General features: G+C 38.6%; 12 protein-coding genes and 1 non-coding gene across 31 annotated transcripts; 5 read left to right on the top strand and 8 right to left on the bottom strand.

Moving 5' to 3' along the window:
* The first annotated feature begins 3,209 nt into the window (after positions 1-3,209).
* On the top strand, positions 3,210-10,060 carry LOC131333122 (bifunctional L-3-cyanoalanine synthase/cysteine synthase 1, mitochondrial). The gene is made up of 10 exons (XM_058367471.1): positions 3,210-3,490; positions 6,932-7,041; positions 7,138-7,195; positions 7,677-7,940; positions 8,497-8,634; positions 8,715-8,766; positions 8,916-8,995; positions 9,132-9,191; positions 9,452-9,532; positions 9,725-10,060. The coding sequence occupies exons 1-10, from the start codon at positions 3,323-3,325 to the stop codon at positions 9,821-9,823; spliced, it is 1,110 nt and encodes a 369-aa protein (XP_058223454.1). The 5' UTR covers positions 3,210-3,322; the 3' UTR covers positions 9,824-10,060.
* Positions 10,061-16,824: 6,764 nt separating this feature from the next.
* LOC131334527 (ATP-dependent helicase BRM) lies at positions 16,825-28,575 on the top strand. 2 transcript variants are annotated; one of them, XM_058369578.1, is made up of 14 exons: positions 16,825-17,407; positions 18,321-19,475; positions 19,802-21,130; positions 21,432-21,544; positions 21,831-21,918; positions 22,051-22,137; positions 22,349-22,441; positions 22,530-22,613; positions 22,706-22,909; positions 23,973-24,215; positions 24,291-25,871; positions 26,253-26,798; positions 27,103-27,354; positions 27,721-28,575. In XM_058369578.1, the coding sequence occupies exons 1-14, from the start codon at positions 17,225-17,227 to the stop codon at positions 28,270-28,272; spliced, it is 6,510 nt and encodes a 2,169-aa protein (XP_058225561.1). In that variant the 5' UTR covers positions 16,825-17,224; the 3' UTR covers positions 28,273-28,575. The 2 variants fall into 2 exon arrangements, with proteins under 2 accessions (XP_058225561.1, XP_058225562.1); XM_058369579.1 differs by having other exon boundaries at positions 16,826-17,401.
* Positions 28,576-30,112: 1,537 nt separating this feature from the next.
* LOC131332114 (ubiquitin-conjugating enzyme E2-23 kDa-like) lies at positions 30,113-34,858 on the bottom strand. Its single transcript, XM_058366187.1, has 6 exons — positions 34,590-34,858; positions 34,388-34,467; positions 33,714-33,828; positions 33,549-33,601; positions 33,300-33,428; positions 30,113-30,452 (listed from the first exon to the last, which is right to left on the bottom strand). The coding sequence occupies exons 1-6, from the start codon at positions 34,631-34,633 to the stop codon at positions 30,322-30,324; spliced, it is 552 nt and encodes a 183-aa protein (XP_058222170.1). The 5' UTR covers positions 34,634-34,858; the 3' UTR covers positions 30,113-30,321.
* Positions 34,859-42,431: 7,573 nt separating this feature from the next.
* LOC131333055 (AT-rich interactive domain-containing protein 1-like) lies at positions 42,432-48,461 on the bottom strand. Of its 2 annotated transcripts, none has more exons than XM_058367374.1 (3): positions 48,338-48,461; positions 46,603-47,476; positions 42,432-43,890 (listed from the first exon to the last, which is right to left on the bottom strand). In XM_058367374.1, the coding sequence occupies exons 2-3, from the start codon at positions 47,065-47,067 to the stop codon at positions 43,039-43,041; spliced, it is 1,317 nt and encodes a 438-aa protein (XP_058223357.1). In that variant the 5' UTR covers positions 47,068-47,476; positions 48,338-48,461; the 3' UTR covers positions 42,432-43,038. The 2 variants fall into 2 exon arrangements, with proteins under 2 accessions (XP_058223357.1, XP_058223358.1); XM_058367375.1 differs by lacking the exon at positions 48,338-48,461 and adding an exon at positions 48,029-48,330.
* Positions 48,462-52,979: 4,518 nt separating this feature from the next.
* LOC131333647 (probable E3 ubiquitin-protein ligase RHB1A) lies at positions 52,980-57,298 on the bottom strand. Of its 7 annotated transcripts, none has more exons than XM_058368274.1 (6): positions 57,130-57,298; positions 56,916-57,000; positions 55,500-55,655; positions 54,226-54,604; positions 53,603-53,712; positions 52,980-53,476 (listed from the first exon to the last, which is right to left on the bottom strand). In XM_058368274.1, exons 3-6 carry the CDS (start codon positions 55,560-55,562, stop codon positions 53,453-53,455), a joined length of 576 nt encoding a protein of 191 aa, XP_058224257.1. In that variant the 5' UTR covers positions 55,563-55,655; positions 56,916-57,000; positions 57,130-57,298; the 3' UTR covers positions 52,980-53,452. The 7 variants fall into 7 exon arrangements, with proteins under 7 accessions (XP_058224257.1, XP_058224256.1, XP_058224259.1 ...); XM_058368273.1 differs by having other exon boundaries at positions 56,916-57,012; positions 57,130-57,289; XM_058368276.1 differs by having other exon boundaries at positions 55,500-55,637; positions 56,916-57,012; positions 57,130-57,289.
* A 2,811-nt stretch (positions 57,299-60,109) lies between these two features.
* Positions 60,110-60,183, bottom strand: TRNAV-AAC (transfer RNA valine (anticodon AAC)). The gene has a single exon. It is a non-coding gene; the product is annotated as a tRNA-Val (tRNA).
* Positions 60,184-62,034: 1,851 nt separating this feature from the next.
* On the top strand, positions 62,035-65,598 carry LOC131333048 (pentatricopeptide repeat-containing protein At2g46050, mitochondrial). 6 transcript variants are annotated; one of them, XM_058367362.1, is made up of 3 exons: positions 62,037-64,164; positions 64,634-64,676; positions 65,040-65,152. In XM_058367362.1, exons 1-2 carry the CDS (start codon positions 62,319-62,321, stop codon positions 64,663-64,665), a joined length of 1,878 nt encoding a protein of 625 aa, XP_058223345.1. In that variant the 5' UTR covers positions 62,037-62,318; the 3' UTR covers positions 64,666-64,676; positions 65,040-65,152. The 6 variants fall into 6 exon arrangements, 3 of the variants coding, with proteins under 3 accessions (XP_058223343.1, XP_058223345.1, XP_058223344.1); XM_058367360.1 differs by lacking the exon at positions 64,634-64,676 and having other exon boundaries at positions 62,035-64,164; positions 65,040-65,272; XM_058367361.1 differs by lacking the exons at positions 64,634-64,676; positions 65,040-65,152 and adding an exon at positions 64,745-64,870.
* On the bottom strand, positions 65,413-77,911 carry LOC131333047 (uncharacterized). 2 transcript variants are annotated; one of them, XM_058367358.1, is made up of 14 exons: positions 77,645-77,911; positions 71,003-71,061; positions 70,612-70,729; positions 70,077-70,186; positions 69,800-69,868; positions 69,093-69,665; positions 67,808-68,343; positions 67,582-67,646; positions 67,305-67,384; positions 67,079-67,183; positions 66,810-66,949; positions 66,609-66,737; positions 65,991-66,143; positions 65,413-65,870 (listed from the first exon to the last, which is right to left on the bottom strand). In XM_058367358.1, the coding sequence occupies exons 1-14, from the start codon at positions 77,826-77,828 to the stop codon at positions 65,735-65,737; spliced, it is 2,457 nt and encodes an 818-aa protein (XP_058223341.1). In that variant the 5' UTR covers positions 77,829-77,911; the 3' UTR covers positions 65,413-65,734. The 2 variants fall into 2 exon arrangements, with proteins under 2 accessions (XP_058223341.1, XP_058223342.1); XM_058367359.1 differs by having other exon boundaries at positions 70,612-70,720.
* Positions 77,912-83,019: 5,108 nt separating this feature from the next.
* LOC131333351 (uncharacterized) lies at positions 83,020-87,446 on the top strand. Its single transcript, XM_058367827.1, has 8 exons — positions 83,020-83,369; positions 83,902-83,923; positions 85,668-85,724; positions 85,807-85,888; positions 86,050-86,145; positions 86,229-86,353; positions 86,441-86,459; positions 86,937-87,446. The coding sequence occupies exons 1-8, from the start codon at positions 83,270-83,272 to the stop codon at positions 87,192-87,194; spliced, it is 759 nt and encodes a 252-aa protein (XP_058223810.1). The 5' UTR covers positions 83,020-83,269; the 3' UTR covers positions 87,195-87,446.
* Positions 87,447-91,373: 3,927 nt separating this feature from the next.
* Positions 91,374-92,287, bottom strand: LOC131332534 (brassinosteroid-responsive RING protein 1). The gene has a single exon (XM_058366840.1). It carries the CDS (start codon positions 91,982-91,984, stop codon positions 91,463-91,465), a length of 522 nt encoding a protein of 173 aa, XP_058222823.1. The 5' UTR covers positions 91,985-92,287; the 3' UTR covers positions 91,374-91,462.
* Positions 92,288-99,453: 7,166 nt separating this feature from the next.
* Positions 99,454-114,552, top strand: LOC131332520 (uncharacterized). 5 transcript variants are annotated; one of them, XM_058366813.1, is made up of 23 exons: positions 99,454-99,762; positions 100,726-100,833; positions 103,283-103,431; positions 104,211-104,292; positions 104,487-104,902; positions 105,507-105,939; positions 106,053-106,276; positions 107,348-107,543; positions 107,712-107,857; positions 107,955-108,129; positions 108,205-108,258; positions 108,458-108,637; positions 108,900-109,012; positions 109,480-109,662; positions 111,547-111,604; positions 111,928-111,987; positions 112,094-112,135; positions 112,235-112,365; positions 112,452-112,587; positions 112,674-112,751; positions 113,709-113,825; positions 113,908-113,970; positions 114,063-114,552. In XM_058366813.1, the coding sequence occupies exons 1-23, from the start codon at positions 99,616-99,618 to the stop codon at positions 114,138-114,140; spliced, it is 3,369 nt and encodes a 1,122-aa protein (XP_058222796.1). In that variant the 5' UTR covers positions 99,454-99,615; the 3' UTR covers positions 114,141-114,552. The 5 variants fall into 5 exon arrangements, with proteins under 5 accessions (XP_058222796.1, XP_058222795.1, XP_058222797.1 ...); XM_058366812.1 differs by having other exon boundaries at positions 99,466-99,762; positions 112,449-112,587; XM_058366814.1 differs by lacking the exon at positions 108,900-109,012 and having other exon boundaries at positions 99,511-99,762; positions 108,224-108,258; positions 112,449-112,587.
* Positions 114,553-118,306: 3,754 nt separating this feature from the next.
* On the bottom strand, positions 118,307-124,456 carry LOC131333892 (ferric reduction oxidase 2-like). Its single transcript, XM_058368700.1, has 8 exons — positions 124,212-124,456; positions 123,772-123,874; positions 123,457-123,648; positions 123,132-123,366; positions 120,312-120,639; positions 119,970-120,213; positions 119,045-119,739; positions 118,307-118,734 (listed from the first exon to the last, which is right to left on the bottom strand). Exons 1-8 carry the CDS (start codon positions 124,414-124,416, stop codon positions 118,595-118,597), a joined length of 2,142 nt encoding a protein of 713 aa, XP_058224683.1. The 5' UTR covers positions 124,417-124,456; the 3' UTR covers positions 118,307-118,594.
* Positions 124,457-126,184: 1,728 nt separating this feature from the next.
* LOC131333435 (uncharacterized) lies at positions 126,185-129,333 on the bottom strand. Its single transcript, XM_058367955.1, has 4 exons — positions 128,850-129,333; positions 128,307-128,728; positions 126,640-127,185; positions 126,185-126,411 (listed from the first exon to the last, which is right to left on the bottom strand). The coding sequence occupies exons 1-4, from the start codon at positions 129,289-129,291 to the stop codon at positions 126,310-126,312; spliced, it is 1,512 nt and encodes a 503-aa protein (XP_058223938.1). The 5' UTR covers positions 129,292-129,333; the 3' UTR covers positions 126,185-126,309.
* Between the last annotated feature and the right edge of the window lie 1,908 nt (positions 129,334-131,241).

The raw sequence follows: 131,241 nt of genomic DNA, 5'->3' as shown, positions 1-131,241 counted from the left end.
TTGAGTTGTTCAGAATGATGTTATGCAGGCAAACAAATATGATATTAATGTTTTGGCATAAAAACCTTCTATAATTCCAGTGGAAATATAAAACATGGATATGGCAGTCGTCCAGACTCACTGGTCCTTCGATCCGTCCTTGTCTCTGATTAATTTAAATGGATGTCTACCCTGCAAGCAGGGGCGGAACTACTGTTGGGCAAGGGGGGTCCCTTGACCCCACACTGGAAAATTTATGTGGAGAGTACTACAATTTTGGGGGTATTTATGTAAACTTGCCCCCTAGAATATGTCCTCCAAACATTTTGCCCTTATACACCAACCAAATTACAAGTGTTGCCATTTTTACTTTCTCTTTTTTCGGCCACTTTTTCCTCCCTCTCTCTCTCTCTCTCCAGAAAAAATGCAGAATGAAGAACTCACAGTCTGAAGGAAATTTTTTTTTTGAAACCCTCGACGGCTTGACCCCAGTGTAATGAAATTCTGGTTCCGCCACTGCCTGCAAGATCTCCTACATTATCCATTTTGGTCATGACCAATAATATAATTAAAATCAAGATTTCAAGCCAAACAAAGGCTAAAAGGTTATCCACACGAGTGGTCAAATCCATCTATGGTTAATGTGAATTGATCTCTGCGGTGCAAGATCTCCTACGCTATCCATTTTGATCATGGCCAGAAAGATTAAAAATTCTTATGTGAAGCCATAAAGACTCAAAGGTCAACTTCAAGTGATTGTCTTGGTGCAGGGTTGAGTTGGTGGTTGAGTCTCGGGGTTAATTTGCTCTGTTTTCAGGTGTTAGGTTTGAAACTTCACAGGTGTTATACATCTATTTTTTTGAACCAATTCACACAGAACTTTGTCAATGTTTCAGTTTGCGTTGATAGATGGTATCATGGTGACAGAATATGTAGTCGAGATCGGCATAAATTGACTTGACCACCTCAATTATCAAAATGCGAAAAGAAAGATGAACAACAAAGGAATCTGTTGTATGTCCATATCGCTGTAGCGTATAGACAAGATCACAAACATTAGAGGCCTCTGCCTTTTCCCTCAACCAAAAGCTACCCCTAAAATGTTCGGTCGTTTGCTCAACCAATTAATGACATATTTGTATTAATTGTGTATATGTTGTATAATCATGGGACTCCATATTTGTATTGTATGCTGTATTAGCATGAGACTCCATAGTCGACCCTACGTACACACTCATCCATGCACTATTGATATCGATGGAGTCGATCGGTACACGTAGTATTTTTCGTTACATTGCTCTCAAAAACTACTATACATCTTCCGGTTTTCTTTGTAATCTCTCTCACTTCATAAAAAGCTTCCCCACCCTCTCCTAAAAAAATTCCCTGTTAGTATTCCTTCAGAGATTGGAACCTGATAATCTCATAATTAATTATTCAATGGGAATCAATAATCCTAGCTCTCATGCTGTGCCGTCTTGATTATAATTAATTGATGACGGAATCGAACTGCAAGTTTTTATTATGATTAATTGATTATTATTATTATTATTGGCTAAGCCAATATCAAGAGAGAGAGGAGAAGAAAAAAGAGAGACACCAAAAATGAAAAACATACTTATATAAGAAGGTTCGAAGAACCCAAGAGACAGCGGACCTTTTTGGGTAAGTTGACCTTTCAGCAGCCAGCCAGGCGCATGCACTCCGAAGAAAGTACTCCAGTGTTCAGTTGGTCATGGACTCAATAGGCATATATGCCCCCCTAAAACTACACGATAATCACACATTTTTTTGTGGCTCCAGAAAATATAGGATAAATTGCAGCAGCCCTAAATAATTAGGCGTGCGTGCGGGCCAGTTTCCGCGGTTGAGGGACTTTTCAACCAAAAGTGCTATACACACAATAATTGTGTAAAATACAATACACAATCAATTTCTAACCGTTCATTGCTGTAATAAATGCAATGCGCACAACCATTGTGTTAGTTGTGCGCATAATTCTGACCGTCCAGATGTATTGTTTAACAATATTACCACCCACATTGTCGTACTATATAATTTCAAAACCTGGTCTGATTTCCCTGTTGAACTTGCTATCTAAGAGCATCTCCAACGGCCAGCCATCCCTCGTGCCAAACCCAAATATTGGCTTTCATGCCATGTTTCAGCCCCCAACGCCATGCCAAACCTCCGGCCAAAAATGGCCATTTTTGGCGCCAATTGGCCGGGGAAATGGCCTTGGCCATTTGTGCCACTTAGGCTTCCCCTCTCATCTTCAACTACCAAATCCCCTCCCATTTGATCAACTACCAAATCACGGATACCGATTATTGATTTCTAAATGTTAGATTTCTTAGAAGGTTCCAACCTAAGACTAGCATCTATATTTTATTAACCAAGTTTAGATGACTTAAACGAGCGATGCGAAACAAGTCTAACACTAAAAAAAAGTATCAGGGAAATTGACACCCATGGGAGACCATACCTCTGGCCATGGAGATGCGGGATTTGTAAATAAAAAAAAATTACAGATTTTCTTCTCCGAGAAAATCCAGAAATTTTCACATACCTCTGCCAGAGAAAATCCACCAAATTTCATGAAATTTTCACGCACATCAGCCGGAGAAATTAGCCCGTAAATCTCTGCCGGAGAGAGATTCAGGGCGTTGGAGAGTGACAGAGACCGTGCTAGAGGGACGGAGACAAGGAGTACTTGTTAACCTTGTGCTCTGATTTTTTTGCAATCTCATTATATACTCTCTTTTTTTCCCTTTTTAGAAGTTCCACCTGCCTTCAAGTCGGAGAAATAAAAAGCTCAAAAAACAATCTAACATTCAAAAATAAATTATTATGATAAAAAAAGCTCCAAAATTTTACTAGAGATAAAAATGAATCAAAGCTGATAAACTTTTTAGGGAATTATTTTTTACATTTTCAAAACACTTTTAAGTTCAACTTATGTTTCTAATATACTTGTGTGAAAACAATTTCTTTACTGTGGTCTACGGAGTTTTTTACAACACGCAATCGCGACCATCCAAAAGGGCGGTCCGAATGTTAATGAATTTTTTTTGAAAAAGGGTTAAACTTTTTCCCGAAAAAGTTTCCAAACCATCCAGAACACTTTTGGACGATCGCAATTGGTTGGTGCTGTAAAACACTTGTTTACGGCTACTCCGTAAAACTATATCTCTACTTGTATACCCAAACGAGGCCTTAGCATTAGCCATCCCTAAATCCTTGTCCTCCTATAAAAACGTCTCCAGCTAGCTCATTCGAATTCTCAAGCACACAGACAGAGATCCCCACCCTCCCCCCCAGTGAGCTTCTCAAACCTCCATCAATGGCTGCCTTAACCAATTTGATCAAGAAAAGATCTTCCTCCATTAATGGCCTCATCAAACCCAGATTGTTCTCTTCCGAACCTATAGTTGATCCATCTTTTGCTCAGAGAATCAGGAATCTCCCCATAGATCTTCCCGGTACTGGTATCAAGACAGAAGTCTCCCAAGTAATTTCTCTCTCTCTCTCTCTCTCTCTCTCTCTCTCTCTCTCTCTCTCTCTCTCTCTCTCTCCCCTAATTTCTGCTTGTTTTGGTTGATTACTCTGTTTTTTGCTCTGTTGTTTTCTTGACCCAGTTGGAAAATGAATCATCAACAAGAATTCTACCCCGAATTTCATGTTGCATCTACATTCCGAAAATTTTGAATCAGTTTTGATGCTAAAAATTGATTGTTTAGTTACAGAATCCGATAGTAACCCGAAAATAGTGATTCTAAAATCCAGTTTCTTAAGCCACAACAAGAAGTTTTATGACTTATGAGAGAGAGTAAAACGGTGTAATTTAAGACCCAACAAGCACCTCTCTGTTCTTTTGTGCCAGTTTGTTTGTCGCAAAATATTTTTCTGTTTATGAAATATATATTTATAGCGTAAATAAGTTGAAAAAATAATAATATTTCCAACTCGTTGTTTTGGTTTGTGATTTAGCAAATTTTTATTTTTAGGACATGATCTAGTAAAATGTACAGTAACTAACACTAAATTGTCTGAACCGAAAGGGCCACCGTGATCTTACAAATATTCAGTAGAAAGATTCTGTTTGTCTCCCTCAACCGCATTGCTAGGAATGTCAATTTGTCCCGCCCCTATCCTGCAAAATGTTTGCCTTCTCAAAAAGTCCTAAAAGCCTTTTAAAATACTTTGCATTTAATCCAAACAAAATGTCCAAAAGTATGTGGAAAAGGTTATCGAAACTTGGACTAATTACTACATCCCATAGTTATTGATACCGTTCCATACCGGTCGGTACGTACCGTTTTGACGAAGAATCGGTACCCTAACCCCCCAATTTCGTTCCGGTCCCAATACCGGTCGGTACTGGACTTGCCGAAATTTTGCCGAGTTTTTTTTTTTACGCTACGTTTTTTTTTATGGTCCCAAAAAAACAAAAAAAAAAACGTTTTTTTTCCCAAAAATTAAAAAAAACGTTTTTAAAAATTTTAGCAAAATATGGGCTTAACCATAGTACGTGCGCAAGGCTTAGATCCCGGATTTGCACCCCCTGCGCACGAATAACCCGTGACGCGCACCCGGTTAATTGGTTTCCGAATCAGTTTTTTCAAATTGCCTTCGGCCACGGCACATTTTCCCGAGCGCGCGAGACCTCTTATTGGGTTCTCATTCACAAGTTCACTAGTGTGCAAAGTCATTTAAAGTGGAAAAGAGTTTTGTAACTAAGCAATGTGGGACTAGAGATATTTTATGATGAATTGTATGATATGGGGGATTTTTTTGAATTATAATTATATATAATTATTATATATATTGTAGTTGCGGTAAATCCGAAACGGTACCTAGTACCTGACCGGTACCGGTACGTACCGTACCAGTAGAAAAACCGGTACCCTGTCCGAAACGGTATTCAGAACTATGCCACATCCTCCCATCATGCACCTACCTTTTGTCATTGTCACATCAAGTGTGATCCCCACAAGAGGCCCTCTAAAGTGAAACACGATTCTCTCTGCCAAAAACTCACGTGTCTACTTGTCGAGAGAGTTTTCTGTCGTAGAATTTACAACGAAACAAAAAAAAATTCATACAATTCAATGGCCGAAAAAGCTCTCGGCACAAAGACACAAGGGTTTTCGAGACTGAGGAAATCAGACCCGAGTGAAGTGCTGAAAGGTGAAACCTTGCTGGTGGAATGTATCATATTCTTTTCATGTCTGGCTGCTGCACAGTGGAGTAGTGTGGTTGTACTTCATAAAGGAACATAGAAGGAAGATGGCTGAAAAACTAGTATGACATTTTGCGTGTTCAATTTGTAGTGTAATAACTGCCAAATTTGGTCTTTTCTTCTTGTCTATGTAAGATTTTATGGCAAATGATTTTCACACTCCTTTTTTATCTATTGGCACTTATTTTTCTTGTCTTTACTCACTTGAAAGTACTAAATTGCCCTTCATATGAAACTCAAGAAGTAAGGGTAGTTTGGTAATGTCACCATGAATAAAGACAAAAAGAGGAGTGCCTATGGAGAAAAAGAGGAGTGTGAAAATCATTCCCCATTATTTTGAGATGCAAACTTCTCCAATTACAAAGAGCACCCTTGAAGTTTCACTAAAATCTCACTTTATGCCCTTCACTATCTATTGTTTAAGTCAACCCCCTTACACTTAGGTCAGCTGTTAAGTGTGGCCCTCCCCTCCATCTCTCAAAGTCGCAAACTAATAGGGTAAGGCTATCTGCCGACTACCTCTCCCAATCCCATTGTAAGCGGGAGACTTGCGGGCTTGGCACCACTTTTTTACATGTTTAATGGCTTTTTTCCAATCACATCAATTTAGTTTAGTGACCAATTCGAGTATTTCTAGCTAAGTTGTCACTCCTTCAGAGCATCTCTGACCCAAGTCTTCAAATTGAAGACTCAAATTAAGATTTTTTATTAGTATGAAGAATGTGACTAGTCACATCAGCTACAACCCAATTCTTCATTTGCGTCTCTACTTTATAAAATATCATTCATTTCTCTCGAAAAATTAAATTTCACTCCAAAAATTGAAGTTTTAGCATTTTTAAGTATTATCAAAATATATTGACGAGTGGTCTTGTTTTAAGGGTCTCATAAATCTCATTCACAGTCCTCCAACTATGGAGAATTTTCTCGATCTATATGTAGACAATAAATGATGCATAATTCTGATATTAGTCCAATAGTCATAAAATTAGTTCCATTAAAAAGGTACTAATAATATCGTTAAAATAACACCAAGCTTGAATTGATTCGGTGAATGTTCAAAATTAATATTTGTAATTTTGCAAAAAAAAAAGAGAGAGAAGATTGAGTTTTGAGTGTGTTATTTGAAAATTGAAGATAGAGATATAAAATTGTTGCTAGAATACGAGTGAGTAGTAACATTCTTCAAATTTATTTTTGAGTAAAGAAGGATATTTCGAAATGAAGAATTGGGTGGAGGAGGGGGTAATCAGGCGAAGCAGCCCTCCCTAGGTGCGACCATAGTAACTCTAGCGGTCCTGGACGAGATCAAAGAGCCATAGCTACTACCGTCCCAACCAAGGGCTAGGGAACACAGCCGGCTTCGCAAGAAGGCGAAGTTCAATGGGGTGTTGACCGCACGACTCGAACCGTGGATCTCTTGCCTTTTATAACTCAATGTTGATTGCAATTGCTCTCATACACCACTTCTTGGAGGAATTGATCCCAATTCTTTGGTACCATCATATGGTGTTCCTTATGGGCCCCTTAACATCTTCCAAATCCCTGTAAACATAACAATAATACAAAAAGTTTGAGCAAGGAAATGTTTCAACCAAAAAACCTAAGTTATAGCACTGTTTGGAGTTTTAATTGGATCTTATTAATCTGCCCAATACATTACTGAGTGATCGATGTTCTTATCGTAACGAAACACTTTTCATATCTCAGCTTATTGGGAGAACTCCCATGGTATATCTTAACAAAGTAACTGAAGGCTGTGGAGCCTATATTGCTGCCAAACAAGAGATGTTTCAGCCTACTTCCAGCATCAAAGACAGGTAAACTATATATCTAGTTCTTCATTGGTATCTATCCCATCACTTAATCATGTTTGTGCACATAGTTAAATTGGCGATTATTTGTCGGGTCTCCAGACCAGCATTGTCCATGATCCTAGATGCAGAAAAGAAAGGACTAATTACTCCAGGAAAGGTTAGCAAAGTTTTCGGCTTTGTTTGTAATTGCTTTTTTGTCATTTTGATATGTGTGTGTGTGTGTGTATTCAGGAGCAAAAACAATGACAGTTTTTCTAATATAATTCTCCAAGTGTTTTTCACAGAATAACCAGATAAATTCCATACGAGGTTCTGTTCTAGAACACCTTAAGAAAGATCATTGGTTGATGCAATTAAGAACTTGTTTTTGAGGATTTTTTTGAGCGAAAAATAACCATTTTCAAGAGAACACGAGAAAAAGATGTTTTCTTTGTCTTGAAGCCAATGTTTTGTCATAAAGTAAATTACAATACCAAACAAAGTTTTGGAAAACAGTTTTTCTGACAACCGATTCTCAAACAAAAACCAAACGGGATTGTTTCTAGCTTCTGTCTCCATATGCTTTCGCTACATCCTTTAGTCATTTAAATCATCTCTGAAAACCGGTGGCCTCCTGACTCTTATTGTTTCTATATCAGACAGTGTTGATTGAGCCGACATCAGGGAACATGGGGATTAGCATGGCATTTATGGCAGCCATTAAAGGGTACAAGATTACTATGACCATGCCCTCCTACACTAGCTTGGAAAGAAGGGTTACTATGAGATCATTTGGAGCTGATCTAGTACTCACTGATCCAACCAAAGGCATGGGAGGTACTGTTAAGAAGGCTTACCAACTTTTGGAGTCCACACCAGATGCTTTCATGCTCCAACAATTTAACAATCCTGCCAATACACAGGTAACCAAAATCTCCGTGTCCTTGTTTTCTTAAGCAGATTACCTTATTAATTTTCCTGCCACTCTGTTATATGGACTTGGGTGCCTTTTCATGTCCAAGTGTCCGATTCATCTACTTGTCATTTCGAGAACACGGTGAAATTGCCTACTCACATACCTTGGCACTTGGGTAAACTGATGCTTAGCAGGTGCAACTAGAGTGTTATGATCTCAATATGTACGTTTATGATATTTTCATGGTAAACTCAAGTTACGGACATGTTTGTCTTGTGAATGTTCGATTAAACAAGTCAGACAAATATCCCAAAGTCCAATGTGGGTAATCTATGCATCAAGAGGAGTCCTCCATGTGGATACGTCTTGGTTTTGTTGGAATCACGAATTCGTGGAGGGACATACCAAAGACAAGGAGATCCTGTGATCCATGAATAATCTCATTTGACTATTTGTATTTGATTTAAGTTTTAGATTCCAATGAGTGTTGGTCAATTACTTATCGCGACGGATGATCAAACTGACTGCCAAAACAAGTGATTGACTTAATAAATTGGACACAGGTGCATTTTGAGACTACTGGTCCTGAGATATGGGAAGACACTAACGGAAAAGTCGACATCTTCGTAATGGGAATTGGAAGTGGAGGCACTGTGACTGGTGTTGGAAAGTATCTCAAATCACAAAATCCAAATGTTAAGGTGAAACTTAATGTGGTCTTCCATCTGCTCATGCTTTGTTCGTAATTGAAAATATCCTTAATTTGTTCAAAATTGCTCAGATATATGGGATTGAGCCTGAAGAAAGCCCTATACTGAATGGAGGAAAACCAGGTAAAGGGTTCTGTTCCATTTCACTTCAGCATTTTCACGTCCAAAGCCTTGTACCACATGCGTTTTTCTTGCATTTTCACGTCCAAAGCCTTGTACCAAATGCGTTTTCTTTTAGAAGAGATTCCGAGGATTAATATTGTTCCAAACAGGCCCTCATGCCATAACCGGCAATGGAGTTGGATTCAAACCAGATATATTGGACATGGATTTGATGGAAGAAGTTCTTATGGTAAACCATTTTGATTTTGTTGCTATATATTTGGCTTCGTTTTTGGGGGAATGGAAAAAGGATTAGACTGATATAAACTCTCAAATACTACAACACTCCACTGATCAATTTGATTTTTACTAAATTCCTGTTTTAGATTTCTAGTGAAGATGCAGTGAATATGGCAAGGGAGTTGGCGCTGAAGGAGGGGCTGATGGTAAATTTATAAACTGATGCTCTCGATTCTGAAAAGTTTGACACTCCTAGTTCACACATTTCTTGTATTGTCTCCTGCAAGAGGACATAAGAAAGTTTGCGATTGTTTGTGCCATCGTTTCAGTTTTTGGACCTCGGATTTATGAGAGAAACTGTGCAACCGGGAAAACAAAATGGGACGGAAATTTGAAATTAAAGTCGGTGTACAAATGGCTGGATTAATTATGGTCATTTGTGCCGTAACCCCTTTTGTTTATGCAGGTGGGGATTTCATCAGGGGCTGCTACAGTTGCAGCAATGAGACTTGCTAGAAGGCCAGAAAACAAAGGCAAACTTATTGTGGTATGAACAACTTCACTCCAGCTTATTACTACGTACATAACGAAATCGCGCATGCGCACGCGCACACACCTTTAAATCATATTGCTTGTTATCATTTACAAGTTTTGATTGCTTATAACTTTCCTTCTCCTTACAAGAAATTTGGATCAACTTCTAATCCTTAACAAACATTGTTATTGTCTCGAATGTCAGACCATTCACGCGAGTTTTGGGGAGCGGTACTTGTCATCAGTCTTGTTCGAAGAGCTGAGGAAAGAGGCTGAAAACATGCAACCAGTTTCGGTCGATTAGGGCAGAATATAATCAATAAGCTCTGGTCGCATATGTTGTAATGATGGTTTGTTGAAACTCTCATGTTGTGTTGTTACTCCTTAACATTTTCATGTGCCGGAGACATTTATGGTCTTGTGATCGATTTTCGATTTTGAGAAGCATTGTTCAAGAAATTGTGAGCTTGCGAAAAACTTTCTAGGGTTGCAGCTGGTTCCGCAGTTTCTAATGACATCAGTCATGCAAAAATGTTACCAATCGTCTATTGCCCTTCAAAATATATTCTTGTTTTTAGCAAATTAAACAGACAACTATAATGAAGTACAGAAACTTCTACCACTGTGCAAAGCACGGTGCCGCACAGCACCTCTGGGTTCAAACAGAATTCTATCTGTTTCCTTATCTAAAGAAAATGAAGTTGTCTTTATAAGACAATTATCTCATCTATGCCCTATGGCGCCATTTCTCTGAAACTCCGGATGTTGTTGATCTTATTGGTTGTTAGACTTATGGTCATTAACTTATGATATGATTGTACTATCAGACCTTAGTCGCATAATCCTTAACATGTGCTCCCGCTTTCAATTCTCGCACTGTGCTCGCGCTCTCAATTCTCACTCTCGTGAATTTTAGTAGTTTGAGATGCATTTGAAATATGCTTTCAGGCTCTTGTAGTTGGGTACTTGGGTTGTACCATGAATGAAGTCCAACCATGGCATGTGAGATAGAACAAAAACTAGTAAAAAACAAAGTGTCCCTGCTCTGGCCAAGATATATGATGCAAAAATTAGGAGTTCAATTGCACCTTCCACCTCAAATTAACTTACTCACAAATTAGAACCACAATGGTAATAAATACTTTGTCAAGTACTTAAATTACTAATAGATAGTGCTAATGAAGAGTGTATAATGTGTAAAAAGTGGATTATAGCCTAATTGCTGCTAGTAAATTTATAGTAACTTTAAAATAGCCACTATTTTGATTGCTCCTTTCACCTCCAATTATCAACTCTCACAAATTAACAAACCACCATTCTCATAAAATATTTGGTAAATATTTAAAACAAAGGAGAATGCCAACAACTGCCTTTATAGCTGTCACAATGTGCAAAATGTGCTTTGATATCCGCCGTTGTTAATTTTAAGTAAAACAAAATCATCAATATTGACTTTGTATCAAAATTCTAACGTTTTTCCCATTATATAAGTAGCTAGAGTTAACAGAAGTTGGATCTTCCTGCTGCCGGCCTAAGCTCGAGTTGTTCCTCTTCTATTAGCTCGTAGCTAGCTAGTAGAGGCCTGAGAAATGAACTTTGAACTTCAAAAGTTGCTTGTTGCCGAGATCAGACGACGCTACAAACTTAACTGGATTAAGCCTTGACATGGAAAGTTGGAAATTGACCGGAACTCCACTCTGTGTCTTGTGCCTTGTCCGGATTCAAATTTGAGTTTAGTTATTGGGGTAATGAGTGAAGAGAGAAATTAGGGTAATAATTGAAGATGTGAGTAATGAGTGAAGAAAGATTGAAGAAGAAATGCGAGTAATGATTGAAGTATGGGTGATGAGTGAGGAGAAGAATAAAAGTAATGATTCGAGTAGGTGCAATGGGTATTTTTTTAGTTTATTTTTTTTTTCAAAGTTTGAATCCAAACAATGCATTGATCATGTGAGATTACAAAACAAAATGTGGAGTGCAACCAGTTAAAATTGAAGTGTTAAAATCACATCCCAATAATAAAACCATTATTCCATATTCAAATTTAAGAGAAGAAACCGAAAAGAAAAATGTGGACTATAAATAACTAATCATAGCAAAATTGAAGCAGACCGGCCTTACCTCAGTTGGTAGAGCGGAGGACTGTAGTTGAGTTAAATGTTGTCATCCTTACGACTTGTTTGGATGGAGGATTTGTTTTAAGTGAATATAAAATGAGTGTGAATTTGAGAATAAATATGTAATGAGGGATGATATATTAAAAAGGGTAGCCCAACCTCTTAAAAAGAGTAGATAAGACCTCAACGTGAACAACCCAGCCCAAAGGTACCACTTCTTCTCCGGTTGTAAGATCTCTCTCTCTCTCGTCTTCTCGGTTCGATCTCCTTCTCTCTCTCCTGAACATGAACAAGCAAACACGTAACAAAAGGGAAATAAGGAGGACAGAACAGTCAAATGGAAACCCGGATATAGAAATGACAAGGGGAACCCAGTTCTTGGCAAATCCACCTTTTCCCTGATTTATAATCCCAACAGTAACAAATTCCCCATCCAAATCAGGCCTCTATTTTCTCTTCTAAACACCGAATATAGCGAGGAATAGGATATGTAATTATGGGGCCTCGCAAATCCAGGAGTATCTCCCCTATCCAAACAGCCCGTTTGGTCGCTGGTTCGAATCCGGCAGGCCGGATGCTATTGCTTTCTCCTTTTATCGTTTTTACGTGGGAACGAAAAAACCTGGTCTTGATCGCATAAACGACACCGCTTAAATAAATAACCAAAATTAATTGTCTTTCACTCTGTTTTTGCAGCTTTAAGCATGTGAACTTGAAATTAAAGCCAAAAAAAGGTTGAATTTTATTATTTTACTGAATCCAATCCATTATGCAGACCAGTTTAAAAAAAAAAAAAGAATCCATTATGCAGAAGGGCATAGGAAGAGCATGTACATCAGATTATGTAAACACCTAAAATTAGTTATTTTACCTATAAAAAGTGCAAAAAAACCTTCATGCATCAGATTAGGTAAACCAAAGGGAGAATACCTCCGGCTACGGTACATAGGTATATTTAACTATCAGTTCATGAGCAAAACCATTTAATACTATTTTCTCCCAAACTCCCCCCCCCCCCACGTTCTTTTCTTGAAAAAGAAAAAGGAAAAGAAATAGTATTTTATAGAGAATAGGTAAAATTGATAGTATTGATATAGTATTTAAAGATACGTGAATAAATAAAATGAAAAAAAGTATACTATTCACCAGCATTTTTTGGCTATGGACTGGTGTATATGCTCGAACATATAGGCTAAGTTCTGCTAAAGTTTTTTTTGGGGGCTTTTTGTTATTATTCAATTTTTTTTTTTGAAGTTTTTTTGTTTTGCGCCTAATTTTTGTGGATTATTGTTTCGTCTCGTCAAGATGAATCTAAAAAGTAAAAAATTATGACTTTTACCCAAATATTTTTGAAAATATCCAAGATAAAGTCTAAAAAACCGAGTTGGCTTATCTCTAATTCGGTCATACGAGTTATGGAACGACTTATTCATTTGGGTTGATCGGTTCCTAAAAAATTATTTGATCTATGCATAAGTTGATCCTAACATAATGAATTTTTTTTTTTAAAAGAAAACATATTGTTGTCTCTATCTTGATTTTTTTCTATAAGGACTAATCTAGTTTACGTGCACCTCAACTAATTTTTGAGAATCAATTCTACCGCCCACTTGCGGAATCCCTCTGTCTTGACTTTTATCGGTAGCTGATATATATACTTGTTTGGCGAATTATTTGTTCCAGAAAGGTCGAGGTTTTTTTTTTTTTTTGATCCGCAGAAAGGTCGAGGTTAGGTGGTTGTTTTTTTTCTTTCGGGTGAAAGAGAGAGAGAGAGTTTCTAATTACACAACTTTCTTAATTTACACAAATTTCTTAGCATGTGGTACTAAAGTTACTACCTGGGCACTGAGTCTGTTCCTTTCTTGACTTGTAGGCAAACTGCATGTATAGATTCTACTACAGTACTGTTGTTGCTGCTGCTGAAAAACAGAAAAAGTACACCATGATGAGGAGGTGAACCTTAGATTCATGCGGGTCGACATTGACCACATGGGATCCACGCACATCTGACGTTTCTAGACACATTTGCGTGCGAATTTGTACAATTTATACTATATATTCGCAGTATTGAGTTTTAGTCAATGAGCAGGGAATTGGGAAAGAAATATGTGGCGTGTAGTTGGGGCCAGCTATTTTTTGCCACGTGTTATACATGTGCAAAGGTTAAAGGGGAGTTAGTAAGTTAATTCACTGATATAGTCCAAATGCTCTGTATATCGCTGAACTCTGAAGCCACAAACGTCCACGACGAGACTCAAATCATTGGGTTACAAGCCCTTCGGTGGGGCCAGCTTGTTAAAGTCTTGTAGTTTTGGCTACTTTTACTTTTGGTGCTTTGTCTACTCTCTTTAGTTCTGTTGGTTTTGAGAGAATTACTACAAAACATTTCTTGAATTTTCCCTAAAAAACAAATATACGTAATGCGACAGAAGGTTTTGGTAAGAATACCCTACCACTTTTGCTAGTCAGAATTAATTGTGCCATTGTTATCGAGTAAACCAATTACACAAGTGAAGCACATGAGAGGAAAATTTTAATTAGTGCTCTCGGATTAATGTTTTAATGATTTTTTTAATTAAACGTTAGTGTCGATTTAATTCGCTTTTGTATGAATTTCACATCGATGTGTGACAAAGAGGGCTCTTGGAGCATTGCTCTCGAAACACATAACCTCTCCAAAAGAAGTTACGTACAGAAGTAATCTATGTTTTCTAGCCAAAGACTTGGGACCATTTGGATTTGTTATGTTTTTAATTTCTTTTAAATAACATAAAGGGAAATTTTCAAAATGGCACCTGAATTTTACACCAAATGTCACAGAGACACCTGAACTTAAGTTTATTTCAATTAAACATCTGTACTAACAAAATTTCCAAATTTAGACACCTGAACTTAAGTTTATTTTAATTAAACACTTGTACTAACAAAATTCCCAAATTTAGACCCCCGCCGTTATATTTCGTCTAAAAAATTGCTGACATGGCATCTCCAACCCGTTTAAATTGCCTCATTGCACATGTTTCCAACAAGGGACGATGCACCCAAGCGAAACTCATAGGCAAACTTCATCGTCCCATGTTGGAAACAGTGCAATGGAGCAACTTAAACAGGTTGGAGATGCCATGTCAGCAAATTTTTAGACGAAATATAACGGCGGGGGTCTAAATTTGGGGATTTTGTTAGTACAGGTGTTTAATTGAAATAAACTTAAGTTCAAGTGTCTAAATTTGGAGATTTTGTTAGTACAGGTGTTTAATTGAAATAAACTTAAGTTCAGTTGTCTAAATTTGGAGATTTTGTTAGTACAGATGTTTAATTGAAATAAACTTAAGTTCAGGTGTCTCTGTGACACTTGTTGCAAAGTTCAGCTGCCATTTTGAAATTTTCCCTAAGATAAACTACTGTGTTTTATCCAAGCAATTGTATTATTGTGCAAAAATAATTATATAACTTTTTGTAATTCTTTTGGTTTCTTATATTCTTTTGAGGAGAATTTCTGAGTATTTGGGTTGTTTTAAGATTTGAGAGTTCAAAAAATAAGTAACCTCTCTCCCTAAGAAACATCATTATAGACATTTTACCTGTCTAAACTAACGTAATATAGGGTGGGTGAGTGCCCGCGGTTGTCTCTCTTCTTCAAGTTCAATATACTTCCCTACTCGAGGCAAGCAATCACATTATTTAAGATTAATGACTCTCTAAAAAATATAGTATTTTCAAGATTACAACAATCTGGTTTTTCCCTCCGTAGGCCATCACCAACCACCCCAAACACTTCTTTGCACCCAACTCGCACCCCCCCCCCCCCCGGCCCGCTTAACCCTCATGTGCCCCTTTTTTCTCGTTCCCTCCTCTAGTCAATCAATAAACTGATGTAGCACTGTCCCTCCTCTCTCTTTCTGAAAATCTCAATTTATGTGGACAAATTTTTTTGTGTGTGTGTGTATATATATATATATATATATATATATTAAAAAAAGGGAACTAAGAGATTGAGGAGGGAGAGAAGGCATTGGTTTTATTTTTTATTTTTGGAGGAAAAAATGGATGTGGGTTATAAGAGTGAATTTTATTTATTTATTTTAGAGTACTGGAGGGGTGCTGAGAAAATGTTTGCACAAAGGAAAAAAGGTTGTGCATTTAGTCCTCCTCAAGTGACCCGAGTTCCTTTCTCTTAACCCAGCACCTGATATCTAACCACAGTTGCCAAACCTTACATCAGAGTTACCATAAAGCATTGAAAAAAAAGAAAAGAAAAGGAAAATAACCTACGGAATACTATATTAATATAAAAAAAGGGAGATCCTCTCAGGTTCTCTCTTAGGACTAAAACCGTCCGGTCCAAAGCTGTTTGGGGATTTTCTTGGGCATGTTTCGATAATCGAAACCGTTGAATTGATATATCTTTAAAACACCTTTATATTTCAATCATAAATAACTGTGTTTTAAATTTTTTTTATCTCATTTTCATAACATACTATTTTTATTTCAATCATAAGTAACCGTGTTTTAATTTTTTTTCTCATTTTCATAACATACTATTTTTTGATGAACATGATTTTTGACAAACTTTATCCGGAAGAATTTTACAAACTACTGGTAGTTGGTTTTAATCATCAAAATGAGCTCGAAAAGAGCCGTAAAGAGATTTAACAAGAGAGTCTAGTTCCGAATGTGATTGCAAAGGATCCCTTCCATAAGTGTGTAAATATATGTGGAGAGAGAGAGGGACCAACCTCCCATCTAATGTTGTTAGCATTTAGTCTAGTTCAGTTTCGGCCTTTGTGGGCTTTTACTTGGCCATAACAATGATCATAATCGTTTATTTTATAGATCTCATGAAGCTAAATCTATACACACAAAATTAATTTCATCGAATTTCAATAGGTTTACAAACAAAATAGATTCGTGTAAGGAAAAATGGCATGAGAAAATATAATTTGACACTTATATCCCCCACTTTTTATTGCACAAATATGTTATATTCATATGTTGGATCAAGATAATTTTTTGCTGCTATGTTTTTCTCGACGAATTCTATAAAATGCGCGATTTGAATATTGTTACGAGCTTAGTAGGGCCTACAGAGACTGAAATTAAACCGAACCGGAGGGTAACAACACTGGATGGGAGCTTGGTCCGGGAGAGGGTGAAAAGAGGAAAAAATAAAGCACATAAAAAATACATCAGCTTAGGGTTTGACTGAAATGCAAATTTCGTGAAATTTGGGAAAAATCAACAGAGATAGAGAGAGAGAGAGAGAGAGAGAGAGAGAGTGTGAGATCAAACGATTCCGGCAACTTCGGGGGGATCGCCGGGGACACCGGCCGCAAGATCGATCTGTCATTGTTATAAACCCCCTCTCCTATTTGCTGCAAAATTTCCGCTTTTTAGAGAGAGAGAGACGAGAAGTACACACATAGAGAGAGAAAGTGGAGAGAGAGAGAGACAAGACGTCATCTGAACGTTGGGATCGGGGTGCAGAAGGGCTTTAAAAGACAGCGGTTCGATAAAACCGCGTGAATTTTGGAGGGATTTGATTTGACAGTTAAGACTCTCTCACTTGATTTTTCTTTTTTCTTTTTTGTATGCAATCGGGAGGTGGGACCCCGCAGGGACCTGGTAGCGGCCATGGGCGGAACAGCCCGGCCTCGGTCGGACCTCCTCCTCCTCCTTCGGCATCGCCGACGGCGTCTTCGTCGTCTCCCGTTTCGACTCCGCATTTAGGGTTTGATTCAATTCAGCTGCAGCAGCAGCAGAGGCAGGTTAGTGTTGCTACACAAAATGGTCTTTGTTGTTGAAGTTTTTCTTCTGATAACTCACGGGTCTTGGCCACCCTATGCGCACTTCGACCAGGCCAAATTAAAGCGGGAGCAAAGTACTGTATGGACTGGTCCAAAGAGTTGATAGCAAGTGGGATGTTCGGGTTGGGACCCGTTTAGTGTTGCTAGAAAAATGATCAATTCATCTTTGCTCTCTCTCTCTCTCTCTCTTTTTTACAACTAAGGTGTCCGGTCGGACGGGCCACTCCCACCGAGCATTAGCGGGGGCCAACTAAAGTTGGAGAAAAATTCCGTCTGTGCTAATAAATAGTAAAGGTTTTCTGAAAAGAATACTGGATGAGTTTTGGTTGGACTGAAAAGTGACTAAAGGAGTGGGTTAGTTGATTGTGGTGTTATTTGTCACTGCTCAATTTTAGAATTTTCTCGTCAAATTGACAAATGTCTTTGGAAAAGTATTTATTGATGGAGTGAAGTTTGGATTTTGGTGTGATTGTGCTTAATTAGATTGATCAGCTGTTCAATTGAAATTCGTGTGTGTCAATTTAGCTACGTTTGCCTTTTGGAATAGGCATAGTTTTTTTTTTCCCTACCTCGGGTGACTTGTTGGACAATTGGTATCTAGTGGAGTTGATTTCAACATTTTGATGTACATATGTACTTCACCGTCAAATAATCAATTTCCATGCTCAAGGAGTTATACCCTATGTAGTGGGTATACCCTAATTGCAGAAAGGTATGCTTAAAGCCTCAGGTGCTTAATTCATTCTAACAAAGTTTTTAATTATAGGTTACTTTTGACTTCCTGTTTTTTTTTTTGGTTCTTTTTTCGTGGTATACAAGAGCTTGTCTTGTTCAATGATGGGTGTCATTCTCTTGTTACGCATGTATATTGTTGGTGCAGTCATTGCAACAACAATTTCTTAGAAGACCCGAAGGAAACGAAGCCGTTCCTGCCTACCAAGCTGGTGGTCTCCATGGACTCTTGAGAGGGGGAAATTTCCCTTCAGCTTCTGGTGGGGCCCAACTGCCTCAACAGTTGAAGAATCCATGGGCTGAAATGACTCCTGCCCAGCTTGTTCAATATGGTATGGCAGCCCAACTACGAGCTGCGGGAATTCAATCTCAGCCGCAAGGAAAAATGGGAATGGCGGGGCCTTCATCGGCAAAGGACCAGAACACTGGGATAGGTAATTTGAAGATACAAGAGCTCATGTCTATTCAGTCTTCTAACCAGGCACAAGCATCATCATCCAAGAAACAGATACAGGAAGCACAACAAGAGGTAACCAATCAAAATAGCGATCCAAAGCCTCCGATCCAGCCTTCTTCTATGGGCCAATCAACGCAAGCATCACAGGTTCATCAAAACATGCAGAAAATTGCAAACAGCCCGCTGTCAATGGCTGCACAGATGCAAGTTTTAGCTAATGAGCGTAATATTGACTTATCGATACCGGCAAATGCCAACTTGATGGCTCAGCTTATGCCACTCATGCAGTCCAGGATGCTAGCACAACACAAGGCAAATGAAAACAGTATGGGTGCACAGTCTTCGCAAATTACAAATGAGAGTTCTCCGCGCCAAAATTCTTCAAGCGATGTCTCTGGACAGTCTGGGTCCAATAAAGCTAGGCAGACAGTTGGGCTTGGCTCGTTTGGCACAGCTCCGAATGCTCCGTCAGTTACCAATTCTGCACAGCAATTTCCTGCTCATGGGAGAGAAAACCAGGTGCCTTTGAGACAGACAATGATGATTGGTAATGGAATGCCACCCGTGCGCCCCCCGCAGTCGCCTGTTAACTTGAACCAGGGTGCGGATCATTCATCCCATAATAAAATCCCGTTAAGTGGCTCAGAAGCTTTGCAAATCCAGTATGGTAGGCAATTGAACCGTTCTTCCCCACAACCCTCAGCTTCACCGAACGATGGAGGCTTGGGGAATCCCTTTTCATCTCAGGGTGGCGTGGTTCCCCAGATGCAACAGCAGCGTTTAGGTTTTACGAAACAGCAACTGCATGTTCTTAAAGCTCAAATACTAGCATTCAGGCGTCTGAAGGTTTGCTAACTCCATCCTTCCCACTCACCCATCACATGCACCTAATGGCTACCATTAATTTGGGGCGACCTCTGGTTCAGTGGTTAGAAACCTCAGCCTACCAACCTCTTAGGTTGTGGGTTCGAGGATGTGGACAATCACTTTGTGCATTTAATGCCAAAGGTTAGGTTTGTACCTAATCTATCCATCCCAGACACCCATTAATGGGTACAAACTAGACTTACTTTTTTAATGTCACTGGTTCTCGCTTCTCAGTACTTACATAGTTCATTGGATTTACTGTCAACTACTGATGGGAGGATACTTCCTTTTCTGCTTTGTGACAGAAAGGAGATGTAACTCTTCCACAAGAACTACTTCGAGCCATTGCTCCCCCACCCCTTGAAATGCAGCCACAGCAGGTGCTTCTCCATTCTGAAACAGGTAATCAGGATGGATCTGTCGGGAAAAATGCTAAAAACCATGCAAGACAATCAGAGTCCACTGAGAAGGGTCCTCAGGTTGTAGAATCGTCTAGTGGGTTGAAAGATAAGAAAGAGGAGATTTCCGCAGAAGACGGGAAAGTAAGTGCCTTGAAAGCTCATTCACAAGGCATTACAAATGTGACCGAAGAGCCTTTACCAATGGTTCCTTCTGAAAAGGAAGACCAGCAAACAACCACATTTCCGATAAAACCTGAAACGGAAGTTGAATGTAGTAACCAGAAAACTCTTATTAGAAGTGATTTCAGTGTAGATGGGGGCAAACCGCTTGCACCGCAGGTTTCTGTATCTGATACAATGCAAGGTAAGAAACCTGTACAAGCAGCCAATGTGCCGCAGCCAAAAGATGTTGGATCTACCAGAAAATATCATGGTCCACTGTTTGATTTTCCTTTTTTTACTCGTAAACATGACTCCATTGGGTCTCCACTGATGGTGAACAACAATAATTTGTCATTTGCATATGATGTAAAGGACCTGCTTATTGAGGAAGGCATGGAAGTGCTTACCAAGAAAAGGAAAGAAAATTTGAGGAAGATAAATGGTTTACTTGCAGTGAACATGGATAGGAAAAGGATAAGACCAGATCTTGTTCTGAAGCTGCAAATTGAGGAGAGAAAACTTAGACTAGTGGATCTTCAGGCGCGCTTGAGGGAGGAGGTTGATCAACAGCAACAGGAGATAATGGCAATGCCTGATAGGCCATATCGGAAGTTTGTCCGACTCTGTGACCGTCAAAGGATGGAGCTCACTAGACAAGTACAAGCCACTCAGAAAGCCATGAGGGAGAAACAACTGAAATCTATTTTTCAGTGGCGCAAGAAGCTTCTTGAGGCTCATTGGTCCATCCGGGATGCGCGAACTGCCCGGAACAGGGGAGTTGCAAAATATCATGAAAGGATGTTGAGGGAGTTCTCTAAGAGGAAGGACGATGATCGTGATAAAAGAATGGAAGCATTGAAGAATAACGATGTTGAGAGGTATAGAGAAATGTTACTGGAGCAGCAGACTAGCATCCCAGGTGATGCTGCTGAGAGATACGCTGTTCTCTCATCATTTTTAACCCAAACGGAAGAGTATCTCAATAAACTGGGAGGTAAAATAACGGCTACAAAGAATCAGCAGGAGGTCGAGGAAGCAGCAAATGCTGCTGCTGTTGCTGCACGAGCTCATGTACTCTCTCTCTCTCTCTCTCTCTCTCTCTCTCTCTATATATATATATATATATATATATATATATATATATATATATATATTGTCTGTATGTATATTATATACACATGCATAAATATGTGTGTGGGCGCGCGCGTGTGCATGTTTGTATATACAAGTCTCTGTATTTTTTTTTTGTTTGTAATTTTGCATCCTAGTACCTTAACCATTGATATTGTTATGCAGTTAAGTTTCTCACAGCCTCATGTGCATCCTCTTGCTTTCATTGTCTTGATTGTTTATATTTGATTTTTGATAAAAGGGTTTGTCTGAAGAAGAAGTAAGAGCTGCAGCAGCTTGTGCTGGACAGGAAGCAATGATAAGAAATCGTTTCTCTGAAATGAATGCACCCCAGGAGAGTTCATCTGTTAATAAGTAAGTTTGTTTTTAACATAATAAGATTCTTTCATCTCATTACTTCATACTGAGAGCAGATAAAATGAGGGAGTGTCGACAGTGGAATTGTTGGCTCCAAAAGTGGAAGTTTTGTGCTTGAATAAATGCATTGGTTGTAGTCTATGCAATAGTCACAACTTGATATGTCATCATTTTGTGTTTGGATGGGTATTTTCCTTCAGTTTAGGTTGAAGGTCTGTACCAGATGTTCAAAATCACTTTTTCCTTTTACCTTGGGTTTTTATTTTTCTGTGTTTGTCTCCAGGTATTACCATCTTGCTCATGCTGTAAATGAAAGGGTTACAAGGCAGCCCTCGATGCTACGGGCCGGAACCTTAAGAGACTATCAACTTGTAGGTTGCAATTACTTTTGTGTGTACTTCTATCTGTTTATATTAATTGTCTTGTCTTTGTTTTATTATGTTCAATCGTCTCTTCTGATGCAAGTAGGAAATTTAAGTTAATTTTTGTGCTGGGTCGCACAGGTTGGATTGCAATGGATGCTCTCTCTTTATAACAACAAATTAAATGGAATTTTGGCAGATGAGATGGGTCTCGGAAAGACTGTACAGGTGAGTCTCTATCATATATTTTGGTGGTTTAGATTTTTGCTGCCCTCGCCCCCCTTGAGGGCAAAGAAGGCCCTGTTTAGTATTTCTTTTGTGATAAACTTATCTTTATGCTGTTGTATTAATTTGAACAGTTTTTCAGTTTCAGTATCTAAAAGGTTCAAAGTTTATGAGAAGAGACTTACTTTTCCTATTGTCTTCTTTGCCTGTGCAGGTGATGGCATTGATTGCTTATCTCATGGAGTTCAAAGGAAACTATGGCCCACATCTTATTATTGTTCCAAATGCTGTTCTGGTGAATTGGAAGGTCAGTTATTATCTTACCGAACAATAGTGAATTAGTGATTGTTATTCTGCCATTTTGTGATCTGACTTTCGCACTTAATTTTTTCCAGAGTGAGTTCCATAATTGGTTGCCATCTGTGTCCTGCATTTTTTATGTTGGTGGGAAGGATCAACGCCTGAAATTGTTTTCTCAAGTAAGATGTTCGGACTTCAGAATTTTTTATTTATTTTGATTTTGATTTTTGAGCTTCTGACATGTTGCTGAACTCTTGTTCTTTCCTTGTAGGAGGTTTGTGCGATGAAGTTTAATGTCCTTGTGACAACTTATGAGTTCATCATGTATGACCGTTCAAAGCTTTCAAAAGTTGACTGGAAGTACATTATAATAGATGAAGCACAACGCATGAAGGACAGGGAATCTGTTCTAGCTCGAGATCTTGATAGATATCGCTGTCAGAGGCGCCTACTTCTCACTGGCACTCCTTTACAGGTTTGTTAAAGAGATTTGCAGTGCAGAGTTGCATGCTATGCATCTTTATGTGTGTATTAGTTTTGTATGTCTGCATGTTTAGTGTTCCAAGTAAAACATATACTCCACAGTAGTAGTTGGCTTCGATTTTACAAGTTTGCAACCTTCTTGGATTACCTTAATGCCAGTTATTTGTTGTAGTAATATGCTTAGCCTGATCTTCCTTCCCTGTCATAAGAATATTTCTTGAAATGTCTAGTGGTTCAAGGAAGGTATGCTGTGGTCTTGTGGCTAATCAGGGTATAAACTTTTTTATGTCATTAATGTGGTTTTGGCCTGAAAACCCTATTAGTAAATTCTTTTAGGAACTTGTAAAGCATGCTTACATAGTTCTTTGGCATCTTCATAAGATGCTTGAGTTTTTAAGGTATATTTCTAAAATTGAGAACTGTATGTGCCACCACTCTGCTGATCTGAAATTCTGAATTAAGCCTGAGCATCCCTAATTTGTAGTGAGCTAACCTACCCTTAGCGCTCAAACTAATCTGCTCATCATATTCTTCAATCAACCTTGAGAATAAGTGAAATGCGAATGCTCATAATTGCAGCAGTTGGATTCTGGGCAGATATTTGCACATAGCCTTGTTAATTGTTATCTATATTTATGCTGGTTCTCTCTAATATTGTCTTATCAGCCTTTGGTTATATAACCGCAAATAAGAATTGAGTTAGTTGACTTAGATTAGTGACTGGACTCAGATATACTAAGATTGTGAATGTGCTTTCTTATGTTGGAATCATTTACTTAATTGTGTAAAGTTAATACACTCACGAAGAGAATGAAATTGGTCATTATTTGTGATCCTGGACATCTGTAAGCTCTAATTTTGTAATTCCTGGATGTGACTTAACACATCCCAAAATTTTGATAAGAACAGGAATGCATATTTTCACTATCTAGAAATTGAGCATAGAACTTTGACTGAGTGACCAGATAAAGCTATCCAGTTAACTATTTTCTTCTCTCGTTTCTCTTTATCACTAATTACTTTGAAGTTGAATTACATAGCCTTTTGTTATGCAGAATGATCTCAAAGAACTCTGGTCACTTCTCAATCTACTCCTCCCTGAAGTTTTTGATAACCGGAAAGCATTTCATGATTGGTTCTCAAAACCTTTTCAAAGGGAAGTTCCCACACACAGTGTAGAGGATGACTGGCTTGAGACTGAGAAGAAGGTTATCATCATCCACCGACTTCATCAAATTCTGGAGCCTTTCATGCTCCGACGTCGTGTTGAAGATGTGGAAGGCTCACTTCCACCCAAGGTATGCTGTTATCCATTCTGAGTGCGTCAAGTACTTGTAGTTTCACTTGTTTCTAACAGCAATATTGCATTGTAGGTCTCCATCGTTTTGAAATGTAGGATGTCGGCTCTTCAGGGCGCTGTTTATGATTGGATTAAATCTACTGGTACTGTTCGAATTGATCCTGAAGAGGAGAAGGTCAAGGTTCAAAAGAATCCCATGTACCAGTCTAAATTTTATAAACCTATAACTAATAGATGCATGGAGCTCCGGAAAGCTTGCAATCACCCCTTGCTTAATTACCCTTATTTCAATGATTTCTCCAAGGATTTCCTTGTTAGATCATGTGGGAAATTTTGGGTTCTGGATAGGATCCTCATAAAGCTTCAGAGAACAGGACACAGAGTACTGCTTTTTAGTACGATGACAAGACTTTTAGATCTATTGGAGGAATATCTGCAGTGGCGGCGACTTGTGTACAGGCGAATTGATGGGACTACTAGCTTAGAAGACCGTGAATCTGCCATTATGGACTTTAATAGCCCTGACACTGATTGCTTTATCTTCTTGCTTAGCATTCGTGCTGCTGGAAGGGGTTTAAACCTTCAGACTGCTGACACTGTTGTCATATATGACCCTGATCCAAATCCTAAAAATGAGGAACAAGCGGTTGCAAGGGCCCACCGTATTGGACAGACGAGAGAAGTGAAAGTTATCTATATGGAAGCAGTTGTTGACAAAATCTCAAGCCATCAGAAAGAGGATGAACTAAGAAGTGGTGGGGTAGTTGATTCGGAGGATGACCTGGCAGGTAAAGATCGGTATATGGGATCCATTGAGAGCCTCATACGCAATAACATCCAACAGTACAAGATTGAGATGGCGGATGAAGTTATTAATGCTGGGCGTTTTGACCAGAGAACAACACATGAAGAGAGGCGGTTGACTTTAGAGACATTGCTGCATGATGAAGAGAGATATCAAGAAACTGTTCATGATGTCCCCTCACTTCATGAGGTGAATCGGATGATTGCTAGAAGTGAAGAAGAAGTAGAGCTCTTTGACCAAATGGATGAAGAGCTTGACTGGACAGAGGAGATGATGAGGTTTGACCAGGTGCCTAAATGGCTCCGAGCCAGCACAAAAGAAGTAAATTCTACCATGGGCCATCTTTCAAAAAAGCCATCTAAGAACACCTTACTAGGTGGCAATACTGACAATGGATCAAGTGAAATGCCTCCTGATATAACTGAGAAAAGGAGGGGACGGTATAAGGGTAAAAAGTACCCTATTTACAGGGAGGTGGATGATGAAAATGGAGAGTTCACTGATGCTAGTTCTGAGGAGAGGAATGGATACTCAGCACAGGAAGAAGAGGGAGAAATCGCTGAGTTTGAAGAAGAAGAATTTAGTGGCGCTGTGGGGCCACCTCCAGTAAATAAAGACCAATCAGAAGAAGACGGTGGATATCAGTATCCTCTAGCTTCCAAAAGCAATATCCATGCAGTCGAAGAAGATGCAGTTGATGAAGATCATGCAGTTGAAGAAGCTGGTTCATCAGGATCATCCTTAGACACTCAAAAATTGACGAAAACAGTCTTGCCTTCTACATCATCTCAGAAATTTGGGTCACTTTCTGCATTAGATGCAAGGCCAGGTTCTCTTTCGAAAAGACTGGTATATTTTCTCACATTGTGCTTTGAGTCCCTGCTTGTTTGACTGGAGTAACAGTGGAGGGATATGTAATCCCTTTACGATAAGCAACCCTATCGGATAATAGTAGTTATCGTATTTTTATTTTTTTTTTTGGGGGGGGGGGGGAGGGATTAGCAATACCTAATCCCCTTGTGTATTTTATATCACGCGTTTTACTTGGTATAATATCAGACAGCTATTAATTCCTAGCCTTAAAAAGCTCCTACTAAATGTGGTTCCCTTTGATTTATAGTGCAATCCAATGCTTAATCTGGACAAACAAACAAACGGTGCCTCATGATTTACTGTTGGAGTCATAGGTTTTTGTTAGCTGATCACTTTTCTTCCGGTAAATGATTCCAGGCTGATGAATTAGAGGAAGGTGAAATAGCTTTATCTGGAGACTCTCATGTGGACCTCCAGCAATCTGGAAGTGGGATTCAAGATCGTGATGAAGGTGAAGATGAACAGGTTTTGCAACCCAAGATAAAACGGAAACGTAGTATTCGGCTTCGTCCGCGTCCTATTTTGGAAAGGCCAGATGAGAAGCATCCCAATGAAAAACTATTTCTCTATGGTGGAGATTCATCTCAGTTGCCATTCCAGGTGGACCATAAATATGAAGCACAGGGGATTAGTGACTCTGAACTTAAAACGCATGGAGATCCCAATGCTTCTAAGCATGATCAATGTGGGCCGTCCTTGAAAAGTAGGCGAAATTTATCATCAAGGAGGACTACGAATTCATCAAAGCTGCAAGCTTCACCGAAATCTAGTAGATTGAATCCCCTATCTGCTCCTCCGGAAGATGCTGCTGAGCATCCGAGGGACAGTTGGGACGGTAAAGTTACGAGCACTAGTGGGGCTTCAACTGGTGGCAGAATGATGTCTGATGTTATTCAAAGAAGGGTATGTATTACTGGATACCGTTTATATTGAGTTGGTTTATTTGTTAGTTGTTGCTTGCCAAGTCATTTTTCCATTTACTGTTATATGGACTTTTTGGACTTTATCTGTCATTTTCAATGAAGAGTTCCCATACTCGGTTCCCATTCAAGCACCAATATCTAGAATTATGTCCTCCATGTTTAATAGTACCATAACTTCTCCCCTTTAGCATCTCTCATGAGCTTTTATCTTCTCTTCATTTTCATCTTGGTTCTATTGGCTGTAAATTATTAAATTATTAACGGGAAGTTCTTCACATTTGCAGTGCAAGAACGTAATTAGCAAGTTCCAGAGGAGAATAGATAAGGAAGGTCCTCAAATTGTTCCACTGTTAACGGGTTTATGGAAGACGAGTGAAAATTCTGGTAACCTGAATGGGGGTGGAAGTAGTCGTTTGGATTTGCAAAAGATTGATCAGCGTGTTGAGAGATTTCAGTATAGTGGAGTGATGGAGCTTGTGGTTGATGTGCAGATTATGCTAAAGAGTGGAATGCAGTATTTTGGATTCTCGCATGAGGTATGGCTGCTCTTGTAATTATTTTCCTTATTTCCTTTTAAATGGAGAGACTTGAACTTAAGATACTTGAACTTGTGACATCTACCAACCCATGCTATGATACCATGTTAAGTTGCCAATTGTTCCAAAAGCTTTAGTTGTTAGGAAATGAACTCAACACTGTATATCAAGTTGTTTAACGAAAATATCCTCAACGGGTGAAGGTAATGAATGAATCGCCTTTTGTGCTGTTTGGTCGCTCAGAAGTAGAATAAACATGTAAACATGAAATGAGGACAACTCCCCAGCCTCAAGAGTTGTGTCTCTGTCTCTCTATTTTGTGAATATTTCAAGTTCCTTCAATAACTGCACAATTATGATGAACAGGTGAGATCTGAGGCAAGGAAGGTGCACGATCTGTTTTTTGATATTTTAAAGATTGCATTCCCGGACACAGATTTCCGAGAAGCTCGAAATGCCCTGATGTTCTCCGGCTCATTATCTACCTCTACCTCTGCTCCATCTTTAAGAGGCCAAGGCAAGCGACAAAAACTGATAAACGAGGTTGACGCCAATCCTAGCCCTCCCCAAAAGCCCCTATCTGGCATTGCCATTCCTAGAAGTGAAGATAGAAGCACCCGATTCTTAACTCATCCAGGGGAACTTGTTATCTGCAAAAAGAAGAGGAAAGATAGGGAGAAGTCCACAATGAAGCCAGGGAATGGGTCAGTGGGCCCCGTGTCACCCCCTAGTGTTGTTCGTACCACTAGAAGTAGTTCGAGTCCAGGTTTAATCTCAAAGGATACGAGATTGCTTCAGCCACGGTCCCACCAAACTCCACAACCAGTGAATAATGGCGGTGGTGGGACTGTGGGTTGGGCGAATCCAGTAAAGAGATTGAGAACAGATGCTGGGAAAAGGCGGCCGAGCCATTTATAACTCTTGACTGTAAACTTGCTGCTGCTGCTACTGCTTTGGGACCTTTCCAGGGTTAGCAGTAGTGATCTCATACTTTGTTAGTGCAGTGTAAGGCTCTCTCTGTTGCTATCTTTGTATCTTATTGCTTATTGTTCTGATGGGTATAGTTAATTAGGTGTGCCTGGTGAGCACAAACTTTGAGATAATGATTTCTGGGCTTGAGCTCAGTTGAGATAAGCAGCTCTATAAATATGTACTCCCTGCCTTTAAAAATCTTCGAATTTTCATATAAAGCTGAGAAAAAAATTCTAAGTTTGGAAAGCATTTACTGTTTTCGTTTCATATGCTAAATGTAGTGGTTGAATAAATGGCATAAGAATCTGTAGGGGAAGTTCTGGATGCACCTCCTTTGTGGCAAAGAAGTTGGTAATTGGGACAATTGTGGAAATGGCTTTTATGTCCCTTTTTTTTTTTACCCCACCTTCCCTTGTATGAAACTCGAACTCCGAATGACTTGAAACAATTTCTCTTGGGCTCATTATAGAATACTTCTTCTGATCCAAATTGAGAGTCTCTATTGAGGATTCTAACTATTTAAGGAGATATGCAATGATTACACGAACAATGTTTATTATTTTCACCATTATCTCTATGTTCTATCTACTTTATAACAATTATATTCACCTTTGACTTTGAGGGACACTTAAAATATCACTAAATTTTTCCTTTCATTTTTGAAAAAGAGTCATTATTTTGGAACAACCCAAAATAAATAATTGACTCTCAATTTGAAGCGGAGGGAGTAATAGTTTACTTGAAACAGTTTCTCTCTGTTCTTTCACAGGACCCTACACCTAACCAAAATGGGCTCATTATAGAATATTAGTTTGGTGCTGCCGCACCATCACGTTGTGTTTCAACCCCCTCCACAACCCCACATCTTGCAGGCTCTTTTCACCAAGTACGTTGAAACTCAACCCCTCCACAAACCCCACATCTTGCAGGCTCTTTTCACCAAGTACGCTGTGTTTCAACCCAGGCTCTTTTCACCAAGTATATGAGTGATGTATGGTTCTGGAGGGTGTTGTGTCACTATCTGATGGTGTCCCAAGACTCCAAAGCATTCGTTCTCCGCTGTACCAGAGAAAGCCGAAGCTAATTATAGATACTTGTAACTATAATGGAATAGTACAGGCACTTGAGAATACTGGTAATTAGCAGTAATCTGTTCTCGGGAACATATATTGGTCTTCTAAAATTAGTCGATAATTAGTGAGCGGTGCTATAGTTCCCGATCCCAAAGGGATCCCAACGCTGCGCTGGGCCCACTCCGGCCACCGGAAGGCCAATCCGAGCCGTCCAAAAATTCTATAAAAAAAAAACGAGTGGGCCTTAGCGAGAATAAACGGCATCCGATGTGTGTAGGTACTCGATTCAAACACTCCATGTGTATACACTACATATATATACAAAAACACGAAGTGTTTGGATCGAGCACCTACACACATCGGATGCTGTTGATTCTGACATAAGCCCACTCAGTTTTTTTTTTAGAATTTTTGGACGGCTCGGATCGGCCGTCTGGTGATCGGAATGAGCCGGGCGGGGCGTCGGGATCCAATCATAATCCCTTGGTAGGGAACCGTAAACTTTTCGATAATTAGTACTCTTTTAACTGGTGAAAAAATTAGATGTGACAGGGCCATGTGAGCGGTCCTTAATGTTTTGCTGCCAGCTAGAATAGTATTGGCAATCATCTTTGAAGACATCATCTTCAATTTCTACAGGGTAACAAAAATCTTGTCTGCCCTTACAAATTCCATGGTTCTAGTGATTTAATTCGACACAACCAAACAAAACATTTTGAATGGCAAGCAACCATCAGACAATTTCAACATAAAACCAACAGTACAGTTATTTACAGAGATACAAAAGGTCACAGATAAAACAGGCAGAGATGTTATTTCCATCCTCCCTCCCCAATAAATGTTCTTTTTTTTCTTTTTAGAGTTGGGTACAGAAACTGAAACATAATGTACAGATACAGATTCTTACGAGGCGGAGGTGGCGCTATGGATCCACGGGCCCCACCATCGCCTCATCGCTGGAGTCGTACTCGTCTTCACTCATCTCCTCGTCACTTGATTTCTCTTCTGGAGCAGCTCCTGCATCTTCTGGTTTGGCGTATTTCTCACAATATTCTGGATGACACACGAATACGGAAATGACAATTTTCAAACTTGGGGGAAGGTAGATTAGCAAGAGCGCATAAAGGTAACAACGAGCAATGAATCAGAATATGAAGAGAAATAAACAAGCCTGAACAATGTGATCACAACCTTTATGTTACCATATAATGTAACTGCCAAGATATAAAAGGAAAATGGAAGGAAAGACCTTGCAGGTTTATGCTGCGTCAAATAATTCAATAATTCAATAATTCTTCCAAAAGTGATTAAGACCTCAGAACACACCGGGAAGTGACTTAAACTGCAGCTGTGAAACTAACAGCCTATGATATTACCAAACCAAGCCTTGTGTGCCAACCAATTAGGGTCAGCAACATAAATCATATTTCCGAACTTGGATACATGAAGACCTGACTAGTTTATATGAGCTGTTGTCAGTCTACCTAAGCCATAAACCTCCTTTCTCCAGCCTTCAGACGAGTGTGGGAAAAGCATGACTCTAAGCATGAAACCGGAGGATAATTGTTCCTCGAAAGGTGTGTGTGTTGTCAAGTCCCCTAGCAACCACACAGAAGACATTATAATCTTTACCCATCATCTTATGAGCATATACTGTGATAACCCTCCTCACCCATCAATTTCAATTGAACATCTCAAAGAAAACAAATTCCTACCCTTCGACATCAGAATAAGACAGAAGTTTTCGCTCCAAAGGAAGTGCTTGATATTTTGTAATGCCTAGGAGGTGAAGATACTTGATGCACTTCACAGACAACAAGGCAAAGAAAACATGATCTTGTCATTAAATCAACTCGATCCCCTCACTTCTACGAGCATATGCTGTTTTAAATCATCCTCGAATTTGTTTTAGCCCCCTGATTGCTCCAAGCGCCCAATGCTTGTTTTAAAGCACCATGCCATGAATCACCTTGAAACTACTATTTTATTGGAATTCCAAAGAATAAAACAATTGTAAGCCATGTCTCGTGCAAATGTCAGAAAGCTTGATCACAATGATACCGAAGTTAAGAAAGTTCTCAAATGCTTCAAATCCAGTTGTCTACAGGCACACCCAACTACTACTGAAGAACTCTCCACCGTGCTTAAGCCAACAGTAGGCAATATAAAGATTTTTTGTATGGACTGTGTGATCGACAATGCGAGGTTTCTCATCCACAAGCAAGTCACTAGACGATTATCTAAGATTGCCTACAATAGAGGTACATTCAGAGAAAGCGGCAAGTTTGTGTTTGGTTTTCAAAGCTAATTCTAACAGGGGCCATTCTGGTAGAGGTGCAGGTGGGGTTAGGAAAGACAAGTACCACGCACATGCATATGCCTGGAGCAACATATGGGGTTGAGATTAGACACCAAGAAGGTTACTTGTTTTGGACAAGTGCTTATCATTTTTAGGCAGAAAATTTAGAGGTTTCTCATCTCCTCAAAAAAACTTGAAGGTCATTTTTGTAGGGGTTCACCACGTTAAATTTTTTTCATCATCGCAGTTATCTTTGTGTGTTCACTTTAATATTGCATAGGTTTTCATTGATTCTTCATTTTCCTGATTCATCCACATATCTCTTGTTACGCCTGCTGAGTTTCATCCGATCCCCCATCATAGTTCAGTAGAGTATAAACTTTGGTGTCTGAACAGACAACAGATAGTTACGTTAGGCTACTAGAACACAACAATGTTGATTTCAAGTACCTAGCACTGTAAACTTCATTTAATGATATACCTATTGAATTCAGTCTCAAATCTGGTGTTTGGTTATTTGACTAAAGGCGTTATGAAACAAAGGTAGAGCTCACCCTTCAAAACCAGCTTGCAAAGGAAGCTGCCCAACAAGCTTATTTGATGTGGAGCATTAGGATCATAACACATAATTAAAGTGCATAGGATGAAATGATGGTCTGGACAGCATGTCTTTATTCAAGTGATTTTGAATCTCATTGAAAGGAGCAAGAAATAGTAACCAAAATAGATACAGGAGAGGAGATTGTCCAGAGTCCTACATCCAAACTTGTCCCCGAGAGTTGCAAGTCCAGAAGAAAAAAGCATTTAGAATGATATTGATATTGCCCCAAAAGAAAATTGAAAAACACTAGGGGTGCACATGTGAATAAAGACACAAAAGCCAAAGAGAGAAGAGATAGCCCTCGAAGAAGAAAATAATATAGCCGCCGGATTCCGAGTTTTATAAGGTTCAACGATGTGGTCCAATTGCACATAGTTTTAGTGTCTGGTGTCCGAACTCCAAAGTGGGGTGGGCAAGTGAATTTACACTAGCAAATTCTTTGTAAGCTTTAACCACCCAAGGAGCAGGGCAGAAACCCACCTAATGAAGGACTAACTGAGTAAAGCTTATCATAAGACCTAGTTACACAGATTTTTTTTCCCCCTGATAACCAACCCAGTAAACAGATTGTCATTGGCATTTGGCATAGCAGCTAGATGTTGCATGAGGCATGATAAAGTTCCATACGCATAGGAACCTACTACAATTCCTCAAGACTGCATATACACACACCACTCCGGTAATGCTGAACCATTTCGATCTCAGTATATGACGAACACTTAGTGCAGTTCCCTTGGAAAAAGGGAAGTACTCAACATGCATGACTAATGACTTACTCCCAGTTATACTCCACAGTCCACACAAAGAGTGCACACTCTCCACTTTTGTTAAACATCATTTCACAAATACATGATTTTAAGGGCTGCATCCTGCACCTAAACAGCCAAAACCTTCTGAGAGATAGCTATAATTGAAGTGGGGGATTTTCATCCTAGTCACATTAGCATTGAAAGATTGAGACTTGAGAGCATATAAGTTTAAGTAGGTTAAACCTCCGTACCTTTAACTCTTTGATCGTAAGCAGTTCGGTCGCGCATCATGAGAGCAGCAGCCTCCCCATTCAACGGGTCTGACGGGTTGGGATACAACAGAAGTTGTGGAAGGAACACTTCAAATACATTTACCAGATCTGGCAAAACATAGGTGAAAATGTAATTCTTAACTATTTAACTGAGAGCTATCTTTGTCTTTCATTTTAAGAAGCCATTGCAATCTTGTTAGCGAAAAACAGCAAGATAACTTCTTTTACCAAACATAGGGCTCCACGTCTGATTGATAACATCTAAACACACGGAGCCTGACCTGTATTAAGTAAACCACGACGATTGTCAATATTGGAACCATTCCTCCCTCACCATACAAATATGGTGCATTGCTTTTACAGAAAATTATAGGATTGTAACACTTTACTTACATTTCGTCAACATTTGGGTGGTAGATCTTATTAATAAAGCCTATCGACGGAGATTTATAAGGATAAGCATCTGGAAGTTCAACCCTTATCTTCCACACACCTCCATGATAAGGACCTGCCCGTGAACAATTAGATAAGAAAATGGAACTGAAGGTAGTGCTTTCATTTTGCAATGAAAAAATCTCATTCAATCCAATTTCTAAATTTAGCAAGTTCATTGAGGACTACAAGTAAACAATACGTCTACAACAACTATATGAAAACAGTAATCAACCTAGACCAATAAGTAACTCCCTTACAAGTCAGAAGCCCCAATTATTACAGTATTTTGGGCATTAAAATCCAAAAGAAAACAATCTTATGTCAAATTAAAGCCCATAAAAAGGGTAGCGGTAAAAAAAAAAAAAAACAAATTGCATAAGTAATCGAATCCCATAACTAAACATCAAACCCAGATCAAAACTGGTCAAAAATCATTTTATGCACAAAATCTTGAGAACTACTATAATTACAGAAAGACCGAGTTCATCAGAAGTAGATGGTCAACAAAGCAAATCCAAAAAAGACACATCTAGAATTTGCAAAGACACACAAGAGAAAACATCATAAAGGCTCAAAAATCAATTGAACAGGACTAAAGGGTATCCGATTGAGATAAGGGTAAGAAGATTTACTGTCACTAGGTCCATTGAAATGTACATAGAACTCTTGCATGCCATCATTGATCATCTCTACCTTGTAATCACTCATCATCCTAATTTATAAGCCCAAAAAAAAAAAAAACAAGACAACAAGAATCAAACAAGAAGCCCAAATTAATTAAAGAAAGAAAATTGAAGCAACCAACTAATTCAAGAGATCAATTAGAGGATTAACAGTTTCATCAAGTCCATCTCTCGGCGTTTGCTTGGGGAAGACATGATTTTTTCCCCCTAAAGTTATCGCCTTTTTCCCTCTTTTGATGGGCTGAGATATAGAGAGAAGATTTTTTTAGAGAGAGAGAGTGAAGGGAAAGGAAAGAAATGAGTTTGCTTGTGCAACTATAATAAGAGAAGGAAAATTGTTCAGACATCAATGAGGGGGAATTGGAGATAAAACAGATTATTGTATTTGCGATTAGGCCCCTTTAGAATACTTTTATTTTATTCACATTGCTTGTATTTTCAAGATTCTTCTATTTTATGCCCTCCCAATACTTGACAGCTAGCATCGAACTTCTTCTTCGTGTGGTTTAATAAATTCAATTTGGTCTTTGTTGCTATCACAAACCTAGCATCTAGAAAATTTGTGAAGGAATAGTAAATATTTCTTTGGAATTATCAAGATGATATAATTTATGTTCTGATGGGAGGATGATTTTATGCATTTAAGCAATACTATAAAATTGTGTGCATCCCATTTAGGGTAGTGGTCACACCTAATAAGTACTAAAGCCTTCATTCCTCATCTAAAATTAGGCCTTTTCCAGATAGCTGTTTGAATTTTTTTTCTCATGTACGGTTGTGTGCCTGAGTTAAGTATTTCGAAGGTGTTTGTATTTAATTATCCGAAGTGAAAAAATAATAGAAGATGCAAGAAAATATAATAGAAATGTCTTTCATTTCTTTGTTTTTAGATTGGATTATATGAAACTCTTTTTATGGCTATCCAATGTTTTTTTATATTCCTTGACCTATTCAAAATTCAAAAACTAATGTCAATGATTCTTTCTTATATTTTTCTGTGATTGACCCAATGAAAAAAACCATTGATGCAATTTGTAGGAGACCCAACCGACCTAGTGGAAACTAAAGGCATAGGGTTAGCTTCATAAGTTGGGGAAGCACATTTCGGTGTTCATGAGGGGTCCTTTTTCTACATAAAGTTGACAAAGGTATGCATCAAGGAAATTAATCCCTTTCAGTCCATCACCCATTAAAGAGAAGACATTTTCAACCACTAGAAGAAGAGCAAATGCTACCTACACAAATTTAAAACTCAACTCTGAACACAACTGTATTCGGAGCCGTTAGATACACATGGGTTCACATATATTGAACAACTCGGAATGCACTTATGTTTCAAAATTGTGTAAGTAGACTTTTTGCTAGAAGAAAAGCAAATTTTGGGTCATAGTACACAAATTTCATTCAAAACATCTTTCTTGGAGTTGTGTAGGTACTAGGTAGACTAGAAGAAAAGCAAATTTTGGGGAAAAGCAAATTTTGGGTCATAGTACACAAATTTCATCCAAGGAGAATAAAAACATCTTTCTCCAGAACCACATTACACATTTTTCACAAATAATTATCAAGTAGGCAAGTCGTTGGATCGTAGTAAAAATGATATCTTGAATGTCTGCTGTTAAATAACCGAATAGTTTACAGAAAGATATTTCACATTTATATTTTGAGAGAGCACGGAAGACATACTCGCAATGTAAATTTCTTTCATTTAAAAAAAGACCCAAAGTGGCTCTTAAAATTTCAAGAATTCAAGACAACTTCTACGTCTGGATCTAAACCAAATTCGAAAATTGCCTAAAATAAATTATACCAATTTGCCATCATAGTACCCTTAAATTATGCTCCAGAGAATCAATTTCTTGGCAAAAGCTCACAAGGTAAATGCTTAGTCATGAATAGGTGGATACGTTGACAGGTGGTATCCATTCACATCAAATTGCCACCAATCACATAATGCAAGCTCAAATGGTCGTTAAAGCAAAGTTACGTGATCATCTTTCTATCACCTGGGGTGGTGGACCTTGTGGCCCTAAGGTTATTTGGTGGGGGATTAGAGACCGTGGGTTTAAGGCGTGCTATTACCACTTTCTTGAACCTTGAGGTGGTGATCTCACGACTCGGGTCTTTGAGTTCATTTGACCTCCCTCTGATTGCTCTGGCCCCAAGTGGTTCAGTGCACACCTTTGGGTTTCGATTTCCCCCGAGAACGCGCTGCGGATTTGAAAGCTTTATAGTCATGCCAAAAAACACGTCGTCACGCTTGGTCGCCCCCTCCCCTCCCTTCCCTTTTGTCTCTAGTAAAAAAAATTACGTGATCATCTTTCTCAATTGGTAGGAGGGTTGGCTATAGGGCTCTTGTTTGGGCCAGAGATAGAGAGAGAGAGAGTGTGGGGTTCGAGAAAAAGGGTAAAAGTATCTTATTAGGATTTTGGTATTTGTTTGACCAAATTTCTGAAAAAGTACTAGTACTACAAGAACAAGAGCCCAATCAAACTAGCTTACCTTAGATTCATTGCACTAATCCTTAATTAGGAGTATCATTCCTAGATACCAAGGGTGATGGCTCCTTCCAGATGCAAATAATTTTCATCATGCTATTGAAGGGTGTTGATAGTCCCCAATTTTATTATTATTTTTTTTTTGTTAACGTTGAAATTCGTATTGCATAAAAGACATATATCATGTGCTGGGTTACATTTGTACCTTATTGTGTTATGATTTGTACTGAGATTTCGTTTGAGATCTCTCTGCCTTATCCCGGACATGATTCTTATATCGGCACCTAATGTTGATTTGCTTTTGTAGGGTGTTCTAGGGTCCCGGATTAAATAGTTTGGTGCACTCCTGAGTTTTGCGTTGTAATCTTCGCCTTCGGGCTTGAATGAATTGATTGGTTTAAAAATTAAATAAATAAATTGTGCTGGGTTACAAGACTCTTGTGCAACAAAATTTTGGCATTGACAAAACAATTTTAGTATTATCATTCTTCTCTATTGAATTGCAAATGGTGACTAATTTAAACCCAAGGGTTAACTCAAGCGGCGGAATGAGATATGATCCTTTGAAACATGAGTCACTAGTTCGTCTCCCACCAAGGACATGTGATCTTTTGAACTAGGCCGTAAGAGTTTCTCTCCCAAGTTTTTTAGTCTCGATAGATGGTCATCTTTTAACTAAATCGGAAAAAGAATTATCCCAAGTATGTATAAATTACTCCGGACACTCTTGAGATCGTGTAAATGTAATTCCCAGTTGTCAGCTATGGGACAATTCTCCTTGAGATTGTACCAAACTCTAAAGAAGATGGGGACCAATTTTATTTTAAAATCCTATCATACGGTTCGAGGATTACTTCTTTTAAATGAACCACCGACACACATTGCATTCTTATGAAGTTATTCACGGCTCCACGCAATTTTAGCCGTCCGTTTCGACAATCAATGATCCGGATTTTAAAAAAAGTATTCATTAGAAGAATTTAACTATTCTAGCGAATAGTTTTGTTTTAAATCTGAATCGTCCAAAATACTTTTGGACGCGCGCGATTGAGCGCCATAAAATTTGTACACAGATTGCTCCATAAAGAAGTTTTTCTCATTTTAAAATCCTATCATACGGTTGGAGACTTCTTTTACAGTAAATGAACTACCGACACATAATGCATTATTCTGAAGTTGTGGATCTCAAATGTCAAAATTAGGAAGAAATTATCCCCCTAAACAAACACAGCCTAAATTGCACAAAGTGCTCCCAGTTTTACACGTGTGGGGGGGACACTTTTTATTTATTTATTTGTAAGTGAAGAGTAATAATTCAGCGTTTCCAAAACACCACTCGTTGCCTACGTGATAATCTAACCATTTACGTCACGACGAATTCTACAGTAAATCATTCACTTTTGTTTAGTTGAGGTGATGTTTTATTTGCGGAGAGTACCGCATGGCCCAATAATTATCCGGAAGTGAGGGTAATCGCACCATTCTCTCTTCAGGATCTATCTTTCAGAAAAGCTATGTGCACAGCTTGCGTGCAGCTGTGCACAGCAGCCGTTTTCTCCCGCCTCGGGTCGCAAAAAGATGATCGGAGCCGCTCATTTTGTTCAAAATATGCCTAAATTCTGAAGTGATTTTGGGTGTTTTGTTAACGCCTCTAACGATATCGAACGAAGCTCATTTTTTACAGAGACCTTAAACGACATATTTTGAACAAAATGAGCGGCTCCGATCATCTTTTTGCGACCCGAGGCGGGAGAAAACCGCTGCTGTGCACAGCTGCTGTGCACGTAGCACAGCTCTCTATCTTTATCCATTTTTTGTTAGGTAAAATAAAATCCATTACTACGATACTCCTATATTCTAGCCGTACGATCCATCCGTTGATATTATAGGCTCTGATCCGCCAAAAAATAAAAATAAATAAAAAAATCCATATAAATTAGATTGAGCGGATACGAATAAGCAGAAAGTCTAAGAACAAACACAATCCGGACACAGTTGTGTCCGAAACCGTTCGATGCATGTAGACCCATGTGAATCGAACTGTTTCGAACACAATTGTGTCCTGAGTTGTGTTTTAAAATTAAATATGTAGCAGTAACTTAAATAGAGATCATGTCCTATATAAATATAAATACTTAAGTCTCTATCTTAATGAGTTTGAAAACTTATCTTTCCATCCTCAAATTCAAATAAACCCCATATTACCCTTTTTCTCTCCTAATCCTTCAAATCATTCTCTCTCCATTCCCTAGTTTATCTCACTCTCTTTCTTCTATCTTTCAAATATTTTTTTTCTCCTAATCATCTCTCTCCTAAAATAAAACTACTATTCTCTCTCCAATATCCTCTTCCCTAAAATCCAAATAAATTTCATGACCTATCCCAACAATTATTCATGACTTCAACAATTATTTCATGAAAAATCAAAATTCAACAAATAACATGAAATAAAACAAGTGAGTTCAAACATGACAAGTTTCACAAAGATGAAAAAATTCGTAAAACGTGGCAAACTTGAAACATGATACAAGTGAGTTCAAACATGATATAAGTAAGTTCAAACACAACAAATTTCACGAACATAACAAGTTTCGTAAAACACGATACCTACAATGACACCCATTGCAACCCAACATTTTCTAAAACTACTACAAGTGAGAGTTCAAACATGAAAAAAAATCAAAACTGCTTGAATACCAGAGATTCGTGACACTTATACATACATCCATTAAACTAATCTATCTCCAGTTCGAAATTGAGGAGAGGTTCATTTTCGGTGTTTAAAAAATAATAATAATAATAATCTATTTGGAAAAATTAAAATCGTACAATTTTTGGGCCTTTCGTCTCTACTTGAAGATCCGACGTCGGCGACATAGGGGAATGGGACCGAGGCTTGAGTGGAGAACAGCGGCTTGCGCCGCTGCTTTTCGATATGGGAACTGTTCCAACGAAGAACGACGTCGTGCAATAGAGACACTATTTGAGATGCAGCACATCAATTTGGTTCGACGATCGATAAATGGCTAGCTGCAGTGGTTGAATCTATGACTATCGGCGATGGAGGGAATCGAAGGGGAGGCGCCAACTAGGTTTGAAAAGAGAGGAGAGAGCGTGGAGAGGAAGCCGTGAGGATGGGAAGGTTTTTTTTTTTTTTTTTTTTGAACTGCCGAAAATTAGGATGGGAAGGGTTTGGTGGGGGTGGGTTTGAGGGACTGGAGACCCTGCCAAGCAGGGTTGCTTGGCAGGGGTGCCGAGCACATCTCGGCCGTCCAAAAGTGTTTTAGACGGCCAAGATAACGAATTTAAAAAAAAAAAAAGGAAAAAGATGTTTCGATCGGGGCCGTTGATTCCGAGATGAACGGCCGGATTGACCGCTTGGCACCCGCTTGGCAGGGGTGCCGCTCGGCAGGGTCCCCGGATCCGGGTTTGAGAGGGAGAGAGGGAGATAAAGGAGAGGGGACCAAATCCCCTAATTTGTGGGATGAAAATTTATCGGGTCAAACACCCACATACTACACATATATGAACAGTTCGGATCATAAAAATTTGATCGGAAACAATAAAATTGAAATTTGAGATGTTTTTTTAGATGTTTAATTGGTTGTCAACGGAACCGCCCGTATAATTATAAATAGGGGTATAATGTGGCAAAATGACAATTTGAGAATGAAAACATAAGTATTTAAAACCTCTAGAATGAACACCTAAATAAATCTAGTAAAAAAGATGCTTATTTAATTTTGTCCTTGTCTAATTAGCTACCACCGTCCGATTACTTGATTGTATTCACGACTTCAGAATAGATTTCCCATTCCAATAGAGGAAATGACAACGACCTATGCATAAATTTGTCACCCTACATTAAGAGAAATTGCATATCCACATCACACACGTATGTTTACGGGTAAACCGTTTTATTAGCAAAAATAGACACCGGGATTTGTAAATCTCAACCACATTCGCGATATTTGAGCAAAACAATTGATGAAAGGATTGCATATCAATTGACCCGGGCGGTCACCACCACAGGATCCCCCAGTTCTTCAACAATAAATAAACTGGGAATGTGGTATTGGTGTACATTTGAAATCACACAGGGATTTTAGTTACACATGAACATGGTACTCCACAACAATCTCAGACTAAAATTTCGTATTTTTTAAGTACTTATTTTCCGTTTTACGAGACATGTCATTCTCTCACAATATATCACTTTTAATTCAAAAAAATAGATACTCATTTTATTTTAGTTAGTGAAACGAGGCCTTAATCAGAGGATTGACAATGAGATTCATAGGACCAATAGCTAGGTAACAATAATGGAGCAAAAAGAGGCCTTTCGGTGGAGTCAGTAAGACCTCCCCAGTCCCAGTTTGATAAGATAATAAAAAAAAGAAGGGCAATAGGTCACATGATGTCGAAAAAGACAAGGCCTGCCTACAAAGATGTTATGAATATGATGGAATCACAATAACAAAAACCCAGTGTGAAAAAATTTACTGCATGGTCAAAGGTTCACGGACCAAGATTATCAGACAAATCTCACTATGAAATAGAAGAACGCTATAAACCATGCTCTCGTAATTCGCTCGAACCCCTAGGAACCTTGAGATTCTCCTTGCGCAAATCTTGCCGAAAATACTACTTCCTCCGTCCAAATTGGATGTCCATGTTGGTAAGTCTAACTGATTAAGGTGACGCAATGATTAAACTTGTTTGATTTCAACTTCAAGGAAATACATATGCAAAAAGTTGGGCTTGTCACTTCATAGAGAAGGGTCAAATTGAAAAAAAAAAAAAAAAATCTTTTTCATTCAACTTTTAAAAATAGACAAACCATGTCCTGAAATCAAAGCCCGAAGACATCAAGAGAAGAAATATCGACAGACCCAATTCAATTGTAATGTTCCTTACCTTTCTTCTTCATCCAAAGTCAATAGTATTGGTAAAACCCACATGAGGGAACTGTTTTCTGATTATTCTGAATCAATTCAAACAACTTTGGATTAGGGTTCGAATAACTTGGATCATAGCACCTCTAATCTAATCGATTTTGAACCCTAACAATTTCACTCAAATCTAGAACGAACTGAAAAATGTGACTGTTCATATAAAAGAAAACAGCTGCTAACACACGGGATATGGGCGTAAGCCCTTTCGTAACTCCAATATAATGGTTCATGATTGACACCATAAAAGATTTACAACAGAGACACCACCAAAAACACAGGTCACACAACAGAAGGACAAGGGAGGTATGACTAGGATCAATTAGACCAAACAAACCAAATCGAGCCTTGTGTCCTAATTAATTAGGGTTGGATACATCAATCCTTGTGCTTTGTCAATAGCTACATGTTTAATCAATAAAAACAAATAAGCAGACGTCAAAATCCAACAGTTAAATGTCACCTAAGGCTCTCCATATGACATGAACAGGTACACATTAATCAACATACGTGTTAGGGACTAAGGAGATATTCGCAGTTGAATGGAGAGAACCATAGATGGAAATGGATTAAGCAGAATAGATTTTCTCACACCATTCTTTCCCAATATCCACATACCAAAAGGAAAAAGCGTGTAACCTTTCTCGAAAGGACTACAATCTGAATTCTAACGTAGATTCCATTCTCCCACCCTCAAGAACTTTCAAATCCTCTCAACAATCACAAGGCTTGGTTTCGGACCAGCCCTGCCGGGAAGAAACTGAGTGAAAAAAGAATAAATGGGTAAAAGTAAAAGTACCTGTACGGTCGTACGAGATGCTGGGAATCATGGTGAATGGCAGAAACCAAAAGTATATGCTGAGAAACAGAAAAAGATGAACCAAAATCAAGTGGCTTGTGCCTCTACAATTAGCATCTTTCACCACTATATGTATCAATCAACCTCCGGAACTGCTCTCTTACTAGCTTTTTCGGTGTTATCCCCATCAAGAAACACTAGAAGCTACAACTTACATATCAACAGCCATTGCAGACTCGTAGTTTTGAGTGAAAAGGAAAGGTAAATTTTCCTTGAAAATGCTGAACATGAAGACAAAACTGTTGCACTTCAAGTTTCCCAAGAAAGCCCTTGACCCTAATCCCCTGGGAACTATTTGACATTCGAGTGTGGCTTCTTTGGGGAACAGAAAATGGAACCTGGAGATTTAAGTGCATCATGCCTATAGCGATTAGTCACGGGTCCAAACTCTGATTCTTCATCATCACTCTCAATGTTGCTAGGAGTGGACCTATTCTGGTAACCCCGACGCCGTAAAAGATAGACATTGAAGTAGTAGCTCACCAAATCCTCCCTCTTTTTGCTAGTAAACGACTTAACAATTTCATCCCAGAAACACATATCCAGAGATGCAGGATTTGACTTAATTATTTCCTGGAACCTTTTCTCTTCTTCCTTTGTCCAAGAAAGTGCAACTTCCTCACCCATCCTATCGAACTTCAAGCGTAGGAAAGCCAAACCAAGTTCAAGCTTTACTCTCACCCTTTTCTCAGAGACGTGGAATCTGACACATTCAATGGAACCTGGGTTTTCACATCCACATGACTCTTGTCTTCCTTTCCCAATGCGATCCCTTTCAATTAGATATTTGCTTGGTTCCCCACTTTCTACTGGCCAAACCCGTGAGCCTAACCATCTAGAGTCACTTTCACAAGTCTCCCCAGTCCATTCCAGTACATTAGCTTGAAAAAACGGCCCCACTGGGACCCGTTTCCGGTTCTGATTATCGTTTAAAAAAGTAAATACGGAATTTGTAGACAGGGTTTCAGATTCTTTGTCCAAGTAATCCTCTAACTGAGTCTGAGTACTCGATGATGAGTCCGAACGAGGTCGTATTTTGGAAGAAAGTGATCGTGACTCTTTTGCTGAAACAAGCCTCTGGCTGCTTCTTTGCCTCTCAGATCCACTGTGATCATCATACATTGATGGATGCATCCTTTGCTTCTACAAAGAGTCAAAATTCGACAAAATAATGCAGAGAAGTGGAGATATCCATGTTTCTTTACATTCTCAACAAGAAAATGAAGGGGTGAAAACTGTAGTCAAATGCTCTGAAACTGAGCTAAGGACCACCGGAAAAATGAATTTTAGATAGCATATTGCAAGCTACTAACAACATATACCTCAACCGAAACTAGCCAAGACAGGGCAATTGCAGGTCCGTTAGATTAGAGTGAAAGTCTTAGTGATTGACTAGTATGAAAATAGTAGAAAGTGCTAGAAAATTAATTTTCTCATACATGCTTAAATTTTGCGTACATTTCATTTTCTCGCTAAATTACGAGAAAATAAATTTTATTTTCTTGTGAAAGTAGCCAACTCTTATTAGACTTCCCATTATGCCTATAGTTGTCCCTTTCCTATCATGATCCATAGTGTATGTTTAAGTGCAAGGGAATGTTTGATAACCCAAGTCAGCACTCAAAATTGAATGTATTAAGCGATAAGTAATGAGGTAATTGCTTATCCAAAAAAAAGAAAGATGTAATGGGTAATTAAGTAGGTTTGATAGCCATACTTCATCATACTTAATAGTATCTTAAGTGTCTTAAAATGTAGACTTAAAAAGTTACAAAAATTAAGCAGTCTAAACTCTAGAACCTACTTAATTACTTAATTTGTCTTCCTTCACCACCAGCACCCTCCACGACCACTGCTTGCCCCACCACCACTATAGCTACGCCACCGCCGCCACTACCAACCCCACTCCACTACCGCCATCACTACCACCACTCCACAGTCCCTACAATTACTTTTTTTGAACAGCACAGTTGCTACAACCACCACCACTATCACTGCCACCACCACTGCTGCTGCCACTACAGCTATCTCTCCAATGCCGCCACCAGCGCTCCAACCACCACTATCTTTCCATATCTTTATCATGTTTGATCCGCTCCTACATTCACCCTTCTTCACCACCACAACTACACGACCGCTCACTACTGCCATCACTTTCACCGCTTTCCACCACCGCCGTGACGCCGTCTCTCCACCACCACCAACACCATCGCAATCCTTCCCCCACAGCACCTCCTTTTCAACCACCACTGCTCCACCCTGCTACTACCACCACCGTGACATTACTAATGACCACTACAACCACCATCTCTCTACCACGTCACATGCAGACTGCAGTCACCACCTCTCCATCACTACCACTTAACCAAAAATTCATTTCTCTTTGTTTTTGTAACAGTTATGTTAATTCAGCTCTTCATATTTTATCAAACAACTTTTCAACTTCAAAAGTTCAGTATTCAGGTTTCAATACTTAATTTTTCAGCTTTATCGAAGATAGCCAGATTCTCACCAAACTTTTCATTTGAATTACCCTTTCCTTTCTTTCACTTCACTTTCCAGCATAAAACTTTCTTGGCCAGAATTGGATAAACTAGCATACAATGTAGATGTGGAAAGTATTAATAGATTCATAAATTCTTGTTCCATCTTCCAAGTGCATTTGAACAGAATTCCAGTCATGAAACAAAACCGCAAGTACTAAAATTCTCATGCATATCTTTCCCCACTAAGCTTATGGTACACACCTCCAAAAATTTTAGTAAGGAAAGTTTTGTTACCAAAAATATGCGCAGCTAACACCAAAAGATTACGTAAATAACACTAAAAGAACATGTAATTGACAAAAGAATGTCTAAATATTTTGAGGTTTACCGTACACCAACCCATAACTTCACCTGAAAAAAAGTACGTAACTAACACCATAAAAATGCGAAACTAATGAATCAAAAATATGCATAACATACACAAAAAATATGCGTACCATGCACCAAAAATATAGTGTACCATGTATTTCCAAGGCACACCCCTGCATAACTAACCAAAAAAAAAAAAAAAGGTACATAAAAAAAATATACGTAACATACACCAAAAGACGCGTAACATTTCTATGGGTGTCAATCTGACCGACCAACCAAGAAAAATTGCAATAATTGCTTTATAAAAATGCTTGGACAAGTTCCTAAGAAATTTATTTCACAGAAAATCATTTGTAAAAATCACTCCCGCAACCATCTCACCTATAGAGCTACCAAATTATCCACAACTATTTTTTGTATCATTTCCCTCGCATCTTCACATTATATCTCCCAAAAAAAAATTTTTTTTTTTTAGCAAAACAAAATACAGAATGAATTTGTTGAATAAGAGCATCAATTGTCATCTAAACAAGACTGCATCCTTATCCATCCAAACAAGACTAAATATTTTCGCCACAATTATTTGGAAGTAGGTTAAACAAGCAAATTAAATTCTGTGATTGAGGTGAGTTTGGGAAGAGCAAAATCAAGATGATGCAACTCTATGGACAGTTAGAATAAATACAGTTAGTCACCTAGAATGCACTCTTTCAATCTGTATATTTGGTATATGACACAGGTTGAGAGAATCGGAGGCACTCTTAAGCAACAACTAAGACAACAAAGATCTGAAATTATTTTGAGCAAAAAGGTAAAGCAGTTCGTTGTAGGGATATACCATCAAGTAAAAAGGCCTATTGCACAAGCACATTTTAGTCAGAGACAACTTCATGCAAAACGATGGGAAATTTGGAACAACCAACACCTTGCAATGCACAGTAAAGCATTTTGAGAGTGAATCATCATATGATAGGAAACTCGAGCTTTTAAGACATACCAGCCAATTCGAAATTTTTTGCTCGGGACTTCTATTGCCATTTCTTTTGAGAAACATTGCATGTCGGGCTAATAAAACCTGCTTCCATAACTGTTCCCTCCCATACTGCTTCCAATCCGGCCTTTCAGGTAACGATACAACTTCTGGATCACAAGGATTCTTTGCAACCTCAACAACCCAATCCAGCATCCTCCACCGACACCCCCGCTTTCTCTTCCTATTAGAAAACACACTTGAACCAGAAATCATACATTCTTCGCCTTCGTACAAGTTTTTGCAGTCTTCACCACCTTTCCTGCTTTCATCTGATTCCACCAAACCTATAACCTCATTGCCATTGCTCAATTTCCCTACCATAGAATCCATGTCACTCTCTTCCAAATCCAAATACAGGTAATCTCCATTCTCGTTCTTCTGATCCGAAATTTCCGATGAAGACCCTCTAAACTCGGGCTCAAACTCCATTAAACAATCACTCAGACCTGCACGAATTGTTTCTGGAATGCTTTGTCACAAGCCAATTTCAAATCAGAAGCAACACCAGATCACAACCCAAACTCTTTGACAACGGAATCCAACAACCCCTCCGCTGAAACCGTCTCCTTTTTCTTTCACTAGAAAGTAAAGCTTGAACAAATCTACTGAATTCTCATCTCCAAGCATTGAAGGTTTAGACCGAAAATAGTCAATCCAACAGGTCTGTTCGTGAAAAGTAAACAACAATAGACTGAACAAACATCGAAGCTTGTCTTCTTCTGAACCATCAACAAAATCCTCTGAACCAAGTGTGAAATCATACCAAAACTTCTTTGTTTGAAGCTTCTGGAGGATTATGAACCATCCAAAACAGACCCATGAGCTATCTTCTGCCACCCTGTCATGGATTATGAATTCAAACCTTAAAAACCAATTATAACTCACTGAACTCATACAAATATACATTTGCAGAAAAGAAAATAGCAAAATATTGACACATACTACTATAATAGCGGCCGGTGCCCACACGATATGCGTGCTCGTAAATTTAGGTAAAAGTACGTATTTTCTGGTGTTGAGGTTGACATACAAAAAACGGCAGAAATGCAACAACCACTTAGGTAATGAAGCACGAGCAATATAGCTAGAGGAACAAAGAGCCAACTCAACCACTGAGGTAATGAAAGAGCTAAATAGAATAGTAACCAAAAATTAATGGAATTCAAATGTTAGGATAAATCGCTCAAACCCTAAAAACCAATGATAACTCACTCCCACATGTATGCATTTTCCGGAAAGCAAATAGCAAAGTATCGACATATGCATAGAAACATAGATCCTCCATTATAGAGCAATGGACGTACATGCATAAGCTATCTTTGACAACCCAGTAATGGCTTGCGAGTTTAAACCCAATAATAAGCAGGAAAAAACCCAGCAAAATATTCACACAAGTATATTCATAGTACAGATAGAAACAGAAGGATGGATGTACCGATTAAACATCTGGGTCCTGTAAGAGAGATGGGCTTTTGGCGGGAAGTCATTGATCTAGGGCTCGAAACAAATCTAGGGCTTGAAACAAGTTTGGCCCACCCATCATTTATGTCCCGCCCTCTCTCTCTCTAAAGAAACCAGAGGAGAGAGAGGGAGAGAGGGAAAAGGGCCTTTTCAATTTGGGTTTACAGATATTGACCCTTTCTCTACGGAAAATCAAAGATTTGTCATTGGAGAAGTAAGGAAGGAAGGAGAGACGTACCAGAATTTTTGTTTGGTTTTTTTTTGGGGCGATGACTTCTTTGTCCTCTTTTCAACCCCTATTTTTCGAAGGGTCCTTTTGTGCAATAAAGGGATGTGGGCAGAGATCTAATAGGAGAACTTTGGAGGTGTATCGTAGGGTTTTTCAAGAAGGGCCAAGACCTTCTTTTATACTAGTTGGCATCATCAACTAACCATGGTTGATTAACTAGGGAGGTGGGTTTGGGTTGGGTTGGGTTGGGGTGAACATTACCCTCATTTCTATTAGTTGTAATTATGTGGATCCCACCACAAAGTAACGTCATGCTTGTCAAAAAGTGTATTGCAGGGGTGAGACGTATATCATTTCAACCAATAAAAAAGAGATAATGTTCATCATCCTCTTTTAAGAAAAGTGAACAAAATTGCACTCGTTCATGTCTTGTAGTGTAGAACTACATTATAGGGTTGTAATATAGCATCCGAGTCGTTCATCTTGGAATCAATAGTTCGGATTTCAGCTTCTCCATGTAGATCTGAGCCATCCATGTCGAGATGAAATTTGGACTATTGGTTGCCGAGATAGGCGACTCAAATGCCGCACTACAATATTGGAGTGCGACCCTGCACTACAACACAACACCCCCCATGTTAGGACAAGAACACAACACCCCCCATGTTAGGACAAGGGATCTTGGGGAAAGAAAATGACAAAAACTTTAAGAGCATCTCCAATAAAAGAAGAAAAATATAATGTCAGATATAGAGTTCGGTTACCGTGCGGCAAGTTGAAGAGTCGTGTAACAAGTCCGCTTCAGGAGAATCTTTTAGTTAGGTCTTTTATCTGTCAGATTTGGAATGTTTTTATGATAATGTATGGATACAACACTTCTGCACAACACCAACCATATTCGCTTACGTGGCATTGCATAATTGGGGTTGCAAAGTAATTTTAAAATGGTTGTTCTCTCATTATCAATTATGTAGTATCATATAGGCGGGTGTGGTTGGTGTTGTTGTAAAATATTGCGTATCTAGCATCATTGTTTTACCTTGAATAGTAATGAGTTGTAAAGTCGAAGAGTCATTTCTTTGTCCTCAAAAGTTCAAAGCGAGAGAAAGCTACATATAAATAGGAATCATAGGCTAGTACTTTTCCTTCTTCCTTTGAAGAGTTTTTTTTTTTTTTTTTGCTGATATGGCTCTTTAAATTTGAAAGAAATCTAGTTTTGCTTCCACACTTAGAATCGCTCTAATGAGAAAGATAAGCATACAAAAAGTGCAAAGAGAATTGTATACAATAGGTCAACAGTGTTCCCACGTTTGGAAGAGATAGAAATAAGATTGTGATTCCTAATAAAACATCCAATCTGTAATCACATTATCAGATTGAATGAAAATCTGATCACTCCTTAACTCCATGGGAACTTTAGATTCCTGGCTCGATCTATAAAAAAGAAAAGAAAATATTGACTTTGATAAATTTTCAAAACAATTGATTAATCATGCGTAAGATTACTAAATTTAATCCAAACACAGGAATGATATTACTTCAAGTATAGTATTCCTAGGAATTTAATTCCTACCAGTCATATTTCTTTCATACTCAAAAATTCCTAGAAAATTGATTCCTAGGAGTGGTGATAAGTTGCCTCCATTCCTGTCTCTCAAAGTAGGTATGGTTTACAAGGTGATAAATTATTACAACTCGTGCCAGCTGACCTACTAACTATTAGCCTAACCACGTGGCTCAAAAAATTAACATCGGATTAACAAGCCTTAAGGATGCAAAGATCAATCACAGAAATAAACTACATGAGTACATGGACAGAGTTCCACGAAATCTACTGATGGGTCTACTTTGGCTCATTGAAATACAAATATTGGTGCAAAAACTTTGTCAACCCGTCAAACCACATGGAAGCTGTATCCGCGCGGTGGGAGATCGAATTGGCGGGGTGATATGTTGATGGTTTTTAGATTGATTGCGGGTTGAATTTTTTCAATGGATCCACCATGAACCTAACTCAACCCCTGCTATGTATTTGTATTAAGAGAACCTATATCGCCTATATTTTTATCTGTAACTAAAGTGAGTACCGACATGTGGAGCTCCAACAACATGACCGCCATGGGGAGATACTGAGATAGAAAATGGCCAAATCGTATTCACTATTAGTTTAATGTCTTCATATTTTCTTAGGCGAGCATTGTCACGAACTTGAGGGCTAAAGCAAGAGCAGAGTAATATCCAAGGGATGCAAAATGTAATAATTTGCCTGATAATATTCGAAGGGAATGTCCATTCATTATGAAGATTTTAACAGTAAATTACTATTATGTCCTTTACTTGAGAATTTTTTTTTTGCTATTATACCACAACAATAAGACCAGGTACACCACAAAAAATGGAAAATGAGTTCAAGTGGATAAATTAGCTGTGAATGTCGGGATATTATATACTTATATGGAGGATATTAAAAAAAAAAACAATGATAGGAACACAAATTTATAGCACAGATGCGGACACAATTGTGTCATATACCGTCCTGTGCATCCGATGCACACCTACACGCATGCATTAGATTCCGGATCTGCATTTTAGATCTATGTTCTCACACTTTTTTTTGGGGGTAATGCAGAAGGGTGTCCCGTGCATCTCGGATTAATCCCTACAACACTTTTCATAGCCGTTTCGCACGCTTATGCGTGGGAGTGAGGTCAGAGGTGGCCCCAAAAATTGTTGGCAAGGAGAATCGAACTTGAGACCTTAAAATGGAATAAACATTTAAGTTGGAAGCCAAAACTACTTGACCAACCCGCCCCTTGGGGTTATGTTCTTAAGCTTTTCCTATAAGGAAAGATATAAGCTTCACCAGCATTCACCTTTAATATTAAGACGTGATGACCTTTTCCAAATAAATGGAATCCAAGTAGTAGTGGGTAGCATATGAGCAATTATTTATTTATTCCGGAAAAGGAAAATGCTATCGAGAGCCTAAAGTAGTGGCTAATCTTTCTTCAAAACAAAAAATGAAAAAAGAGAGGATCTGTGCCTATGAGAGCAACTAAAAAAGTTAAAAATATGTGAAAAATGTTATACTTCCTGTTCGAATTTGTTTGTCTTTGTGTAGATAGTCGTGTACTGTAATTGAATCAATAAATAATATGAATTATTAAAGATAGATGATTATTCAAAATGTCTTGAATAATAAAAAAATGGACAAATAAATAGAGAAGATAAGAATTAACCAACAAACAGTGGGTCGTGTAAATGAAAAATAATACTCTTCACCTGTTAGTGAAGACACTGAAGACTATACAAAAATGACAAACTAGGCTAACTCTAATTAGTTCCCTATTAATACATTGGGCGGCTGTGCGTGTGTTGTAGATCTGTGGTGGAGCCGTGGTTTGATGTGTGGGTCTCGGTTGGCAGGTGCGGCGGCGGCGTTGGGTGGCTGTGCATTTTGTTTTGTAGGGTTTGGTTTTGGGTGGTTGTTTTGGTGTTGGGCCTGGCCCGTTTTTAGGTGTTTGGTTTTTTTTGGGGTCTCGTTGTTGGCTTCTTACCAACTTCGGGTTTTAGGTGTTTTTATCTTGCTGGTTTGGACTCATCCTGTAGGGCCTAAATCGGTTCCTCCACGTAGTTAAGAGATGAGGGTCTTGAGTGGTCAGACAGGTGTTTCCAAGTTCCTATTGACTCTATACTTTGTGTTTTGAGTTAATGAAATCTATCTTTTTGCCGATAAAAAAAAAAATTACATTGGGCATGTTTGATTGCAAGATAAGAGAAGTAGATTAAGGGATGTGACTGAAGGGTGGGTCCACATGTCCCTCTTTTCCATAGTCTGCCGTTTGTCGGCACACGGTTTAAGGGCTAAGGCTCCGTTCCGGAAAGGAAAATAAGTACTTATTTTTTAAGAAGGCAATTTCAAGCTCAAAAATTATGCGCTTATGCAAATAATTTTCCTATCAATATGGATCTTGTTTGATAGATCTCTTCTATACGGTGCAAAAAAAAATTGAAAAATTATTTTTCATTTACATTATTTTTAAGTCTGAAAATGTGAAATAAGTACTTATTTTTTAAAAAGGTGTTATGGAACGGGGCCTAAATTGGATAAGGGTGGATTACTCGTCCATTTACCAAGGGAACTTTGGAAGTGGTGGTAGCTATTCCCCTTTTCCAGATTAACTCCATCCTCATCCTCTACTCTAGTCAAACACAAAACAACTAATTCCAGTATTCCTTATTTCCGTCCTGTATATAATTCAACAATCAAACTTATATGCACTGATGTTTTTATAACACGAAAATCCAGGATTATAGAACTAAAAACGAGGGAAAGACTTTCTTCTGAAGGTTGAGAAGAGAGGTGGTGCTGAAGAGACTCACTGCAAACGATTTTTATTTTATTTTACTTATTATCAAGATAAAAGTTTTCTAAAATCACATTGATTGGTATCTGATCGACGTGAATTTTGGCAGGATTGATGTTTCTCAAGAAGATCTAGAACGACACGTTCCAGTCCGAAGAGGATCGATCCTCTTCCTATAAACAATGGAACCAGAGCAAACGACCAAATGCATGCAGGATATCCAACTACTAGTGCATTGCAGAGAAAAGGAAACAGATAATCTGTGCATCACTGCAACCAACATAGAGGGTAATTTGCCGTGCTGCAATTAGATCCCTTAAACAAAGAAAAATTATTCAGTGGCCCTGGCTTATCCATCACTACGCATTTCTGGGGAATCCAAGACAAAATGTATAGGTCCCATGGGGTGGCGGAGGGGGATGGACACGGGGTAGCGGTGCCCTAGGGGCACTGAATAATTACTCCTCAGATTCTTCAACCCATAAAATGAGGGTTTGATCACTAGTGAAAGGAAATGGACCTTAATATATACACAGCCAACCTAAGGCTAAGGGCAGCAAGCAGCTGCGCTCCGTCTCTCTTTTTAGGTTGGCATAATAAAGAAAAAAAATCTAATAAATACTAATGAACAAGCTAAGATGGATTTAGAGTCCATTGGCCCTAACCATTTACAACAACCATTACCCGCCATGTGTCTGCAGTATCCGAGTCTGCACGCTTATACTTCGAAGAGCCATGAAGCTCCATCTTCAAAGCATTAGTTTGCTTCATATATCATTTCCTGTATAATTGAGCAGCAGAAACATATCAGCGAGTGTAAAAAGATAAGTGTTGTAAAACACGGAAACAAGATTTTTCATCCTATCTCTGAAAAAGTACAATAGTAACAATACGGCATGAGGCAGACCTGGTCGCATATAGGGCAAGTGTCACTTCTTTCCATCCACTCTAGAATGCACGAAAGGTGAAAACAATGGTTACATTTTGTGATAATCTTTGGGTTCTCTGCATCGTAATCTGCAAATGATGATCCAAAATGAAACCGTAAGTCAATTTGGTTTATGTGACTTCACTGACTTGATGTAGTTTCCCCCTAACCAAAGATCAAAAATTTCATCGGTTTGTTGATTCGGCAAGCATAGAAACTGAAACAATGTTGAAACGTTTCCGAGCGTAGGGAAACATTTCCAAAGAGACCAAAGAAAATCGAAAAAAAAAAAAAAAATGTTTAGAAACAGGAATTAAGCAACCACTATTTCCATCAGAAAATTGTCACGTATAACGAAATAAAGTGCAAATCCTTGTTTAAATAACTTCAGTTTTTCTATGATTCGATGTGTTTCAAATGGTGTTGCTATATTATGAATCTCTGTTGGAAGCACTACAATTTGGTTCCTCAGTGAAAACAATCCATTCGCTGTGCAAACAACTGGAAATTTGTTCCTTGCCTATAACAACTAAGAATGATAATTGTACTCGTAAACAAAGTAATAAACACATTGATCTAGTGAGATTCTGCCGGTAGTGCACCTTCAAGACAAGTCGGACAGACGTCCTCATCTTCCAGTGCTGATACATTAAGATCACCTGATTTTAGAATTCGAAACTCAAACTTCTTTGGGGAGGCAAGAAGAATGTCAGAGTCAGTTTCACAATCTGGCTCTTTAACATCTGCACATGAAGACATATTTTCATAGCCACTGCCATTAGTAGTGTCGCTCAGGGACTCAGAGTCTGTTGATTGTGAACGTCCTAGAACCACGTCATATGGTATAGGTGCAGGAGGGGGTCGATAAGTGTCAGGGGTTGACGTATCCAAATTTAAATCAACCAGGAACCCTGCAGTCAGTACCATGGCTGCACTATCATGAGACGTCAAGGACTCATGCTCTTCCAAAATCGGAGGACACTGCAGAAAGGACCAATAAAGTTTACAATTGATAATTGGAAGCAAAATAAATCCTACAGCAGTACTCTCTTCTTTTTTTTCATTTTAAAAAGATAACCATTACAGAAAACAGTTGGCAGACTTCCATTTGAACATACATTCCTAATCTTTATATCATGAAAGAAGTCCAAAATAATGACAATACAAAGTTAACTTGACAAACTTGTGCCTAGTGCATATCACTTAATGATTTGCAGATAACTATAAAATGGAGCGGTGGTGTTGCCGTGTTGTTGGTTATGAGGAGAAGATGGATCAGAATCTGGGTTTGCAAAGTGACAAAATGAAACAAAAAAAATTAAGAACCTTTTGTAAATCGCATGAATGCAAAATCATAGAATGTTCCCCTCGAACACAGTTAACAGCTACGACTGACAAATTTCGAAAAAGTCTTGACTTTAGCAATACTAACAAAAGGAATATCGAATCTGCCCAGAATTTTTTTTTCCAGCACCTGCTAGAGTTAATGCATTATGCATCTACCACCATGTTGCTGTAGGACTTATAGACTGATAGAGTTAAATGAAATTCCAGCAGTTATATTGGTGAAACAAAGAATAAATCCAAGATGGCTCGGTCAAATGATTTTAAGATCATAAAGAATTGAAGAGATTCTTCAGTTAAGATGGCTAGGTGTGGTAAGCCCTCAGCGGCTACTAATGTCTGGCACGCCTGTTTCTCGTTCAATAAACTTAATATGACAAGGGCACAGCAAAGGATGGGCCTCCTATTCAAGTGGCATAAAACAGGAGACCGTCAACATCAAATAACTATGTTTCACTTGCCCAGTATTTTCCAAAGAAGATTGTATGATAACAACTGGCGGCATTAAGGGGTGATATAAGAAAGTACTGACATAGTAATACACAGGTGTTCCATGTAGCTGTGGTTTTCGGGAAGAACAACAGCAACCCCCCATTCCTGCAGTGTTTGTGTTAGGCACTCAAGTCCCTGGGCTCATGGCATGTTGCATCCTGTATTATCCCATAATATACTGGTAGTAGCGCCAATCCTATAAAAAAAAAATTGAAGCATATGTTACTTATAAGCTATATAGCAAATGAAAGTATGAAGCTTTCCAAGGAGGGAACTACAAGGCATGATTTCAGGAGCATGAAATTAAAAAATCTGTGCAAACAACATAAAAGTTGCACAGGAAAGAAAGAGAAGAAGTACTAGTGACAAAGCAACACAACGTTCTTTTGCATATATCCGCTAATACACCTCACAAGTTTGCTCTTATTTGGAGTAAATTATGAACTACAGATAGAAATAGCTCATCGGACTGGTACATGACATCCACACTGCACACTCTTGAAATGCTGGTCGGATGTCATCGAGGGAGCCAAGCCATTGGGGTTTGCCACACAGGACAACTTTCTACCTCCTGGTCTGTGGTTGATAAACAGTAATTAAAGCATTACAGGAAACTTTAAATAACCCAATTAGGGTTACAGATATGAACCATCATCAAAAGTTTAGTTTTCGTGCAGGTAGCAAAATCTCAGGTGACAAAATGAGTCATTTTTTGGTTGTTCTAGAGCATTACAAAGATCAATCTAATGAAATTCTCTTACTTCAATACTTCTTAGAAGAATTATGTTATACAAACGATGGGCTTATCTCTGGTTGATCAAAGTATTTTACTCGTCAAATATATCAACAAGAATGAAAATTAAAAACAAGTTCATATCACAATTTGCTACTTGCTAGGCTGTCCCAGGGCCTTGACTCGGAGAATGAAAATGGCCAAGCAGATAGACGTATCCACTTGTTCTGTGATTTCCCAAAAAGTTCAAACATTTATACACCATTCCTGATACAAAAATATACCCAGCTGACACCTTTTAACAATTGAAGTTTGACACCTAAACGACATGTAAAATCTTCCTCAAATAGAACCTCGGCCTAGTCTGGTAGACCAAAGAACAAAAATCATCAAAGTGATGAAGAGCCACAAAAACAACAGAACCATAGCAGCCTAGAAGCTGTTGGGTGAAGTCCATCTGATTTCCCTGGCGGCCAAAACCAAAAACTCGAATTTTCCTCAATCCTATATTCGCAATTCTGCGAAATAGAATAGAAATTAAGACCATTGCATGAGTAGCACGCTGTAATTATCAGTTAACGGGCTGAATTTACAATAAATGATTCCCAGTCTAAGAAGAAGAACAAGAGTGCAATATCCACATATGACAACAACAACAACAACAAAAAAACCCAATTGAAAACAAAGCACAAGGACCTAAGCAGTTGAGGGAATTTATCCTACCTGATTTCAAGTGCAAGGAACAAGAAGTTTTCTTTCTTTTTTCCTTCTGGGTAAGCTAAAGACAGCAAACCCAATTGAACACAACCTGCAAACAGACCTAACTAACCATAAAAATCAATCACTTCACAGACAAGTAAAATTACAAGACATATCACATATATGTATGTACCTACAAATATGCATAATTATAGTTTTGTATAGTCCAAAAGATTACCGAAAGGCTAGAGATTCTTGTTAATGGTAGGTGGCCGCCCGGCCCGCCCCTGTGTTGTTGCGTTTTGGGTGTGCCTGAGGCTGACAGAGAGAGAGAGAGGAAAGGAGGATTTTCTTTCCCCACTTTTTTTTTTTTTTTTTCGTGTATGCTTTTTGAACTCTCTTTTCACATGACGAGTTTCCTTTTATTTTTTGGAAACTATGGACAGGTGGGGGGAAAATATAAGGTTTGTTTGGAACTTAGCAATAGAAAAATAGAAAGGATGAGATGTTTTCCCATTCTTTTTCATTTTTTTCCTCTGCGTTCCAAACAGAGCATTGGAAAAAGAAGAGATATCTGGTTTGGGAGGAACCACTACCAGGAAAGAAAATTACCACAAACACTTTCATCAAAGTTTTCTTCTTAATTATTTTCATCAAAGTTTTATTTTCATCAAAGTTTTCTTCTTAATTTTTCTTCCCTATTATGTTTTCTTCTCGAATCGAACACTTTCATCAAAGTTTTCTTCTCTATTATGTTTTCCCTTTCTTTTTCATCAAAGTTTTCTTCTTAATTATTTTCTCTTAGCAACTCCAACCCACTTTGCACGCTTAATTTTTTTTGTTTACCTAATTTATTGAACAATATGAGATTTTGTACCTCCAACCCACTCTATTCTCTCCCTCTAAAAGGAGAGCATCTATCTCTTAACTCCAAAAGAGTGGCCGCACTTTCTTTTCTTCTTCCTCCCTCCCTCCCTCCCTCCCCCTTGGTTTTATACGCAACTTTGGGCGGCGGGAGGAGAGAAATCAATCTCTGCCTTCAGATCTTATTTTCCCTTCCTTTTCTCTATCCAAATCGCTAGCCATTCGTCACCACTCTACTCGCCGCCAATGGCTTTTTGAGTCGTCGGCTTCAAAGATTGGTAGGGGTTAGACAAGAGAATGGTTGCTCAATGACGGAGGAGAGTGTATATTTTATTTTGTTTTTGTCCGATTTCTGTTCGGACTTAATCCTATGAGTTGTTGATTTTCATCGATTTTTTATGTTGTCTTTGATATGGAACTCCGTCATCTCAAGGCATCTGGGTACTATATAGCTCCACTTATGCTGATCCTTGTTGATAACAGTGTAAAATGAGCGATGACTCTTGCTTAGGCATTAGACATCAGTTTCGTCTTTTTTCTTTTCCTGTATATGGTTAGCTTTAGTTTCTCTATATATTTCTGTATTCGAATGGAAATCTGTTACTGCCATATGGCTTGATCTGTATTCCAGTGGTAATCTGTATATGTCGTATGAAATTTATAAGCTTACAAGGCCACCTATTAATTTTGTAAGGCTTCAAGTCCATTTTAGGGTACTCTAAAGTAGGGTAGGGTATCCTAAGATTGAGGCCATTTCATAAGATTTTAGGGTTCACTTTTTTATTATAGGATAGGATACCCTAAGGTAGGGTAGATTACTCTAGAGTAGAGTACCATATGGTTTATGCACTTTTATAAGGTTTTATGGTACATTTTTTTATTATAGGATTTTAGTGATTTAAACACTTTCATAAAGTACTCTAGGGATTAGGTTGTGTGGACTTGCAGCTTTACAAAATTATTAGATGAAGTTATGGATTTATGAATTGTCTATAATTAGATTAAAAAAAAACCCCACTCTTTAGTCAACTTATCAAATTTGAAGAATTCATTTCACTCCGCAAAACTGATGATTGATAATGACTATTCAGATGCCTTAAATGTAGGCCCGCCGCTTTTACCTCTATATTTTAGGAAGGAAAAAAGACTAGAAGTAAATTAAATAAGGATGTGTTTCACCAACTTAAATACTTCCTCCGTCTCTATTCTTTTTTTTTTTTGAGAATTCGTGTCATTTTTTAATTGATTATATATTACAATTTATAATATTTTAGGTGATTTTGATAACATCGTTTAAAAGGAACCCGGAGTGGGTGCTACGCAGCGTGCTGCACGGCCTTGTCGGCATTGGTCCGACGATCGGAGATTCACTGCGTGGAGCTCGTCGAGTACTACAAGTGTACCAAAAATCAACTTGATCAAATATCGTTAAGTGTCTCATCGGAACAAATATAACTTGAAAAGAATAGATTCAATGGTTAGTATCCAGTGTTTCGTATCCATCAGGATTCATTTTTTAAATCAACTTGATCAAAATATTGTTAAGTGTCTCATCGAAACACATATAATTTGAAAAGAATGGATTTAGTGGTTTTGATCCAGTGTTTCGTATCCATTAGGATTCTTTTTTTTTTTTCAAGTTATATGTATTACAATGAGGCACTTAACGATATTTGATCAAATTGATTTTTAGTAGTACACTTGTAGTGCTCGACGCGCTCTACACAATAGACGTCTCTGATCGTCGGACCGATGCCGGCAAGGCCGCGCCGGCGGCCGTGCAACACAGAGCTGCGCAGCACCCACCCCGATTCTGTTTAAAAGAGCTTATTAAGATCTATCAAATAAGATTTATATTACATATAATCGGTATTACCAATTTAAAATTATAATTAATTTTTTAGCCGGTTAGGATAAGACGAGGGACAATAGAATAAGGACGGAAGGTGTAAGTAATTAATTTTTGAATTAAAAGTAATGTATTGTAAGAGAATGATTTATCTCGTAAAATAGAAAATAAGATCCTGTTCGTTTTGGAAATTTGGATTTATAGGTAATGAGTATAGAGAGAAATAGAGTAATGATTGAAAATGTGGATAATAATTAGAGAGAAATAGAAAGAAAAATGGGAGTAATAATTAGAGAAAAATAAGATAATGATTAGAATTCAAAATTAAAACTCCAAAACAAACGAGGTCTAAGTATTTAAAAAATAATAACCTTAGCGGAACGGGATCGTGTAATTTGAAGAATGGGATGGAAGATGCTCGCATGGTAAATTTTAGAAGTACTTCACGCCCAAACAGAGAGAGTAAGGAAAAACGGAAAATCACATGGTGAAAAAGAAAGGAAATTGGCGTCGCCCGGGTTTGAACCGGAGACCTTCAGTGTGTTAGACTGACGTGATAACCAACTACACCACGACACCAACTTTGCGTCGGCGATTGAACAAACTAGTAGTAAACTATGAATGTAGTTTGATAACAAGTGCACTCAAGACAAGTAATTCGAAATAGTGGTACCTGAGGAAAGTGACTCACTGGGTCATTACTATTTTTATCAAGTAACTTTTTTTTAAAAAAAAATTTATGGGAGTGATAATGCTTGTTTGGATGGTGTTTGGAAAATTTTTGAGTTTAGCTTTTGGGCAATGAGTGAGAGAAAAATTAGGGTAATAAGTGAAAATATGGGTAATGAGTAAAGAGAGAAAATGAGAATAATGATTGAAGAGTGGAGAGAGTAATGATTGAAAGTAGGAGTAATGCGTATTTTCTGAGTTGGAATTTTTTTTTTCAAAATACCATACAAACAAGACGTTCAACACTTTCCTTTTTGCTAACCCCACTCCTCTCTTTAGGAGTAGTATTTTTAGGAAATTGATATTCGTGCTCTTTTTTTTTATGCAGGCGCTCCATTTTTAACGTAAAGTTACTAGTAACTTCATGAACAAAGTGGAGCGTCTGCATCAAAAAAGAGAGCGTGAATATCAATTTCCTATTTTTAGTGTGTTAAGTTACTAAAACACCCTTTTACTTTTTAATATTTATAGTTTGTTATCCAAACAAAATAATGTTTGTACAAAGTTTAAGGACATTTTGATAATTTTGCACACTAAAAACAAAAAGGGAAGTGGAGTGGAGTGGAGTGAGTAACAATGGGAATGCGAAAATCACTCTTTTTTTTTTTTTTCTGGAAAAGTTATTTTGGCACTTCACATTTAGTCATTGGCACTAGCTATTTTGTCTTTTATCTTATGTGAAATTATCAAATTATCATTTATTTTATTAGTATTCATCTATTTTAAAGAATATTGTTATGATTTCAAATAGAAAATAAAAATAAAAAGTGGAATGCCAAAAACAACAAATAGTGCTATACGTACCGACCACCACCATTCCAAAATCGTACCGACGGCCTCGCCGGGCCCATTTCAGCCACCGGACGATCGATCCAAACTGTCCGATGACCAGTTGGTACGATTTCGGGATGGTCTTGGTCGGTACCAATATCTTTGCTCATAACATTATTAGTACCAGTGAAAGTGACTACTGCTTTGTTGGACTGTGAATGAAAATGACCCATTTTTGTACTATTTTAAATAGTTTTCTTTTTTGAATAGGGTATTTAAATAAGGAAATTGATTTTGACACTCCACTTTATATGTTAATTATGCAAAAAAACCAAAATTAAAAGTGAAATACCATAGGCTAAAAATAGAGTGCCAAAATCACCTCCCTTTAAATAGCTTATGCTACTGTTTTTCTGCAAATCAAACGCAATTTTATGCTTTAGTATAATTAAAGACAAAAGAAGTGTTTTTATGTGCCAAAAAAAAGAGTGAAACAATTTCACTCCGTAACTTTAGCAAGGCCTAGCTAGGAGATGCTGCAGCGCACCCCGGCACTAAAATGGTGTAGTGCGACAAAGCAAAGTCATTTTGTTAAACATTTAAATTTGCTTAGAGATGAATTAAATTTAAGAAAATTTGATTATTGGTCGTAAACCCTAGTAATATGGGCAAGATTAATTTGGAACTTAATTTTACTCTGTAAAAAAGCTTTTGCTGCACTACGCTGCTGCCGTGCACTTCTGGACTGTGCACTGCAACATTTCCCGATCCATCGCTTCGCCAACAATTCTGGTTTTGATGTTTCAATGACAAGAGATATGATTCTCTTTAATCATTCGACCTAGTTGGTGAATTTCTCTCTTTTTTTTCCCTCTGCTACAGGGTGTTTACTGTTAGAGTGCCATTTATAAGGACCCGCTAACAGAATATAGGGTTCTTCGAGGCCGATAAAAAAAATATACGGTTCTTGGAGAATGTATAATTATTGGAGTCGATACAAATTGTGTCCTAATATTAAATCAAATTTATCTTTTATAAAACCCTGTCATCCATTAAAACAAAATAAAGAGTACTTCGATCGATCTTTAAGCATTCTCCTAAAACAGTTTTCCCGCCGACGTTTGATTTATTTTCTTCAAACGGTTCTCCTTTTCGTTCTTTTATACATATATATACTCCTATAAAAAAACTGTTTTCCTTCGTTTCTTAAACTTATGATCCACAAATTCCGCACCGTCCATTTCAAACGTCAGTTATCAACCGCCATAACTGTAAACCCAATCAACCAAAACGGCCGAAACCATCATTTTAACAACGAATTTTCACATCTGGGTCGACTCAGAGCTTCAGTGGCGGGTTTGGAAACGACCCATTTCTTGAGCTCATACTTAACCCCTTCCTTACTTTCCATTGCCTTGAAAAACTCTGCAAGAATGGGTTCTTTTTTGGGAGGACTACAGCTACATGGGTATCTGTATAAGTCAGGGTTATGTAATGTACTGTCATTGCAAAACCAGCTCTTGAATGTTTATGTTAAGTGCAAGGAGTTCCATGATGCTTGCAATCTGTTTGATGAAATGCTGGTGAGGAATATTGTAACTTGGAATACTTTGCTGTGTGGTTTAGCTACCTGTGGAGCTGGTTTTAGGTCGATTTTCGATCTGGGTTTTCCCTATTTCAAGAGGATGTTATCACAGATGATGAGCCCTGATTGCATCACGTTTACGAGTTTGCTTCGTGTCAGCATTGAGCTGGATGATGTTGAGATTGGCCGGCAGTTGCATTGTATTATAGTGAAACTGGGACTGTGTGTGAACTGCTTTGTAAGTAGTGCTCTCGTTGATTTCTATTCGAAATTCGGTTTAGTTGGAGATGCAAGATGCACTTTTGATTGTTGTTTGGGGAAAGATTTGGTCTTGTGGAACGTGATGGTGTCTTGCTATGTTTCGAATTGTTTGGAAAAAGATGCTCTTTTGGTCTTTAGTCTGATGCGGTTGGAGGGTGTAAATGGGGATGGTTTTACATTTAGTAATCTGCTCAATGCCTCTGCCGTTTTGGGATGTTCAGTGTTTGGTAGGCAGCTTCATAGCCTTGTTATTAGCTTGTCATTTGATTTAGACGTGGTAGTGGCTAGCACACTTGTTGATATGTATGCGAAGAATGAAAACATAGAGGATGCTCGCAAGACCTTCGATGAGATGGTCTTCAGAAATATTATCTTGTGGAACACGATGATTGTGGGTTATGGACAACATGGTGACAGAAAGGAGGCAGTAGAACTTCTTGTGGAGATGTTTCGAGAAGATTTGCATCCTGATGAACTGACTCTGGCAAGTGTCCTTAGTTCATGCGGTAATTTATCCTCTTTTTCAGAAATTGTGCAACTTCATGCCTATGCTATAAAAGTTGGGCTTCAAACTGTTTTATCAATTGCAAATTCGCTAATAAATGCGTATTCCAAGTGTGGTACCATTGCTGTGGCATTCAAATGTTTCAGCTCTATTTCAGAGCCCGATATTGTTTCATGGGCTTCAATGATTAGGGCCTATGCATTCAATGGTCTTCCAAGAAAAGGTATTGAACTCTTTGATGAGATGCTATTGAATGGTAAAACGCCAGATCGAGTTGCATTTCTTGGTGTTCTCTCTGCCTGTAGCCATGGAGGATTAGTAGATGAGGGGCTTCATTACTTCAATCTAATGACTAATGTCTACAACATTGAGCCACATTCGGAGCACTATACTTGTCTCATTGACGTACTTGGGCGTCTCGGTCTTGTAGATCATGCTCTAGAAGTCTTGACATCGATGCCTTTTGAACCAGGATCAGACCAGCTGGGAGCCTTTATTGGGGCATGTAAGGTCCATGGAAACTCAGAATTAGCAAATTGGGCTGCTGAAAAGCTTTTCGTACTTGAACCAGGGAAGCATGCTAATTATACCCTCTTGTGTAATACATATGCTTCTAAGGGTTGTTGGGTTGATGTAGCAAGAGTTCGAAAAATGATGAGGAACAGGTGCAATGATAAAGTCCCGGGTTGTAGCTGGATAGAGATTGCTGGTGAGATTCACACCTTTGTGTCAAGTGATAAATCCCAGCTTCGAGCATTAGAGGCATATGCATTATTGGAAGTGCTGGTCAAATTAATGGAGGAGGAAGATTGTTTGCCCTGTGTAGACTAAATTTGGTTGCATTGAGGAAGATCCTTGGTCAGTTCAGACTTCATGTGACGTTTTCTTTGAGAACACGGGTGATTGTCGGGTGGATTCTGGTTTGCTTCTAATTTGAGGTTAGGACTTGGATGCCCTTGCCTTTCATAAATGATTCCGCACCTTCAGTATCCTAGTTTGAAAATAAAGCATTGACAAAAAGCAAAAAGAGGCTCTGTCTCAGGCGAAAGGGCGTGGGGGATACAGCCTTATCAATGGATCTCCCACCCAATTTTCTCTGAAATTGTGGAAAATGCTCCCTGTTATGGGTTCATTGCAATTTCATTGATATGGGTCTGACTGCCCATTTCAACTTTCAGGTTACCATGGCACCACTTGTCGATCGTGTTAATGGATCCCATAGTAATCACTTGATTCAGTAACTTTAACATTGGCAGTTTGACCATTTTTCTGTGCGCGCGTGCGTGCAGATGTGCATGAACTTTTGGATGTGGCCATGATACCCGCACAGTGAATACTTGAATGCCGAAATGTGTTTGATGGACTAATCCACGGCAGTGTTCTTGATCTTACTGCAAGGCTGAACTAATATCACAAACACACACACACACACACACACACACACACATATATGTATGGGCCATATGGTCTTTTGGTTACCTATCTCTATATGTATACTGGTCGAGGTTTTTTCTGTGCCCTTCAAAAGATTTCATGTGATTACAAGCAATGAATAACTGAATAAGTGTATACTGTGTAATGCAGATGACCATAGAATTCGTTACGACATCAAGTCTTCCAACATCATTGACAGTGCTAACCTTCAAGCTAAGAGGGCTGACTTTGTTTATTCTCTATTGGCAGCTGAGAAGAGCAATGTCTACCAGTTTGGTTGATCGAGCTGGTTCCAGGCAGGCACCCTACTGAACCTAAACGGAGACTAAAGCAATGCACACAAGACGGGTTTACTCTGTTTCTTCCTAAACCTGATGGAAATCACTTGTTTCTGGGCAAGAACAACTCTCTCGTGTGTAGATATTCAATATTCCATGCAAGGGTTAAGGTGATTTAGATTGTTCAAATGTAGGCCATCTAGAAGTTTTCCGATGGAAATACCATATCAGCACTAATTACAAGCTTAAATACCTGTAATGAGCATTTGTATTCTGATATATAGTTACTAATACAGAAGAAAAAAACTGAAAACTGAAAAGCATAAGGTTGTGAGCTTTACAGAACAACAGATACCATCGGGAGCATTTGTACTCTCGCTACGCTGCTCTACATTTTGAGAAGTGAAATCTAAATTGTCATAATATTTCACACTTCCCATGGCACTTTTTTGTATGAATTTTATGCTAAGAATTTACAACTGCCTGCTCCAGTCGATACAGGAAAATTGTTGTATTGGGTCTTAGTGCCACTAAACTATGAATAAACCGTCTTTCTGCATCTTTTTATTAACCTCTGGAAAATGAATCCTGCCGAGTTAACTCATAGTTACCAGCTGGAGGTCCTCCACTCTCTTCATCTACAGCATCTACTTTCGAATAGAGGAAGAGGAAAGAAGATGTGTATATAGAGACGTGCCACATGCTGCAAATACATTTGATGCACCGAACATGAGAGAGAGAGAGAGAGAGAGAGAGAGAGAGAGAGAGAGAGAGAGAGAGAGAGAGAGAGAGAGAGAGTATTTTCTTGTTGATGTCATCATACCTATGCCATATCCAGTAGCTTTCACTGGTTTCCAATTTCCAGCTGATTACAGCCATTGCTAATGCAACAAAACCTGCGACTACAAATCCCCAGTGGAAACGTTTTAGAAGCGTCTTGACGAGATTATGGAGCCAACCTTTAACGGCTTGCCACCTGCGATGGATGCAGAAACTTGATCTTGTTAGGACAACAATTCCAACCAGAGATGTCACTGAAGTAAAATATACTTGCATCCATAGGCTTTGTTGTTTTGTTCCTCACTACCTCGCAAATTGTATGTCGAAAATAGACCAAAACTTTTTGGAAACGACGGACTCTTAGCAGAAGCATCAATAGCAAACCCATATATGTACACTCTCTCTATGGGCTATGCAACAAGGACGGACTTGTAGCATGGGCTTATTACTGCATGTCTAATTGAACTGCTGTACGAAAACGTGGGTAGGACCAATCAATCCTCGTGGACGTCCAAATAGTCCTTCGCATAATCTTTGAATTTTTTTGGGCTGAATGCTGCCTTTCGGCTTTGTATAGTTATTACACGTTTAGGCTTAAGCTCAAAACATCTAAATCTGAAATCTAAAAGCATTCAAGATTTTGATACGGGAAACAACTCACCCATTAAGGACATTCCCATGGAATTCTGTTGTAAAGGGAAGAGACCTATTTTTGGTGCAGAATTCAATCAGCCACCCAGTTAGCAGACCTAGAGCCCCAATTGCCATTACAAGAGCAATATTGGTGGAACTGCAAATATCGGTCATGGTTAAAAGTCTTCCAACTAGATTCATACATTGGATGTTTATATGATCCTAATACCTGGTTGGTCGAGCTGCAGCCATAAGGGCAGTAATAATTGCTACAATTGTGTGGATTGTCCTCTTAGAAGCTTCGTCAATATCAGCTAGGTACACAAAAGTACTCACCACAGCCATGAACGAAAGCCAAAAATCCATGAACTGAGAACATCAAAAATAACTTATCAATGACATCTCAAAATAAAGATCCTTCGAAAAAGGAAATCAACAAACAAGATAGAAAACAAAGACAGCACTCGAAAGACAGACTACAGTAGTGATAACTGATACCTGTAAGACATGAAAAGATAATGGACACCAGGTGCCTACATCGCATGCATGATATAATCCACTAGAAACACCGCTACACATGAAAAGCACCAATTCAGCGTATGCCTGTAAAGAGTAGAAAGATGGATCATCAAGAATCACAAGCAAAAATTCCGACATCAATATCCTAGCTTACCCAAATACGTAAATATTGCCATTCCTATCCTAATGAGCTAGGGAACACTACCTTCTGGTGAAGGGACCAATAAGCAGGAAGCAAGGCTACAACATTTGAGGCAATAAGGGCAACCGATTGCCATACGTGTCCTACATGAGATTTAAGCAAGTTTTCTTGAGACCATAAAAAAACGAACATACAAACCTTTGTACAGCACTAGAAAGAGAGATTCAAATACATGCATATGTATGTAACTGGCTTATGATAGCAACTTCAAATATTAGCAGAAAATTGACCGATAAAGGTTAAAAGGCTGGTTCCGGGTAGTTAGTCAAATAGGATTTACCTTTATGTGATACAATTTCAATGCTGCAGTCGAAGCCTCCATGGTCTCGATCACAAGAGCAGTAGCTGAAAACAAAAAACATAAGCAATATATGAAATACACATTCAAGTAACACCAATTTCAATGACCCTCCAAAATGAAATACATAAGAGTTATTGACCTGAAAGGCATATTTATCCACCAAGAAAGTAAAACATTTCTTAATAAAGGAGGAGGAAAATAAAACCTGTATATTATTAATCCACTTGCATCCATGGCAGATTGACACTTCCCATGAGGAGAAGAGCATCTTCCAGGGCATCTCTCTAGTGAAATAGACACAGTAGTTTGATTTTTGGAAGCAGTCTCACTGGTGTTCAGTTGCCTTAGTCCGAAACTCCATGTTCCGCCTCTAATATACAAGATATAGAAACTGGCCGTTTGATCATCCGCATAATACGGCTTAGGAAACATTGAGATATTGCTGCTGCTTGTCGTGTTTGCATAGTAGTAGTCCCAGCTATAGAGAGATGGTAATCCACCATATTTTGCATAGATTTCGAAATTTGTTTTTGCACCTGAGGGTAATTTGATGTGGAGATTACCTCCAGCAGCACCGGAAGGAATGTCCAGAAGAAAGTAAGTCCAAGCGACTTCTAACTTTCCCTCATTCGAGGAGTTGCTTAAAAGCGGTTCCAAGGGGAAATTTGCTGAATCAGATGATATCTTCTCACTTATTGGTACATAATCAGCTTCGAAATATGGATTCGTCCTAAGAACTGTCTGCAGACAATCATTCCCACCTTGTCAATAAATTAGTCCTGCGAATGAGTTTCTTCAAGAATCAACAAGAAATACAAACACTAAGGAAATAGTTGTATGAAACGCGATTTACAACAGCTAGTTCACATTCAGAAAAAGGAACATAAGCATTTGCTGAAGCTACTATTAGAATCATAAATAGGAAATCTGACCAACATTAATTTCCTGAACAGTACAAAGCCTGACAACATATGCTGGGAATAGCCAAAACTTCATTAATATATCAGTCCACTCATGGTTTCATGTCAAACACTCTCAAAAAGCATAAGACGCGAATTTGTGGCCCATTATGCCTTCATATCACGAAATTTATCTTTCACCTATGCCTAAGGTTTCACCTACCACAGTTCTAGTATGCAGATAAGAAGCAATTATCCTATTAGGTGGATCAGGGCCATTTTGTCTTCTCCATCGTCGTTTTATGTTTTCCCTTTTCGCGTTCTAGGAAACAAAAACAAGGAAAAGTATAAAATATAATAAAAAACTAACCATTTTCATACTTGAACACTACCCGTTTCAAAATTGTGGAAATATCGTTCATGGTGTTTCCTGAACACTGATATACTTTCAGTAGGGGGGAAAAATCCCAGAAAGTTCTGTTCCAGAAAATGACAACAGAAACGAACCAACTGGTGTGAAAATGCAAAGCAGCACAAGAACAAGTTGAAGAAAACACAGATAGATATATACAAATGCATCTGTAATCCCACCTGAAGCATGTATCTTTCCCATGAACAGTTGAATCCAGCCTTCCCCTCAGGACATTCAAACACTAGCCAGTCCAAAATATAGCAAGCTTTCACATTCATGTGAACTGCGAAGTACCAGCGACCAACTTTTGGAGAGCTTATAACCAAAGGCTCTTCAATGATATTAGCAGAATAATCGTGCAGAGTGGCCTGCGGTATCGCACCATGACGTGCATAACACATCAAAGCAATTCCACTAGCATTCCAAGTACCATTGGAAGAAGCTGTTTCATTCAATTTCACATTTGCTGCCACTATAGCTAATTGTTCTGCTATCCCCATGACGTCCAACGCATAGATTTTTGGCTCAAGGCCTCCATGGCACGAATTCCCATTGGAGTTTCTGCAAAAGATGACATTTTCTGCTGTTTGGTTGAACAATTTAGTAGCAGAAAGATTTTCTGATAGATTGTAGTTGTCAGCACATGAAAGCAGATCAACTGTTTGGTTGCAATATTGGCCCCACATCGATGGGGTTGCGCATCCTTCTACACTTATATTGCCACTGAATGAGTAAACTGGACCCCGATTAATCTGCAATGTAACAACAGCAGAAATTATGAGATTCATATTGTAATACCCTTATATGGATAAAAAGGGGTAAATTTGGGAGAGGAATAGAAGGGAGAAGATATTAAGGATCACTAAATCAAAGATTTAAAATGTACCATTTTTGACTGCGTTCTTGTAGGTCCAATGCCATTAAATAGGCCCCAATACCAGACTCCTGGAGAGATCTGTACAAGAACTTTGTCTGTCAACCATAGATATACAATTAACACATGTACAAAAGAAAACTAAGGACAACCGTCATCAGAACTTCTATGCACCACACTGGTGCATTAAGCCTCCTGGTTTTTTTTTTTTTGAAGATCATTAAGCCTCCTGGTTAGTGTAAAAGAAAATTATACTGGAGAGTTTATATCCAAACATATTGAAACATACTTGCTCATTCGTTACTAGCACAGACATGTTTTGTTGCATGGGATAGCACAGCTCTGCATTCTGTAGACCTCGTATGTCAGCAAAAGGGGCATTTGATATGGCCTCTAAAACTGCATTGAGAAAGAGAACATATCTAATTACAGCTTTGTTTGCAGACAAGAACGAAAGAACGGAAAAAATCTCGGTTGCTCCTAGAAAAATAGGTGAAACGAAAATACAGTAAAAATTTGCACAACATGTAGTCAAGCAGATAGAAGAAGCATGTTAACCAATGTCAAAAAATCTACAGACTAGTGAAGAATTCAGCAACCTGAACAATATCCTTAGGGGTTTTGAGTATCAACGTGAAACAAACACTATTTTCCAAGATCTAAAGATGTGTTATACAACTTTAAAATGTTCCATACTTGCTGTGCCTGCAATCAAGTAACAATGGCTCCATCCAAAACATGGACCCCGATAGAATTCTATACAAAACTGTAGTCAGGTAAACAACAACATCCACGACAAGACATAAAGGAGATATAAGGTTTACCTAAACCAGCCAGGGAGATGTTATAAACATCAGGCAGAGGAGGGCTGCCTTCTCGTAAGCATATGATTGGTAACTTGCTTGAGGGAATATTTTCAATTTGTCCGGGGTCCTGCAGTAACTTGAATAAAAAAGTTGAGAAACCAATAGGATAAAGTTTTGAGTAACTTCAGTTCAAACCAATATCATAAAATGCTCGTGTATTAAGAGCTGAGTGGTTGCAAAAACGTCCAGTTTCTACGTATTAGACAAAACAATGCTGTCTTTGTTCGGGACCATACGATAGGCAAAGATTATAATTGAAGAATTTAAGAAACAAATCTGCAAGCATCTATCAAAGAAGTTTACGGAACAGAGAACAAACTTATTCAGAAAGCTTGTGAATTACACTTACAAGGTCTACATCTGACTCCAGTGAAACAGACATTGAGGAGAACCATGGCGGCAAATCAACTGCAACAAGACACCCAAAACAAAACCAACAAGATGGAATAAGAAACAGAAAGCAATCCATATAGTAGTTCATTGGGAATAAAGTCTCTTTGAAATAACCACAGGTCAGACTGTGTAGAATAGAATGCTTTCTTTTCCTTTGCCTAAATTCAACCAGTACTCATCCAAAATAATTCTCCACAAAAAGCAAAAAAGTAGAATCCTAAGGGAAAGAAGGATTACTGTTGTATAAAACTCAAATCACAATTTACTTTTTTTGATATCTCTGGCTGTACACTTTTGCACCCCGTGACTAATTCATGTGAAACCAATTCCAACGGCCACTAGTGGGGGTCAATTAAATCGGGACAGAACTCGTGTGGACTAGCCCACAAGAACTGATAGCACCTCACTTTTCGAACCGAGAACTTAGCAGTTTTACTATATTCCTCAAGAAAACAACTAGTTGACCCCAATCCTTGAGTCAAAATACATCAACTCCTGAAACCCAACTACCCAAGTCCTGTAGTGCTAAACCAGAGTCAAACCAAGCAAACACAAACACGCAACACAGAGAAACACAAGGATTTACGTGGTTCCCCAATAATCGGGTACATCCACGGAGGGGCAGCGGATTCACTATATTTACTGGAGGAGGATTACAACAATCACTCAGACTCACACAGTATTGCCTCACAATCTACTCGTGTATCACTCTCTTCTCTCTGATTTCTGATACAACACTCTGAACCAAAGGTCTCCATTTATAGCCAGATGAGACCCTGTTCATTTGCCACGGTAGTCTCCCTTCATTTTCCACAAAGGAGGCTGAAGGATACTGGAGGATATCAGTCAAAGATTTGGGAGGCTCCTTGTCTGCTGAGCAAATGCAGGCATGGGTTGGAGCCACAAAAGTCAACAATCTCCACCTTGGCGACAATCATTGAATCAACACTGCCCTCTGCGCCCTTAGGCGCGCACTGCTCGAGAGATGTTGATCAAGTCCAAGCAATGTTGGAACTTGATCCCTGCAACCACTTTGGTGAGCATATCCGCAAGGTTATCTGCAGTCGGAATCTTCTGAAGAAGAACATCCCCTTCCTCTACAATCTCCCTGATGAAATGAAACCGAACATCGATATGCTTGGTGCGGGAATGGTGAACCTGGTTTTTCGCCAAACAGATGGCACTCTGACTGTCACAAAAAACCTCCACGTTTTCTTGAACAATTCCCAAGTCCTCAATCAAACCATGTACCCAAATAGCTTCCTTGAAAGCCTCTGTCACTGCCATATACTCTGCCTCTGTAGTAGACAAAGCCACCGTTGACTGTAACGTTGACCTCCAACTGATTGGCCCTCCAGCAAGTGTAAACACATACCCTGTAGTCGACCGTCGCTTATCTAGGTCACCAGCATAATCGGAATCCACGTAACCAACCAAATGCTGACCAAGTTTTCTGTTTCTCTCGTACTTCAATCCAACATCCACAGTACCCTGAAAATACCGTAGAATCCATTTCACAGCCTGCCAGTGCTCTTTCCCTGGATTGTGCATGTATCGACTGACCATGCTAACTGCATGTGAAATGTCCGGCCTCGTACAAACCATAGCATACATCAAAGCTCCCACAGCATTGGCATAAGGAACCTGAGCCATTTGCTTCCGTTCGTCTTCCTTCTGCGGCGACATCGATGCACTAAGTTTAAAATGAGCGGCCAAAGGTGTACTGACAGGTTTGGCTTTCCTGTCAATCCCAAATCTCTACAACACTCGCTTCAGATACTGCGTCTGAGTCAAACAAACTGTGCCTTTCGCCTTGTCCCGCTGAATTTCCATGCCGAGTATTTTCTTTGCCTCCCCGAGATCCTTCATGTCAAACTCCTTACTGAGTTGAGCCTTCAGTCTGTCAATCTCCACCTTGCTCTTACATGCAATCAGCATGTCATCTACATATAAGAGCAAATAGACAAATGATCCATCCGGGAGTTTGCAGAAGTAAACACAATGGTCAAAGTGACTTCTTGTGTACCCCTGCTCCATCATAAACCGATCGAAGCGCTTGTACCACTGTCTCGGCGACTGTTTCAACCCGTATAGCGACTTCTTCAGTTTACAAGCCCAATTCTCCTTTCCTGCAATTCTGTAACCATCTGGTTGAGCCATATAGATCTCCTCATCCAGATCTCCGTGTAGAAAAGCGGTCTTGACATCGAGTTGGGCTAACTCAAGGTCAAACTGTGCTACCAATGCAAGCAAGATCCTGATCGACGAATGTTTGACGACAGGGGAGAACACCTCGTTGTAGTCGATCCCCTCTGTCTGTGCGTAACCCTTGGCTACCAATCTTGCTTTGAACCTGACTTTCTCAGATCCTGTACCTTCCTTCTTCGCATAAACCCACTTGCAGCCAATAGATTTCTTGCCCTTGGGAAGTTGAACCAAATCCCATGTCTGATTCTTGGAGAGTGAACCCATCTCCTCATCCATTGCCTCTTTCCACTTGTTACTATCTGTACACTGCACTGCCTCCCGGTAAGTGGAGGGGACATCATCGTCTGTCACTGGAAGTGCATAAGCTACTGTATCAGCATATCGAGCAGGTTTCCGGATTTCCCGCCTCGGTCTGCTGGTTGCAATGGATTCTGGTTGCTGTGGTATTTCCTGTAATGAAGCCTCCTCTTCAATAATGACATCCTGATCAACGGGTTGATCCTCAGGACGGCTGACTGTCTGAACAGTCTTGGCTGGAACAAGGGGAGTCTCAACCTCCACCTGTTCTGAATGCTCCACCTGCTGCTGGGCATTCGGCTCCACATTCTCCTTGGAAGGAACCTGCTGTAACATAGCAGATTCGTCGAAAGTAACATCCCTACTTAGAATCACCTTCCTGGACTCGGGACACCAGAGCCTGTATCCCTTAACACCTGAAGTGAAACCCAAGAAAACAGCTTTCTTGGCTCGTGGATCTAACTTGGACTCAGTTACATGATAGTAAGCAGAACAACCCCAAACATGTAATGAATCATAATCTGTAACTGGTTTCTCAAACCATACCTCCATCGGAGTTTTCCCTCCGATTGCTGCTGACGGTAAACGGTTGACAAGATGGGAGGCATATTTGAGAGCCTCACCCCAGAACGCCTTGCTAAGCCCGGCATTTGACAACATGCACCGAACTTTCTCCACCAAAGTACGATTCATGCGCTCTGCTACTCCATTCTGCTGCGGCGTCCCCGCAACTGTGAAGTGTCTGACTATCCCCTCCTCCCGACAGACTTGGAGAAAAGGATCTGACTTGTACTCGCCACCGTTATCTGACCTCAGCTTCTTGATTTTCCTTCCTGTCTGCGTCTCCATCATTTTCTTCCACTGAAGGAAGATTGGAAGGACCTCATACTTGTGCCTCATGGTATAAACCCAGACACGTCTGGAGAAATCATCAATAAATGTCACGAACCATCGTTTGCCTCCCAAAGTTACATTTTTGGTCGGCCCCCAAACATCTGAATGAACATAGTCAAGAATCCCCTCTGTGCGGTGAACTCCAGTGCCAAACTTGACTCGAGTTTGTTTGCCCAATATACAATGCTCACAGAAGCCAACTTTCCCTGTCTTGGCCCCTTTCAACAAGCCTTGCCTTACTAAACCCTGTAAGGCCTTCTCGCCAGCATGCCCTAAACGCATGTGCCATAGCTTGGATGCATCGTCTTCGTCTGAGCTAGTAGTAACGGCCACTCTCCCTGTGACTGTGCAACCGTCTAGGAAATACAAGTTTCCTTTTCGGCTACCTTTCAAGACAATGAGCGCCCCTCGAACTATCTTTAGCACTCCACCCATCATCGTAATCTTGTATCCTTTCACATCAAAGGCTCCAAGCGAAATGAGATTCTTCTTCAAGTCCGGAACATACCGAACGTCTGTTAGCACCCTAAACGTCCCATCATGCAACTTCAAACGGATTGAACCTATCCCTTGGACTTTGCAAGCGGTGTTATCGCCTAGCAAAACAACTCCTCCATCGAGATCTTGAAAACTCGAGAACCAGTCCCTGTTGGGACACATGTGGTAGGAACATCCCGAATCTAGTATCCACTCATCTGAATGGTCAGGTGATGATGAAACTAATAGTGCTGACTCTAGATCATCCTCTGTCTCCTCTGCAACATTTGCAGCTGGTTGTTTGTTCGGACAATCTTTCTTCCAGTGCCCCTTTTGACGACAAAGGGCACACTCGTCTTTCCCCAATCTTCTCTCTACAGACTTCCCTCTTGATTTTGAGCGAGACCTCCTTCGCCCTCCACCACCAGTCCTCCTAGTGTCGGTTCTGCCTCTTGTTGTCAAAGCTGATGCGGACGGGTCACGGTGAGCTTGCTGATCCCTCTTCCGTACCTCGTTATTCATCAAAGCATTTGAAACGTCATTAAACTTGATTTCTTCTTTACCGTACAATAAAGTAGTAGTCAAATGATCATAAGTATCAGGCAATGAATTTAACAACAGTAAAGCTTTATCCTCATCTTCTATGGAAACGTCTAGATTTTGCAAATCAGCCAAAATCTTATTGAAATTGTTCAAGTGTTGGTTCATAGTCGTACCTTGCACGTACTGGAACCCGTAGAGCTTCTTCTTGAGATACAACCGATTCTCAATACTCTTCGTCATGTACTTGTTTTCCAATTTCTCCCATAGCTCTTTAGCTAACGTTTCCTTCATCACGAAGTATTTCTGATCCTTCGTAAGACAAAGTCTGATGGTGCCACAAGCTTGGCGATTAAGCTTTATCCAATCCTTGTCTGAAATGTCGTTCGGCCTCTCCTCTAACGTAATATCCAACTCCTGTTGATACAGAACATCCAAAACTTCGCATTGCCACATGCCGAAGTTACTTGTTCCGTCAAATTTCTCCACCTCGAACTTAGCATTGGAAATCGTATTCCTTTGCCCATAACTGCTCGAAGTGACCTTGGGATGCTCGGTATTCTTCTCTGCAGATGAAGAAACTTCCGAGGTCTCCTTAAACTCTTCTTCCGCCATTAGAACTCCTTAAACTCCACCCACGTGAATATCCGGTGCACAAAAACACCAAAAAACGGCGCTTTTTAGCCAACCAACGGACAAAACACCAATGTCAGAGCTGAGTTGCGGAAAACGGAGTGCGGCGTTGGATCCAGATCGACGAGACGGTGTGAAAACCGCTCTGAGCTAGACTGGGTGTGGGCTGAACCGAACTGCAAATGGACCACAAAGCTACTGGTGCAACCAAAAAATCCTCTGTTTGACTTAGTCAAACGTGAACCAAGTCAACAAGGAAACTAAAAGTTGGCTAGACCTTTTTTTTCCTTTTGAGAAGCAGGGGATAATTTCCTTCTCCCAAGAAAATTGACCCCACGTTCACAGAACCATCTTCTTCAGATATATAAAAGAAAAACAAAAGATAAGACCCACTGTTCTTATTCTTTTCCTTTAAGCACGCACTGTTCTGGCTCCAACTTCAAACCGCAGGTGCGGCTTGCTCCGACAAAGAACGGCGACGGCGATGGCTGTTCCGAGATCGTCTCGCCGAGGTGCACAAGACTTAATGATCAGATCTATTTTTCGATCACTTTCCAGTTCTGCGATTTCTGGACAGAACTCGTTGTACACGCAACTCCGTCGAACGGACCGTGTGGCTACTGTGGACCTCTGTTAACGACGGGCCTTGGTGCGTTGGAATCGTCTCGATGAGATGCACGAGACTCAGTGCTCAAACTGAGTGGAGGATCAGAAATCCGTGCTGTGATTTTCGGACAGAGACCCTGAAACAGAGACAACAATGGTGTTTTGTGTTCTTGGTTGCCACTACACTGCTCTGATACCAATTGTAGTGCTAAACCAGAGTCAAACCAAGCAAACACAAACACACAACACAGAGAAACACAAGGATTTACGTGGTTCCCCAATAATCGGGTACATCCACGGAGGGGCAGCGGATTCACTATATTTACTGGAGGAGGATTACAACAATCACTCAGACTCACACAGTATTGCCTCACAATCTACTCGTGTATCACTCTCTTCTCTCTGATTTCTGATACAACACTCTGAACCAAAGGTCTCCATTTATAGCCAGATGAGACCCTGTTCATTTGCCACGGTAGTCTCCCTTCATTTTCCACAAAGGAGGCTGAAGGATACTGGAGGATATCAGTCAAAGATTTGGGAGGCTCCTTGTCTGCTGAGCAAATGCAGGCATGGGTTGGAGCCACAAAAGTCAACAAGTCCACGGCTAGCTTCAAAAAAACATTTCTAATTTCCTTCTTGTGTCACCGGCGATCACCATGTACTTCGTAACTCGTTCAAAAGAACGAATTTTGACCTCGACCCATTTGAAATATCAACCCACCACTCATAACCCAACAAGATAACTGATCATCCGATCAAACCCAATGTTAGAAACCCAATCAGGACCGTAAAAAGAACAGATTTCGCAGTCGATTCCGGTAACGAGAAATTCAATCCGGATTTTATACGTATACAGCCCATAAATACGTATGTGATATGTATCCACACAGACAGACAGAAATTATACGTTCACATGAGTAGATTGGCCACATGCAAGTACCTTTGATATAACGCCATTCGTAGGGACGGAGCTGAGTTCTGGGGTAACTGAAGCTGGAAACAGCGACGGAATTGTAGGGACCGCCGCCGCCACGTCGTACTTCGTACGAGAAACAGGGGCCATGAAAGCATGTGGATACGAATGTGAGGAAGAGACAGCGGTTCAGAATCGAATTATCCCCCATTCGCGGTATCTATGTTTATTCAGTGTACCTGTACGTACGGTATATGTGCCGACAACGGCGAACTGATAGGTACAAACTACAAAGGGATTAGGCGAGGAAGTGTCGTTGGTTTTTAAAGGGCCAGCTTGCTGGAAAATTTATTAAGTGCTCTTGGAACATCCTAACTAATTAGTGTCTCGCAAAATTCAATCATAATTATATAAGGTCTGTCTTTGACTAAATCGGGGAGGAACTTAGTTTTTTGTTTTTGTTTTTTTTCACATTTTATACATCATCGGGGAGCTAGGAGATTAGTAAGTTAGATTAGAAAGGATTTAGCGGCTGTCCATAGCCCTAAGCTCCATCCGCGTTCCTCGCGGGGTTCGAACTCCCACCTCCATGGTGAAACTTTGTTGAAGTATCGTTGTACCCAATATATATATGCTTTTCGTAATCATATAATTTATGCTGATCAAAAAGAAAATCATATAATTTATCAGTAGTACAACAAAAAAAATTTAATAGTTTTTTTACAAATAAGTGATCATATTTTTGATATACAAAATTTTCTCACGGAGAGTGGAGTCAATATATATAATTATAAAAATTAAGAGACAGAAAGTTAGCGAAATTTTCAAAAAATGAAAAGAAAATAGAATTTAGTCCAAACCATCTCTTGTTTCTGGGTCCACGTACGTGATTTATAAATGAGAGGTTGGCAGCCATCCGATAATTTTTCGTTCGCGTTGACCATTGTCCGGTGACTGCTGTGTTCTGTTAACCAATGACCACGAGCTCAGGGTGGCGAGTGGGAGCCACAATTTTTGTAGCCAGCTGAAATCATGCGGCTATACTTTTCTCTTTCTTCCTCTTTGAATCTCATCTTCTAGATTACCAATATTTTGACCCCGTTTGGTAGCACTAATAATAGGGTACTAGCTTTTTTAATTATTTGTTTTAAAAAATTTGCTTTAAAAAATTAAAATAATTTATAAAATTGTTTGTCTAGATTGCCCTAAAAATAACTTATTCACATTGAGATTCTTTTGTCCATTCATATTCTAACACGTTAAATAAGCCAAAAAAAAACTTTAAATTGGAGCTTAAAATAAACTTCTTCTTCTTTTTTTTTTTTGTCAAATAAGTTAGAAAAGTCAATAAAGTGATTATTCATAATATGTACAAACACTCTTCATTAGCTTTTTTTAAGCAAATAGTAAGTTAAAAATTTGGATTATAAGGGCTAGCAAACGGGGCATTTGGAATCCATGAGGGGTATAGATTCTTCAATTTATGAAACTTTTCTTTTAAAACTATTAGGAGTATGTTGCTTGTTGTTTTCAATGGAAAAGCCTAAAATAATTTTGAGTGAAGGAGATGTTCAATTGGAGAAATGACTGGAATCTCAATGTGTTGGAGAAAAAAATGACACTAACAGATTTACCTATAATTAAAATTTGTGCCAAAATATTAACTCATCATTCAGCTCCGATTTTAAACATGATTGCTATATTATAGAGTAGCAAATAGCAAATGGAATAGCAGACCGTTGGAGACGCTAGCTATACCAGGGGTAGGTTTGTGAATCCTATTCAACATCTTTTAATTTTGGTTTTTGGATGTTGTCAATACATTGTTTATGGTCGAGCGTCTCCTTGTCTTCCTTTCGGTGTGGTTCTTGTGCGGCGTTTTGGCAGCGTGCCTGTGATCCGTCAAAAATCTTTGTAATCTTTTTCAAAAATTTATAAAATTTTCTTTTGCTGATATATAAAAAAAAAAGGGTGCACTATTTTATGAGAATATCGCATTAAATTAAACCATCTTGAAAATGAAGGTAGAAAGAAAAGTCTGAAATCAAATTCATGCCACGCGTTTTAGTACTTGAGAAGTTGAATTATAATTATTTAAAAAATCTAGAAGCTGATTGCTGTATTATTGTACGTAATGCATTCAAGGGATGTGAATGATAACTCCAGTATTCAACGTTTCTTTTTATTCATTCTTGGAAGTTAATTAGTTTTGGTAAGCTAGCCATGCATTAAATCAAGGTAAACTCGTGATTGAGAACATCTTATTTTGTGCATATATAAAGAATATAAACGAAAAGTCTACGCTCACCCCTCTCTTTTATCACTCCCCTCACCACACTCAATATCACTGTCCAAAAGTGTTTTGCACGGTCTGGATATTAAACAAACTCTGGAATTAATAACTCTTCCATGGAAGATTGAGTTTGTTTAAAATCCTGACCATTGATTGTCGAGATGGACGGCAAGATTGAGAGAGCGGTGAAACTGTGCCGTGAGCGTAGAACCGCTGAAGAATAACATAGACGTGCAATAGCAGCAATATCACTGAAAATCTTAATTGTCATTGTCTCAAATGCAGATTTGTCTAATTTACTCAATATGCCTGGGTGGAAAGAAAGTAAATCCTGTTAACTCTCTTGTTATTTTCGCTGATAAAAAAAAAGAAAAAACTCTCTTGTTATTTTCATTGTTTGGTTATTACGGTAATAAATCTTATCATTACTAGTTATGTTTGGTTTCCCTTTGATAAAGTTTGACTTTCTTGGATGTATTTTCGAAATAAGTTTCATTGTATATCAAGAGTAATGTAAAATTGTACAAATATTTTCTGATGGAAAAGAAAAGGCAACAAAAAATTTCAGATTTTAGCTGTGGAGTTGCGGGCAGATAGAATTGATGGCAAATTATTAGTTTTGGTTGGGTGATTTATTGTTGGTCTTTGAATTGTGTGATTTTGTTTTTTTATGTTTTAAATCTAACGATCGGAAAACCTCTCAACGCAGAGGCCAAGAGATTTTCAGCTCAAAGGATCCTGCCTCCAAATACGTACCTACCTACATGCACGGAACCCGGTGTCTTCATGCAAGACGTTACTTAAGAAAATCAGATTTTTCAAGACAAATTGTAATTAGTAGAATTCATTGCCAAGAGATAACAAACTTTCCTATGAAATCCTCCTTAAATTAGCTTGTAGTGTATTCACATCCATTAATAATTAGATATCGTAGTAAGGAAATGCAACAAATTATAAGAACGTCTACATTCGTTGGATATACGTACAGATACTCCAATTGGCTATAACAATCGTCAATTCTATCTACTTATATTAGTTGTGTTATATGGGCGGGGATAGGGCCAATAATGAGGTGGCAAATGGCCGAGTTTAGGCGACTTGCGGTGAGTTATGTACGTTTGAATATGAGTAGATTAAAATGTGGCTCAATAGTATGCAGGTTGAATATATAGACGGATTTATTGACAATAATGTTTAAAAATGTAAAATTTCAGCATTGTACCTCCAATTTCTCATGTGCTTGATTATGTCTGCCAAATATTAGCATATACTTGACTCCAAAACAAAAATTGGTTTTAGGGGTACTCAATTTCAAAGATTTGAGCAGGAGCAATTAATTAAGGGAATTGATTTTCACACTTTCCTTTTTTATATATATTTTTTCTTATCTTTTAGCAAAACAAATACATTCACTTTCAACACAAAAAAAACAAAGAAGGAAGTGTGAATATAAAAAAAAAAAGAGTGTGAAAATGAATCTCCTTAATTAACCTTTGTCTCATGCTGATAAATGAGTCAAGCAGATGTTTACCCATAACCAACAAAAAAAAAAAAAAAAACATAGAATAAGTTAATTGTTCAAGCTTAACTTGAAAACTCAACGAATTTTAAAAACATATTGAAAATTAACTCTTTTATGAGACGCGAGGCATGTTGATGCCCGCTTGTAGCCTTGCTCTCGTTTGAATCTCATGATTGTCTTCTCTGGCCTTGGTGAGACAATGTCTACGTATGAGTTCCGAATCTCCTATGACGGGCCAACTACCAGTCTAGAGTTTCTATGGTCACATTCAAAAGAGAGTTGCTACTCTTGATTGCGCTCTCTTCTATCCTTCTACTTGGCCAAAAAAAATAAAATACTCGTAATTTAATAGCGTGATTTTATTTACAACCTGCGTTTAAGCCTTTCTAGATGGGCATCTTAAACTTGTGCATGCATGTTACTTGCTGACGTTTGCAAGAACTATTTTCCCCAGTACCGCCGTGCCATCTACGTCGTCGTTTAACGGTTTTGAAACGAAAATACACCTGATCTTTCCTAGTATTTGTTCTGTGTTCTCGCTCTCAATTTTCACACTGCACTCGCATTCTCATGCTACCTTTGGCCTATTTTGGCCTTATTAATTTTTTTTCGCATTTATTAGTTTTGTATCAATTTTTTTTGTGAATTATTACTTCGCTATGATGAGAGGAATCTAAAAAATAAAAAATTAACATTGAAACTCAATTTGTTTTTGAATAAAAACCAAAAAAAATGTCTCTCATTTAAGGAAAATTTGAGTTTCAATTCGATCTTGTTTTAAAGACATTTTTACGCTCTCCAAAAATTGTCTTTATTCAAAAAAAATTGGATTTCAATTGTGTTTTAAATAAGGGTTGGAATTTTCGACACAAAATTAGCGGGTTAGGGTTGACTATTTTTAACACGAAACATGAATATGACATGACACGATAACATAAAACGGTTTTGCTATTGTCAGCCCACTAGGCTGACGATAAACACACTAGAAGACAAGGAAAACACATATTTCTATGTACTTTTTATACCCATTAATACATGTCACACCCTCACTATTGTCAGCCCACTGGGCTGATTTTAGAATTTTCCAACATAAAAAACTAAACAAGTTGGGTTAGGATTAGGAGAATTCTGACACAAATACGAGATGACATGACACAAGAATTTATGAAAGAACATGATAACACGACACAAACCAACACGAAGTTAGGGGGTTAGATTCGACTATCTTTAACACGAATACGACACAACACGATAACACGAAAAACTACAAGTCAAATAAAAGTTGAGAAAATTTTAATACCAATATGAGATGATATGACACGACATAACTCAATGCCCATGCCTATTTACAAAGACGTTTTTCCGCTTTCGCACACGCACCGATGACCAATACACGAATTAGGAGGGTCACCTGCGTACGGACTCCGCGTGCAATCCAAGCCATAACTCAATCTCCGTCGGGCCCACTCCATCAATACCAACGCACATACCTATATTCACGGCCAAGAATCCCCTCTCACCGTAATAACTTACAACCAGTTCTACCTTACAAATACCCTTTCCCGAGCAACGCGAATTCCTTAGCTGTACTTTTCGCCCTTTCCTGAAAGCCTGTATTTAAATACTCCAATACTAATAGTACGATTTTTCCCGTAACTGATTCTTCCTTCGTCTCCTTTGGCCAATCAAAAAACCTCGAATTCATAGATTTATCAGTCTCTATATAAACAGGTAAACGCTGACCTTCTACCCTCCTCTCCAAAAGATCTGTTTTTTCTACAAAAATTAGGGTTTGGTTTGGTTTCGGCTGGTTTTTGGCTCTCGATTGGAGGAGACAATGGCGTCCCAGGCGCATCTGGACAAAATGGCGGTTCGTCAGAACTATCGGAACCTGTGGCACACGGATCTCATGAGCACTATGCGCGCAGATCCTGGCTGTAAGCCCTTGAATCCTTTCAATGTTTTTTTTTTTTTTTTTTTGAATTTTTTTTTGCTTGTTTGAAAATTTGTTTTCGTGGGAAATTTTGAGGAAAGTGCGAAAATTTTGATTCTTGAGAAGTCACTTATCGCTAAAGTTTCCACATTCCTGTTTAGTGTTTACAATAAACGCGTTTTCGTTCTTTTCCTATTCAAAACGACGAGTAAAAATACGTTGTCTTTTTTTGATAAGCAAGTAAAAATACATTGTTGTTTCTGCAGGATTAGTTTTTCAGATGTGAGAGCTCTTTGGCTGATTTCGTTTTTTTTTTTTTTTTGTTAGGAATTTTTTAGGACGGATCGATTTTTTGAATTCTTGAAGGTTTACTTTTCGTTGAAGTTTACACATTTTCACTTTTTTTTTTTAATTGAAACGACGCCGGGGTACGTGTTTGGTGCGTTTGATTTGATTGTGCTCTTTGATTCGAGCGATTTCTTTTTTTGAATTGATGCGAGAATGATTGATTCTCCCTGTGATTGTTGTATTTGCAGATTGCTGTTTATCGGCCATATGGTGAGTGCTTTAATCTCTCTTATTTTGTTGATGATTTTGCTCTCTCTCTCTCTCTCTCTCTCTCTCTCTCTCTCTTTGAAGGTTTTGATTGTCCTTTCACATTGGTTGTTGAGATACGGAGGAAAAGAAAGTACGAGACTTATGAATTGTTTTATTACAGAAACTAATTGAAAAGATTGTGAATTGATTCATTGTTATGTGAAGGGATGAAAAAGAAAAAAGGCGAAAAACCTTTGGTCAGCCTGGCCTGATTACACCTACCTGTTGATGAAGTTATCTTTCCAAGTTAGAAATATAATATAATGTGAATCTTGTGCATTGTTTGGAAATACAATCTAGAGCGAAGGAAAGTTTTTAGTTTTTTCCATTTCGGTGTCTATGAAAAAGTAGAGGAAAATTTTGGTTTGAACATTCTGCACCGTTTGACTCAACATGGCCTGATAACGGAGTTGTCTTTTCAACTTGGCAATTCAACGAGTTTGAATGTTGTGCATTGTTTGTTATCTTATAGAGTATTGGACAAGGAAATTGAAAGTTTTGAACTTTCTCCACTGTATCCAGGAGATTAATAATTGAAAAACCTTGCAACAAATTCCTCTTGTTTTGAAGACGTGAAAAGAAAATATTGAAAGAGACTCAACGGGGCCCCAGAACACTAATCTCTCTTGGATGAAGTTATTATCCTTTGAACTTGGAGTAAAATAGAGTTTGAATCTTATTCGGTGTTTGGTATCTAAGAAAACCATCGGAAAAGAAGGGAAAATGAAATTGTCAATTCTGAAATATTTGCACCACGCTCCTGCATATGGGCACATGTATGTGATTGAAAAACTTGGGATTGATTTGTTTTGAGGTGAAGATGAGGAAAAGAAAAAGATGATAAACTTTCACTCAACATGGCCTGATAACACCTATTATATTGGATGAAGTTGTCTTTCATCATAGCAACCAAGTAATAGTAATTTGAAACTCAAGATACGTGTGCTAATATTTCTTCTTCTATCTGGCAACCATGAGTCCTAATTTCAGTTTTGAGAATAATTAATGTGTAGGACATATAGTTTATACTCTATTTTTTCTTCATGATTTTTAAATTGTATCTGTTTGGAATGTGCTTTATTTATATGGCATAGTTGCGAGTTTGGGACATGTTGACTTGTTTTTGATTTGGTGACCATCCTATGTTCAACGGATCAGCTCATGAACAATAGACAGATGGTTTACTAGTCTTATCTTTTATTTCTTTATGTGTTTTTTAGTAGTTTTGCTAATAGGTGTACTATGATGGATAAGGAGCTTGTTATTTGCTGAATATGAAGAAGTCGAACAATACTAATAATGAGAATAACAAAAGAAATAGTGAACCTTGGCTAATTTAACAATACTAATAATGGTGAGGCATTATGTTTTGGTTATTGAGTAAATCTTCCATGTTCTAAGCGCCTCTATGGTTGAGTGTTCTGCTTCAACTTGCCTAATTGGGTCCGCATCTTTAGTCCTGAAATGTTCTTTATTCTTATGACTTAGAAGAGATATGTCATTCCTTTCTATGATCAACCTTAAAATCTAACCCCTTCTGATGTTTTCATATTCCTTTCTTTCATTACCACGTTCTTTTTTCCTTTTAGTCAACATGCTATTTGCCACCAATGTTTAAGCAAGAGGATAAGTTGAAAGTACTCTGATAGGTTTTATGGTCGTACTTCTATGAATGTGCCTAACTAACATCTCTATTGTGTTTTAGTGCTCCCTGTATATCTTACATGCTTCGCAAACGAGCTCTTTATGGTGACATGTCAAGGTAATGAGTGCTCTTTAGGAGTTAGATAATGAGAGCTTTTGTTGCTTATTATTCTTGAGTGGTTTTCTTTTTGGTCAAATAGGTACACATGCTGCGGTGGCTATATGCCTTGCAGTGGCAGATGTGGAGAAAGTAACTGCCCAGAATTTTGTCTTTGCACTGAGGTTAGAGATTCATATAATCTTCCTCCTTGTATGCATGTAGCTCATTTGTTGAGCGGACACTATGTGATCCAGTTCGTTCTGTCACCTGTGCACATCATTTCTGTTAACTTCAATGTAAACTCCCTCTCTTTATCTCTCATGCTTTTGTTACCTTTGTTCAGGTTTTCCTTTGCTTTGGCAATTCTGTTGCTTCTACTCGCTTCATGTTGCAAGATGAGTTCAACATACAGACCTCCCAGTGTGACAACTGCATTATTGTACTCTCTCTCTCTCTCTCTCTCTCTCTGTATGCAGGTCTCAATGCTTGCTTAAATCTGTCAATGCATTTCCATATCTACAGGGATTCATGTTCTGCATCCAACAATTGGCCTGTATATTTTCCATTGTTGCTTGCATTACCGGAATGGAAGAACTTCAAGAAGCTTCTCAGATACTGTCCTGTTTCGCGGATCTGGTTTATTGCACGTAAGTTCTTTATCATACCACTGTCAACAATCATAATCTAGAATTTCCAGAAATCTTGTACTGAGTTTGCGCTTTCTATTTTTGCAGGGTTTGTGCTTGTATGCAGGTAAATACTGTTTAATTGATGTTCTTCTCCCAAAGTTTTTTTAATGAAAAAATTGCTGGACAGATTCATTCTTCAGCCAAGTGAGGTGGGACTCTCTAACTTCTGAAGCGGGTCTCGTCATCGCTTGTGAGAGTGAAATTAAGAATGATCTACATGTCGATGTCTGCCTAGGCATTGCTCTTTTTGTATCTGAGCACTATTCTCATAAGCGCGATTCATTTTTTTAACTCTCTTTTTTTCTCTCTACTGGATGATTATTGCATCTTCTGGTTCATCTGCTTTCAATTTTCATTTAATATGAAAATCTCCAAGGAAACTCAACAGTAAAGTTGAGTCCTGTAGTTAGATTGTTCAATAAGCTGCAAGGCCCTATCATATTTTATCAAGGGCTTTCTTTTACTTGTTTCATGGGGCTCTTACTGCAAGTGGCTCTTTTTTCTCTCATCTTAAGTAAATTACTACTGTGGAGCAATGCAGACGCAGCATAAGGTTGAAATGGACAAAAGAGATGGCAAATTCGGACCACAGCCCGCTATGGCAGTTCCTCCTCCTCAACAAATGTCGCGAATGGATCAGTCAGTTCCGCCATCAGTTGGATACCCACCGCCACCAGCATATGGGCAACCCTACGGCTACCCACCACCACAGAACCAAGGTTATCCGCCAGCTGCTTATCCTCCACCTGCAGGTGCTTATCCTCCACAGGGCTACCCCCCTGCCGGTTACCCCCGGTGACGTTATCGTTACTCTGGTTGGCGTGCAAACAAGACCATACTGGAATCATTTTACGTTAAGTGGTACCGACAAAAGACTCCATTTTAGAGTTATTAGCCACTATTTCGTTTGGGATGTTGCGTATGTCATTTCCATTATCGATGATATATTGGCGGTGAAGCAAGACTATATTGTACAATATGTGTTCCTGTTTTCATTGTTAAGAATCTGTGAGTCAGTAAACCTTGTATGAAATCGTGTCTTGGTCTTTTATATGTCTGCGTATATTCCGCCACTGGCTCATCTGTTTTCTGCAAGGCTATGAAGTTTACCATATGAAATAAATATTCTGGGGCTTTGTCCCCTATGATGATTAAACGAAGAAATTATGAAAATGAAATAAAACAACTACTCCCTCTGTCCCTTATTTATAGTCCGGTATTCCATTTTGGGCTGTCCTTTAATAAATGTCCATTTTGTAAAGTTAGTAGGTAAAAGTTGGTGAATTGCCTATTTTGTCCCTAAAAGTAGATTACATTTTAAAAAGTAAGTGAGTAAAAGTGTAATGATGATGGGTAAGTAAGGAAAGTGGAGGAAAAAGTTGATGTGAAAGGTATAATGATGATGTCTTTTTAATAAGTTGGAATTACGAAGCAGGACACTTAAAAAGGGATGGAGGGAGTAAATAAGTTCATAAAAAACATGAGAGAAAAGGTTTAATAATCTTACATCTTTCTTCCCAACATAATCCAAACCGAAGTAGTGATCTGGGCCATAACAAAGAAAATGAATTCATTATACACTCCGAAATAGTGATATATACTCGATCCTATCAAATTCCTTGTAATTGTGTAGTCAGAGATTATTTGAAGATTATGGCCTTGAAAAACTGTTTTTGGATTTAGCCATGAGAAGCAAATGCAAGTTCTACTGCCAAAACTTGGTTAGTTCAACAATTCTGAATTCCCAGTTCAATGCTTCGGTTTAAGTCTTCATAGCCTGCTTATTGGAGCTAAACATAGTTTTTCGTTCCCGTAGCACGAGATGAGATTTTTGCCTTTGGCCCGACATAGGTGCGGTAATGATTATGTGGTGACTATGCGATACCTTTCTGGCACATACGAAGTCTGTTTATCCTTTCTTATACACAAACCACCCAGAAGAGAAAAAAACAATGCAACTAATGACTTAAATCTCCAACCTACAGTAAATATCTATCCCCAGACATAGATAGTTCCAGTCCAGTTTAACCTTTAGATGTCATGCCATAACCAATTCCACGGGATTTTTCCGCCGCACATTTGTTTGGGAGCGACACACTTGGTGGTGGTGGAGGCTCCTAGAGTACTAGAAGCAAGGGGCACTTGGTGGTGGTCCTGGTGGGTGGTGGAGGAGGCTCCTGGAGTACTAGAAGCATAAGAGTAATAATTTTTCTTTTATGTACCCTTTTTCAAGTACGAGCAATTTAATACTCCTGTGGAGTAAATGGGATAATCACAGTACACAAATACTTCTTCCGTCCCATTTTGATTGTCTATTTTCATTTTTCGTATCGTTCTTTCAATGCTTATATTTCTTAATCTATAATTTTTTCATAATTTTGAAAACTTTGTATTATAGATCTACTCGAAAACTATCAAACAAGATCCATATTATATATTTTTTAAGATTCATATTAAAAAATATAAGCGTTGAAAGAATGACACGAAAAACGAAAATGAAGAACCAAAATGAGACGGAGGGAATACAATAATAACCTGGGGATAGAGATGGATCAAGCACAGAGTCCAAGCTCAAAATCATGCAACATGAAGACACCCCCCTCCCCCCCGATCGACTTTAAAGGCAGATAAGTTTGGAAGGACAGAGTTTGCAGTGCCATGATTAGTCACAGGAGTGCCTTTATTTTGGGGAAAGTAGTTGGAAGGGTAAACAAGTGTTACTTTGGACACATGCGCCAAGCTCTGCTCACATTCGAGATCTGTCCAACATTTTCTGTTTTCCACTGTTTTCAAGCACGCAGCTTCAAAATACAAAATACAACTTCAATATATGTGAATTTATGTGTATTGAACGATTTCGTACATAATTATGTCCGAAGTATTTTTTAAAGGTTTGTATTTATCATTGCTTCTTTAAATAACAACATAATCCCCAATGCCTTTAATACGCAAAAACACATTAGTCGAAAATGACTGCTCGTTGAGCAATGATTAAAGAATAGGCAATGCCAACAACACACGATTAGGATAGGATCTCACACACACATATCCATGTGATTTCCTCATAGACTTGTGTTTGTTCATATCACTTCTTTTGACGATCAAGGCATGTATACTAGACATGTGATAAATGTATTTAACTAAATAATACTGTACTAGCAATAGTTGTTTGAGTTACTATTTATCCTGATAGCAATAGACAAGTCGAGTAGTAAACTTATGTTAGGTATTTGAAGTTAATTGAATTTAAAAATCTTTACCCAAGATATGTTTTTCATGGCAAACTTTTTAGGTAGATAGACTGAAGCCGCTAAAGTTAATTTGAATTTAAAAATTTTTACCCAAAAGATATGTTTTTAACGAACTTTTTAGGCAGAGACAAGTGAGGCCTAAAATCGGGAAAATTTTTTAGTGCTGAACGGGTACCACGTGATGCCCACTTGAGCATCTGAGCTGTTCATTGTGTGTCTGAACGGTTCAGATTTGAAGAGAAAAAAATGAGAGAGAAAATGTTAGGTGAGAGGAGAGAGAGAGTTTCAATCCGAGCCGTTTAAAAGTGTATCGGACGGCTCAGATGCGCTAAACGGGTACCACGTAAGATATACCCGCTCGGCACTGAAAAATCACTCCTAAAATAGAAATGGACACCACAACAGGGAAAAATGACCATATTTTATAGTATATGTTTATTGTGAACAGACAAAGAACACATCATCACAGAAATCAGGAAAGTGTCTTCGAATCCGCTAGAATCGGCCGTATTTGGGTCTCTCTGCGCCAAACAAAGGTAACAAACTCCAACAGCTCCACTGTTTGTTTGTTTTATGGAGTACTGTAAATATTTTCATATTTCCCAAGGAAAATCATTCAAAACTTTTGCCCACTTCTCCATGACTCCCATTGGCTAAAAAGTAGCAAAAACCCACCTCAATTCCTGAATCATGTCTCCATGTCGGATCTCGATCGTCACAGACAGATCCTCACGAAAGATCCGGATCCCTGAATATGTTTAATGATCTTCTAGCTTTGGCCTTATATATAGTTCCCCAACGAAAGAGTTATCAATTAAGAAAAAGAATATCAAAAAAAAAATTCAATTAAGAAAATGGTTAAAAACAGTTTAAGATCACTAGGGATAAGGCTGAAACTGAATAATGAATGTCAGGAGTTCTCATTTTGAAGCACGGTAGATGACCTAACACATAAGACAACATGTTTGACAATATCGCTCATGTTCATCAATCATCACTCACTTCAGTTTTGAAAAGGATATCGGTGAGAGCGTTTACGAAACATTCAACGTTTGCTTCAGAATGTAGGCATGAATTTTGTGAACGAATTGTTACAAGTTTTTAGAGCCACCAAGAATTTGATCAAGTGAGCATAAAAAAGTAATACTAAAATCTTTCACAAAATTGCCTGTTCGAATCTCACATAAGCAAAACCATGGAGCTTACGGAGAGTTTTTACCTACATGACATGAAAGTACAAGTATCCAAGGCCAAACAACCAAGGAAATCTAGTTTTTGCTCGATAGAGTCGTGTTATGCCTTACCGAGACTAGTTAAAATAGCATGACAAGGGTATTTCGGTTTTTTCCCGGTCGGCCGTTAACATGTTGCTGGAATTAGTTGAGATGTGTGGTGGACCGCTACCCTAGACATCCGGTTATACTATACAAAAAAAAGAGAAGGTTTTAACACCACAGATTTTGGGAGGCCTTAATGCGCACGCGCGCGCGCGCACACACACATATATATATATAAAATCGGTTTTGCTAACCTCCGCTCAGGATAATATACATATAATTTCAAATAAATTCGGATATCAATATATATTTTATGGATATTAATACACTTTCACAAATATCAATACATCTTTCTCAAATATCAATGCATCTTTTTACGTATCATTCCTCTTCTCTTTGGACGGATGTTAGAATAATTCATATACGGTGCAATGTCCGGTATATGCAAAATTTGATCAGAAACTCTTTTTTTATAACAACTTGACTTTACAATGTTTATAATTAAGAAAAAAACCCACTAAAAACCTCCAAATATAATTTCACAAACCCGAGATCGAACTGTAATCGCCGGTAAAACCATCGCCGGCAAAACCGGACGCATCACAGGCGGCCCAGAGCCGTTGATTGAACTCGCATCGCATGCTATGCGGCACCAAGGGGGTCCTACACAGCGGACACGTCTTCTGGTCGTGGTCCATCCAACGGTCCACGCACCCCCGGTGGAAAATATGCTTGCAGTTGGTCAACCACCTGATCTCTTCCCTCGCCTCGAACTCGTACAGGCACACGGCGCAGCTCTCCGGCGCGTCTCCGTCGCCGGCGACGTCGTCGAATTTCACGACGGGGAGGAATTCTCGGATCAGGGAGGCGGACGGGGCGGGGTAGTCGGGTGCGCGGGGCGGGTTGTTGTCTTGGTAGGAGAATTCGGGTTCGAGGAAATCGGAGAGGCCCAGGGAGCGGAAGAGGGTTAGAATGAGGAGCCTGATGAGACCCAGAAGGGAGAGTATGTGCACGAAGAGGTTTGGGAGGAAGACTTCTGTGTAGCCCACGGGAAACCCCATGGTTGAGGGGAGAGAGAGAGAGAGAGAGAGAGAGAGAGGTGGGGAGACTGGGAAGGATTGAGGTTTTAGAGCGAGCTAGAGAGAGAGAGAGAGAGGGAGAGAGAGAAGGGGGGAGGGAAGCTTCGGATTCTGCTGCGGAAAAGGTGGATATATAGGCTGTATATAAACAAGGAGCTGGAGAAGGAGAAGGCTAGGGTAACAGGCTGTGACTTTGTGTTAAGGCAATGGCTGAAGAGATGACTGTATTTCCACTTGAAGGGAGAGGTTATTGAGTGTTTTGGAAGCAATGTGTCGGTAGTCCAATCCGCCGAAGGTTCTCCCGTCCGTCTGTTTGTAGGTCCAATCAGCCAGTGAGTATCTACTACCGGAGTTCGCACCGTATCGCCTGGGCCACTATATATTGAGTACTCATATCCAAAATAGTGAGTCACTCAATTATATATTAAAGTTTAATCTTTTTTTTTATCCGATGTCAGACTCAATCATTCACACGTATTTCTACCGCAATGCTCAACATCACTCGTAATACATTGTGTATTAGTTTGTCCCGTAAAATATCAACACACAAATTATGGACCTGCATGTTCGCCAATCACAACAAAAATACTGTTTTCGTTAAAAAGTTTGTCTATAACTTGTGGACTTTAGACAAGTTTTCATTATTTGTTAGACTTTTCTTTGACATTTGTAAGAATAATGATTTGTCTCGAAATTGGTATTTTATTTACTTTAACCTCTATTTAGACAACGAAACTAAGCCTTAGAGTCTCACATGGTCATGCTCCAAGAGCATTGCATAATTCATAATTGTTCACTTGTGTAGCCCACTTTAGAGGCCCTTTCGTGAGGTCGATTGAAATCTCAAACTCTCCTGAAGTATTCAAAAATGTTTTTTCAAAAAAGAAAGAAAGAAGTAGTATTTCATTAAAAAAATCCGTTTGTTTGCAATATGCTTACTTCACTTTTTGGGTTACTGTTTATATAACTCATAATTTCTTATTAGTTTGCTGGTGTTAGCTAACATAAGTAATTTATTTACTTATTCATTACTAAGTTAAAGAAATACGTATTGAAGTTTTGCCAATTTCGCGGACAGCATAGTTGCGGCATTGGTGCCAATTCATACTTTTTTTGTTGAGGTCGAAGCGAAAGGCTCGTCACGCATGTGTAGACAGTGCTAGCAGTACTTTCACTTTCTCCGGTTGGTGGTTTTCTTGGGCGAATTCGTGGATGCCTAATCATCTCTTTTCCACTTATCTTCTCATAACTTTCTTCAAGCATCTTTAAAATAATGGTTATGAGGAGAGACCACACTGGCACTTTTCCACCTTTCCTTGCCAAATCTTTGCATAGAAAGTCATCCCAGACATGTCTAGAATCTAGATTTTACTAGATCGTGACTTTTATATCACTAATAACATAATATTTGAAAGGAAAAAAAAGGGAGAATTCAACTACAACTCTATCGTTTTGATAGAGATAAGACTCTGCATCATAAAGATGACAACGTATTGACCTCGTCGCTTCGAGTGCAAAAACTCAACTACAACTCTATCGTTTTGATAGATAATTGAATATTAGTCGGTAAGTAGTCATCCAATAAGTTCCACTAACTAAAATAAATATTTATTTTTTAAATAAGTAGTTAATTTTTTGAATTAAAGGCAATGTATTATGAGAGAATGACTTGTCTCATAAAACGAAAAATAGGAATTTTAATGGAACAAGGCCCTTAATAAGTGATGGCCAGAAGCTTGACCCCTTGCATTTTTTTCCCCAAGCCGATGGCTCCTAACTGCACGACTTGTCCATTATACCAATCCATTAGTAGCCAAGAGAGGAGATCAGACTAGAGAAGGAACGACTGAGAAACTACGGTACGTAGGTAGAAAAGTACATACCCACATGCATGAACATGACTTTTAACATTTTGATTAATTAATTCAACATACTTAATAGTCATTGAATATTAATTCAACATCCTCACCACACATTTTTTCAAGTCATACACTAAATGGACTACCATATATTATAACACTTGGCAAATTATAATTTTGTTTCACTTCTATTTATTCGGTAATTCATCACAAGCGTTACTACTTGTTAAGTTATCCCGCCGTAAATGCCATAACTTTTACATTTCGACTTGAAATTACGATAGTCTTGTTTGGAGAGTGACTACGTCAAGGGTTCAGAATTTGATTTGATCTCTCCTAAGGTTTTAAGTTCGAAACTTTTTGGATGGGTGCTATAAACTCTTTTGGACTCAGTTCATACAAAACTTTGTTTGACTTTAATTGAAACCACCAAGTTAGTCTCCCAGAGCACAGTGGAGATGCACGTTAATTTGTTCGGACACCTGAGTTACTCAAAAAAATTAAAGAATTTGAAATGGAAAAAGGAGCCCAATCATAGTTGTCGTATACCTTAGCAAGCCAAACAGTCCCATCAAATCATCTCATTGGAAAAAAAAGGACAAAATATGAAACATCACAAAAGTCACTATGAGTTTATTTATGCATTAGTAGGCACAGGACATGATATGGTGGTAATGTTCCACCCAATTTTGGAGTGGAAAGTGGCCAGATCTCATACTTTTTTGTCCAAAGTGGCCTTAAGGGCCTCATGGCATTCTTTTTAAAATATTTGGAGATTTTGCATTCTTTTGTCGTGTAGGAATTCAAGTAAAATAATTGTAGTTTGGCAATCATTGAATTTAACTTGTGGCAGCAAATTGAGCCATGCAATCCATTTTCGAAACAGCAATGCTACATACATACCCGCCAACCACACTCATGTTGCATATGCGTGGATTTCACAGAGAACAAAAACAAATTACATGCAGCACAAAAAACGGGACCAAATATTGCCTAATACTAGATGATTGTATTAATTAATTTTTAGGATTATTTAAATGGTTTTTGGGCTTTTGAAACCAGTGAAATTGAACTAGGAACAAAGACAAATTAGAAAATTTTGAGGACCCACCCGCAAGCCCGAATTTAATCCGAATCTTATTATCTTAATAACCACAATAATTGATGATTACACGTTTGACCTAATCTTGATCCCAAATAAATTAAAGTCCTTAATTATTATACATATATATAGTACGTATATAGGTTGGGGTTGATGGAACTCTTGAGTTCAGCCCACTTCACATAATGGCAACCATCCTCAATTTCCTCCAACTTTGAAACAAGTTGAAAATATTTTTTCCTTTTAGGAAAGGCCAAGTAGAGAAGGTAAAATAAAGGCGAAAGTAATAGAATATTTAGAAACCAAAGGATTAGTTGAATTTACACTTTGCATGGGATGGGTGATTTAGTAGAACGGCGCCTAAGTATCAATTGTTCTTGCACCGTTGCAAGTGGGTGGTGTGATTGACCCCGAAGATAAGTCAAGGTGCGCGCGTAAACTAGTTCGAACACTTGAATTATCAAAAACATATGTGAATTGTGTCGATGTCGTCGATAGTAAAACAACACACAAGGCCCATTACAAAATCCAAAACGTACACTAGAAAACAATGAGATCTAGGGACTAAAAATTGTGTCCCACCACCCCCCACTTGGAACGCAATCCGCATCATCATCAACATGATGATAAAGAGGAGAGACAAGGAGAATCCATAGGCCCATGAAACATGAATACACTCCATTAATGGTGTGTGGATCCGATCCACACAGGGGGAAGAGAGAGACAAAGGACAAATAGCGTCGGTGGTGCGAACCCTGGCCAACCAACAGCGCATCATGGCTCGGACATGGACACCCCCCTCCTCTCTCTCTCTCCCCTTTCCCTATCCTGGGCCTCATTTGGGCTTTGCCAAGTCAGGCCGAGACACCCATGGGCCCAAATGTCTCCCTGACAACTACACCCCTCCAAACTCTTCACTCACCCATGGCTTCCACCTCGGGAGTTTGAGTTAAGTGTGTGTGTTTAAGAGAGTCTTCATTACCCCTCCCAAGTTAGCAGCAATTGTCTAGTAGAGGTGATAAGTATAATTACTCTATTACCCTTTTGTATTAAAAAAGACAAATGGTCTTAGCCCGCCCTTGCGCAGAAGCTAGATCCAGGTCTCAGGCCCATTAATCCAATCATTATAATCCTGCCTTATGCGGGTAAGGCTATTAGGCTTGTAATCTGGGCCGGCTAGGTCCTACATCTGGAGTTTGGGTTAGAGCATCCGCAATGGGAATAATCAAAATCGATAACCAAAATGTGCCACGTCAGCATTTGATTATCCATTTAGTTCATAATCAAACTTAACAAACTTGACCTCCACATTGGTTATTTTTGTATCCCTATAAAAAAAACCCCCACAATACGCAATGCACCTATGTCCAATTACAAACGAGTTCCAATCATACACCCGACCACACCAAATTATTCGTCTCGATGAGACGATTCTAATGTGAGGTGTTTTTTAATTTTTTAGTTTTGAATTTGGTTATTGGGTTTGGTTATTGAGTTTTGGTTATTGGTAAAAGTTGTTAAGTTTGGTTGTGGAATGGATGGAATTTGGTTATTTGCTAAAAGACTTGTAACTTTGCTTATTACAATGTAAGGTGTTTTTTTAGCATTGTTGTTAAGTTTGCTTATCCATATCAATTTGCTTATTACAATGTGGATGCTCTTAAGAGTGAGTGTTTAAGAGAGTTCTCATATCCCCTCCCTTATTAGTTTGCCTAGTGGAGGTGGCCGGTAAGTGGAATTACTCTCTTATCCTTCGTGTTAAAAACTCACTCACCCATGTTTTCACTTTCCTAAAGGAGCCTGCAATAATTGCATAAATAAATATTCGTGTATATATATATTTTTTGAAATTTTGAGGTAGGATACAAAAAAGTGGAGATGAAAAGTAGTACTATCTAGAAGTAAATAGTACTCCGAAGAACCTTCTTTTTCTTCAGGAAAATGTTCAAATGTGATGTGCATGGCAGCGATGACTTCCATCCATAATTAATGGACTTAGTGTTGCCGTCCCTTTGTCGAATTCTTAATAAAATTTTATTGCTTATCAAAAAATTAAAATTTTAGAGCTATTCTTTTAGTAAAAATTAAAACAAACACACACAGAAAGAGAAAATAAATGATCTTAATTCCATGATAATTTGATGTATCATTGTAACTTTTTTTCCCCCCCTCGCTCAGTGCTTGCATTTGTAAAGAAATCGATTATATATGTGTATGGATATCCCGTAAAAAATTTAGGGAACCCAACAACCCATTACTAATAGCTGTAAAATGAACCACCTTGTTAAAATTTAAGAAATATATAAACTATATAAGTAATAGACATTATAAGTCAAAGATTCAAACATCCAATTAAATTTAAAAAAAAAGTATTTTAGGTTTAAAAGAACCATTTAAATTCTTAGTTCCAAAATTAAGGTTGGTCCCTCCCTCCTCTTACACTCCCCCCTCATTATTTGAATTGGATTCTTAATCTTTGTGCATGCTTAGATCGACCCTACTAATTATTAATTAGGTGGTTAGACCCTACTAATTATTATTTGGTAATGAGCTAATATCACATTTTTGGGTAGTCACATATATATATAGACTTAAAAACATGACATTGTTCAATCAGTGTCTCCTCTCTCTATCTCTCACCCGCTTTCACAAAGCCTTTGTCCTAATCATATCTTCTTGTAATCCTTTGACTGCCTACTTGACAAGTACAATTCTGTGGAGGTCCTTTTCCTAATATTTATAGGTGATATCTACGTACGAATATCAATAGGAATTAAATCAAATTGTAGGGGTCCAAACAAAGAAATAAAAAAAAAGGACGGACATCTATTGTGCGAGTAATCTTCTAGTAGATCGAGGGACCATGAAATGAGCAATTGTCGATATTTTTCGTGGACCCGAGGTAGCCTACGATGCGACAAATTGGATAGGGATGGTAGAGAGACTGGATGTGAGCTTTCTCTATAAGAGCCCTCACAAGGGAAAGAAACACCGAAAAGTTGCATTCCAAGAGAATTGACCCACGAGTCTTCATTCTGAAATAATCATGAGTTGCCGACTAGACTACTCTAGTTGGTTACGAATTACCACTAACTTGTAAAGTTTGTAATTTCTCCTATCAATTAGGTTTAACCCATTTACATACGCCAAACTATCAAGTAGTTCGTATTTGATGTATTCACTTAAGCCTCGTTTGGATGCTAAGCTACTTATTAAAACTTAGCGTGGGGAGGGGTGGATGAAGTTCGAACATGCGTCCTGGTGCATGGAGTACAGCTGCCCTTACGAACCGGGCTAGCACGTACTTGATTAGGGGCATGTTAGTAGACTTGGATATTGGAGTCTTTAGTTGGGAAATTCAGGCTTGAAATTTGGATTTGGAATAGCAGCTTAAGTAATTCGAGGTCCTGTGTTTGTTCCACGTTTTCAGGGCGAGACCCAGTCATTTTAAGAATCCATTTTTTCAGGGCTAGGCCTAGTTCAGTTTTGTTGGAAGTTTCTTAATAGTAGCCCAGCCCAATTACTTGTACAGGCCTCCAACGTCGTTTTATTAGGCATTGGAAGAGGCCAGAAGGCCCAGAACCCCTACGAGACACTCTCAGTGGAGTATTCAAGATAACGGGAAAATGACGGCCAATGACATGTTTTTATAAATAATATCCGTTAAAGGATATTTTCAGTATTAATAAATATTTTCAGTATATCTTTGGCGGTTATTAATTATCAAAACACGTCATGGACCGTCATTTTCCCTCAAGATAATCATCCGGCACTTACAAAAAAATTTACATGCGACACAGCATAGAAACGAATCTAAATACAACCCTTAAAGAAAATATGAACAAGTTAAAGCAAAATAGGATGGCGAATCTTAATATTGTTAGCTTGATCTTGAGTACAATCATGATCTTTACGACAATCACAATCCCACCATAACATCTGTCATTTTTTTTTTATATCTCAAAAAAGATCTTCCAAAAGTATCAACCTATTGTCGCATCGGAAATTAATTCTTTTATTAGAAAAACAATTGAAATGATAGTCATCATCGTTTTGCTACATGCCATCAGTTGTTTCCTCTTGTATTTACAGACCACTCTTCCATTTGATTAACGGGGAACAGATCAAAGGCTATAGATAAGTTTTTGCCATAGGCGTTAAAATTTTATTATATCGGTTATCTGAATCATTTTGTACGTACCTCGATTAATTCGGGGCCCTGAATTTATACAATTTTGCACATGTAATTAACTCATCTCTTTGGGATCAGACAGACTTGACGGAAACGAAGAAGGGATCCACGGAAGACGTTAAAAGCCTGTTTGTATCGGAAAAAACCTCGCATCTTGAACACAGGAGGTTCTTTGAAACGACGTCGGAAGCTCTTAAAGATCGCATCTTGAGCGCGGGAGGTCCTTTGAAACGACGTCAGATATGCAAAACAAATCGCGAAATATTACTTCAAGATCAAGTACAATTTTAGCTTCGTTCTCGAAAGTCTCAGATCCACTCCATCTGCAATGGTCTCTCTCTCAATTTTAGCTTTGTGAATTCTTCAGAGAAACCCTAACTTCCCCTTTCTGATCCAAATTCACTTTCTCTCTCCATACACGCATACATCCACAGTACATATTTTTTGCGTGAAATCGAAGATGTACATGGCATACGGATGGCCGCAGGTGATCCCTCTCGAATCCGGCCTCTGTCCTACCTCCGAGAAGATTATTTACCTCAGAGTCACCAATCGCCTCCTGCTCGTCGTCGCTCCTTCTCACTTGGAGCTCTGGAGCTCTTCTCAGGTTTATATTTACTCGCTGAATTATGCAGTCTATTTACACAAGTTCATGTATCACTGCTGGGGCATTGTCGTTGGAATCGAATTTCCTTTTTCGGTGCGTGATTTCGGTATATACGGATAGACACACACTGGTATAAGTATAACTACTAGACGCCCGGCACACGCAATGCGAATCGCATTATATAAAATAGCAATAGTTAATTTTTTCCGATTGCGATTAATCCGTAATGGAATGCGAGATATGAAAGTAGAAAAGAGGGAAGGAAATTAGGGTGCCATTTGTTTTTTGGGCTCTTCTTGGCAGTTTCTTTGGGTAGTGGTAATAGTTTCTTTGGCTAGTTAGGATATTGAAAGTGTGAGGGGGCTTCATAACCCCTGTTCACACCAATAAGGGTGTTCCCTTTATGATAGTAACTAGAGGCCCAGGCACGTGCAATGCGTGTGCGAATCGTGTTATGCAAAAAGGTTGGAACAAGAAAATCCTGAATTTGGATTAATTTGTAAAGAAATCTGGGATACAAAAAGTAAAAAGAGGGGTGAGAGAAATTTGGGTTAGCAGTTTCTTTTTTTTTTTTTTCTTTTCCTTCTTGGCAGTTTTTTATGTAGTCAAATGGGGTAGTTTGGGACAAAAAAGTGTGAGTCAGTCTAAAAAATGACGTTCACACCATAAAGGGAATTCCACTACTAGATACATACACAAACTGGGATTACTATTTACGAAATGTTGTGATGTTACTACTCGACGGTGTCGGTGCATTGTTGTGGGAAACCAATTTGCTGTTATCTGGAGAGTGTTTAGGAAAATATATATGGATACATGCTGGTTTGTCTATTTTATGCCAGCTAATATTATATGGTTACTTATTGATCAGTGTTGGTGCATTTGCTGTGGGAATTGGATTTGTTGTTTGGGGAGTGATATTTTGAGTTTTGACGTTTTTTTTTGTTGTTGAATTTACTTTAGCACAAAGTGAGACTGGGGAAGTACAAGAGGGATTCAGATTCGATTCAAAGAGAAGGAGAGAACATGCAAGCTGTCTGGAGTCCAGATGCCAAGTTGATTGCCGTTCTTGTAAGTGTGGGATATTTGGTATCCACTTTCAGTTGTAAATGCTATTTTCTGTATTCTGAATTGTCTCAATTACATTCTAGTCTTTTACGATTTCCTGTCAATCATGTAGTTTGCTAGTCTCTTGTGGTGCTAATAGTTGATAGGTTAAAGTTATTTTGATATGGATGAAGTGGGTGGGACTTTAGCTTTTTGAATCTGGTGGGACCATTGTCGTGCTTGCTAGTTGCTATCGTACACAGAACTTAGGTGGGGTAAGATGTAAGAAACTTTCTGGAATAAGGGTTGAAATTTATTCCAAATTTAGGTTGTGAATTGAACAATAAGAAGCAGAGGTGGAAAATGATGAACTCAAGAATACCAGGAATGAAATAAGCAACAGATTCAACACCAAGCCACTGTTTTATTGATTGAATTGCTAAAGAATTACGTGGTGAGTTACTGTAGAGAGAGGGAGAGGAAGAGAGGGAGAAAAGTGAAGAATAATTCTGGGATTACAAAAAACCTGAGCTCTCACGCTCAGACTCACCGGCTATATAACAACCATAACCCACTTCTAGTTAACTTCCTACAACCCCTAGCTTATTATACACCTAACGCCCCTCCAATACCCACTGCACTGGCCACCCTCAACTCCTATCATTCCACCACTCTTTAAAGGCCTTGTCCTCGAGGCCAAATTTAAGCAAGAACAAGCACCCGATATACAAAGTGTAGACAAATCAGAAACCATCGTTGACTCATTGAACTTCACATCTGCCGTTAGCCTTGGATGAAACAACTTGGTGTCTCTCTCATTTACCCGTACAGTCGATATCCCACGATCATGGCATTTCATGCTATTGATTCCTTCTAATGCGTTTTATCAAACACATTACTTACAAATCTAACCCACCAGAATTGGCAAAAGCAGCAAGCAGGTGAATCACCAAATATGGGTCAAGAATTTTGTCGAACAATGTGCACGCACAATCCAAGAGACCCTATATGGCATGTCATTCAAACCCCCTTGCTCTGTGGGTCAGCTCCAAACCCATGTTCTAGGTACCCAAAACTTGAAGAAAAAATAGAATTCTAAAACATAAAGCAGCAGGAAAGGATCCAATAGGGATGCAACTGTTATAGTGGACAATCTCTATTTTCCGTTTGATATTCTTGCTCATTGGAGAGTGAATGAAAATAGTCTTCTATAGGTATTGTGGCGAACATGAAACTATCTTTAATCGTGTGTAAAGTAGGTTCTAATTTTCACAAATATTCCCATTTGAGTTTACTTCAAGAAGTATTCCACCTGGATCCCAAATACTGGTCAATGTCGCCTCATCACTCCAGAAGGAAAGAATGTATATGTCTAAATCACCGGGATCCCATGATTGTTCCATCATCCCTAGTTCGAAACTTGTAGATGACCATACTACATATATAAGGCTTCCTTTTACACACACGATGTTCATGGGTCTTGATTTTTGCGTTGTCCCCATTTCTTCCTGTTATCAAACTTTCAATCGGAGCTATGACACTGGAACGGAGAGTAGTGGGTGTTTGAGCCAGAGTGGTTCTTCAAGACTAGAACCTTCTCCGAGCACTCTTTGTTATCCACCAAGTAGTCAGATTCTACCTCTGTAGCTTGTCCATCCTCCGACTGCAATTCCTCATTTGGAACAGTATTTTCCATCCCTGCTTCTTCGCAAGTAACCTGTTTCCTTGATCAACAATTCAAAGTACTCATGATTTTCCTTGAATTTGCGGTTGATTTCAGTCAAATTTGAGATCAATGCATCATTTGTTTCAAGCGGTTTTGAGATCAATGTGTCGAGCTTTCCAAAATCAGGCCGCATGGACTCTAAGATCTCTTGTACATCAGCCTTGACTGAAGATTGGTGGCTTTGATACCAAATGATAAAATCAAGAACACAATGGAATGTGGTGCGTTACAGTAGAGAGAGAGATTCAACACCAACCCACATTTTTATTGATTGAATTGGTATAGAATTACAGGAATTGAGAAGAATACAATGGAATGTGGTGCGTTACAGTAGAGAGAGAGAAAGAGAGAGAGAAAGAGAAATGGAAGAATAATTCTGGGATTACAAAACCTGGTTTTCCCGCCAAACTCACTAGATAACAACTAAGTAACTTCCCAACTTCTCCCTAGCTTATTGCACCTAAAGCCCCTTCAATATAACCCTCTGCACTGGCAACCCTCTACTCCTAGCAGATAACTTTTTTTTGTTGTTTTCTCAATTATCAAGAATAGGGATTGTTCTTTCTCTATTAATTTGTTTTATTTTTCCTGTATGAGATAGAAACATCATATTCCAAGCGTGTTGCCTGAAAGTGGTAATGCTTGTGAGTCTGACTGTTGAAACTTCCAAATTAGATGGGTGTCCTTATCTAATTTCTCGGGTGTAGAATTCTATCTGTCACTCACATTGCTGGTCTACTTTTGCAGACCTCTTGCTCCTATCTTCACGTTTTTAAGGTCCACTTCACTGAAAAAAGTTTACATATTGGAGGAAAGCAACCGTCTGGCTTGTTTCTTGCAACTATTTCTCTACTTCTCAGAGAGCAGGTTCCATTTTCTGATGCGCAAGTAGCAACGTACGTGAATCCTGATGTTGTACATTTTTATGTCTTTATGAGTTCGACTCTGTTAAAATTAGCCTTGTTGTCGATAAAGATTTCTACGGTTGATATTAAGATCCTTTCTTCATATTTCCTTAACCATTATGTAGAAGGTGAAGAATAATATTCCTTGGATACAATAAACTGTGAATACATAACTGGAGGATCTTAAAGATGCCGTTTATCGTGCCACATCCGTCTTGTGTAAGATCTGTTTTAAGAGTGATGGCTTAAGATTTACCAACTTCCAGTTCCTTACTGCTGCTTTAGAATTCTTGTGGTTTTCAAGCTGGATATGGCCTGTACAATCCACATGCCCCAATGTGCTCTCATTTCAAGATACAGGTCCAAAGGCTTCCTCAACGAGGACTTGTTAGACTTGTCCCACATCGCTCATCGAAGCCACCCAAGCTTGGTTAATAAAATCTAGAGGCTACTCCACCTACTGCCAATTGGTTTTAGGTTGAAACCCTCCAAGAAATCTAAAAGGACTAACTCCTCCTTTGGCCGTTTTAGGGAATTGTACTTCTCATAGAATCAGGAAAAAAGGGAACCTAGTATTACTGGCATTGTCTGTTCTTTTGGTGCATATTGAAAAACTGAGTGACATTATTGAACATACTGAAGTTCTCGCTTCCATTACATACACTATTTTCTTCTAATCTTGCATTTAGCATCAAACTCACGAGATTGTCTCTGTGCATCATGCAAAAATGTGGGGCTTATATTGTCTGTTCTGTTTTTGGGGTGACCAGGAGCAATATTGCTTGCGACAGCAAACACTTACTATTTGGACTATCAGATGGATCTTTATATAACATTTCCTGGAAGGGGGAGGTAATGTTTGCGTGGTGGGCACTAACAGTTTTTATCAAAATTTTAATGCAATATAGCACCATACATGCAAAAAGTGTATTTAAGCTCTTTGCGGACTAAGTATTCAGCAATATCTTGCTTCTGATTTCATATCAAAGAAAAATCGGCAGCTTCGGCGTTTGATTTCAAAACGCATTGTTGTATGTTCAATGCAGTTCTGTGGGGCCTTTCGACTTAACTTCCACTGTCAAGAGGGAAATGAAGCAACTAAATTATTATATTCTCGAGAGAATGGTCTTGCTTCTGAAGGGGTTGATGGAGCTTTCATGCCCAGTCTTTATTCATCTCAAAGGTCTGCAATTGTCCAACTGGAGTTCTCTCTGTCCTTGCGGTTGCTATGTGTGGTATTCTCAGATGGGCAACTGGTCGTATGTTCTGTAAGTAAGAAAGGTTTAAAGCAAGCTGGGTCAATTAAAGCTGAAAAGTGGTTGGGGTCTGGTGATGTTGCATGTGCTTCCATAGCTTCGGAGCAGCAAATCCTTGCTGTTGGTACCAGAAGAGGTGTTGTTGAGCTATATGATCTTGTAGAATCAGTATCACTCATTCGTTCTGTGTCTTTGTATGACTGGGGGTAAGATTTTTTGCAGGTGCCAATAAAGCTAAGCAATATCTAATATGTATGTTTCTTTAACTACTCAAATTCGTCTATCTGATTAATCCCCATCTAATATTTTCAAGTGCTTTGATGACTGTTCACTTCCGAATGGTCAAGACTTAAAATCAATTGGTGTTTTTAACTCTGCAACTATCGTGCACGTAGTTACGTAAATCAGGATGCTGAAGCTACAAATGGTCCAATGGTAGCAAGGGCTCTCCCTTTCCTTGCCTCTGAAGGGATGAATCATTGGGACTTTTGTCGAATAGCCCATACCTTGTAATTTGAACAATTTCTTTAGTTTCACCACCACCCCCGCCCCCCCTCTCTCATCTCCTTGCAAGAGCCTTGCTTTCATTTTGGTCCTTATATCTTAGAAGAGTGGTTATAACCCTAGTTCTGCTCTTATGATGCATTATTTGATCTCATGTCATTTTGAAATGGGATCTATTTTCTGTGGCTTGCTTTCGTAGTGAGATGCTTTTAGTTTTATTAGACAATTTACTAGCTCTTCATGATCTGTTAAAATTTGCCTTTTTGTATCCTGAATGGCAATTATGTGTCCTTGTGGATTTTGCAGATATTCAGTGGAAGATACTGGTCCTGTCAGTTGTATTGCATGGACTCCTGATAATTCTGCTTTTACAGTAGGGTGGAAGTTACGAGGACTTGCAGTTTGGTCTGTCTCTGGGTGTCGTCTGATGTCTACTATACGTCAAATTGGTCTAAGTTCTGTGTCTTCTCCAGTGGTTAAGCCAAATCAGGATTGCAAATTTGAACCTATGATGGGTGGCACCTCTCTCATGCACTGGGATGAATATGGATATAGGCTTTATGCTGTTGAGGAACGATCATCGGAGCGAATCATTGCATTTTCTTTTGGAAAATGTTGCCTTAATAGAGGAGTTTCAGGCACTACTTATACCCGTCAAGTTATCTATGGTGAAGATCGACTGCTTATTGTGCAGTCTGAAGATACTGATGAGCTGAAGATTTTGCATCTTCACCTTCCAGTTATGTATTTTATTTAACCATCCGGTGTGATTCTTCTCAATCATCCTGTGTGATTATTCTCATATCTTATTGTATGATATGTATGCTGCTAACGTTGTTTTGTTTGAATTAGGTTTCTTATATGTCACAAAACTGGCCAGTTTTGCACGTCGCAGCTAGCAAGGATGGGATGTACTTGGCTGTGGCTGGCCTTCATGGTTTGATACTGTATGATGTACGAATGAAGAAGTGGAGAGTGTTTGGTGATATAACCCAGGAACAGAAGATTCAGTGCAAAGGCTTGTTATGGCTTGGGAAAATTGTTGTTGTCTGCAACTATATTGATTCTTCCAACATGTGAGCTATATGTACATTTCTGTTTGTTGAATTCCATGGGCTATTTCCACTACCAAAAAAGCAATAAAACAAACTAAAAAAAAATTCTAGGGGAAAGTAGAAATGGTGTTGGTGACTGAAAATTGATATCATGCTTTTAGTTTCAACAAGCAATAGTATTTGACGTTGATGATACCCTTGCTGGGGTCCAGGCATTTATGGTGATTAACCTGATATTCTTGTTGCCCCTAATTTGCTTACTGTACACACAATTCCTATCGTTCATACTTGATGTGAAGAAATAGTGATAAAATTTCTGCAATAGAAACATAGTATTTAGACCTGGCAAAAACATTGATCAGACAGCAATTCGATTTGCCGTTGGCTGGTCAATCAGTGGCTGGGCTTGGATATGAGAAGAACATAGCGATGGAGATTTCATGTACCATCATCCATGCTTGCATGAATAGATGACAGGTGTTATAGTGATGTGATGTCCAAGGTCCTTTAATCTGTCACCTTGTAACCTTAAGAAATATTACTTGACCCTTTGAAAGAAGGTTAGAAAGATAATCAGAATCAAGCTGGTCTCAAATCTATGTTTCTTGGAGATGGCTTGTGGCAGAGCAGACCATTGGATTTTTGATGGAAGTTGATCATTCATAACTATTCAAGTGTTAGATTCAGATGCTTATTATGAAAGATCTACTCAATTTTTTTTTTTACTTTTCGGAAATCAAGTGCATGCTGCATTGGTGCCTCGGATTAGGTGTAAAGGACCCACACTATAGAGTGGCCTTGGGTGATTAATTTATGCTTATTGAACCATTTAATTCTTATGGGCAATTATTCTGTTTTTCTACCATGTTCTCTCAAATTTCTTGTTTAAGATTCACGGAATGCATTAGTAACCTTACACATCTTTAGCTTAGCCAACTTTATTTCATCTTTGGAAAGGTAGTTGTTATTGACTGGCTATCCACACCAGAACCTATGTAAGCTGTTACTGAAGGTGCACTTAGAATTAGCAATATTGTGCTGTTCCTTGTCTGAAGATAATTGGCTTTAATGCTCGCATTGAATGGTTTTCAGGTATGAATTGCTTTTCTACCCTAGATATCACCTAGACCAGAGCTCATTACTTTGTAAGAAACCACTGCTTGCGAAGCCAATGGTGATGGATGTATATCAAGATTATCTGCTCGTTACTTATCGCCCGTTTGATGTCCACATATTACATGTGAAGATATCTGGTGAATTGACACCTTCTAGCACTCCAGATTTGCAGGTAAAAGAACATTTCTGTGCTCTCTACTTCTCATTTGCCTTGATTGGAAAAAACTGAATTTTCTTGTCGATGCTGTTGGGTTGTAACTTTTATGTTGCACATAGAATGAGATTTTTGATGATTATTCGTCATTCTTCACGCGTTTTTAAGTGATATGATGACAAACAGCTTTCTACAGTACGGGAGCTCTCTATCATGACTGCAAAGAGCCATCCTACTGCAATGCGATTTATCCCTGATCAGCTTTCAAGAGAGCATGCTTCAAAAAATCTTATCTCAACTTCTTCTGATATGTTAGGAAAAGAGCCTGTGAGGTATGCACTTGTGGTAAAAAATGTTATATACAATAGAAATTTGCACTACAGATTCACAAACTATGAAACTGCTGATTTTTTATTTTTATTTCTTTAGGTGTTTGATATTGAGGGTGAATGGGGAACTTTCACTGCTTGATTTGGATGATGGGCGGGAAAGAGAGCTGACTGACTCTGTTGAATTGTTTTGGGTGACCTGTGGTCAATCAGAGGAGAAGACAAACTTGATTGAAGAGGTTTCCTGGTTAGATTATGGCCACAGAGGGATGCAGGTAAAATTCTCTTTGGCAAATGCATTTTCGTTTCAAGTGCTCTCTTTGTTCTACCTATCTGATTCATCATTGCAGGTTTGGTATCCGTCTCCAGGTGTTGACCCTTTCAAACAGGAAGATTTTTTGCAGGTACATGTGGATTGTTGTTTATGCTGTTTAGCTCTTTCCCTGACTTTTATATTGATGAGTATTTTGTTGTCAGGTGGACTTGGTTAGACTATTAAGTACCATGAAGTCGATGGTTTAGTATTTGTGGACTTGTATTCCTGATCTGATTATCTAGGTCAGGTATTCTGAGATAATGGAGTAACTTGATATTAATTTTCAGTTGGACCCTGAATTGGAATTTGACCGTGAGGTATACCCTCTCGGTCTTCTTCCAAATGCCGGAGTCGTCGTTGGTGTTTCCCAGAGGATGTCGTTTTCAGCTTGCACAGAGTTCCCCTGTTTTGAACCATCTCCGCAGGCTCAAACTATATTGCATTGCCTACTCAGACACCTTCTTCAGGTACCACTTGTACCCATTAGCTTGTAGTACACCATGAGCAAGTTGTCATCTCTTCATACTTTTATAAGAGATCTAACTGAAAGCGCTGTCTTTCCTATAAACTTGGTCAGTATTGCACCAGATTCTTGCGTTGTTTTATTGTTAGGGTGTTCAGTTGTTTCATAAGTTTGTTGTGGCAGCATGATGAGATCACTCTATTTGTTCTGTTTATATTCTTTCTTCTAAAGAATTCCCACTTATGTTTCTTATTTATGTTTGCCAGAGGGACAAGAGTGAGGAAGCTCTGCGTTTAGCAGTACTATCAGCTGAGAAGCCTCATTTTTCTCATTGCCTGGAGTGGCTTCTTTTTACAGTATTTGATGCAGAGATTTCCAGGTAACTCTACTTGATCAATAGTCCAATTCTGAGCCCTGTGACTTGGTTCAAGTTTTTTTTTTTTTTTAGACTACGTATTTCAAAATTCAGTCAAGGAAATGGCTTTGGGGCTGGTATGTTGTGGAGGGAGTTACTTCACTATGATCCGCTCTTGCAGTTTTCCCCCTAGGGAAAACCATATTTACTGAAATGGTTTCCCCCAAAACTCTGAGTTTCCTTCACTTACCTTGGACACAAATGTTTCATACTTGCTGTATTTTAAATCATCTGGTATAGGGAAAACATGATCCATTTTGCTGCGATTGGGATGGGGTTATAGCGCTCGAGATACTGGGTGGGTAGGGAGGGAGTGCTTGGCTTTGGAGCTCTACCACAATTTTCTAAGGATTATCTTTTCCGTAATGTTGTGACTATAATCTACATGATCATGTTTCAGTGCTTGATTGATTCTGACTGCTGTCTTACAGGCAGAGTGCAAATAAAAACCAAATCTCACTCCCCATGCGTGCTGCTAAGTTCTCTCTTTTGGAGAAGACCTGCGGTTTAATTAAAAACTTTCCAGAGTATTTTGATGTGGTTGTTAGCGTTGCAAGAAAAACTGATGGCCGACATTGGGCAGATTTATTTTCTGCTGCCGGAAGATCAACAGAGTATGTCATTTCTCTTCTTTTATCTTCGATTTCACGTATTTTGTAGTGTATTGCTGGCGGTTTCCCAGAGCCATGAATAACATGGATAAAGACTTTAGATTTTCCGAACATGAAATGCAGAATTATATGGACCCTGATACAAGGGTTCCATTTACTAGTTAACACCAAGTGATTAAAACCATCTCCACTTCCAAGTAATTGGCTCATAGTGGAAGCATTGGAAAATCTTGTATTCTTGCATCATGATTGGGTACTGTAATTTGAAGGGCAGTTTTGCAAATCTTTCTATAAGCTTGTTTCCTTTCATTTACTTTTAAGAGATTGGTAACTTATTTAACGGATAAGTGGGAAATAAGTATGTTTGGACTATGTTATGTACATTTTTGTGTGGAAAATATTGAAACCACAGGAGGCATTTTTCACTCCAATGATAACTCCAATGATAAAAGTTACCAAGCATTGATATACCGGCTAAGTTTGAGGGCAACCAGTTTGTGCATATAATTAGGTCTGGACCACCTTCCTAGGAGTTGATTGGTGTGTTTGTGGAAAGTAGAAATTACTCTCCATGGGTTTTGTAGAGCGCCTACAGCCTCTTATCTATTCTGGAGGAATATGTATACGGTTATAAGTTGTACACACCAATTGAGTTAAACTAATGCTCATAATTATAGTGGAGTCCAAGTCTTCCAAACGCCAGAACATCAAATCTACTTGATACAATCTGCCCGTTGGGCCTGCTGAAGGCACTTAAGTTAAAGTTCCAAAGGGTTATCTCAATGTATCATTCTCTTGATTCTTGGATGACTCCCTACTTTATATCGGCTTCCAGAAATAAATCAAGTACTCGTGGTGACACTTGACACCTGGACTAAGGTTATAGGATGTGTCCCATACTTCCCATGAGATACTTGTTATGTAACAGTACTGGACACTGTCACTATATGTTAATTTTGTTGCATAACATCGATGAAATAATTCAAGTTTTTTCTCAATACTCTATATTTATGAAGCACCATATTACTTCAGAATAGATGAGAATATAAATTATTATCCTTTTTGCGAGTCCGCTAACCCTTGTATGCTGTTAGCATATTTGCAGTTTGACTTGCTGGCATACAAAAAAAATCCATGAAGGTTGTGGAAATGATATCTTTTTCTGTACTCCTATTCAAGTCAATAGTTACTTGACCCACATATCACCCAAACCAACAACACTAGATATCTTTGGTTAGGGCTTTAATGATGGGTGGATGGATAATTTTCAGTCTGTTTTCGATGGGGCTCTCTCTCTCTCTCTCTCTCTCTCTCTCTCTCTCTCTAGGAATAAGGGAATGTTCGGAAAGATTTTAGACAGGCATTGGGGAACACAACTCAGTTTTGCAAAACGTATATAAGTAGCTCTTACACAACAAAAACGTCTGCGGTGTGGTGTTAACAGAATCTTTAGTTTTTTGCTATTAGACCTCTGCTGGCCTATAGTTAAGCTGGCGTAAGTGATTCATTGTTGTGGAAGACATTCTTTGAGGGGTAAAAGCTCGCTTCAAAGTGTGAGAACGTAGCTTAAGTTTTATTATTGGATGGCCACCCTCTGCGCAATTAATGCCGAAGCTTAGGTTTGTATTCATTGTTCAATTTATGGGGCAGAGCTGGGGCATAATTCTTGATAGCTGCTCAGGACTTTGTTCATGGATTTTCTCTCTTTTGGGCGGGTATTATTGTGTAGTCTGTTACCATAAAAGATTTTTTGCTATCCGTAATGAATAGCAGATTTGGGCTTTTTCTCTGTTACCAACTCCAATCATGAAATTGAATTCAACTTGCAGTCGTCCACCATAACTGATAATATTTATTTGTTGCACTAAATTCTTAAATTTTTTCTAGGTTGTTTGAGGAGTGCTTCCAGCGAAGGTGGTACCGGACAGCGGCGTGCTATATACTTGTCAGTACTAAAATCATCTCCGTTTTTGTTATGTGTAAGCTTGGGGTTTGAGGAATTTACCTGATGTACTAACTTAGGAAGTTCCAAATACTAATACAATTGTATCATTTTGTCTGTTGGAAAAAAAACCTTGTAGTTGTAGACTTCTTCAGTATAGTGATACTGTGTTTACAATATCACACCTCAGAAATGTTCTTCCTACAATTTACTTCATGAGAAACTGGTATACCCCAAAACTCTTGTATGATGGAAGAAGTTCCAGCTGTTCATCTATCTACAGATGCCCATTCTTTTATGCTTAATTATATAACTTTTGATGCCAGGTGATTGCTAAACTTGAGGGTCCCGCTGTTAGCCAATACTGTGCTTTACGTTTATTGCAGGTAATCACTGTCTACAGTTGCCGCACTAGGTTCCATTTTCCCTTTTCCTTGGCCGTTAAGTTATTCTACTGTCATAGACCTGATAGCGAGTTTCTAAATTCTGTAGGCAACACTGGATGAATCTTTATATGAACTTGCTGGGGAGCTGGTATGATTCATATGTACTCCAATTTTTATGGTTAATTTTCAAAAACGGTTATTGCTTTGACTTTTCCCTCCAACATTGACCTTCCTCCTTCATTTTCAGGTGAGGTTTCTGCTCAGATCTGGAAGGGAGTATGAACCTTCAAGTACGGATTCAGAGAGACTATCACCCAGATTCTTGGGATATTTTATTTTGCCTTCTAGTTACAGGAGGCAATCTTTTGACTCCAAAAGGTAATACTCTCCTCCACTAACTAGTTACCACGTCAGGAATCCTATCGAAGGTTACTAAATTTAATTACTTCATTTTCTGGCAGCAGTCCATCATTCAAAGAGCAGAATGCACATGTTGCTTCTGTTAAGAACATCCTAGAAAGCCATGCCAGCTATTTAATGTCGGGAAAAGAACTTTCCAAGCTTGTTGCTTTTGTGAAAGGCACTCAATTTGATCTAGTGGTGGGGAAGCTTTCGTATTCTGTTTATTGTGAATGTATCTGCTTCTATTTCGTGATCTTATTTCATCTGTTATAATCTTATTACAGGAATATCTCCAAAGGGAAAGGTATGGAAGTGCTCGCTTGGAGAATTTTGCTTCAGGGCTTGAATTGATTGGGCAAAAGGTAATCCAGAATTGTTTTTTCATATGTCAGATATTCTTGGGGCACGTTTGAAAATGTTCTTGTTTAGGGTTGGTTGGTTAGGGAGCACGTGGACTTCCACATGTTTTCTCTGGCCTTAATATGATATTCGCTGCCTACCGCTAGTACCAGAAATGGAACTCCATCTAGTATCCCATACGGGAAATGGCCTAATACCATGGGGAGTGGTGTTAGGTTAGGTCGGCGCTCTTCATCCAATGACCGAAAATAATTCTCTTCCCTTTAACCCGTTCTTCATCCCACTCTTTTAATACAGTATAATACTCAAGCCATATGTATAATCTCATTGCGCCTCCCGTGGACCCCTCCTGTCCACTCTATCCACATATAGCTCTTTTCGAATCCTCCCTAAAGCTAATTGGCAATCAAGAATGCACTTGATTTAATTTGGCTGTTCTATGTCTCTGCAGGGCAGGTAGACATAGATCTTAGTATCTTTGGATGCTAGTTCTTCTAAAAAGCGACGTGTAAAAGAAATTTTTTGGTTTCTGGAAACTCACAAGTTGCTTTAACCATACAGTTTGATCGTTTTAGTTAGATATATCCACGCCTCAAGATGGAGGCATGAGTGTGAATCTTCCCCCTCCAAAAAAGCAAGAAAGAAGAAGAAAGGCAAAAAGGAAAAACAAACGTGCTCAGAGGACATGCCTGAATATCAACAATTAAAAAAGTTTGAAACTTTGTATCACTTTTTGTGGGTAAATTCAAGACTATACTACTTGGTAAAATTTTATAAAGAAAATGCTACCAAGTTCTGAAAAATGTTGATTAGTGAACATGTAGCACTCTACCTTTAGGCTTTTAGACACATTTCATAATTCATAGATGATCTTTCAAATGTTTAGGGATGTAAAGTTCGTTTATACTTGTGGGGTATTGCATTTCCTGACAATTGAGTTGTTTCTAACATGTTTCCAGCTTCAAATGGGTACACTACAGAGCCGCTTGGATGCAGAATTCCTTTTGGCTCATATGTGCTCTGTCAAGTTCAAAGAGTGGATAGTTGTCCTGGCCACTCTTTTACGGCGTTCGGAGGTATAATTTGCATAGGTCACAATGACATTGTCCCCTTACTTGGGTTAAATATTGAACATTTCACTCGTGTGATGTGTTACAGGTTCTTTTTGATTTATTCCGGCATGATATGCGGCTGTGGAAAGCATATAATGTCACTCTTCAGGTCTCTGTCTCTTAAAGATTGATTAGAGGTTACAGTGACTATCCATTAACTTGCCTCACATTTTATTTCTTGTTGTACCACCTACCTTTCAGTCGCATCAGGCATTTGCTGAGTATCATGATTTGCTTGGAGCTTTGGAAGAAAAACTTTCTTCTTGCGAAACGACTTAGCTCTTCTCAACAAGACATTTCCTCGCAGATTTAAAAAGATTTTACAGGAATCATTTTCGGAAGGAATGGTGATTCATTTTGTTCTTCTGAGCACGGTCTTTTTGGGTATATGTAACTGGTGCGTTGGAGAAGTGCTCAAGTCACGCAGAAGTGCTCTTTGTAGATAAGGCAGTTGAAATTCCAAGTTGGAGGCCCACTCGTTGTTTCCATTTAGTAGTGGTTTCTCTAACGTGTATTATTTTTCCCTCCATGTAGCATGAAGGCAGAACGAATAATACCCCAACACGCAGTTTGTGGATGAATGGTTTTGCAGTTGTATGCAGGCTGGGCCCGGGATCTTGTTTATTTGTGCATAATTTTATGCAATAACACCAACAGAAATGAGCGCATCTCTCTCTCTCTGGACAATCCTCAAGCAGCTTTCCTCTTCCTATTTGCGCTCCTACGTTTTGAAACATGGGTCATATTTTAAAGTGAAAACTGCCATTTCTTTTTGTTAGAACTCTGACTCAGACCACGACTGTTAGGAAACAGTTGTCTGAACAGAGGTCGGACCTCACATAATCCTATGTCCCGAAATGTGAATGTTCGGAAGTTAGAAACCGAAGAAGCCTACATGGTTTGGGTTTGCCTGAGTGTGTGTAGCCTGTAAGTGGCCAAGCGGAAAAGGGAAACGAGTTTTCATAACGAAAATTGTTTGTGGAGATACTGTTAAAACGAATAGAATTTGGAAAATGAGAGGTTCTCGGTCTTTTGGGTTTCCTTTGCTCGAAATGAAAGCTTTTCTTTTACAAATAACCAAAAAACATGCTCTACTCACCATCAAAATCACGGAATCATAGAGACGACAAAAAAACAGTTTAAGAAAAACAATTGTGTAGGCGATAAAAAAATTATCTTGACTAGACATTGATAGGGATCAAAACGCAAAGATTATCTTAAAATTGTGATACGTTATGATACCTATCAACGTCTTTTTTATTAAACACTCTTCTCATTTTGCTCTACAATGTGTGCGGTTCATATCAAGGGGATATCGCGCACACAATTGTCTTACGTTTCTTCAAATGTCATTCACTATCTAGGATCCTAAATTTGAATGAAAAATTGAATTAATTATGACTTACAATTATCTAATTGACTTGATTTTTTATATGACCACTCGAACAATTATTTTAAAATTGTTGAAAGGCTCGGATTATTTTTGTGGGACTCCAAAATAGGCCCCACATAACAATCCGTATCCTATGAGAGAGAGGGGGAGCAAAAGGGTAAAGAGGTCGGGTAACTTGGCCCCAAACGGTGTCAGTTTTTGGGGCTGCAAATTGCAGCGATGATACCTCACTGCAGGGACAAAAACTCCAATTAAAGATGCGTTTCCGCTATATTATTGGACATGCATTTGGCAATAATTAAGTTATTTTGGCTCCATTAAGATGTGATTCTAGCATACCAAACATTGGAATGCGAATTCCATTCTCGTTATTCACATCTGTTCTTTCAATGTCCTTATTCTGCTAGCATATGGGACCATTTACTGCATAAGAATGGTATAAGCAGAAGGGCTCGACACCTTAGTGCTGAAATTGGCTGGGCTGTTACTCACAAGAATGTCATGTCTTTGAAGAGCCTGATTTTCAAAGCTTTTCCACTAGCTGCTGCTATCTATAATATTTGGTGTGAGAGAAACATGAGAGTTTTTCAACACAAATCTCTCTCATGTGAGGACCTTGCGATTAAAATTGAATCTGATTTGAGGGCATGCCTTTGCTCATGGAGGCGTATCAAAAAGTCTGATGAGAATAGGTTACTTTGTATTCATTGTTTTTTTTTTTAAGTTGACTGAGAGCCTCAATGCTACTTTTCTTCGTCTGAGCTTTTGATTTTCTATATGTCTTGATAAGGGGAATGCCCGTTGCTCCTGTATTGGTGTTTCTTCGATGAAAGCGTAAATTACCAAAAAAAAAAAAAAAAAACGCAGGGTGTAATGTAATAGGACTCTTATCTTCTGGGTATATCATGTTCCGATCATTTTCTTTTCGAACTACTTTGGCTTTCTTCGTTTAGTGAGTTTTGGAAAAACTGAAAACTATATTTATGAGTTGTCTCCAAAAAATTGAATAGTACCACGTCAAGAAATTTGAATATAACGTATGCAGTCTTTGATGCGTTGTGTGACTCTCCACTGTGGCTGCTGAAAGCCGCCTGTATGATCGACAGATTGGCCCCTTCTCCAACTAGTCTTCGAGGGTTGACGTCCACCTCTCGAAGACTAGGTTTTTATTTTCTATGTCCACATAGTAGAGGCGCCGATCCCATCTGCGTGACTCCTACGACGTTTATGTCATAGTTCCCTGCGAAAAGCAAAATAACATGTGAGCAAGGTTGACAAATCGTGAATTGAATCGAGAATCAAAATGGTCATTTTTCGAATCGTGAATCGTTCTGATTCATTCATGATTTCTATGATGCATTGAAACCTATGTTTATGGATTAGAGTAAATATATACTACAAATGAAAATTTTAGGCTTAAATCAATAAAAACCTTCTTTCGTAATATGATTTGATAATAACATGGAGTATTATGTAAACTGCTTCTATTGCAACTACCAAGAGAGATGATTTGTAAATCCTACTTTATGGTTCTTTTTGTAAGAAAGAGTTGACATACAAAATAAACCCGTAGAAGGTCTATAGGGTGGTTGTATTTCCATCTTCCTCATTTTAACCTAAAACAATAGAGGAGGAAGAATGTGACATTACCCTCCATTGCACCTTCTTGAATTCTTTCTCCGTTATCTGGTATATAGTACTCAAAAGCTCCAGTCTTCTGAACAAAGTTCAAAAAACTTATAAAATCCCCAATTCTTGAGGCAGTATTCTTTGGTTCAACCGGCGTAGTGGTTCTTGTAGGTTTTCCTATTTCAGTTACGATCCCAATGTCCCACACCGCCCAAGAAAAGGTAGAGAACTCAACGGAATGGTAGAGTGACCAGGCCAAGAAACCAAAACCCAAAAAAGAGTGGAAAAACATCTGCCAATGGAAAAGACTTCATATTGGCTCGGTTGGCTGAGAAACCAGTCGATTAATCATATGAACCATTTTCCCCAAAACAGATAGCCCGAACCAAGAATGCGATGCTTGAGAGCGGACCACCCTTTCCACCCTTCAGTAGTTATCTTACTCTAGCCAATCTTTCAACCCCGGCCGCAACGGAAAAGAAGAATAACACTTATATTTCCCTTGTGTGCATTTCAAGTCCACAACCTCCAAATGAGCCATTCATTCCAATTTATACCAATATACCTAATCAATGGACGACTAGGATCATTTTCATCCGAGAGCTAATATTTTCCTTCTACAACCTTGTTGGAGAGTATCTCTCATCTCATGCATGCCTCCACAATATTTTAAATTTTTTTGGACTAGTTCAGTATATAGTGGAGTCTTCCACACTCTTTTACTTTGGAATTCTCTAGAACTCTTCAAAAAGTTGAGGCTTTTTTGTTAAGCATACTACACAACATTTTTTGTTGCTTTTAGTTTGAATTTTATCACAAAATTAAAATTAAAATGTAACCTTAGTTGTAGTGTTTTATAATTAGCACGATTCGATGAAAAAATACATTCCAGCTCATTGCATTTTTTTGAAGCAAATAACATTACAAGAAAATTGTTCTATATATATTGACATGCAAAAATTGTCCTAAAGTATATTAGTGACAAAAAAAATTGTTGTCACAAAGATGGCATTAAAAGAATGTGAATTTTCACGAATGTGTCACTAAAGCTAACATTAATACTTGTTAGCTTTAATGACAAACATAAAGTTGTCAATATAATTTTATTTATAGAGACAGTAAATGTATGCTGTTAACCAACTCCATCATTTGTGCGACATTTTCGTCAAAATATAAATATATAGACAAAAATAATGGTCATGAATTTTTTTTGGGGTTGGCCGGCCCCGTTTACGAGATAACGGTACATGTTTTTATTTTTGCTGAGATGACCAGTTTGAATCACGATTGTACACTTGAAATTCGGAAAGGTCAGCAAAATGCAATTTATCTTCTGCATTATCATTAGTTACCTTATCCCCCCTCTCTCTCTCTCTCACACACACACACACATCCCAGCACATATGATCGGCAGGCACTACAATCGAGGAAGGTTTTGATCTCTTACATGTTATGCTTTTAAATTAAAACCCAAATAGTATTAGCATCTCAATATTACAGTACAACTTCCCAGAATCCCATTTATTTGTTTCTATAGTTAAGATGAAGTAGAAAGTTCCTTGCTACATTTTGCAACCGTACATATACGAAAGTTGGAAGTATTGAATGAAGAAAAAAAGAAAAGAAAGCAACTTGCAAATAAAGTAGAGTGGCTCTAGCTAGTTCAAGGTGCTCTTTTCAAGTCCCATTTTTGGAATGGAGGAGTACTGAATCACCAGTTGAAACTAAGGGACTCGAAGTGCAAGTTCTCAGCCAAACTAGATGAACAAGAGGCAGCAACCTCATGTCTCATCTTCTTTGGCCCACATACAAGGACTCCAACACTTTTTTCCTTGCACTCCAACAAAATTCCTGCAAGACCAAATCCGTTGACGTCTTTAGATTTTATGGAAATCGTACAAGAAAATTAAAAAAACAAAAAAAACAAAGAGGAGAGAATCTTTCGCAGTGACGAAAAAGGCGCAGAAAAATTTTGCAACTCCAGAATGCGATGTGATAGGACTATGCTCATCCTGATTGGATGAGAGCCTAATTCGAGGAGAATGTCGTACCGTCAGTACAACATTCTCGACAAATATTTTGAAAACATTGTGCATTTGAACGGGTTGTATCGGTTGTTGTTTTGAATAAGACTATCAGATTGAAGGAGAGATTCACTTACTTTTTAACTCAGGTCTTCCACCATAGTTCACCTTGGTGAAAGACTGGTGGGGCAAGCTTTCCAACTCCCTATCATTACCGAACCATGTGTCTGGAGAGACTTCAGGGGTAGCATTTTCTACGTTTTGAATTTGTTCAGCTTCCATTGATTTTCTTCTCTTGTTCACCAGAAAACCTATGCTGGCCGCTACGGCAATGGAGATGCATGCGAGCGACATATTTAGCATGGCTTGTAGCGTGTGCGAGAATATCTTGCTAGTGTTGTGATCGATGGGGAAGATGTAGTATCGGGTAAGGATCCCCATAAAGAGGAGGTAAATGATGAACGAAGACGATATAATTGCACCGAGCCATAGCCAGCCGTTAGGGCCTAAAGTCGGAGATAAAGGTGCATCCATGAAATTAGGCTTGAACCAAATGGTTTGAAGGATCTTTGGCTTCTCTAATGGCGGTTCGTTCTCTCTTGTTACGTAGGCCTCAATTTCTAGCTCCAAGTTGGAAATGCCAGAGGGTGTGCCGGAATTCGGGACGAGAAGGTCTAGCATGGTGAGGTCCGACGAATACTTGAACGCGCATATAAGAAGAACCCGTGGCGTCTTTCTTTTCAATGTTGAGGCTGTAAAGATGAGCTCTCGGATAATAGAAATGAAAGGCGCGATGCCACTGCCTCCACTCACCATCACAAGCATATCGTGCCTGAAACAAAATTTCGTTACAAAATCACCCTATTAAGTAAAACAATGATCGATTGCTATCTTCCCCTCTCCCAGTCCAAATAGTTTTTTACCACATGATTACTCTCTCTGACTTTGATCCGTGCGGTAGAGAAATTGTTTGCGACGGGAGGGATTGGGGAGAAGGGGGAGACATGATCTCGTGCATCCAGTATGACAAGCCTCGATCACTTGTTCAAACATTTTGTGTACCTTAGAAAATGAGTTGAAGCAGGTCCATGAGGGCCTTCAACACACACTCTGAGATGGTGCAGGGGAGAGGGGGAAGAAAGCATCTGGTAGAGATTCTTAGTCCAACTTCCTTCGTTCTTGATGATGACACTTAGATTGTTTGGTTCAAGATTGCTGTTGGAGCTAATGGTGAAAGGATGCCACTGTAGTTTTGAAACGCTTGGCACATTTATGAAGATCATGCTTGTTGGAGTATAACTCAAATCTGAAAGATCAGAAAATTAAAATCAACTTATAGGATGTTTCGAATTCTTATAATCACATGCATGAAATAAACAATAAAAGTAGGATTTGTCCGTTTACCTCGAGTCTTTGAGAAATTGAGCTCCAGAGTTTCGTAAGGCAGAACTCGGGCAGAAACTAGGCGAACGCTTTTTCGCGATTGTAGGAACCTGAGGTACCGGTCGATGGCGAAGAGGTAGAAACCAGGGAGAATGGTGTAGGCAAAAGGGATGCCCAAGTGGAAGATGTAGAAAACGATGAAGAGGATGTACAAGTAATGGGTGTAGAAGAAGAGCTCGAACATGTTTTTCCGTATGCGAGGGTGTGTCGTTACCCACAAGAACAAGCCGAATAGCAAGGACAGTTCTCCTGGCACATTAGCTATTCGAGTGGAAGCCCAATCAACCATCTGCATTGCAACCCCAATTTCACAATTACAAAAGGATGAAATTTGAAATATTAGTGGGGTTTTTAAGACATTTTTTTTTAAAAATAGGGTCAAATGGGTACACGGCCTATGAATCCGAAGTGAGTATGATCTTCAACAGGTCCCATGGTAATGAGAAGCATGGCAGCTAAACACGGCCTTAAATATTTTCCAAATCACAGTTAAAGCAGGTTAGACCTAAGTCACATAATTCGCGTGTAGATGCGAGAGCATAAGAGTAAAAGTGTCATTAAAACGCATCCTAAACTACTAAAATTCTTTAGCGTGAGCATGGTGTGATATTGAGCGTGCGAGCTTAAGCATTTTAAAGGATTACGTCACCAAATCGCAAGAGCTACTTTTATGTGTGTTGCATATCATTTGGTGTATCCCCATCGTGGCATAATGTGCAGCCTCTGCATGAAATCCACCGGGCCCAGCAGTGGCAGACCAAGCCCACTAGAGACCCCTTTTCGCTTTTTGTGGACCACTACGTACTAGTCAGATTTGGGACTACGAGGCCCGGAGGATTATATTTCTCGTGGGCCTAATGGGATTTCGAGCCCAGTATGAGGGAATAGGAATTCCATTTAACCACGTCAGTCCACGTCCATGAAACACGTGTCAATCACACATTTACTAGGTCCCACCTAGATTCTTTGAATCGGTGGGGTTTTTTTTTTCATTCAAAAGACTCGAATTAATAATTGCTCGGGTACGTTTTTGGGGTTAGACCGTAAGAAACAATTTTTGGTGGATTCTTTAATCTCGACATAGATAACGTGCTTTTGGTTGAACTATGGAGGGAATTAGCGTGTGTAAATTAACCCGGATACTCAACTGTCAAACTGAAAGTAAAAAAATACCATAGCTAGATTTTTTCTAAACAAAAAACACAACCGTTCTATAGTTCCCGACGGTAGCTTCACCGACCTTGCATCGACGGCAATGCATGGCCTACTACGTGTCCCGCATGGAAAATCAGAGCCATTCACTAATTTAAAAAAAAAAAAAAAACCAAGCCGCCTCGTAAAAAATCAGTTCAACCTGATATGTGTACCTGCTCAATCTAATCAATTTTTATTCGGATTATAGGATCTAATCTTTCCAATAATAATGCATTTTCTTCTTGTACTTAAAAAAGAGGAAAAAGAAAGGATAACAACCACAAATATGTCCAAAAATTTCCCATGACTGGTAAGGTGTGAAAGACCCAGAAGCAATAACCCAAAATGCAACAAACACAACACTTTTCAAATTCACTTTAGAACCTTTTTAGCAAATCACAACAACAAACTAAGCTCCAAAATTGTACAACAGAAAAAGATAGGCAATGGCCATGACCACTTTTTTTCATATTGATCCACAACCATTCATTACTTGTGCAGCTGTGCTTTCTATTCAAATCTTATCACGGACTATTTCGTATGGTTCTACAAGTTCGTTCAGAAACACCCACCAGCTACACATCCAACGACGTCCGACAAATTAATTTCAATCCAGTGAGATTTAGAGATCGTGTGAAAAAGACTTTTACATGATTTAGGCACATGATGTTTTGTCCTCCAAATCAATGGTCTTACATTCAAGGAGGGTGCCTAACAAAATAAAGGTTGAATTCAAGGAATGAGGCCTGCGAATTGGGATCTGTCCGAGTCAAGATCATTGAAATTTCCACAGTTAATTCAAGTACATGATGCATTCTGTCCCCAAAATTATACGAAAAATATACAAACAATTATTACATTTTTGAACCCAGATCCCCTCAAACCCTAGTGGAGTCGCCCCTGTTCCTAAGAAAAACTATTGTAAAACCGGGAGTTTTGTACTTGTACTAGTTAATACTAGTGTGTATTGCAACAATAGTAGAGGCATACACGTTAGTCTATTTTTTTTTTCAATAGTGCTAGGGACACACCCAAACTCACACCTAAACACACACCCACCACTCACATGAGTGGTGGATCCCACACACAATACACACTCTAGTGTGTGTGTGGGGCCCACCACTCATGTGAGTATGGGTGTGAGTTTGGGTGTGTCCCTAGAATTATTGTTTTTTTTTTATAACACAGATGTTCGGTTCAGCTTACGCCATACAAATGAGTGTAAATGACTTCATTAATCAAGGAAAAATCTACAATATACACCCCTTAAAAGGGGTACCATATGCACCTATTTTGTCGTTCATTTATAACGTTTTAGAGTGTTTCGTAACTTTTGTTCTAGAATTCATAAATTTTCAGCAGTACGATTCGTAATATTTTCATTATGATTCATTACATTTTAGAATATCTCATACTCCACTTTTATACGATTCGTAACTTTTTAGCAATACGATTCGTAACATTTTCTCTATAATTCATAACATTTTGGAGGGTGCATATAATACACACCCAAATAAATAGTGTGTGTTGTAGTTTTTCCCCGTTATCAATAATAACAACACGAAAGATCGAAGATAGCTTGATTACCTCTGAATATCTTTTGGTGACAATCCAGTAGACAATGTAAACGACACCGTGAGCGGTAAAGAGGACCATGGTAATGTGTCCAAGCCATATGTGATACTTGATGCTGCCTTCTGAGGTGAGACCGAAGAGCGGCAAAACAGACGAGCTCCGAGTCACGGGGAAGAAGAGAAATGCAAGACATAAGTTTCCGACAACGCCCAGAACGAGACCAACCCTATCCAGCTTGACTTCCCATCTGCCAAAAGAAGCCAACAATCACCATTCCATCACAATGAATGAGCATCGTTACTGTCAAATCATTCGAACTAGATTGTTTTTTTCTTACATCTTCTCGCCTTTTTCGATTGCTCGTTTGGTGACGAAAGAGAAGTAGAGATGCAAATGAGTTGAGAAAGACCAAACCAAGAGGGCAATGAACATGATGAACATGGTTAGCTCTATCCCAGAAACAACCCCTAGGCCTTTGATAACCATCGGTCGACGTTTCAACGAAGCAATTTGATTCTTTCTGCCCTTTCTGTTACACAAAACATTTCAAGAAGAGAAAAATGCCAAAATGAAATAGCTGGTTGTACAAGAATTATAAACCAGGACAGCAAGAAAAAAAAGGGGGGAAATTATAAACCAAAAAAGACCATACCTTTCCATGTAAATGCCACTCAGTCCCTTCCCCAAATGGAGATATACACAACCCACAACAGCCATGAATAGAATGGGCAGTGTGAAAACCAGAATCATTCCACCTATACCAGAAAATACACCCAAAAATATTTGCACGAATTATGGCATATTTGATCAGTCTATGCAAATTCAAAATACTGTTTATGTCGGATCGCTGTTCCAACCTCTCTTCTAAAACCAATTGGTGTTAGGGAGAGTTCTAATTAATTCTTTTATAACATTCGACATCTCACCAACAAGTCCGTTTTTAGAACGATTGCACGATGTGACATTGTGTGACTACGTCCTTATATACATACATATATACATCGCCACGAAGTGGTTAATGGAAAATGATCTAATGTTTATTAGTAATGAACAATAGATCTGGAACTGAAGTTAATGAAATCTGATAATTACCTTGGCTCCCAAAGTAAGTTGAATTGGTGTAATTAGCTCGAAGCTTGGTAAACCAGGTGCTGTACATATTTGTGCCAGTCATTATCCACATAATGATGTATCCAAGAAATACTGTACTTGTTAGTGCCAGTATGGCTCCACGGACGATTCTGATTCCTCCATGGCTACGGGAAGTGGGTGGTCTCTTCACCACCATGGAATCCATCTCTCTCTCTCTCTCTCAAGTTACAAGTGCTTTTGTGTCATTGTGTGACCTACTTAGTACTTATAGTGTTGGGTTTGTCCGTTTGTGCCATTTTCCCGTGTACGATAGTTCCCCTCACCAGAAATTTGACCCGGAAAAGTCGATTTATGCTGGATTGATTCTGATCCAGTTTATTTGTCTAGATTAATAAATTATTGAGTTGCAATAATTATTCAACATTCGTGTGCCCATGTGGTACTCCCAATTATTTACGTAGCTCAAGAATTTGTGCAAGTTTTCTATGCCATAAATTGTTAGATCAACAAGATTACATATACCATTTGACCCTGAAAAATGGATTTATGCTAGACTGATTCTGACTCGTCTATTTGTGTAGATTAATAAAAAACATTGAGTTGCGTTATAAATCCCCCAAAAAGTGCATCCTATGTCGGATTGAAATTTTTTGCGATTCAAATAAAATATTTGTCGGATATGAAATATCGCAAAAATTTTGTGGTTCAACTAATTTTTTTTTATATGTTATTATCCATATTCTTCATTAGTTTGTTTGACGGGACGTAACACCAAAAGAGTGCATATATCCTATATCCATAACCTGATCAACCATTTTTACTGTACTACGATCCAAGATTCGTGGCACAAGTGCAGAGGTCATAATCTTAAGTTCAGATTTCCCACTACACCCTCTCGCTCTCTCTTTCTGTTTTGGCAGAGCCAAGAATCGAAGTCAAAAGGGGCCAACAATAAAAAATATTTTGGTACAATGATTTTTGAAGATTATATTTAGTCATTTGAGGTTTTATGGGATGATTGATAACTTGAATAATTGATCTTGCATATTTTTACTACAGTATCATATTATATCACATGTGGATAAAGATGTGGGCGGGTTTGTTCGAATTATGTGATTATAACAGTATACGAAACGGAACTACGACATTGTCTTTTTCCAAACCTAGTAAAATACTATAATTTCTTCTCCTTGTCAACTACACCAATTCATGGAAACGAACAGCCACCGGGATTCAGGAACACTGGGTCTCCCTAATTCGATTCCGGTTCATTTCGTTAAAAGTTTATTTAAGATCGACTCATTACGCAACAAGATAAATAATTTAATAGATTCTAAGGTTTTAAATTTTTTCAGCTTGTTTGGAACTTTGCTTGAAAAGATATTTCAATCGATGAGAAATCAATGTTACCCGAATTAGTGAAAAACGTCAATAAATTCACATGAAAAAATAATTTTCTAAACTATTTTCGAAAAAGAAAGTAATTTTCTTGAACCATATGCAATTAAAGGATTTTTTTAGAAGTTCCACCTCAATGCATACACTAGCAACACTCACTCGTAAAAACCGCGCGTCAATTAATTCAATAGATTCTAAAGTAGCTGTCCTGGAAAAAAAAATTACCAGAATTCCAAAATTCATTTTTCAAAGAAGATTTTGATTGTTGGGCTCGACTCTCGAGGAACGATCCAAGAAAATAAGCTTGTAATTTTTCGTAGCTATTTCGATCTAAGACTTGGTGTTTTCATATGGTGGAAATGGAGGAGAAGCAAAAAAAAAAAAAAAAACTCTTTCATGTTCGTTTTCTTAGTAAGCAACCAAAAAAACAATTTAATGATTAAAAAAAAAACAATTTTAAGCCAAAAAATTCCTGTACATTTGTACCACTCTCCATATCCACAAATCCATGATCCAAAAAACATCGCATTATAGTTCCAGTATGAGTCTCTATAATGCAATTTTCCTCGTAAAAATGAAGTGAAAATAAACTTCGTTTTTCGTTTACGTACAGGGAAATCTTCTCATCAGCATGCATGTAGCATGGGCATGGGAGGCAGGGAAAGTAACAAGGAAGATAACGATACATAATCACTTGTGCTTAATATTGGATGATTTCACTTTCTCCACAATCGCCCACGTCGATTCGAAGTATCCCAGTCTTCTTTGATGGCAAGATCCTGCAGCAATTTCTTCTACGAGCCTACATTAACACGAAATTAAAAAACTCCATTACCGCGTGACAAAACGTACTAGTGTCGGACACCGGTCATCATGCGTTCTTATAGATGTGTTCCGACATTACCCTATGTTTGTTGTTGATATGTCATTTTTGAATTTCAAAATCGTCAACCTTCTTAGTTCATTACGAGGCAAAAGAGTTTGTACAATTGTGTGTGAATATAACAAAAATGAAATTGATCTGAGTTACCTTATCCCACAAATAAGGATCAGGCTTTTTGTAGACCACCACTCTGTGAATCCCAAAAGGGCCAGCCTTGTTCTGCTTGCATTCTAGGCCGAGGGCCCGAGACTTAACGTACTCGCTCGCAGTCCGATTAGTAGAAGGGTTGAACACCGCATTGGACAACATGTACAGATTTGGCCTCTGGCAAGGATTCCTGATAAATGGCCGAGTATTGAAGGCAAATCCAGTGTTCGAATCAGAGCTCATGTACCAATTGACGAATGTCCTCTGGGGCTTTTCCATTTCGCGGGCCGAGATTTTGGACCGGAATATTTGGACCGCGTAGCCCCACGAGACCGATACGGTCCATCCTTTGGACTTGTCGTAGCAAATGGACTGTTGCATGAGTCCAGCCGAGTCGAGCTTCATCGGGACCTTGAGCCGCTGTAGGGCTTGAACACGGTTGACGTATGGGAATATGGGATCAACCACGTCGAGGTGGTGGAGTGAGACTAGGGGTGCGATCGGGTGGGCCGTGAGAAGCCCAAGCAGGTTTCCGTACACGTCGAACTGCTTAATGTTTATTTGGAAAATAGATAATTAAAACAACTTTTAGTTAGCTAGAGAGATAAGTGATGATAATTAATGGATTCCATTTAACAATCGGCTTCTAGTGAGGCATCCTACAAGTTCTTGCTTGCAGACTTCTAATTTTAGCCGTTGAATCTCATTTGACGGCCGAGATTAAAAGTACACATGCAAATAGCATGCGGGATCCCTCACTAAAAGTTTTCTGTTCTACCTAGATTTTCAACTAGGCTATTGAATTCAATTAACTTGGGCACAAACTTACCTTTTTTTCAACTTTGGAACCATTTTTTGTTAGAAAATCGTACTAATCATTTCGTATAGTCGAATCGTACAAAAATTATCATGACAATAAATTAAGACTAAAAAATAATCCAAAAATTTTTTGCAAAAAAAATTGAAATGAAATAATTTGATAATGACTTTCGCAGTTATGGCAACTTTAATTTTTTGAACTGAAAAAACAAAACTCTAATAATTCAATCATTGAATGCCAGTAAAACACTAAAACTCACATTTTATTTTTTCTTTCAAAAATATAGTTATTTTACTTGCTACAGAAACGCCTAATGGCCCGTAAATGTGTTGCCTTTTTTTCCTCCAGAGAATCTTATCTTGTGAGATTTTTGTAACCCATCAGATATCAAATACTTAAATAGTTAAGTCCCATAAGGAGTAACTCTTTCATTTGAAAAATTAGTGTAATCCTTCAAATTTAAAATAGTTAAGAGAAGTATCCTATAAAGGAGTTATAAAACTCTCAACTAACTCCAATTCACACTTCTGAAAAAATAGAGGAAAAATACCTTTAAGAGGGGACAGTAAAGGTTTAAAAAAAAAAAACAAATACCCAACTGAAAACAAAATAACAAAAAGAAACACTTACATTAAGTTGGTAGAGAGGAGCTCAACAAATCCTTAGTATTTGATTTTGTGTGTTCTAGTTCCGTTGCATTTTCGTGCATCAAAACCCTTGAGAATTTTCGGTGCATTATCGGAGGATGGCCGATAATGCACCCAAATACGTACTGAAATATTGGTACACACAAAATTGGGTACGAAGAATTTGCGGAGAGTGGAGAGAGATAAGAAGAGAGAGAAACCTGGTGGAATCCAACTTCCTTGGTGAGAGGGACTCCGAGCTCAGCCATACAAGCTTGAATCCGATCATCTGAGCCATACAGCCCAGGATACCTCTGTATGCACCCATCTTGCATTTTCACAAGAGCTTTAGCCAATGAGTAACTAATTGCAAATCCTCCACCCCCATAAGCCATATTGTACGAGAAATGAATATTTTGTATATGACTCTCCGACGGACTACCGATATAGTAAAATTGGTTATGATCATATTTTCCCAAAACCCTAACCAAGTTTTCGGCAACAAAAAACGTATCGTCGTCCCCCATCACGATCCACCTCGCATCTTGTAACCCTAGTCTCACCGTCTCTGATACAATCCGCGATATTCGTATAGCCGACCGACTACCCTTTGAATTTGTGTACTTTAAATTTTTAGTACTACCTGCAGGGAGAGCCACTGTTCTTATTCAATAGGTTCCAAATTCTTTTTAAATTAAAATGAACAAAAAACGCAAAGATATTTATTTTTCTCAAGAGGAAATTGTGAGCACAATGGTTTTTACCCGATATCTTCAATGGTGGAAGGGTATTTTGGTCATCGGAATTGTTTTTGACCTGTTTATCTAGCCAAACAAAACCTCGCATTTCTTTGGGTTTCCACCACAACTTGATGTAGCTTTTCCTCCGGTGCCATAGATTTGAAGAAGCAGCGATGCCAAACACAATGTGACGGAGCTGTGTCTTTTCCAGGGTTTTAGGGTTTTGGTTAAGCGCGCCGTCTTTCTGGATTGGAGGTGATATGATGGACTGACGAGAGAGAATACTAGGGTTTTGATTGTAAAGGTTTAAAGGAGATATGAGTAGGACTGAGTAGAAAAAGTAGGCAAGGGAGACAAAGAGGAGAAACCAGACGCTATACTTTGGTAGGATTTTAGTATAGGAATGATGATTTCTCATACCCTGATCACAAAGGAGAGATTCTGGCTCCTTTGTGTCACTTTTCATGGTGCTTTTGGTTTGGATTTTATCACAAATACATGGGTCCTAAGTATTAGGGAAGAGAGAGAGAGAGAGAGAGAGAGAGAGATAAAATGATGAGTTTTGCTGATCATTATATATCTTCTTATGATTATCTCATCAATCATCGTTCCAATTTTGTCGGATTTGTAAAAAAACAGGCTGTATTTGGGTTACAATAAATTTATGATAAAGAATAAATAGGAAAAAAAAAACAGGCTGTGCTGGGTCTTTAGTGTTTTCCAGTCGTTCTTTCTCGGATTTTTGGTTTTTGGTTGGCATCTAGCCTTTCTTTTAAGTCTTGGGTGGTTTTTTGCCGGTGTGCCATTGATTTTTTAATCTTTTTACTCCTTTATAAAGATTATATAATAAATTCTTTTACTTAGCAAAAAAATAATAAACAGGAAGTAAAGAGGCCGAATTATTTCCGTGAAATCTCTACATTTTTCTGTTTTCTCTGGATAAATCTGAATACAAATTCTTAGTCGAAACACCATTTTGGTTTTTTATGGTTTCCGTTCTTCAATAAGTACAAAAGTTTTTAATGGCTCAATCATATATGATGATTAGTTGTCCTCTTTACAGTGCTAATCCCTCTGGCAAAATTTAATTTAACGAAACAATAACGCTGTACATAGTTTGTCTCTGCTTGCAGTCTTTTACGGTGTTTAGGATTTGGTATTTTTGCTGTGTGGGCTTGCCCCTTGTGGGGTTTTCATGGTTTCAGGGTTTTTCTGGGTTTGGTCGGTTTCTTGCCATCTTTTGGTGTTGGTTCTCGGGTGGCTTTTTGCCGGTGTGCTCGAGATCCGTTTAATCTTTGTTATTTTTTTTAAAGATTAATAAAATCTTTTTGCTTAGCAAAAAACAATAACATTGTACACAATTAAATACCTAATCATATCATCTAGCTCTATAATCTTTGGGGAGATTAACAAAATATTCAAAACCATGTGACCCTGTAATCTATTGGGAGATTAACTTGAAATGGCCATTGGCAAAATAAACTTGAAATTTTTATTTTAGATCGGAGGTATCAAAGTTCATAGTAACATGACCACATTCTGCTCCTTTTTTATTTTTTATCCTATGTTTATAAATAGACAGTAATTTTATTAATACGAAGGGAAACTTGCTAAAAGGAAAGGAATTAAAAAAGTTAGGAGCTCTTTCTATCGATAAATCGACACCAATAACCGAGGCATTGTTGTTACGATTTGCTTCCCATTTTCGTTTTGTGATATGGCTCGTATGAAATTTAGTATCGGAAACTTTTTATTTGGTATGTGAGTAAATGCTAGACCAAATTAATCACTAACATATCAAACTCAAATACCAAGTGAGACATGTTACGCATATATATTTTGGCATTTTCCCAATCTACCATTGAATTAATGTGCAATTTTGAATTTTGGTAATTAGTGTCCTTATTCTTCTTGTTAATTAGCACTCTTAAAATGAGTGATATGCTTTCATTAAAGTGCCTGTAACAAAAGTAGAATAAACCTACAAATATAACCTGAAATAAAACTATAAATATGAGTGGAGAAGTATTAACTCACCAGTGGGGCACAAGAGTGGATTCACTGAAAGCATCCCCAAGGGAACAAGCAAAATTAATGATCACGGTCCTACTAACTCTACCGTTTATGATTTTTCTAAACAACCATAAAATGCTAAAAAAGATTAAAAATACAATATACATTGCACAGAAGTTTACGTGTTTTCCATTGAAATTGAACTCACTTTTTACGCATTGCTAGCATATTCAAGATGATCATTAACGATGGTAAGGTAAAATACACCAAAGTAGTAATTGGATGGATCTGGAAGTGTCGTGCATTCCCGTAGACACCCCATTCTGGACCATCTAGGTAACGCTATTTTCCGGTCTTTTGTTTCCCCAATGATGATTATGATCAAGAACAGTCTGAGGACGAT

Source organism: Rhododendron vialii, chromosome 7a, assembly GCF_030253575.1.
Source record: "Rhododendron vialii isolate Sample 1 chromosome 7a, ASM3025357v1".
Taxonomy (NCBI): Eukaryota; Viridiplantae; Streptophyta; class Magnoliopsida; order Ericales; family Ericaceae; genus Rhododendron; species Rhododendron vialii.
Note: the sequence above shows the minus strand (reverse complement) of the source record. Positions and strands in the feature narration are given on the sequence as shown.

Bases quoted from the DNA above. Each gene is read 5' to 3' on its own strand.
- LOC131333122 (XM_058367471.1), top strand. From the start codon at position 3,323: ATGGCTGCCTTAACCAATTTGATCAAGAAAAGATCTTCCTCCATTAAT. The intron at 7,042-7,137 runs GTAAACTATATA...TCGGGTCTCCAG, and splicing joins ACTTCCAGCATCAAAGACAG to ACCAGCATTGTCCATGATCC. The intron at 8,767-8,915 runs GTAAAGGGTTCT...TGTTCCAAACAG, and splicing joins ACTGAATGGAGGAAAACCAG to GCCCTCATGCCATAACCGGC.
- LOC131334527 (XM_058369578.1), top strand. From the start codon at position 17,225: ATGCAATCGGGAGGTGGGACCCCGCAGGGACCTGGTAGCGGCCATGGG. The intron at 21,919-22,050 runs GTAGGTTGCAAT...TGGGTCGCACAG, and splicing joins CCTTAAGAGACTATCAACTT to GTTGGATTGCAATGGATGCT. The intron at 25,872-26,252 runs GTATATTTTCTC...AAATGATTCCAG, and splicing joins GTTCTCTTTCGAAAAGACTG to GCTGATGAATTAGAGGAAGG.
- LOC131332114 (XM_058366187.1), bottom strand. From the start codon at position 34,633: ATGTCTTCCCCAAGCAAACGCCGAGAGATGGACTTGATGAAACT. The intron at 33,602-33,713 runs GTAAGTAAAGTG...TACTTAATACAG, and splicing joins CACCCAAATGTTGACGAAAT to GTCAGGCTCCGTGTGTTTAG. The intron at 30,453-33,299 runs GTACGGAGGTTT...TGTGTCATCCAG, and splicing joins TTACGATCAAAGAGTTAAAG to AATATTGTGAGAAATACGCC.
- LOC131333055 (XM_058367374.1), bottom strand. From the start codon at position 47,067: ATGGAGTTTGAGCCCGAGTTTAGAGGGTCTTCATCGGAAATTTCGGAT. The intron at 43,891-46,602 runs GTATGTCTTAAA...GACTCTTTGTAG, and splicing joins AAAAAATTTCGAATTGGCTG to AAGCAAAGGATGCATCCATC.
- LOC131333647 (XM_058368274.1), bottom strand. From the start codon at position 55,562: ATGGGGGGTTGCTGTTGTTCTTCCCGAAAACCACAGCTACATGGAACA. The intron at 54,605-55,499 runs GTCAGTACTTTC...TCCTTTCTGCAG, and splicing joins GAACACCTGTGTATTACTAT to TGTCCTCCGATTTTGGAAGA. The intron at 53,713-54,225 runs GTGCACTACCGG...CATCATTTGCAG, and splicing joins CTGTCCGACTTGTCTTGAAG to ATTACGATGCAGAGAACCCA.
- LOC131333048 (XM_058367360.1), top strand. From the start codon at position 62,319: ATGATCCACAAATTCCGCACCGTCCATTTCAAACGTCAGTTATCAACC. The intron at 64,165-65,039 runs GTGAGATTCACA...TGTGTAATGCAG, and splicing joins TAGCTGGATAGAGATTGCTG to ATGACCATAGAATTCGTTAC.
- LOC131333047 (XM_058367358.1), bottom strand. From the start codon at position 77,828: ATGGGGGATAATTCGATTCTGAACCGCTGTCTCTTCCTCACATTCGTA. The intron at 66,950-67,078 runs GTATCAGTTATC...TGATGTTCTCAG, and splicing joins TATCTTTTCATGTCTTACAG to TTCATGGATTTTTGGCTTTC. The intron at 65,871-65,990 runs GTATGATGACAT...ATGTATTTGCAG, and splicing joins AGCTACTGGATATGGCATAG to CATGTGGCACGTCTCTATAT.
- LOC131333351 (XM_058367827.1), top strand. From the start codon at position 83,270: ATGGCGTCCCAGGCGCATCTGGACAAAATGGCGGTTCGTCAGAACTAT. The intron at 83,924-85,667 runs GTGAGTGCTTTA...ATTGTGTTTTAG, and splicing joins TGCTGTTTATCGGCCATATG to TGCTCCCTGTATATCTTACA. The intron at 85,725-85,806 runs GTAATGAGTGCT...TTGGTCAAATAG, and splicing joins CTTTATGGTGACATGTCAAG to GTACACATGCTGCGGTGGCT.
- LOC131332534 (XM_058366840.1), bottom strand. From the start codon at position 91,984: ATGGGGTTTCCCGTGGGCTACACAGAAGTCTTCCTCCCAAACCTCTTC.
- LOC131332520 (XM_058366812.1), top strand. From the start codon at position 99,616: ATGTACATGGCATACGGATGGCCGCAGGTGATCCCTCTCGAATCCGGC. The intron at 100,834-103,282 runs GTAAGTGTGGGA...CTACTTTTGCAG, and splicing joins CCAAGTTGATTGCCGTTCTT to ACCTCTTGCTCCTATCTTCA. The intron at 108,130-108,204 runs GTAAAATTCTCT...TCATCATTGCAG, and splicing joins ATGGCCACAGAGGGATGCAG to GTTTGGTATCCGTCTCCAGG.
- LOC131333892 (XM_058368700.1), bottom strand. From the start codon at position 124,416: ATGGATTCCATGGTGGTGAAGAGACCACCCACTTCCCGTAGCCATGGA. The intron at 123,649-123,771 runs GTATGGTCTTTT...TTTGTGTAACAG, and splicing joins AGTGGCATTTACATGGAAAG to AAAGGGCAGAAAGAATCAAA. The intron at 120,214-120,311 runs GTAAACGGACAA...CTGATCTTTCAG, and splicing joins CAATTTCTCAAAGACTCGAG to ATTTGAGTTATACTCCAACA.
- LOC131333435 (XM_058367955.1), bottom strand. From the start codon at position 129,291: ATGAAAAGTGACACAAAGGAGCCAGAATCTCTCCTTTGTGATCAGGGT. The intron at 127,186-128,306 runs GTTTCTCTCTCT...AACATTAAGCAG, and splicing joins AGGAAGTTGGATTCCACCAG to TTCGACGTGTACGGAAACCT. The intron at 126,412-126,639 runs GTAACTCAGATC...GTGTTAATGTAG, and splicing joins ATCCTTATTTGTGGGATAAG to GCTCGTAGAAGAAATTGCTG.